The 144,179-nt window shown below is 39.5% G+C and overlaps 4 protein-coding genes and 1 long non-coding RNA gene across 9 annotated transcripts; 2 read left to right on the forward strand and 3 right to left on the reverse strand.

The window, feature by feature from the left end:
• MAT2B (methionine adenosyltransferase 2B) lies at positions 35,570-47,089 on the reverse strand. 2 transcript variants are annotated; one of them, XM_021410253.1, is made up of 7 exons: positions 46,562-47,089; positions 42,847-43,041; positions 41,863-41,977; positions 41,600-41,752; positions 39,200-39,393; positions 38,118-38,231; positions 35,570-37,157 (listed from the first exon to the last, which is right to left on the reverse strand). In XM_021410253.1, exons 1-7 carry the CDS (start codon positions 46,589-46,591, stop codon positions 36,987-36,989), a joined length of 972 nt encoding a protein of 323 aa, XP_021265928.1. In that variant the 5' UTR covers positions 46,592-47,089; the 3' UTR covers positions 35,570-36,986. The 2 variants fall into 2 exon arrangements, with proteins under 2 accessions (XP_021265928.1, XP_021265926.1); XM_021410251.1 differs by lacking the exon at positions 46,562-47,089 and adding an exon at positions 45,708-45,867.
• Positions 44,669-46,605, forward strand: LOC110405184. Of its 2 annotated transcripts, none has more exons than XR_002442714.1 (3): positions 44,669-45,436; positions 46,062-46,196; positions 46,516-46,605. It is a non-coding gene; the product is annotated as an uncharacterized LOC110405184 (long non-coding RNA). The 2 variants fall into 2 exon arrangements; XR_002442713.1 differs by lacking the exon at positions 44,669-45,436 and adding an exon at positions 45,896-45,976.
• On the reverse strand, positions 47,899-61,280 carry HMMR (hyaluronan mediated motility receptor). Its single transcript, XM_021410250.1, has 18 exons — positions 61,134-61,280; positions 60,594-60,692; positions 59,901-59,977; positions 58,985-59,065; positions 58,430-58,618; positions 58,049-58,135; positions 57,564-57,664; positions 56,884-56,958; positions 55,766-55,944; positions 54,931-55,079; positions 54,424-54,638; positions 53,705-53,821; positions 52,925-53,083; positions 51,130-51,282; positions 50,936-51,035; positions 50,491-50,667; positions 50,063-50,225; positions 47,899-49,323 (listed from the first exon to the last, which is right to left on the reverse strand). The coding sequence occupies exons 1-18, from the start codon at positions 61,177-61,179 to the stop codon at positions 49,304-49,306; spliced, it is 2,187 nt and encodes a 728-aa protein (XP_021265925.1). The 5' UTR covers positions 61,180-61,280; the 3' UTR covers positions 47,899-49,303.
• On the forward strand, positions 61,358-66,804 carry NUDCD2 (NudC domain containing 2). The gene is made up of 4 exons (XM_021410256.1): positions 61,358-61,615; positions 62,226-62,274; positions 63,349-63,500; positions 64,423-66,804. Exons 1-4 carry the CDS (start codon positions 61,427-61,429, stop codon positions 64,504-64,506), a joined length of 474 nt encoding a protein of 157 aa, XP_021265931.1. The 5' UTR covers positions 61,358-61,426; the 3' UTR covers positions 64,507-66,804.
• Positions 66,986-72,521, reverse strand: CCNG1 (cyclin G1). Of its 3 annotated transcripts, XR_002442712.1 has the most exons (8): positions 72,347-72,521; positions 71,718-71,981; positions 70,651-70,904; positions 69,718-69,796; positions 69,531-69,629; positions 69,102-69,296; positions 68,807-69,021; positions 66,986-68,446 (listed from the first exon to the last, which is right to left on the reverse strand). XR_002442712.1 is itself a non-coding variant. In XM_021410254.1 (7 exons), the coding sequence occupies exons 2-6, from the start codon at positions 71,979-71,981 to the stop codon at positions 69,105-69,107; spliced, it is 888 nt and encodes a 295-aa protein (XP_021265929.1). In that variant the 5' UTR covers positions 72,347-72,521; the 3' UTR covers positions 66,986-69,021; positions 69,102-69,104. The 3 variants fall into 3 exon arrangements, 2 of the variants coding, with proteins under 2 accessions (XP_021265929.1, XP_021265930.1); XM_021410254.1 differs by having other exon boundaries at positions 66,986-69,021; XM_021410255.1 differs by lacking the exon at positions 68,807-69,021 and having other exon boundaries at positions 72,347-72,520.

The following is a 144,179-nucleotide window of genomic DNA, read 5'->3' on the forward strand; positions in this document are numbered from 1 at the left end:
GACTCAACTCCATGTTCACTGCAGCCGCCTATAGTTCTGTTTGCAGTGGCTCCAAATTTAGCTCCCTTGAAGATTTCTGTCCATGTTGTATCACTATTTCTATAGTTACAATAGAAATCAAAGCTAATTGAAGTGGAAGCAATTCAGAAATATTTGTGCTGTATTTATTAGTTAAAACTTTCCTCAATGCCTTCTCAATTGTTTTTCACTGTTCCCTGCTATTCAGTTTACAGCACTAATTCAAGTGTTTGAAAATTCAAGGTATTTTCAAGCAGTCTTTGCTAAGCATTCTAATATTAACTAGGTTTACCAAGTTCTGCTGCACTGATCTTTTGTCAGCTCCACGACCAGTGCAGGAAACTTTCTCTTAAGCTGAGAAAAGGACAGCAAAGATTCAGCCAATGAAAAAGTAATGGGCAGAAGACAATCTCTCAGAGATTACTTTCCATAAAATTGAATTGGTAACATCTGCTCAATCTACTGTAGATAAACAGTGAACTATTTTCCATCTCATTAACTCAGAGGATGAGATATTAAATAAACCCCAAGGGCCTCATGCTTTGTTAAGGCTTGTCCTGAACTCACCAAATTACTTCTCTTATGTAAGAGAGAACCAAAGAGCAGAGTTGCAGCTACACAGCAAACACATACCATTTAAATCCCTGGATGACCTTAAAAAAGAGTCCCTACTTAATCTGACTGTGTTTCTAATTACTAGTCACTTAGCCTAAATTATTAACCGTGTCCTCGGCAGTGATGTATGGCACATGTAAATTTCCAAACTGGATTCTAATAGAATTATCTAATTCTATTAAACCACAAACAACTACCCATTAAATATTTATTAGAAAGCTTGCATTCACTTAAAATAGATTGGAATGTCAGCAAAACACTGTGCTAATCTCTTCTTCATTTCAGCCTTCTATGCCAAGAGATCAAAATGAGCTAATCAGCATCACACTTATTGATTATGTACAAATTAGTTGGCTAATCAAAATCGATAAAAATAAAATGATCTGAAAAGAATTTACAAAGTAGACTATGGATTTCTCTAAAAAATACACTGTTTAAATAAACAAGATCGTTAAATTCAGGATTGTTTGATTATGTAAAGCTTTTTTCCTTATTCTGCCATAGGGTGGGGGTGGTAAATGCCAACTAATTAAGTTTTCTCTGTAGCATCAATGAGTTGCACTTCGTAAAGAGAGAACTGTTTCAAACCACTTAAAAGATTCAGTATTACTTTAAGTTCTCTGTGTGGTTGTGCAGCTTGATTTTTGCTACAGATTTTAGTCTAGCCTGGAACCAAAGCAAAAAGCATTTCAAAAAAACAAAAGGGTAAGCATTCCAAGAAATTCAAAGTCACGGAGGGCACAAAAACAACCATTCACCTTCTGTAAAAGAAATGCCGAGGACAAAACAAGCATTCACCTTTCATTAAAAAAAGTGCTGTGGACAAGTAGAAAGCACACAGGAGACAAGTAACTGAGTGCCATGTGCTCACTATGGTGGTTGCAGAGGAGGTATGCAAAGCCAGTCTTTATTTTGTCACACTGTGTGGCAGATCCTGCTTTTGATTAGCATGGTCTTATGTGTGACATTTGAGTCATTCCAACAAAGCCTAGTCTGCTTGCTGTTGGTATAACCAGCTCCTTGGTGACATCTGCCCTATGAAGACATCCACTTGGGTAGATTCAAATCTACATTAGTTGAAAGAAGAATTAAAACGATTGCTCAAGCAAGTACCATAATGTTCCTAACTCAAAACTAGATGCATTTATGTGTTCGTGAGCCCAAGAGTCATATTAAAGACAGCCAGCCCCTTATCCTCTCTTACGTCCTCAAAGAGATGTAATTCTCATTCCTTCCCACATAATATCCAACTTTACCCATAAAAATCTCTTCCGTGACAAACTCTGTACCACATATGATGCAAATGTTCTAAGTACTGCTACTATCCTGCAAGAGATGATGAACACCTCAGAAGATCTGAGTGCTTTTAACATTAACTTGAAGGTTGATGTTTTGCAAAGCGATGAGTAGAAATTCTTTTCTATACTTAGGTGAACTGTAAACCAATGCTGAAAATTCCACAGAGACACAAAAGCAAATCAGATACATTGTGTGGAGTATTTCTCCTAACCTTATGAGGATTCCATACTCTCTCCTATTTTTCACAACAGTGGCTGTCTGCATGCAGTCAGAATAAAAAGTATTGCTTTTTAAATTATCTGTTTTATTTTAAATTCCCTGTAGTGATATTAAGAGTACAATAAAATCCTTTAGAAATGCTAACATATAGCAAGAGAGAATTTCTACTAGTAGAAAAAACTAACATCAATTAATTACAGTCATAAATAGAAGTAGACTGAAACTGAGATCTGAGTAGAGGTGAAGCATACAGAAAACTCAACGTGTAATTCTTGCAAGAAATCCAATGAGCGGCTGGTCAGAGAGTTGCAATTTTTTAAAAAAGTAAGCTTGCACTGGAAACAAAACAGAAGGTCAAAATTCTATTTCCAAGCCCCTTTGTTTAAACCAATCAATTCACGTTATGAAACTTAACAGCCATTTCACTAGCTTATCGCATTACATTCTGCTTTGTTTTATGGTGTTGAGGCCAACAAGTCAGCTTTCCCCATAGGATGCATATAGTTGACCAATGCATAAGTATTACAGATTTTTGAGTGTTTGTTGTTTTTGTTGTTGTTGTTTCCATCTCCCCAGACAACTACTCAGCACTGACCTACATACTTTACAGGGTCTGCAGCAAAAGAAACGTGAGACTGTCCCATCAAATCTGAAAAAAGATAAAAAAAAAAGAACCTGACTCTACACATTGCAGGAGAAATCCATTGCTAGCATTACTCCAGACCAATTAATAAGGCAGAGCAAAACCAAAACATCGGACACTTTGCGCTTCTTAGACTCATGTAAGGTTCCTAGTTATCAAGTCTTGTACAGGAAGGAGCTCTGCTTCCTGCAAAGCCCAACTCACTGGCAGGGACTGCATCTCTAAGTGCCCTGTGGAAGCAAAGCAGCTCCTGCTGTCTTTCTCTTCCCTGCTTTTCTGGGCTTTGAGTCTTTTAGACACTCATCCAGTACTATTGCTGTTTTCACATATATTTATTTCTAGGGGTCTTTGCTATTAAGTACAACTCCTCTGGTGCTAAGAAATGTGGGCCTGATTCTGCACCGCACAGTACCTTTTTGTAGACTAGCAAACATGTCACAAAGTGAGATAAAACTATCACCTCATAAACAGTAGCAATTTACAACCATTTTGTACAGCCCTAATTGACATCAGAGAGCACAAGACAGAGCTGATGAGGTTTTACAAGGGAGCAAGGCAAGCAGAAATTGGCCTCAAGTTTTGTTCAATAGCCAGCACTTTAGCTCTTCACGTGGAAACTTCACAGCTGTGAAACATTTACAAAAAGGGAAAGCAGTTACAGAACACTACCACTGGAGGAGCTTAAATAATTTAAGGTTCACTGTGTCTCTGATACATTCTATTCCATTTCTTCCTCAAGACCAGATGCTGCTCATTTTAGCACTCTGGATTTCCACACATGGAGTTGGGCTTCAATTTTCTTCTAAATGTATATAGACTACACAAGCCTCCAAGAAAGCAAAGAGTTACAGTTTCCAGAATGGGAGATTTCCTTCCATACTTGAATCCTAGAAGGAGTCCCTTTGGATCCCCAGGCAGGATTTTCAGAACCCATAAACCAGCTGTGCAAGTTCATATGGGGCTGTTGTACATCTACAGAGGCATGCAATGTCATTATAAAAATCAAACTAATGCACGTAGACAAACACATTGTCCATGTAGAGTGACTTGTACGCTTGTACATACGTATACATATGAACTCAGGTCAGCCAGAACATAAGTGTTCAGCTTTCTGTTACTCAAGGATCATGCACTTCATCGTCACATTTTATTAACAATCACAGTTTTAAGAGATAAACTTATAAGACACAATTAGCCTTCTCTGCCAGGCCCTAATCGTTCCTTTGAGTATATCCAATAGAATCTCATTCATGTGAGCACTTCATGAATTTATGTAACTGAAACACTAAGATTTTACTAAAAGAAAATGTCAGCATTAATAAAATACATTGGCTAATTTATATAGTATTCATATAAACAATAACTCTTTAAAATCCAGGGCGGCCAAGGCTGATATACAACTGGCCATGTTGTTTGTGTTTGTAAAAACTGGAGTTGCAGGGTTGTGGATTCTGTTCCTAACACCTTGCTCTCCTCAGCCATGCACCAAGGCTCTCTCTGATGATAAATTATGCTACTGAGCCTTCATTTCACATCAGAATGGAAAGTACACACAAGAACACATGAACCTGTCAGCTTTAACAAAGGTAACCTTGAAAATCTCAGCTAAAGTATTTATTTTAAAAAAAATGCTCTTATGCTCTTTGTTTCTATACTAGGTCCTTATTAGGGAAAGGTGGCTAGTTTGCTTGCTTCTTTTTTGTTTTGTGTTTGTTTGTGGTGTCTTTTATTTTTTCCTCTAAAGGCACAAACATTGTGCTGTTGCTGATTTCCATCAATGATGATGACAATCAAAGAGCAGGAGCTCCAACACTGGGCTCTCACGCAATCTATTAGTTGGCCAGAAAAGAGATAGGCAACGTGATATCAAGCAGAAGGTTTGCCTACTACTGACCTACTACTGACAATAGTACTGTCAAAGCAGTAATATTCATGATGAGAAAACATGGAGTAGTAATTCCAGTACGCAGCTGGCAAGATGGCTGAGCTCCCATATGCTCCCTGTTACTGTATTTCTGGTGCATTTCTCAGCATTGTTACCAATAGCAAAAATACTGCCTGTCTTCACCAGCACTTTTAGGCACCTTGTGCCTGAGCACAACAGCTAGTTTGTGTCTGTGTCGCATGGCGCAAATACAACTGCTTGGATATACTTAGACTCTTTGCTCCTTTCATAGTAGATACTTGGAGACTATCTTCCTGTTAAGAAAGATTGATTTATTTTAAAGTCTTCCATTTAAAATTTGTTGCAACAGTTTTGTTCTAGGACAAATAACATGACTTTCAAATGGCCAAGTAGTCTACTTTATTAATTTCCAGTCATGCAAGCCTTGAAGGAGAAAAAGATCTGATATGACTTCAATCAAGGAACACAGTATCAGCATTCAAAACAGAACTACAGCACCCTCTGCCACAGAGAGCACACACCCCCACCCCATCCCCAAGGAAAACCCACCCTGACTGATCTGTGGAAAACTGCGGTTGATCTCACCTGTGACTCTTACTGATTTGTACTTAATCATTACAAAAGGAAGAGATTCAAAGTCAACACCCACCTTCTACTCCACCAAATCTCTTCTGTGGGATTTTCATATTTGCAACAGAGACAGCAGTATAGGCAGAAGTTGATTTTCCATTCCTATTTTTAAAACAGGCAAATAAACAAGCTTACAACAGAAAAAAACCACTTCATATGTATGAAGAAAAACTCCTATCAACCAAATAATGCAATAAAAGCAGAAATACAGGCAGAAAATGAAACACTAAGAAAATTTCTTCAGTGGAAGCGCATCTTTCTATCCACAGCTTTTTCAGTTGGCTTTACTACTATCACCACTTCTCAAGTCCAACTTAAAAACAAAACCAAAAAAAATGCTCCTTGATTGGTTATGCATTCAGATTTTATGGCCTCGCAGACAAAAGAACCATGCTATAGAAATTTACCAAAACAGCTGCAATGGAATGGAATATGTAACGGAAAGGTCAAACCAATGGAACTGAAAGGAAAACTTCCTCATAAAGCGCCATTAACACCATGGTCTCAGAGTCTCAGTTAGGTCACAGAGACATATGTCTGGACAAAACTCAAAGCTTATGAACTTTAAACTGCTGCCATAGGTGATGCTAATGCAAGCAAATCTAGAAGATGGTTACACGTGAGCTGAGAGCAGGAGCCTTGCTCACTCAAGCAAAATACACAACCCCATTGCCCTTGGGGCTACAAATTAGCTAAGTACTACTGAGGCTAAGGTATTTAACTCACATGAATCATTTGGAAGGATCTGCATGATAAAATATGCAGTTCTCAGTGGTCAAATTCTGAGCTACTGCCTATTTTACTTACAGAAGAAAGGTTGAAAAGGTAATTATTTTTTTACTATTCTCTTTTTAAAATGAGCAAAAACTTCACATGTCCAAGGAAACAATAATAGGTAGAGCACTGCATAAAGCTCACCAACATGAGATCTCCTAATGACCCACAGCAGTTCTGGAATAGAATTCATACTTGTTTTGGAATAAATACTAGGTTATAACTACGTTCAGGTTATCAATGGTTAGTTTTGGTCAACTTCCACATCATTAGGTGTGAAATGGGCCTATTTCATTTTCTTAGGATCTAATCCAGACTCCACCATCACCACCCCCAAAAACAAAGTTTTTCTCAGCTCCTTGACAAACACTAAGTTATTTTCTAGCTTAAGATATTTAGTTACCAAGAGAATTTGTTAGTAAGCAAAATATTTCTATTGCTGTAAAAAACAAACAACAAAAAAATCCACATACCTCTAGTCAACAGTTTGCAAATAACTGATAAGGCAAGCATCGGTAGTTTCCAGCTCACTGATATTTAAAAGGCTTCATGAAGCCGTGGCATATTCTTTTATGCAGTGGTAAGGGAAAAGGAATAACAATAAGGTAAACATAAAGATATTAAGTTCATTTTATTAATGAGTTTCACATCACTAATTTCCAGCAGCCCAAAACCTAGCACAGTGCCACTGAATACCATTCTTCCCTCAAGCAGAACCTAGGAGAAAAGACTCATACATTGAACTCTATAAACTGAAATGTAATCAAACTAAAACCAGCAGTTGAACAGAGAAAGAATAGAGAAAGGGAAAATGTGCAATATCTTTAATATATGGATGGCTGGGTAGACTAAATGACTGTCACACAGAAAGCTTATCAGTAAACACTGCAGAAAGCCTTAAGATTTTACAATAAATGAGTGGTTTCAATCAAACACTGCTAAAGCAAAAGGCATGGCCCACAGGAGTAATTACAGTCTCTTTACTGAAACAAAGGGCAATTACAACAAGCTGAAGTATGCTCACAATAGTTGAGCACTTGATTATAGAGTGCTACAGCAATCAGCAAAAAAAAGGGATATACAGCATATCCCTGCACGGTCCCCATTTGATACTACTGCTCAGTGGAGGAGGCGCTCCCATACGGGCTAACTTAGTGCAGAGCTTAGGCTCTGACTTGTAAAATGTAACACAAATACTTTTGAGCAATTTTAAGTATAGAAAAGGAAAAAAAGCACAAGGCAAGAGACTAGTGGGCAAACTTGCTACAGTCTTGTCTACATCCAATTGTGACTTTGCATGACCGAGCTGCTGGATTCCTCCTGCAGAAACCACTGCAGTGCAGTGTGTCGTGTGAGCACCATGCTGCCTCACAGTTGCTCTGTGCACTGCCTTTGGCTGTCTTCACAGCATAGAATTTAAGCAAGACTAGCAGCACTGTGTAACTACACTGAACTACTCAGCTAAACTGCTGTATCACTGCAAGTATCTTCAAACAAAAGAGCTCAGGCTTTTAAGGCTAGTCAAGGTTTGGCATCGCTTCCTTCATATTTCCAATCAGGCTATCAAAAATTACTGCACCTCCCTCAAAATTCCACAGAGAAAAAGCTAGGAGAAAAGAATATAGCTAAGCTTACAGAAAAGAGCTCTTCTGTAGCTCGGCAGGGACTTTTGTCTCATACACAGGCTGACTGCAGCTAGTAGCTGATCCCAGAGTACCTGCACCCATCATGAGCCAAGTTTCCCTGGGATACCACAGAGTTGTTTGCTCCAATGTGTGACCACAATTTTCACTCTCGTAGAAGTTCACCAGAAGCCACAATACAAACTGAAAGTTTCTCCCATTCCCATCCTCAAATGTATTTTCTGGTGCCCCCAGAAGCCACTATGTACAAAATAAGTACATGTCCTGAGGGAGATCACGTGGCATTTGCAGGACAACCGGGGGATCAGCCAGCATGGGTTTGTGAAGGGCAGGTGCTGCTTGACCAGCCTGATCTCCTTCTATGATCAAGTGCCCCCCTTGGTGGATGAGGGAAAGGCTGCTGATGTGGTCTACCTAGACTTTGACACTTTGTCCCACAGTATTCTCCTGGAGAAGCTGGCAGCCCGTGACTTGGACAGGTGCACTCTTTGCTGGGTAAGGAGCTGGCTGGAGGGCTGGGCCCAGAGAGTGGTGGTGAATGGAGTTAAATCCATGGCGACCGGTCACAAGTGGTGTTCCTCAGGGGTCAGTGCTGGGGCCCATCTTCTTCAATATCTTTATTGATGACCTGGATGAGGGCATTGAGAGCACCCTCAGTAAGTTCGCAGATGACACCAAGTTGGCAGGAAGTGTTGATCTGCCTGGGGGTAGCAAGACCCTACAGAGAGATCTGGACAGGCTGGATCTCTGGGGTGAAGCCAATGGGATGAGGTTCAACAAGACCAAGTGCCGGGTCCTGCACTTTGGCCACAACAACCCTAGGCTATGCTACAGGCTTGGGACAGAGTGGCTGGAAGACTGTATAGAGGAAACAGACCTGAGGGTATTGGTCGATGCTCGGCTGAGCATGAGCCAGCAGTGTGCCCAGGTGGCCAAGAAGGCCAATGGCATCCTGGCTTGTATCAGAAATAGTGTTGCCAGTAGGAGCAGGGAAGTCATTGTCCCTCTGTACTCAGCCCTGGTGGGGCCGCACTTCGAGTACTGTGTCCAGTTTTGGGCCCCTCACTGCAAAAAAGACACTGAGGCCTTGGAGCGCGTTCAGAGGAGGGCGATGAAGCTGGTGAGGGGTCTGGAGCACAGGCCTTATGAGGAGCGGCTGAGGGAGCTGGGATTGTTCAGCCTGGAGAAGAGGAGGCTCAGGGAGGACCTTACTGCTCTCTATAACTACCTGAAGGGAGGTTGTAGTGAGCTGGGGGTCGGCCTCTTCTCTCTTGTAACTAGTGACAGGACGAGGGGGAATGGCTTCAAGTTGCGCCAGGGGAGATTTAGGCTGGACATTAGGAAATACTACTTTTCTGAAAGAGTGGTCAGGCGCTGGAATGGGCTGCCCAGGGAGGTGGTTGAGTCACCGTCCCTGGAGGTGTTCAAGAAATGTTTAGATGTTGTGTTGAGAGACATGGTTTAGTGGGGTTATTTGTGGTAGGTGGATGGTTGGACTGGATGATCTCGCAGGTCTTTTCCAACCTTGCTAATTCTATGATTCTATGATTCTATATTAACAAAAACAGAGAGCTAAAAACTTGTACTATCCCATGGCAACTGGGCCATGCACCTGAGAGAATCAGACTCAAGCGATTCAGAGCAAGAACCAGACAGAATTTAGAAGAGAGTAAAAGTGCTCTTGAGTTTGGTGCTTAACTTTCCTGAAGTTCAGTATGGTTCCCTCTCTCCTCACCCAAAGCCAAGTTCTACTTTCTGAAAGTTATCTGAATAATAATATTTTAGTGCTGTTATTCTGATATTCCCTTAGATTTTCGGTGAGATTCTTCTTCTATCAGCCTCTTAGTGCTAATTTCTTCAGTGTTAACTGTTTCTGTGCACTTCTTCCCTTCAATTTTAAAAATTAGCGTTTAACTAACCTTCCACTTTCATTCTGCATCATTCAGCTGGAATTAGCAAAAATAAAAATTCACAATTATAAAGATGTAGTAGATAGTTTAAACCAAAAATAGAAAAAAGTCATCTTTTGATGATAAATTCAGATTTGTGTATACTTAGATTAAAAGAATAAGAGCAAATAAGTAGCAAGCATGCAAAGCTTAAATCTAGCAGAATGCAAGTAGCATCCAAGTTTAAGATAAAAATAACATCCTTCATTGAACTATTTTATTCTCACTGCATGTGCTGCTCAACCTCTTTAGCTCATCATCTTAAAATCTACCCATGTAATCAATATATGCCAACACATCACAAAACAAAGCAAGCTATAAATAAAAGAGCAAGTTACACACAGGTGATTCTCAAGCTGTGGCCTATGGTTTTCTTTTTCTTACTGTAGACAGGCAATCAGTCCTCATCATTTCAAAAGGCACGCAAGATAAATTTACATTCAAAAAAAATACTGAAGCCTCAAGTTCAGATTTTAAAAAGCAAACTTAGGAAACAGGACACCTCTCCATCTTGCTACACAAGATACAGGTAAACTGAGCAAACTCCAAATTTGTTTTCAGACCAGTTGCTTTCCTGAGCTCAGTTTAAGCACTGGACCTTCCTTATCACCACCCTCCTTTATTTTATTTCTGCAACGATCTTCTGTATTAGTATAAAGACAGTGAAAATTGAAAAAATATACCATAAATTGCATGCAGCAGGAATAAAGTCCTTCCTGTAACAGGGGTAATGTCTGTGGCTTGGTCATTAGACTTGACTGACTCATCCTTTGCGTATAAATGCCCAGAACCAAGTTACCTGGTGATATCATATGTGTGGTCATCCTACATGAATGCAGAGGTTTCTGTGCCTGAATGAAGAGAACAGGGTAGTTATCCTACAGGCAGTCACAGCCTGTTTCAGAAGTCCAAGAATAGGAGAAACAACATTCTGCAGAAGGATACTGTGTTTATTTATTAACTGGGTATGGATGACGTATTCCAATGTCTAAAGAATCTGACAGACCAATTCACACAATGCAAATAAAAACGCTAATAGTAATGCAACATCTGCAGGTTCAATCAGTCCTGCTTATTTGGGCAAAACTTCCCATAAAAATGACAAAATATTAATCATCTTCCATACCAGTCTATCTGTTGAAATAAATACAGAATAACTTTCATTGATCCAGCTGTCAATTTATTCTCTTCTCTCGATTGCCTTGGAATATCGTACCCTTCTCTCATACCTCAATGTATGCCCTACCAATTCAGGTTTACTCTTAGCATCCCTCTCCCCTTCTGTGGGTACCATAATTCTGCAAGTGTCCCTCATGTTGACTGACAGGACCTCGTCTTTCTTTTGAAGAGAGTCCTAACACATCTCCAGATCTGCATTAAAAGTAGTTTACTACTACAATTTCATCACTCTGAGCTACATGATAAGTATTCTCATCAAGTTTTTTTGATTTTTTTTTTAAATCTGCTGTTAAGCATTGGAAAAAAAAGCAGCAAACAGCATAAGCAATTAAAACCTCTCTAGTAATAGAAAAGGTAGATGCAGCATAGGCAAGGAAGTTGCAAACCTTCAAATACTGCCCCATCAGCACACCTTGGTGCCGAGCTGGATGGACCACTTAGAGAGGAGCAGAGGCTGCTTCAGCACCTGAGCACACACAGTTTGGGGCTTCTCTGCTGACACTGCTGGCAGCAGGGTTGTTTAGAACAGATCCAGTGTTGGGTCTGCATTAAAAGTACTTTTCTTGTGCAGCTGAAGAACAGTGGGAGAGGCAATTTTCTTTGGTCTTGATAACACTGACATCTGCCCATGAAGAACTTGACTATACTTCCACTTGCTTCCCTCAAGGCTTTTGTGCACACGTGGCCTTCACACTTAGCCTTGGAGAGTCACCTAGCTTCACAAAGCACAAGAGAAAAAACAGTAACAATTGGTTCACAGAGGAGATGGATGCTCTCAAGCTGAGGGAAGGGATTAGTCGTTACCACGATTAAAAGAAAGGGAGATGGAGGAGGATGTGTCTGTGTTTGTTGTCAGACCATATGACATGCACAGCAGCCCAATATCACATACAATTAAGATTTTCACTAGAGCATTAATTAATCACTTTAGACATCTTATCTGTCTCCCACACATCCCTGCCTCAAGTGTGTCATCATTTACACTGCATAATGATGCTAACTAAAACAACCTAGAAGCTTAATGTCCATAGGATTGTTGTTTGCCTACTCTCTGCCTCTTTCACCTACCATAGAAATAAGCCTGTTAGAACACCAAACCCTTTCCATGGCTGTGGTAGAGGCTCATCATCTGAAGACACCCAGCTAACATGCTTATCGCCAGGTATAAAAAGTGGCTGGAAGCAGCACAGCTGGTGATACCTGCAGCTCCTCCACAGCAGAAAGACCTTCTCATAGCATCTGCACTATGGCAGACACTCCTGGGCTGGCTTTACAGCTGGGCTTCTGTCTGCAGCCCTTGAACAACACAAAGACTTCCCAGATCTGTAGTCCAATAGACAAGAAGCATGTCTTGAGTTCTGCTGATAGAAAGGGTGGAGAAACCTGTCAATGCTTCTCCTTGCCCCTCCCTGGCTTAGTATACCTGAAATAAATTGTAAAACAATTTTCCTTTGGAAAAATGTATTTGATTTTTTTTTTTCCTTTTCCAAATAGGGACAGTATTTTCAAGCAAAACAGAATGTTTAGTTGTGCCAATGTCAGGAATTAAAAAAAAAAAAGAGAGAGAAAAAAGTAAAAGGTAGAAACAGGAGTAGACAACTGAGGGCATTGCAAGCATGTAACACTTCCACCATACATAAAAAAGCCTAGAAACTGGACTTCCACTCTACTCACTAAAGTAGTCTTTTTAAGTATTTTGTTCATAATTTCAAACAGGAGATTTTTTTTAAAGAAGTATTCAGTATTTTTGATTGTCAGTTAAAGCTCCTAAGCACTCCTTTGCAAATGACCTAATAGCTTTGAAACTTTCATAAAACCCATTGTGAAGGTGATTGATAGGCAAGAACAGAGAAGATTCAGACAATCAACTTTTGTTATGGTCAGACCAGCAAGCTTTTACTTAACACCTGTAGTTGGACAAAAACTTTTTAAAACAACTTTTCAAAACAAAAGCAAAACCCAGAGATAGTTCTTCTTGAAAATTAAAGAACACGTACATGGGGTTTATAGTTTTATTTTTGTTTTATTTCTTTTCCCCTCCACTGTGATATCAGTACTCCACATACTGAAGTGTCTGTCTACATGAATAGATAAAATGAACTGGACATTTGAGACATGAGGTGCTCTTGAATGCCACCAGATGTTTTAGAAATCTAAACGGTCAATCTCATTTCTATTAATTACTACACAGAACAAACCAAAAAGTACATGTCATTTACTTAAGCAGCATGACTAGTAATATGTTGGTAGCATTTGCACTTTACCAAAAAAGTAATAAGGCCTGGAAAAAAAGAACAAAAAGATTCAGAGAAAAAAAAATCAGTGGGAATACGAGCTACTTCAACTAAAAGCAATTTTACTTTGAAGACAGAAGCAGACATTTTCTGGAACAACTGTCAATACTACAAAGAAGATTCCCCCCTCGCTAAAACAGTTTCTAGGACTCAGGAAAAAAAAAACTACTGTTCAGTTTTGATATTTAATAAGATTTCTCAGTAGACATTCCTCACTTAAAAAGAAAGAAGTTAAAGGAAAATGGAAGAGAGAGAACAAGCAAGTTCATTCACAACTTTGATCTTGAGTCATTTACATTTGTTGTTATCATAGAATCAGGGAGGCTGTTTTCACTGCAGGCTGTGCACTACAGTATCTCTTGCTTAGAGTTAAAGCTTCAGAAAGCCAAAGTAATTTCTTGAAACAACTCACCAAAAAGTTCTGGGGAAAAAAAAAAAAAGAAAAAAGGTCAATTCGTTTGTAACTGAAATTGACAGCAAAAGGTTTTCTGGGATACTGTTTGAATCACAACTCTTTCAAACTCTTGCAGAACAGCCGTGTTCTGCAAACAAACTGTTAGCGAGGCATAGAGCTTATTGCAGAGCGTTACATGTCAGGGCCTCAGCCAGTTCCTAATTGAGTGCAGGGAAATAACTCGAAAGAGATGAAAGAATTCTTGGAGAACTTTCATTCTCCTTGTTCAGACCTCCTAACTTTCACGCAAGCTCCTTATGAGTCTTTACAAACAGAAAACTGCCAGCTCATGGCTTACTCCGAAAACACTGTCTTGCTACAGCTGAGATGGCAGCAATTGTATTCCATTATATCCAAACTGTCAGTGAAAAATGCTGACTTGCAGAGTTATTCCTTTCATTTCAGTTTTGTCCTCTGATTAAGGTTCATACTGCTAGCACATAAAGCCACAACACCTGGAGATCTCAAAGAAATAGCTTATGGCTAAGTATGACACTATCTAATCAGTCACAAAATCACCCAACATAAAAAATATCATCATAAGAACCTTGGAAATTACATTTTCTTGCTAGTCTGAGTTAATGGCTACTTGATCTGCATTGGTCTGACCCTCCATTCAAATTCCATATGCTAACTTCTTATGGTTCTGAGCACCAAGAGAGGTGGTAATGTAACCTGTCCAAGGAGATTAAGCACAACAGTAAAGGCTGAGGTAATAAACGATCTGTGAGCTGAGAGCCTGAACCTTGAGAACTATGGATCAGTGAGTTTTAGTGGGGAAAAAAAAAAAAAGAAAGAAAGAAAGAAAAGAAAAAGAAACAAAAGGTGGAGGAAAAAAATAAGTGAACCAAGAGGCAAGTCTGCAACAATCAAGTTGACAGAGTGGAAATATCTTGGTAATTAACATCAGCAAAAGAAGAATGACAAAGGTTTAGAGAACAAGGAAAAGCAACATGTAAGCAAAGCATCTGGTACCCACAGACATAATTTCAGCTGTCCTTCTGAATGGGCTTTGGCTTCTCCCAACTCCAATCTGCTTCACAAAAACAACACAAACTGAAATATTGTGTATGCATGACACACAGTTGGTATTTTACAGGCTGATTTTCTTTTCCAAGAGCTGAAAGGGCTGAAACAGATAGCTAACTACAGCTCACACCACTTTGCCCAATTCAATTGGCCAACTGTATCTGAATATCTGTGTAGGCACCACACAGTTGAATGTCTAAACATGAATTAAAACTGTTTAATTTCTACTTAACACATTCTATCAGCTGTCTTCTTTATTCTCTGTATTCCAGTGCTGTCACTGAAATTCCTTTAAGTCACTTCTAAGTCTTTGCTGATAGCATGAGAAAAGAAAATCATATCTAGTAATAAAAAAGAACCTAAGTATGAGCTTCAATACAAATATAGAAATATGCCTGAACATAACTATGTACTTTAAGGAATTGAGGAATAAAAAAAAAAAAAAATCACTGGGTTGAATGTCAAATGTGCACCTTCCCTCTGCTTCCATAACAGTTATTTTGGACACATGCTCCTAACATTACAACTGGAGTAACACCTGATGGTAATCTATTTCAGAGAAGGGAAAAAAAGTCACATGAGCAGGGAAAAGCTGAACCAAGAAAGGAAAAACTAAAAAAGAAAATGAGAGACTAAAAAGAAAATCTTAGAAACTTATTGCAAGGGTAATTGGACTTTGGAACTCTGAAGAAAAATCTTAATAGCCACAGGCAAAAACTGCCAGAAGCGGCCAAACACTTGCGTGCCCTTTCCTGAAGCAGACAGCAACCAGCTGTCACCTCAACACACAGCCAGTCCCAAACAGTAGCCAGCCCAGATGGGTGACAATCTTTTTTCCCCACTGAGCTTCATGACCCATGCTAAGATCTGTTATTTAGCTAAATTATCATTCAGGTGTACTTTTCCATCTCCCTATTCTTCACAAGTGAATGTGGCATTCTGATAAATACCTTCAGTGCGTGTAAGGGAGAGCAGTGCTTCAGCTAACCCAGGACTCTATGCAAGTGGTGGGTTTTTGTGTGTGAGTAATATTTGTTCGTGGTTTTTGCCTTTTTTTTTTAGACACCCTGCAAAAGATGTTCCTGCTTGAAGCTAGATTCATCAATGAGACTTCATAGCATAAATTTCACTGCTTTTGCATTACAGTGTAGCATGAGGCTGTAGAATAATTCTGTGGTGGACCTCAAGAGTAAAGCAGTGGAATACATGCCCTTCTAGACAAGGGCAACAAAGCTGGTGAGGGGTGTGGAGCGCAGATCTTACAGGGAGCAGCTGAGGGAATCAGGTTCAGCCTGGAGAAGAAGAGGCTCAGGGGAGACCTTATCACCCTCTACAACTGCCTGAAGGGAGGTGGTGGTCTGCCTCTTCTCCTTCACAATTAGCAACAGGATGAGAGGGAATGGCCTCAAGTTGTGCTAGGGGAGGCTCAGGTTGGATATTACAAAAAATTTCTTCTCCAAAAGAATGGTCAGGCAGTGGAATGGGCTGCTCAGGGCGGTGGTGGAGTCACTGTCCCTGGAGGTGTTCAAGAACCATGTGGATGTGGCACTGAGGAATGTGGCTTAGTGGGGAAATATCAGTGGTAGGTGGACAGTAGGACTGGCTGATCTCAGGTCTTTTCCAACTTTGCTGATTCTACGTTTCTACACCCCAGAATGATCTAGTTATTGTCAAATATGTAATGTCTATAACCCATATAATTAGCACTAAATAATTTAAAAATTACATAATGCTTTGTCTCTAAACATCTTTAATAAATTACTACTTAGAAAGCTCTTTAACAAAACTCAAAATAGCTTTGTGGCTATAAAGAAGAGATCAGGAGGGAAGGTGCTTCTCCAAACGAAGTACATTTTTAAGCATGGTGGTAGAACGGTATTGTAAAAAGCAGCCTGGAACATCACCTCTTGTTCCATGGCTAATTAAATCATCCATTCATATTGCTGTCAATCTAGGAACTTCCCACTAGAATGAAAACAAAGAGAGCAAGAGACCCATGATTTAAATCCGTTTCATTAGTGCATATCTTCGGTCATAAATTACTGTTTACCTGTCGAGTGGGTTCAGAACACTCATGAGGTGTTCTTTGAAGTTAACCTCTTGAATTTAAAGATTTTTAAACAGCTGTTGAAGGACTGTTTGATCTGAAAATCTGAGTCTTTTGAAGTTGGGAGTTAATGGAATATTATTTTTTATTCACAGTGATCAAGCAGTTAATGAGATAAAGTGATGGGAAAACAGGCTTAATAGACTATGTGGATGCATCTCTTGCTACTTTTCCTGCTGTTTTTTGTAAGGATTAACAGGAAAGCCAGATGTAGTCAGGGCCACATGAGATTAAAACATAACGAAGAAGAAAATGTTCTTTAGTTAGGTACAGCACTGTACCAGAATCAAAGCCATTTGGGAAATGGATTCCAAATCCCTTCACCAATGCTTACCAAACAGGCAGTTAAGCTATTAGGGATGTGGGCTGGGCTCTATTTTCATGCTAAAAAGGCTGGTCTCTGACTCAGGGATGATGAAGGAAGGAAAGGGCATGACTTAACAAAATGATGATCCAGTACGCCTCAGCTACACATACACTCCCACCGTCTTTAATACCCCAAATCTATTTCATAATGCTCCAAACACTTCAAGGAGTGCCCTTTACACAGCAAAAATATTATTGAAATAAAGTGCTTCTGAACAGTAAAGCTAACATTAAGGATTGAGTGCTCTGAAATACAGAAACATCCTGCTCTTGTCCAAGAAGATCTTCCAGTGACATAGTCCCCTGTTACCATGAATCAGTAGCTGCTTTAATTCATATGGGATACACTGCTAGAAAAATCAAATACAGGAATACAAGTCATGCAATTCAAGGGTATATTTTAAGCTACAGACAATAAGTCTACAAGATTAAATTTAGGTAGTGAGTTACATTTAAATATAAATAGACTGAAATCATAAGCTTGATTTACTATGAAATCAAATAAACTCACTTGCCAGCTTTGTCCAGCCTGGCCTTCAGGAGCATTTGTCTATGTCATTTCTGCTAAGTCAGAAAAAATGGTCTAAAAATACAAAAAATGCCTTTAATTATCTATTTTAAAAGAGTAATGTATGACAAAGGATAGATAAAAGTAATATGCATTTATACTGTGAAATTCATATCCATTCTTGCTGCTTTTACAGAAGAATATTAATACTACTTTGAGCATAAAGAATCAGTCTATGGCTACAATCCATATTTATTTGCGTTCTTCTCTAGATCACAGAGTATTCCCCTTGAAGTCATCCCGTGAAGATTATGAATCCAGTCAATACAGTCGGTGAGAAAATAAAATGTTAAAATGTAAAGAAAACTGGCCCATAAAAGAACTTGCAATCTGGCTTGATAGCTTTGTGCTCTCTACTTTAGCCTCCATAAGTCACAGTAAAATGGCAGAGGATTTCAGTCCTGCATCCTGTAAAGCTGCCACAGAGCAGTGACAGAAATGACAAATAGAAGACAAACGGGAAAAAAAAGAAAAGAAAAAATAGAAAAAACTCAGCCACAAACAACATGCTTCCATTTATTTCCTTTAGTACATTCTGCTCTAGAGCAGAAGTGCCAAGGACACTTGTAGTTGAACTATTAGATGGCCTGAGAGAAAGTAGTGTTTGCACCGTTCTTTCATTACTGCTCACCAATATCTTACTAATTATATTTCTACTCTAGCAGATTTTCTAATGGCATAGTTACAAAACTTCAGCCCAAGACAAATTTCTACTCCTTAATATCCTTGTACAAAGTACAGAATATATTTGTTCCTAATTTTTCCAGGAGTGGAGGGGGAACACAGCTCTCCAATGCTCATCTGACAGAGCACCTCATCTCCAACAGCAGCCGATACCAGATGCAGGAAATACAAAGGGCAAAGATGCTCCCTCCTTTACTCAAGGTAAATACTAGTCTGAGCTCAGTTTTCTCCAATGACCATGATTAGCTGGAAGTGGAAAAGTGGGACTTATAACAGTAATTAGGCTATCAAATATTACCTTCACAATAAATTATTTCAAGGTTGCTGCCTCAAGGTCCTCGGCTAGAGCACAAAACAGTCCACAGCTCCTTTGCACTGAGAATGCTAAACTGTCTGCGATGTGGCAGAGAGGCAGGAATGGGAGATAGAAAACTTCAAGTCACCCAGCCAGCACTGAAAGTCAGCAGCATTGATGGTAGTGCAGGGAGTAAGAGCAAGGAAACAAACATTTTTGTTTGTTGCTTTTATTGTTGTTGTTTTAGCAGCAAAATTCACAGTGCTATTTAGAATTACTCCTCATTTTAAAAGGAGATGTTATCTATCAACTCAAGCTACTTGTAAGCAGAGCAGTCACATCAGAAAAGAGACCAAATTCTGTCAGTCTGATTAGAGACTCATTAAGCATTTTTTTGTCTTCTCTGATACTATTAACCTAAATCTTCAGATTTTAAAAGGGACTTTAGGTTATTCCTGCTTTGTGAGAACCTAAAACAAAAGAGTAAAAGGTTAAAAACCTGAGTTTTCCCAAAGAACAGCGGCTGTGGTGCTGTGGAGCTGGCAGCAGTGCCACCTGCCCAGCTTCTAAAGCACACTGTGACCTCCATGCTTGGTATCCAGAACCCCCAGCTTTAAGTTTCTTCTAGTCACCACAGACTGGGAACTTAAGGTAATGTTAATGTAAGTGGAGCAGAGGGTATGAAGACAAGCACAGTGATGTTTGTCTAATTTTGTTTTTAAAAGTTTTTAAAATTTGAGAAAAGAAAAAATACGTTATAAGTCAATTTACTGGACATGGAGTCAGTATCAGTGGAGAACATGTTAACGTGAATACTTCTATACCCACACCTCCCAAGATGAGGGTTTTGATGCCTGTGATTTTGAGGAGCTGGCAGGTTTCCATCCTAACCGGTTGGCTGCACTACCACGTATTGTGACCGAACGGGCAAATCATGGCTCCAATGAGCACCACCATCCATGCAAGGGAAGATTTTCTGATTGGAGAATTTGTAATGTTTAAACCTATATACTCACCTCTCTGTGTGTTCAGTACTAGGTTAGTTTAAATAAGAAACTAAATAAAAAATTTAAAAAGTCTCTTTCCACTAATGCAGAAGTCAAAACTGATTTTTCACAGCTGATGCTATTTGCATTTTGCATGCTGAAACCACAAACAATGCCCATTTTCAGGAGTAGGAAACCAACTGAATAAACAGTGTGTTGGTGTTATTTCTTCATTCGACAGTAACCCACATGCTCAATGCTTTTAACAAGTTTTCAATAGTTACTGAAAGCCAAGGTGGTCTTTTATGTGTAATCTCTTAATAACTTAAAGTCAAGTGTATCATGGATATCTGTTCCCAATGCCATAAAACAAAAGTATTGTACTTTTGATCTGGAACAAGAGAGAACTGGAACCTACATTTACAAGACTTTTAAACGGGATGACATAGAAGCCACATTAATAATCTGAATGAATTTTGTTTACACAAACAAGCTTAGTGACCTTTTTTCTTCAAAGTAAATCAGAGCATCCTAATTATTAAAGGCTTTATCACTGATAGCAAAATGAATAGTGGAGCCTTACTACCAAAGCAGCACCCTTATTTAAGTATTTCCTTGCTCATTTGTACAATGTATCTCACGTAAGACATTTTCCAAAGAACTGCGAAGCTTGGCAAATGACATACATTACACAACTCTGTGGATGTTAGCACAAGCCATGCTCACTCCATTGTTTGTGCATAGAAGGGATAACGGCTGGAAGGATCTGCTTACATCCATCCACCTTCCCCCAGGAACAAAGCCTACAGCTGGAATTACCACACGGAGTGCTAACCAGAGTGGCTTACACTATCAATGTCTTTACAGTCATCGAAGATTCTAAAATTTATAACTGCCACGTTTCAGATTGTTTTATCACTGTAGTTTGAATTAGAAAGTTCAGTTAATAAGATATTAAAAAAAAAAAAACAAATAGAGCTGTGTTCCATGTGAAAGTTGTTGACCATTTCACACAGTAAATCTTGTGCATGCAGGCAGAAGAGCAAGAAAGCATCCAAACCCTGGCTACAAGATGAAAATATGAATCAATTGCAGAATTCAGTGTCATCAACCTAAGATCAAAATAATTCAGCACTACATTATAACATCCACACTGCTAGAAAACACTTTGGGCACAGTTTTGTACAGTATATAAAATATAATTTTATACACTATACCCTTCAATTTAGGATAAAATATTCCATTGCACAGAAAACTAATTTGAGCCCTACATATCGCTGAAATCTCACCAAATGCTTTATTGTTTTCTGTGATACACAGACCTTGTGTGTAAAGCAACTTAACAGTTACTGAATCCCCATATAGTGTCAAAAATACTTTTTCATTCTATTACCTACCTTGGCTTCTTATTTCATCCTAATCAGATGACTTGGAAAATCCTTTTACATAGTCACCTGTATTCCCTCCTGGGAAGGAATATTTGCTTCTCTTGCAGAAGCTAATTTTCAGAAATTCAGCTGGAACTAAGCGCAGCGACAGAAGCTAGTTTTATAGAAAGAATTTCTCTCTCCTCATACAAACAAATCTCTCATTCTTTCGCATGCAAGAAGAACATACAGCTTTTTCAGAAACAAACAAACAAAAAGGAATCCATAATGATTCATGCCAATGTCAGAAGAGATAGCAGAATAACTAGCTTATATGAAGTAGCTACTCAAAAGAGAAGGATGCCTACCATAAGCCCAGAGGATGGTTAAATACAGCGTGATGCTTTCTCATGTCCCCCTAGCCAAGAATGGAACATAACCATTTGATTTGGCCCAAACTTCAAGTCAGTACATCTTGCACACACTAGCTGCAAAAGATGCTTTCAATGCTAAGTAGTAGATAAAAAAAAAACCAAACCTGAGTTATTTTAGGTCACTGTGGACGTCAGATCCAACATTACTTCCCACAGCAACTGTCCTTCCTGCAAATTCTTCCTAGATAAGTCACAAGATTCATTTTTAAGACTGCTATTTTAAAACAACTTATTTAGCTTTCTTTTAGCACGAGCATCACAGGACATCTTAGAGAACCTGAGCCTTAAAGATAAAAGAAACAGTCCGTAAAGTACAGAGAGGTTAGGTACTGTGATACTTAACTATTGATTACAACAAGGAGCTGGAAGCCAGCAAAGCTAGTTTGTTTCATTCCAAATGTATCACTAAAGCAATCCAATGATTTCACTTTCTTGTTCAGATTTTTAAGGCACATTTTCCTGTTCTTTCCAAATGACTTCATTAAGCTTCCACCTCTATCCTGAATTAAAACCAGCTTCCTTCAATCTGAAAGTAATAACCAGTACAAGCTGCCCAAGCTGCTTTAAGTGCCTGCAAGATCTGGTATCATACTGAACTTTGGCAACTGAGCTACACTCATGCAAGTTGTCAGTGAGAAAGGAAATGGTTGGAAGTAACACTCATGAATATGCATGCAACTAAAGCTGAATTTTGATTTGGCTGCATTCATAACCCATTTATGTTCATTTCTGTGGATGATCAGATGCTGGAGATTTATTCATGAAAACTAACTGAGCACTCAGTCACCAGAAGGGAATTCTGAGCAGCATTTTCAATGGCAAGGTCTGCCAGTGCTGGTGAGCTACACAAGTCATCTAATCAGACAAGGGAAATAAGCAAAAGAAATAGTAATATATGTAAATCTAGCACAAATTACAAATATTCACAGCGAGGTGTTCACAGATGAGCTGCTAATCAGTACCAATTCACTGAGGAGTGGAAGTTCAGTGGTCCAGGTTCTGCCCTGTATCTATCTGCAGGTACTGTAAAGCGCTAATAACCATTTCTGTAACAAAGCACTTGGAAAGCTGTAAGAGGCATGAGATAGAAGAGTTAGCTATCAGTATTACACCAAGGCGCTGCACAACTCTTCGCTGTCCTTTCACAAACAAAATAAAAAGAAGGAGCTAATGATTTGTTAGGACAAATTGCACAATCCCAGATGACAAGGATTCAAAATCGCCTCTGCTATGATTTCAGATTTACTGAAAATTTCCTGTGCATTGCTAAAGCACAGCCCAACTGCCCTGAAATAAAAGATTATCTCTTCTGTTCTCTCATTTGAAGACACTTTGCAAACTGGACAGTTCTCTAAAGCTATACAGTACATCGGATTCACGAGGGCAAGCAGCAGCTTGGCTTAATCGTAAGCTGTCAGAAGAGCTGCAGCAGACCACTTTCTTGAGATTACATGAAAATCCAAGAACTGCGTTACAGAAGATTTAAGTTAGAAAAGCACAGACCCTTAACAGTAAGGCACTCTCACATTTCGGACTTTCAAATTCTTAAATTTGCCCTTTGCTTAAAAAAGTCAATGATTTCACCAAGAAAGTTTGATTAGTTTCTTTTACTTTCTGTAATGAAGTGCCATCCTTTTTACACTTGAAAGGATCTTTGTAATAATGCAACATTGATCTTTTGAATACAGATGAGCTAACCTAGATAATAGGATTTGATGCCCGAAAGAGAGACCTTCTGAGCATGCATCTCTAAGGCTCCAGTGCCATCAAGAGGACTTCGAAGATACAACACCTATTCACAAGCAAACGTTTATATTTTGCGTTGCAACAATACAAATATAATGGAAATTAAAAAATGAAGGAGATCTTTCAAGCCCAAAAAAACCTTCATGATGCATTAGAGAATGTAAGCAAGCAGTAATGCAGAACCAGACACAAAGGGGAAATAGGAAGAAAGAAGTAGCCATCAACATGTTCCATTGATAAGAATTTAGAAGCTTTTCTTTTCGGTAATCCATACCACACTATGGTGCCTGATTTGTTATCTGTAATAACATCATTTGGAAAAGGATGTTAAAAAAATCCATTTCCTAGGCAGAGAGGGAAATAACCTGGAACAAAAAAAAATTGAGTTTTTTTTCCAACAGAAACTATACCAACAATAGCACCCAGTAAAAAATTGAAGAGTTACCTGCTTTCCTTAAAAAGAAACTACCACTAAGTGTTTCCTGAGAGTGCTTGAACTCAAATCCATCATGTCCAGCGAACAGACTAGATCACTGGGTATCAAAATACTTAGATTTTCTTCCTAACCTTGTTACAAGCTTTTTGTACTGACCTCCTAGCCAGGATAACAAATACACATCTCTACCCCTCCATTACCTTCTTCCCTCTATTTATTTATCTACTTACACAGCCACCACATGACAGCAGCAATTTCTTGTGATGTGCTTACAGCAGGCTAGTATTGCTAGGTACGTTTCATAATCCGTAATCATTTCATTTCACTCTGCCCTTTTCAAATACATGTTGGGCCTATTTTTGAGAAGGGAGCAAAGCTAAAAACAGTATTAAAAGTAATTCAAGATGGATTCCCTGTCATCCACAACCTGTAACACAGGAAAATGTTTAGCATGAAACCAGCCATAATAAGAAAAAAAATTCAAAGCACCTGTGCCAGCCAGAAGTGTTGCTGTGTGCATGGGTTTTTTTGTTTGTTTGTTTTTTATAAATGTTACAGAAGTAAATCTCTTCTGCTCCTCCACCAAGACAATAACATCTAACATCCTAGCCAAGCTCTTACCAGGCTGCCAAATCATTGTCAGAATGGAGCAGCAAGAGCTGAAGTCAAACTGTGCCTCAACACCGTTTTCAAACACAACTCTATTCCAAGTGTAGGCAGAGCCTTTGAGGACTGACCTTTTTTAAATCTTTCCATGATACAGGCCATTAATAGGCTTTTTGGGAAAGCATTTTCATTGTAAAGATTTGTATCAGTCTGGATAACTTTAGTTGGACTTCTCCTATGCACAACAATCGAATGTTGCTGGTGACAACACTCGTGCCATTATCTCAGCTTCAGCTCTCCAGATTTTCAGACTATTGAAAGGCAATCATTCTATATTCAGAACATCAAGCACTTCTGCTAGACCATGATAGCAGCAGGGTATCTTCCCATTTTTTTCCTCTGTATGTGCCTTCAGGCAGCACCTACAGATTGGGAGCTTAAAAAGAAAGTCAGACTGAGCCGTGGTTTTAACTTGTAAACAGGGTCTTTGAAAGAGCAAAGGTGTGAGTTTGTCTCCAGTAAAGCAAACTTACTTTGCTGTTTGCTTTAGGCATTTTTGTGATAAATCCACAGAGTAGGAATGGATTTCCTGTCTCTCTCTGCAAACTTGCCTTTTACCAAACCAAGCAGAACTGCCAGGATTTTATTTCCAGTGCAAGAATATGTGTCAGGGTCAAAGACGAGGGGTCAAAAGTGCATTTCAGGACTAGGTGCATTTTTCTCAATGCTTATGCAATCTTCTATAGTAAGAATGAAACACTTCTATTTCCAGGCTGTCAAGAGGCAGAATGAGCAGGTTCCTGTGTTTTGTTCCTCATTCCTCTGTTGATGTATTTGTGTCATTGTAATGAAGCAGATGAACATTTATCTTAAAACTCATTCGTTTTGTATTACTAAAATGGTACTAAGCATTTTTAAATATATTTGGAAAAAAAAACTCCATACAGTGTTCTTCCTTCACCCCAAGATCTCTTCTTGTTTTATAGTAAACAAAAAAAGCCTGAACCAACTGCTATCTCCATGTTCTTATTATCAGCTGAGAAAAATACAACACAACAACATGTTTGAAATCACCCAAATATTCAGATTTTGGGCCACTTCTCAGCTATTATGCACAAAAGGAACGGCAGGACACATTTCTACACATGCACATACCCCAAAATAATCATATTGCCTCCAGCTGTTCTAACGTCCCTGTAGAAAAATGCACCTGTAATCTTAAGTGACAGGCAGCATCAAGGAATTGATGTGTTCACATTACTTCAGTGACATTTCCAACTAAATATCATCTGTTCTTCCAGTGTTACATCAGAGACAAAATGAATGTCCTACTCACGATATTAGCATGTGTCCATCAAATGGATGAAGACAAATCAACTACTTTGCTGCTCCCATCAATATAAATGCACAAAGAAATAATAAACATTATAAATTTTTAACTACCTAGCTGCTTCTACCTGCAAACATCAAATTCCCTCACGCTTCAATAAAGGAAAAATACACTCAATGAAGACTAACAAATGTGCCATCTGTTCTGGTACAGCCGATAAAGCAGAGCAACAGTTAAACGGGACAATACAGACCTCTAGTGGCAGCACTGCAGAGAAACAGCTCCTCTTGCAAAAGGCTCCTTCCTGAAAACGCGGGACTAATCCTAGATATTTTCTTGATCGTTTTGCCGCTGGAACACGAGAAAGACTTCTGTGTAGAGTCCCTCAGTGTTAGAGTAAACTTATTCCAATACCATCACCTGTAGTCTATTTGTCCTGAAAAGTCTTGCCTCACACGAACCCCACCTACAGCTCACAGGCTGCCCCCATCATTCTCACCTGTTCAGCTGCATTACTTAGAGCGTCACTAGAAGCCATTAGCACCTATCCTGCACTATTTGTTCCTTTGGGCAGGAGAAAAGGCGTGTTTAAACAACTGTCATTGTTTTTGGAGGTTTTGAGATGGTTGCTGGTGGCACTTACCTCACAGAACAAGGCCAGTGAAGAGTGTTACTTCCCCCTCACCCTGCAACCTGAGATGGTAGGGTACCTGAGCATAATTTCACAACTCTCCAGCTGATAATCCTTTCCCAGCACAAAATAATGACCAAAAAAAAAAAAAAAAAAACAACAACAACTCTTAAACCGAGGATGTGCCCTTACGGAGTGTAACTATCACCTTGAAATTTCGGTTTTCTTGTAGCACTAAGCACCTTTGTACGCGTACTTCGTACACAGGGAGCTTTATGAACATACAGAGAAGGACCTCAAACTTAATTTAAATGTCTTGAGGAATCTTATTCTTTTTTATAAGACCAAAATAATTGGAACGACAGAGGGCAAGCAGAGCATGATGACGCTTTAGTGCAAAATGCCTGCGAGCAGGATTACAGTAACCCACCACCCACAGAAATAGATGGCCCATGTAAAAATCAGGAAGAGAACACATTTGCAGCCCTGAGCCACCAAGTTTCAGAAGAGCGTGTGCTTTTCCTAGAATGGCTGCACAAGCTATTCTTTGTGGAGCAGAAGTGCACTGAGCGCTTACAGCCGCAGCTCAATCCCCACAGAATGGCTGAGGGCCTCAGGAACCATGGAGGTTACCTCAGCGCAGTGCGCAGCAACAGCGCAAAGTTTCACATCTCAGTTCATCTTACCACGTAGAAGAGAAGTCAGAAGGAGCTGTTCGTGCAGAATCTATGTGATGTTCTGCAGTTATTTTGGTTGTAAGCTCCCGCTCTCTGGCCATAGGGCACTCTGTGAGGAGGCCTGCTGTGCCGCTGTAATGCCTCACACCGGGCATCACGCTGTGGCAGGACGCTGAATAGAACTGCAGTTGAAAATATAACAGTCCCACACAGATCCAGTGTGGGAAGAGTTTTCCCGCCCTGCCAAAGCACGGAAGGTTATGAAATGTCCCTGCTCAACTCTGAGCTACTGTCTGAATTTTTTCACATAGAACAAAAGCAAGATCGTAAATATGGCTGCCTGAGATGGTGATGAAGCTGAAAATGGAGACTCAGAGCAGTCCTAGTTCCAGTGGTTTCCATTCTTGAGTTAATGGAACACAATCTTACTGCTTGTTCCACCACATCCTGAAATGGTTGATGTAATCACCCACCTCTCAGGGCCTTGATGCCAGCTGAGAGCCCTTCCTCTATACCTTAATTCTGTGAAAGTAGATACCCTTGAAGAGAGCACAGGACCAAGCCTCTGCTATGGAAAATGCTGCAGTGACTCAGGTTATATTAGGACAGTACTGGAGTCAGTAGGGGTTACTTATAAGCAACTGAGAGGAATACAAAGCCTCAGGGGCCCATTAAGCAGTCTCTGAAAATCAGGTAGAGAATTTTTGTAATAAAAACATTACAAGATATTTATGCATGTTGTTTCTACCTGCCATAATCAAGTCCACTAGCTGTCTTTTCCCAAGCTATGTTTATAGACTTTGAAAAAAATGAGTCATCTTTTGGGCTGTGTAGGATTAAGAAATTTTCCCCTCCCTCCCCATAATCCAGATAAATGATACCACTCTCTCTGTCCTGCCTACTCAGAGCCACCAGGCACATTTATCTTCCCTAATCTTCTTTTCCAGGATCCATGCTGACTACGCCTTAAGCAATTACATATATCTAAATGTTCTGTTTGCATAATTGCTCTCCATGTATTTGCTGCCACTGAGATCAGATTTACAAGCCTGCAGTGTTCTCAATCTTCTTCCAGTCATCCTGCTCATATTAGATGCCTAATGCTCTGCTTTGTCCTTTAATAAATTCTCAGTGAAACACATACTTTTTAAAGAGTAAGTCAAAATGGCCACCACTCAGACTCAAGGAAGAAAACTTTCCAGGCTACATGTCTCTTCTCTCAGTCAGCCTAGAGATTTTTCTTCATACAGGCTTGACAATTTGGAAAAAACATGCTGAAGGTGCCTTCCCTAACAGCTCCCTTGTTGAGGAGGAGCAGCTGGTTGGGATAACCCATTAGCTGTCCAGTGAAGGTGAAAAGGGCTTGAGCTGTGAGCTGAGCCCTGGCCTGGGTCTAGGACTCAGAGGGATTTCAGCAGCTCTTCCACGCAGAACATTCCCAGCTGTCCTGTGAGTGAGTGTGTCAGTGCAAACCCTGCACCACAGCCAATCCCTGCCACAGCCAGGAGTGCCCTTAGGGCACTGACTTCTGTGTGCAGTGCTCAGTCTGAATTTTTGAGCCTACACCCCACTGTTAAATACAACCCCTTGCATTTTTCTTACTTCTGTTTTCTATATTATTCCTACTAGTTATTGCCCTAATCAGCCTTTTCCATTACATCTCTCCTTTCCCCACTCAAAGTCTTCTTCAAAAGTCAAACAACCATGAAAGCAATCGTAATCTGTGATCTGAAATGAAAATAGAATTAAAAGAAAGCCTGAATACAGACAGTAATATTTTGCTGCACTTTCACCCAGCTTCACATGCATTGCCCCAGAAAGAAGACGAAATAAGTCCTTCACTTTGTGCAGGCAGTGAAAGGCCCAGCACCAGTGTTGACAGGGATTTGGACGGAACTTTGTGTTTCAGATTTGTTCCCTTCCTCTGCCTTAGTTTATCACTGACCTTCAGAAGTGAGGCCTCCAGATTGGTGGGACGTGCAGATACTTAGCAAGAACGCCCGTGGTCTCAGTTCAATGAATAATGTTTCTAGAAGCTGAAGAAGCTGTACTTTTCTCCTGATAAAATAAACTAGAACAGTTCTCAGCAGGAGAGAGGAGGACATTGTGCAAAGCTCCCCACTTAATTGCAGTGAACAAACAAAGAAGAGAGGGGATATCAAAAGCACAAATAAAAGTTCACATAAGTATTATGCATCCGATTCACATTGACTGGATACATAATATTCCTTTTGCGCCTTTGAAAATCAAGTTGAAATTAACAGTACACCTAGGAAGTACCTCGGACTTGAGAAAATGAGACAAGCACTGCCTGTCGTAGGATGGTTAGAGACTCAGAGTGTATGGTAGGGATTTACCTGTCCTGTTCAGTACTTGGCTCCCAAATTGCCCAGAAAAGCCTTTGCAAAAGAGATTTGCATAACGTGTTGAACATTGCTTACACCTCAGTATGATGAAGTATCTCTTCAAGGCAGAGGTATTTTCTTGCAGTATGGTTAGTTACATCTTGTTTGCATGGAAATATTGGATGAAACATTCATATTTGGGATATAGAATTAAGCATACCTTCATCTATGCTAATGTTATTTAATTTGTTTTCAGATAGAGGACTTTGTTTATAGACACTGGTTATCTTGTACTTTCACTGTGTCTGCTGATGCTTTTTTTTCTCAGTATCTGTTGAGTTCATGTATTGCTGTTATCAGTGTACATACTTGCATCTAAATTGGAGCTAACTATCCAATAAAGACCTGAAACAGTCATGCACAGACTTAATTCTTGTTTATTTTTCTTTAGACAATCAATGAAAGTATAGTCCCTGTAGTCTGGAAAGTACAGTGCTCTGAGTCCTCAAGGAGAAAAAGTGAAGCTTCTGCTTCACCTGTGTGAATCAAGCAGCTCTTCATAAAGCCTCTTCAATGTTTAGGAAAGGATAAAAAATACCTGCTGCTTTCACCCGCTCGTCTATGTGTGCCTGTATTGTCTGTTGTTGCAAGGAATAGTAGAACTATATTGCAAGACCATTGATTTACAATCTAGAGTAGTTATTTTGAGGAAGCATGTAGAGTGTCACACAGAAAAACATTTTGTTGTTGTTGTTTTCATTTGGACTTTCCTTCTCCTTTTCTCAACCTCCTTCCCTGCTATCTTCCTGTGGAAATGGAATTTGGGCAAAATAAATCCCCCTTGTGTACAAGGGCATGTTTGTTCATCTTCAGTGCTTCAGACCTACACCTAGCTTTTGAAGTACCACTGTTCCAAGGGATGAGCTACTCAAAATATTCCTCTTCCCACTCCTACTAGAATACTGAAATGTATAATTCATCTTGACCTTGTGCCTTGTCAGCTTTTTAATACTTCTAATTGCCTGTCTGCTCCAGCATAATCATAAAACCTTTTAACATCTCACTTAGTCCGCTTTCCAGAATTTGACCTTCAGTCTGTTTCATGAATCATGGGCCAAAGAAATTCATTTAGACTACTTGCAGCATCAGCATCATACATCTTCATCCTTTCTTACCATGTTCCCGGCAGCTATTTGCTGCTTATAAATATGTTTCACTTCTTTCTGTATTTTCATGGTTCCTTTCACCCTCTTCTGTCATAGGATCACAGGGTAATTCAGGTCAGAAGGGACCACAGAGGCCTCTAACCTAATCTCCTGCTCAGAGCAGGGTCAGCCCTGAGGTAAGGCCGAGTGGCTTTATTCAATCTAGTCTTGAAAACCTCCAAGAACTGCACAGCCTCTCTGGGCAACCTCTTCAAGTGATTCACTGTCCTCATACTGTGAAAGGCTTTTGTTATGTCCAGCCCAAACTGCTCATATTTCAGTTTATGTCCATTGTCTCTTTCTTATTCAGCAGCTCTTAAATGGATTGCTGGAACCCAGGGTCCTTCCTGCAGAGCTGCTACTCATCCTGGATCAGCTGAAAAGGGCTTTTCCTTCCCAAATGCAGTACTTGTCATTTGTTCATGTTGAATTTCGTATAGTCACAGCTGCCAATTCCTCCAGCTTGTTTAGGCCTGTCTGAACATCCCAATTTGGTGCCATCTGCAGACGTGTTGAGCATGCCCTCCATCACCTCCCCCAGGTCTAGATTTATCCGTTCGTTACTTCCATCTGTTACAAACCACTTTCTTCAGAGTAGAAATGGTGCAGTTGGCATGGTCCTTCAAGAATTTGTGTTGGGTCCGGAGTTTACATCAGAGATGAATTATTCAGGGTTATTGTTAAATGAATTGAAGGAAAACAAGATATTTGTGCTTGCTTTTTATCTCTTGACTCAACAAAACTAACTGACTAGGACTGCTATATCTAAATCCAAGCTGCTTCTTATTGATTCTTCCCCTTGATTTTAAGGGTTTTTTTTTTCATACTTTATTTTCCCATCAATTATTCAGGACTTTTAAAAACTACCGTCCTGATTTTTCTATATTCTGATAACTCAGAATCACCAAGTCACTCACTGTTAGAAGATGATCAGTTACTCTGAAAATTAGACTATTCATTTGTTGAGGTAGACTAAAAATACACTGCTTGAATCAACAGGCAAGAGCAGAATTTGATATTTGAAACTGTAATGTACAGGGCCACCTTGGAAACTTCCCACAGAGGCAGTGGCAACAGGCACAACAAGCTGTGCATCAAATGCAGCAGGCAAATTAAATTTACAAAATAAGGATCGGAAACTAAAGAATTAAAATTCCTACTGCTGACAAAAAAAGCTGTGTGTGCTGAGGCACTAGTGGAGGGAGGACAGCAGTAGGTCTGAAAAGAAATTTATACACAAAAGTTTTGCATGCACTGGCCCTGGATGCTCAAAAGAAGCTTCCTCCGAGCACACGGGCCAATTGTGTCTTTTCTGTTCTCTGCCAATGGGCAATGGGAAGGGCTAAGTGCCTGCTGTCACAGCAGCTAACCATGTAACCAGCTCCCTTAGCTCAAATGGTAGAAGCATATGCTTTGATACAAGAGGTCCAGATACAGATATTTTCCTATAAAATGTTTTTTTCCATTTTCTCTGCCCTACTGCTAAAAACAAAGTGAGAAATTATCTTTCCCAATTTTCTTTAAAGTAAAATCTAGTTAACAGTTCAGCCTCTGCTTTGCCCTTTACCAACGTACAGAATTATCCCTGAGGTTGGGGTACCCGCAGTGACTTTTGGGGTCTGATCAGGTCCATCCTGTGATTATGTTCACTGCCATCACTATCACTTCCTAGACAGCAATGAAAAGATTTGGAACTTAACTGCTCCATTCTGGTACTGATATGCATTACAGTAACCCCAACAGAATACTGTCAAACTACACTTATGATGCATGTAAGGAGACAATCTGTATCTTTATTCTCTCTTCAAGATATTCTGAAGCATTGAAGCCTCAAAGTTTTATGCCTGTGCTTAAATGTAAGCACGGTAAGGAACCCTACTGAAATCAATGGAACAGTAAGCAGAGGCAGAAATCTTTTCTGTGATAGTTTTCTTAATGTAATTCCTATTCCCTGCTGTTTACACACTTCTTTTTACATAACTACTAAAGACAATTTTTCACGCTCGCAAATGCCCTATAACATTACACAACAGTCATTATTTTGGAAGCTAGTGTCACAAAACAGCCAATCCTCCTCGAGTGCCCTTTCTCAGGTTATAAAGAAGCCAGCTCATACAGAAGTACCATTTCTCTAAGGTTTTAATTAAATACAAATTCAGGCAAATACAAGTTATAAAGTAAACAAACAGCACTGCAAAGCCGCAAGTTCTCCAAGCCCAAGGCTGCAACTCAAGGTCCCTCGAGACAGTGCTAAGCTTACAATTTAATTTATCTCTAAACTCCAAAATCTCATCAAAAACAGGGTATATAGTAGGAGGTGATACATTTCTGTCTTATTACACAGTTTATCTAAGCTCCCGTTACACTGTAATCCCTAAGATGCTCAAGCATTTTTATATGTTAGAGTGATGGATTGCGAAATTAAAACACTAAACCCAAGCACAGCTTAAATAAAGCTGCACTGCTTCTTAAAAAAAAAATAAATAGGAAAACTAGACTTAATTATAGAGCATCTGGGAAAAGGGTCGTTAAAAACTCACCTAATTTAAGTCACTAGTGAGTTAGTGTAAATCAGCCTCAAGTAAATGTAGGTCAGAACTGACTGGCATCATTGGAAATTAAGTGTGTCTGACAGGTGTACACTGGCTGTTACAGTTCTCTCTACTAGCCTGTTTTCTCTGTTCATTTAGGAAGTAAACAGGACATAAATTTGGCTTACCCATTTTGGCATGTTATTGCAGCCGGTAATCAAAGAGAAACAAATTCCAACACAAAATGAAACACTGTTTTGAAGTTTTGGTTCCTGCCATCAGCACCCACCCTCAGCATACCCACAGAACACCTCACAGTCCTGCAGCTGCTACTTCTCTCTGCCGCCAGTCCTCCCGGCCCCTGGGTTCAGATGCACAGATGGGAGCATCCACTCCTGCCCTCACACCCCACCAGCTGCGTGTCCTGCTCTTCCCCTGCCCTTCCCCTGCTCCGGCAGGTACCATGCAGAAACAGGTTGCCACGGAGCTCCTGCAAGGAGGTAGAACCTGAAGGTACATTCGAGTGGGCTGGAGCAAGAGTTGGCAGGCTGCAGCCGTGCTCTCTACACAGAGCATGCTTTCTGAGCCCCATAAAGGGGCGTGCACTCCCTCTGAAGCACACACTGGGCTGGGAAATCTGCCTTAACAAATTCAGTTTTTGTTCACGAGGGTGGATAGTGATAGGACAAGGGGAATGGTTTTAAACTGAGACAGGGGAGATTTAGGTTAGATATTAGGAGGAAGTTTTTCACTCAGAGGGTGGTGACGCACTGGAACAGGTTGCCCAGGGAGGTTGTGGATGCCCCGTCCCTGGAGGCATTCAAGGCCAGACTGGACGTGGCTCTGGGCAGCCTGGTCTAGTGATTGGCGACCCTGCACGCAGCAGGGGGGGTTGAAACTCGATGATCTTCGAGGTCCTTTTCAACCCAGGCCATTCTATGATTCTATGATTACCCCCTGAAAAATGGGTTTCAGCCCACTCTCCGTATTCAGATACCCATATTCTGTAGCAGAAGACTCAAATGCAATAAATTCAGATAAAAACTTACGTGGGTGTGGTGTGAGCATGGGTGGGTTATGTCAGGCAGGGCTGAGTGAATATTTTCAGCCCTTTCTTAAGAGCTTGAACCCACAGAACAACTTCATTCATAGGAGTTATTTTTCATGATGTTTTTCTGTGAATCTTTATTAAGAACTGAACAAATTACAGAAATGCTACAGCAAAGAAAGCCTGGACAGCAAGACAACAAGGGATTTTATGTAGTATGTTCACTGCATTCCACAGAATTCGAGATGTTCTCTGAGTGGTATTCTTCTCACCGTAAAATACACATACTACAATTCCCAACCCTTCTGCTTCAGTTGCAGTCCCTGTGTTTCATAGCAGCCTTTTAAATGCATCTGCTGTAAGGCAGGTGACGGGTATGGACGGAGTAAGGTACTGACATGGTTCCGTGCTAAGCCAATTGTAGCCTAACAGATGTGTTTTAGTTTAGAGGGGAGTGCAGAACAACTGTAGCCTAGTGGGGAGATTTGATATCTCCTCAGCACAGGGATGCAGTACTTCGAGAACACTGCTCCTGCCTTCCTGCAGCTACGGTAATTTCATATGGAGCTGACAGCTGCATCGATCACTTGGCCAGATCCTCTTCCAGGCAGCAGAGAGAGGATCACAAAAATGCCAGTGTGACATTTTGTATCTTACCTTTCTTTTTCTTTGATGAGAAATATCACCAGCTTCCAACAATCTAGCTTCGTTTGATATCTATATACAGAAAAAAATGAGAAGAGCTAAAAGATTGTTTTGAGCTGAAATTGTGTTTAGAGATTTTCATGTACGACCTCACGAACTTGACTCTTAATAATCAAAAGGATTCCATACATCATCTGATTTTCCTGTTTCACTTACACCTTGTCAACAGTGGGTCCCAAAGTAACACAGCAGAGTGCCTATGTGGAGCTATAACATCAATTTTATTTTTCTTTCAGCATTTACCAGAAGATGTATCATATTTGGAATATAATAGAAGCTAGAACTCCAAAATCCAGTAAGTTTGGTTCATATACTTATTTTTGTTGCTTTTGTAATTTGTTTGCAAAATCCTTGGCCTATCAGTGAATTGGGAAATTCGGATCCAAGGAAGTTGTTTAAACCTTCTTGAAAAAAAAAAAAAAAAAAACCACCCCAAACCCTGCAACAATCTGTTCTATAAACCTGCTGGGCAGGAAAACCCAGCTGTGTACAAAAGCCACTGGAGATTTCATCGCTGAGACTTCTGCTACAGAGCTTCTACTGGAAAGCAAACCCTTTTATGCCTCAGTGCTTCCCAGAACAGCCAAGAAATTTCTACAGATGACTCACTCCTGAATAATGTCAGGTTTTTCTTGAACTCAGAGGAGGCTTTGGAAACAATGACTTCTTTATTCCCTTAGCTGATAGAGAGCAATGAATATAAATATCAAAATAAGCCTACAGTGAGGATTCAAGCAAGGCTGACCTTCTAATGCCATACTTTCAACCATCACTTCAAGTTGGCAGGAATTAGAAGTACTTATGACTCGGAACAAACAAATCTCAAGAGAAAATAAAGAATCAACAAATGTTTCTCATGCTGCAATATATATTTATTGTCACTTTGGAAACAGGTTACCATGTGTATATCAGGACTTCGATCTAAAAACAAACCAGGATAGTGAACTCTTAGCATACATATGCCAGTTGAAAGTTAAAGAACCGAACGTAAAGCTGACCTTCGTAAGATCTGAGGTTGGTCTGTTTTTGTCCCACCCTTTACCCCCCAACATATATATATTTTTTAAGTTGAACATCTTCTCCCCTCACCCGCTCTTCATTCCAATCTCAGAAAAATAAATTATCATAAAAATGCAGCTTTTCCTAATTTTACTAATGGTCTGCTGGCAATCTCAGAGCATTTACGCCGTTTAACAACTTCAGAAGGAAGCTAACTTGCACAAACCATGTTCTTCCTCTACTTTAAGTAGCTATTGAGCTCAATTTCAAGGACTAAATATAAGCAGATTGAAGGTTTGGTTACATTAGACTACTGTGGTTACATTGTTACAGTGCAAACATTTAACATATGCACTTCGCTGCTCCAGAACAAGCTGCATCAGTGCAAGATCTGAGAGTCTGTGCAAAAGAAGCTGGAGTGCTATAAACTCTTGGAATACCTTCCCCTCTTCTCTCACACGCGTTTACTAGCAACATCGTCCTAGAAATAATTCCACTAATCCCAAATACTACGCAGAAAAAAGAGAAAGATGAAGATACCAAAACAAAAAAGGATCCTCCAATACCCGCCCCAAAACAGAAGTCAAACTATTTTTTCCCCACCCTCATCTAGCTTTAAGTGATCAGTAAAACAAGTGCATACAATATGCCATACAAATATGAAGCTGCAGGCATTCAAATTACAGAACACTCTGAAAATATTTCAAGCATAAAAAGTACACTTGATAATTGCAAAAATAAAGTTTCACTTTTTTTAAAAAACATTTTGATTCAAGCTCAAGCAAAACCAACATTTTACAATTCCTGTTTCAGTTTAACTTCATAGTAACACCTTCAGAAATTAAAAACAAGTAACTCAGACTTTTGGTGATAAAGTAACTGACCATGTCTTTTAATGAAGTGAAATGGTATATACAACGATGGCACAGACCTTAAGCATCAACAGCATGTTTCAGCCAAAAAGAAGTCTACAAGTCATCTGAGTCATTCTTAGCATCAAATGGTGCTGATTACTAAGAACCACAACCTGCTACAAACAGACAGTAGGTTGGACTGGTACGAATGGAAAGGAGGATCTCTGATGTCATATAGGCTCAGTGTTTGTCACTGAACTTTTTTAGGCTAACAATTTCACTAGTGCAAGACCACATGTTTACCTGATTAAATGAAAACTTTTAAGTGTCACGATTTAAGAACACTCATACAAAACTATTTTTTTTCTTTTAAAAAAGTGCCACATACCATACTCTTACTAAAAAAGTTACAAACTAATGGAAGACAGTCTGCCTCCATCTCTTGTCAACAAGGAAAGGCCAAAGTGATTCTTTGATTCCAACTCGAAATGGTGTTCTCTGACCTATCCCCAGCATCTCCAACTTGGAGCAGTCAAGCTGAGCATTCCTTGGACGAAGAGCGCCCACAACTGGACAATCAGTAATCTAAAAGAAGAATTAAAACAGAAAAGAACACACCATCACACAATCAGAAATGGCAAAAAAACTGAATTTTTATTCTCATATCTATGTTCATTTAGAAGCTTTTTATTCAGGCAAGTTCCCCTCCTTTCTCCAACTGTATTGTGTTATTGTTTTTTTATAGTTAACTCCATTTCAGCATAGGAGACATCAGGCCGAGCAATGTCAAGTGTCTTGAGTTGTGACCTTTCTCAAATACCTATTACCACCTCTATTCTTCCATGTTTTATTCCTGTTTTTGTCCTATGACTGTAGTTACAGGGTAAAAAAGGTACTCCAAAATGTTGACAGAACTATATCTTGATTAGTATACTTGAAGAGAAATAGATTTAGCAAGAAAAAAATCAGACTAACTTTCCCTCTGCCTTCTAAGTCACATTTCAGTTCCAGCTGCTATTAATTCACAACCCTTGGAATTCATTTTTTATCCTTAGTTGCATGCTAAATCCTAACATTATCAGTACTTCTTTTAGAGTAGTCTTATTTTTGAGTTTCAACACAACTGAAATTATTTTTTAAGCAAAGCAAAAATGTGTAAGTTTTTAAGTGCCTGGATTCAGAAATAAAACTGAAAAGTTCTTTCAGATTCCTACTTCCATAATAATGTTCTGTCAATATTTCTTTTTCTTTTTTTTTTTTTAAGAAGAAACAGAACATAAAACATGGATTTGCTTATTACTAAGGGGAACTGTTCTGCAGAAATAATATTGCACTACAGATGGAGAAACTGGTTACTGACTGGGTATTTTGATAATCCATCAGTCCAAGCAGCATCTTCAGCAATACAACTGCTGTGTTAGACATACCCACATGGATTGTCCTGAAGAGGAAATTTACTTGTAGAGCCAATGTGAGACCCGGACCTACTATGTGAAAATATAAAGCGCCTCCATCTTTCTCCAGGTTCAACAGTGCATCACTTACTGGTCTCAAGTGGCTGCTGGGAAGGTTGAAAGCGTCTGCAATGGCACATGCCATTTCATACTTAGTCATCTGCTCGTTGCCAGACCAGTGAAACGTCCCTTTTATGGAGGGGTCCTAGGAGAAAACAGGAAGCACAAGTGAAAAAAAAGCAGCTAGCCTTCAGACTAATTCCTGTGTCAGAACTGTGCAGAATAAGCTCGCAGTGCGATCCCATCCCGACAGGCACGTTACAGCACCTCAGTGATGTTCTGGGGATGGTTTGCCTTCAGAGAAACACCTGGCTAGGGACTGAGACCAAAAAATCAGTGTTACATTTATTAGATCAAACTTTACAAAAACAGCCTGTATTCTGCAGCATTAACACGAAGGAGCCAAATCAACCAATCAAGGTTAAGTAACAACTGGGGAGAAAGAACTCAAGAAAGAACTCAGCTGTTCTATACTACTCACTTAAAAAAAAAATGCAGAAAACACTACACATGCTCTGAATGTTGAACTAAAAGCCACAGGCAAGTCCTAACAAAGAGATGAATAGCATCATGCCCGCAATATGCTTGACCTATTCTTTTTAAAAGCTTTACCTATGAAAAAATCAAGTGTTTTTTCTTATTATTATTATTTTTTTTTGCAAAGACAGTAATCTCAAGGTGCTGTGCTAAATAAATGCAATAACGTACTTAAATCCAGCAGTTTATCTTTTGTCACCTCAGTGTTCTTAAATACAATGACTAATGGCAACTTTGAAATTACTTTCAGCTGCTATGACTTTTTCAGTCTAAAATGGCAATCTCTAGAAGGCACATTACAAAAGGTGAAGTATTCGTAGTTCTCATCTTTGTACTAGAAGAAACATGACAATGTTCGGAAGGATCTTCCTGTCACTTCGCCCACTTTTGTTTCAAATATCAGAATACTTGCACGCTGTCATGTACAGCAGATACTGTAGTCTTACAGATAGCTCTTTCCTCCCTCCCACTGTTCCAGAAATACAAAGAATAATGCAGGTTAGAAGTCGTTCTCGGTTGTTCAGTAAGAGTTTGAACTGATTTTACCCAAAGAGGCTGGTTTCTTGAAATTCTTACCAGCATTCTTTTTTCTGCTAGTTGTCTGCAAACAACTGCTACATCCTTCACATTCGTAGGAAATCTTTGTTGCCAGTGGTCCATGTTGGCAGATTTGTTACTGAACTGCACTTTATCAAACATAACAGTCACAGCACTTTCCTCCAGTCTTTCCACCTCTCCATACAACACAGGAATCCTAAGTACTGCAGCACCTAAAAGACACGGTATTTTGAAGAGTATTAATGGGGTTACAAATAGGTACTGATAACCTGAAAGATGTTTTGGAAGTGTTAAGAAATCTGTTGGTGATTTAAGCACGTACAAATAAGAAACAAAAAGCAAGGAATATGTTTGTACTCAGAATACAATTTTGAATGTTGCTTCCTCAAAGTACTGTTTATGAACACCAAGTTTGTACAGACCTATTTGCATTTATGCCACTGACTTTTTCTTCAGTGTTAACATGCTTACATTAACACTGCAAGAAAAAATAGAAAGTCTGTTTGGGTTAGGAAGAAAACTTGTTGTTTTTTTAAAAGAAGTAACTGTAGTTACTCCAACACTCCACATCATCTCTGGGTAAGAACAGGAACACAGACTCCCACCAAACACTGTATTTCAAGCATCCATCACAGACAGATACATTTCACCCAGCAGACAGAAATCCCCTGCATAAAAGGAGGATAATTGGGATATTACACACCACAAAAAGACAGGAACATCGGAATCAATTGGAAATGTCACATGTAAGGAACAGAGAACAAAATATCTTAGTAAATAGTATTAGATGTCAAATAGTGAACTGATAAATGAAATTAACAGTAAACAAGTACAAAGACAAGGACATTTAATGATGGAATAATGGAATACATCTTATGAGTATCTCAGAAAGACTAAAGATCTTTAGAGGAAGCACCCAAGAAGACTAACACAAACTGATAAGAAGTAATGTAGACATTATTGCTATAGGTAGACATAAAAACAAAAACCAACCAACTTAAAAAATAAATATAATAAATCAGCCATGACACTGATTTGCTGCTGCTCTAGAAACCATCATTTGTTCACTCAATAAATATGTAAATACATATGAACATATACATAAGTTCTCTTTTTCAGTATCTTCAGAAGTGCTCACCTTACTCGGCACCATCTCAACATTTTTTCTGCTAATATAACTGCTGCAACCAACTACAGCCTGATCATATTCAAAAGCATTATAAAACAAAACTGAAATGCTGAATTGTGGAAGGAGCTAACAAGATACACACATGTACTGGAATTTGGTGCAGTTTTATCTTAGTGACCAAGCTAGAAGCAGGAGCAGACAGCATCACAGTCCAGTTCAGAGATTACATCTGAGTAGGAGATAAAGAATAACCTTTTAATGGATTTTTACTACAAGTGGACTTGTCCTAGCAGTTTTTTTTTTTTAAGACAATGTATTTCTTACTTCTAATGGCAAGCCTATAATTACGGCCTACTACTTTCAAATATGGTGTTCATTTACTTGTTGAAAGATCATCACACTAATGCACTAATTTATCAGTTGGTCCATTTTGTGGCTAAGCAGAGCAGAATCAGACTGAGTGTATCATATTCACTTATCAGAAGCCTCTTTTGTAGGAGCACCAAGAGATTATTTTCTTCAAATTTCTTGGGAAAAAAAAATATTTATTTTATTTTAATCTGCGAGTAAAAACTGACAACATGTTATCTGGAAACAGTCAAACCTCTCTTAAATGTTAAAAGTAAAGGGAACATGTTCAAGTCCTATTTTTTTCCTTTACTAAGTAAAGTTTTTAAAATTTCATATATGTATTTTATGTGCCAATTTTCACTAAGAAAAGACTTAAATAGTGAAATGAGCTGCTTAAAATCAGAAATATGTTATTAACCCTTCATAAAGTTATAACACTGGAACTCTAATATGTGTGGTACATGGAAAGCCTAGTGGCTTATGCAATGAGAGCAAAACAGGAGATCAGTTTAGAAAACCAAAACCAAAACCTTGAATCAGAAGTCTGGTTTTCCCCTGAAAGTAAATATCCATTCAGAACAAGTGCAATGCATCCCTCTAAGTATCAGCAGCTACACATCGTGTTGTAAAGGTTGCAACATTACAACATATTAGTGATACGTTTTATTTTTCTCTAGAAAAGTCAGGTGATTTTTAATAGACAAACTCTTGCAAATGTCCATCAGCAGAGAGCTAGGAAGACGCATGAAGACCAGTACAATTAAGAAATAAAGCCTTAGTCAACTTATGAGTAAGGAGACTGATTCCTCATCACATTATTTTCTAAATCAGTTTTCCCTGGTTTTGCAACTCAATCTCCGATGCAGGAGTTTATTAAGCTAACACACAACTAAGCAAAATAGGAAATTTCTATTAAAAATGTGCAAGCGTATTCTTACCTTCATTATTTTCCAGGACTGCCTTTTCACCCTCCAGTTTGGTTTTACCATATAAGTTCAGGGGATTTGGTACATCGGTCTCTTTATAAGGAGGGCTTGTTCCATCAAAAACATAGTCTGTACTGATGTAGATCAGAAACGCTCCAATTCCAGCTAGAAGTAAAATGTTTGTAAGTAATACATTTTAATTCATGTCTTGTTTGAAATCTCAGCAAACCCTTAAACAAATCTAAGAAACCAAATCCATGAGACAGCCTCCTTACCTGCCTCTTTTGCTAAGTTCCCTGAAGCAGCCACGTTGAGCTGGGAAGCAGCATCTGGTTGGCTTTCCACAATATCTGGCCGTCTCTCAGCAGCACAATGCACTATAACATGAGGCTGGAAATTAAACAATAATTTAGAACAAACACCGTGAAGAAATTGCAGTTTGATCCTAGCTCCCTCTGGCAAAAAGGCATTTCACCAAGTTGTGAGAAGCAGTAAAAGTAGCAGCATTATTTTCACTCAGCACACTCTGAGGAGCACGCTTTGCTTAGGAAGCAAAACAGAACGAAGCTGCCTCAAGGTTTTGTATTAGAACACCCACAGAACCTGATCATTAGTTTTGCAATCATGACCTCCAGTAACTTCAATCCTACAGAAAGACTGAGATCGTCTTTTTTATTCTTAAGCAGCAAAATAATGCAAAATACAGAAGAATGCAGTATCTCACACATAACGTTACTGAAAAAAAACTACCCTATTTTTGGATAAGCTATTTTCACGTGGCTTATTTCACATTTCACACTATTAACAGGATATTTAAAGCCATTTTCTAAAGTGGCACCCTGCATAATGTTTTTCAGGTTTTACATCCTCCCCTTGCAAGTTAGAACAGGAGAACAGCATGCTGCTTGTCCTGCACACTACACATGTGGTTACTGATGCATTCTATTCTTCTTCAGCTTAAAAATAATCAGTACTTACTATGTCAAAGCTCACGATTACCTTTTTCTTTAAACTACAAGACCCGGTGTACTGACATATACATTTATCACTGGCATTCTCTCTCTGGTGATGATAATAAAGTTCAGATTTATTTGTACCTACAGAGTAAAACTATACTCCAGATATGGCAAAGACAACGACATCATATTTCAGAGCTCTACCAAACCATTAATTTCACTAAAGCCACACGGCCAGCGTATCAGAACAGCACTGTCAACCAGCCATGTCAAGTACCTTATCTCTCTACTCCAGAAACTCACCTGAAAATCATGGATAATGTCATGAACAGCAATAGAGTTGAGAAGATTAACCTGCTCAAATTTAGGCTGAGCTCTTCTGTATCCACAGCCAACAGCATTCCAATTATTTTCATTGAATTCTTTAAACACGGCTCTACCAAGAAGTCCCGTAGCACCAGTGATCAGAACTCGTCTACTGGGAATATCAATATCTTCCTAGGAGAGGAGAACAGGAGAAGTTTGTGTTCTCTTGTTATTTATTAACTTCTCTTCTTGAAGCGTTAGCAAGGCTACAGGGAGTGCTACTGTATTAATGAGTTTTCATTGTGACACGTTTTGAATTGAGTTTCTCATGGAAAACAAACACCCGGAAGCACTGATATTAGAGACAAGTACTTAAACGTATTCTTGAAGATGCTGAATACAAAATTCAAATAGGAAACTCAGGTACTTTCACAAAAAAATAAAAAAAATAAAAAAAAAATCCACAAATGTCCAAAGAAGACAAACTCAAATGTCAGAATTATAAGTTTATTCATAATCCGCCAACTCACTGCGGGTGCACCAACACTGACCCACATGGCACTGGAAGACTTCTGTTTTACAAGGGAACCCGTGAAAGTAATGCCTCCTATTTTACTGAGTTGTCCCATGACATCAGAGGTGGATGCAGGTGGGATGGCCGCAGAGGTTGAACCTTCCCATCAATGTCCTGTTACATGTTGTTGCCGTGTGACAGGTGGCAGCAGAGGGACAGTACGACATAATGGCATCTGACATGGAAGGGAGTATGAAGCAAAGGTGTGTCGCTGAATTCCTCCATGCAGAGAAAATGGCACCCAGAGAATTCCTCAACACTTGCTGGACATTTATGGAGACCAGACCATGGATGTGAGCGCAGGGAGGCAGTGGGTGGCATGTTTCAGCAGTGGCAACAGTGGGCCACCTCTGCTGGTGCAGTTTTATGAGTGCAGGTGAAAATGCACAGCTAATGGTGGTGACTGTTCAAAAACAGTGTTTTGTAGCTGAGAATTTGTTCTATCAAACAGGAGGCATTACTTCTGGAGCAACCTACATATTACTAGATAAAACAGTAATTCATCATTTACGAACACACCGGCCTAATGACAAATAAAACAAAACTACCGCTCTCTTGTCTTAGTTTAATAAAAGGCAGGTGAAAATGGTTCAGTTACTAAACCTCTCAACCTGTACAACCAAGTACGGCTTTACTTCAGCTGCAGCACATTCAGTACTTGGGATGGCCGCACATGTCAGTCCACACCGAGCTCCTCTCTCCCCAGCACCACTCACCAGACTGTCAAGCCCTCAAGACAGCAAACACTGACTCACAGCTGCCTGTGCAACCTTTATTCCCTTTCATGCTTTCCTTCTGCACGTACTGTTGAGCAAAAGCCTGCTAAGAACAAAAATGAAAGCACATGCTGCTACGTCAATAAAGAAAGCTTCAGGTGTACAGGAACTATAAACCTTGGGTTTCCCAGCTATACCGTGCACAAGGACACCGTGCTAACTGACTACACTTTTAGAAATGCTGTCTGCTATGCAGTTCTGATAACCCATTCCCTTCCGAGCATCCTCACAGTTTCAGCACCACACACTCACTGCTGCTGACTGCAGCACTGATTTCTCTGCCCTTTGTCCTTCGAGTCTGAAGGTTCCTGTCCCGCCAGGTACGTGCAGAGGCGTGACGGGCACAGCCGAGCCCAAAGCAGCTGTGTCAGGCTCCCAGCACCACGCATCTACATTCCTCAGCGTTATGGGCAAAGGGTGATTTATTCTCATAAGTACTGGGTGAAAGTGGGTAACTCTTATCTGGAAAATGGCAAACTACAACGAATGATGTTAATAAAAAAAAAAGTACTTTCATCTTTACAGTGAATTTGATCAGAGAACAGAAACGTGTTGACTCTTCCCCAGGGCGGCCCATGGGCCTCTGAGAAGTGGGAACAAGGAAATGGTGATTGCTTTCTCTGTTACAGACTTTTCAGCCTCACAGGAGAGATTATCGCTGTTTCTGCATACAGAGGGTATCTGCTCATCAAGGACTTCTTGCAGAAACCAGAAGGAAACTGTTTTCTAAAAACGTGACAGAATGTCTTCAGTAAGCCTAAAGTGACCAACACAAACACGTAACTCCACACGAGCAGTAACATGGAAAGCAAATAACACTTATGAGATCTAACGTTACTTTGTGGACACTGCCAAAATACAAGATAAGAGTATGATTTACAGAAATAGCAGACGTGCTTCGAGTTGAGAACCAGGACCGGCCGACACGAAAGCCACACAAGGAACCAGAACCAGACAGCACAGAGCCACAACGAGCTCAACAGTTCCCACCTACAGACAGGCCCAACATAACGGCGAGCCGCGGGGACACCGCGGCCACATCGCGCCGCGGGGACAGAGACCCGGACAGCGGGCAGGGCAGGGCAGGGCAGGGCCGGGCCGCGCGGAACCGGCGGCCGCTCCGCCTCAGTCGCGCGTCAAACGCCGCCGGCTGCGCAGCTCCGGTGAGCGCTGCCCGTAGTAAAACGCCCGCGGGAGCAGCGATACGCAGAGCTACAGCCAAGCGCTTCCGCCGCGGGTAGGCGGGCCTGCCGAGCGCCGCGGACGTCGGGCGGCTGTAACGCTTCGGGGGCTCGCGGACATCGTTCGGTGCCGCCAAACGGCCGCTCGGGTGCGGGCACGGCGGTACGGAAGCACGCAACCGACCGACGCCGCTCGCGGCGCGTCCCGACCCCGCCGCACCCCCCAGCCCGGCCTCCGGCAGCCGACGCCGGCGGCCAGGGCGGCCCCTGGGCCCCCCGTCCCTCCGAGCCCCGCGGCCCTCCGGGGCGGCGCCCGGCCCCGCGCACCTCCACCAGCTCGCAGCGCCCGGGCACGAAGCGGATCTTGAGCTCCTTCTCCCGGCCCACCATGGCCGCCGCACGCAGCCCCGCGGGGCCTCGGCCTCCTCCGCTGCGCCGCGGCTGCCGGCGGACGTGCGTGCCGCGCAACGCGCCCTCCCAGGGCCGCGCCCGGCGCAGGGCAGCGCGGTGCCGCGCGCTGATTGGCCGAGGGGCCTTAAAGGGGCTGAGGGCAGCGGCGGGGGGACGCCGTTAACGGCAGCGGAGCCGGGGCGGAGGTCCTCTCTCCCCCTTGCAGGAAGGTTCGGATGGATAACATTTCCTCTTTCAGGCACTATAAAAATTTTATTACAACATCCATAGAGACGGCGAGCCCTCCAGCAGCACCGCGGGAACAGCGCTGCCCCTGCGCCCGCACTAACCCCAGCCCAGCGGCGTGTGGTGCTGCTTCCCCACACAGCGAGCGGCGTGCCCCACAACACGGGCAGCTCGAGGCAGGTAATAGAAGGGGGCTGCAAAATAGTTGAGCACCCGTTGCTTTTAACCCTATTAGAAATATACAACAGTTCTTAGATTAGCTTTGTTATGTACTTAAGTAATTGATACTGTGTATAGTAACTTTTATCTTTTTTTTTTTTAATAGTTTTTTTTAAGCTACTTGTAGCAGTGGAATCAATAAAACCTACTTGATTATAGCCCACGTCACAGTCATTTAAGCATAATGCATCAGTGGGTAACTATACCAGTCTATTTCATACTGTAATTACAGAAACGAATGCTAGTTCTCTTTCCCTCTCTCCTCCCTTGTGTTCTGCAGTTAAAGGCCAGCAGCAATCCCGTACTGCCACCACCCAGCACCTTACCTGCCCCGCTTCCGCCAGCACTTCAGGCATTACCCCGGGAGGAATGAGCAGACAGGGAAGTGATGGCACTGCGCCTTTGTCTGCTTCAGGCTGCAGGAGAGCACATAGAGTGAAAGGAGCAATAGCTCAGCTGACCTTTTAAACTGGGACACTAATCCAAACCCCATCACGTGTGGTTCTGAATCCTGTTGAGCTTTGTTTTATTCCCATTACCCCCCTTTAAGCTGCTCAGTGTGAACTTGGTAACAGCAGCGTGAGCAACTGCAACCGCTGCACAATGCCAAGCTCTCCCTGGCCCTTTCTATAGAACCAAGGTTGGAATAGAGCTCCAAGATCATCAGCTTTCTCCTTTACCACTCACCCCTTTGCTCTACCCTATTTACTCACACTTTCAAGTTAAAAAAAAACTGGCAATGCTCTAAAAGGATGGCCAAATCATTTCTGAGAGCTGCCCTCGTATTTTTGCCTGTGTAAAACATGCCCTCGGTAGTTTAAGAAGGATTGAAAACGGACTGAAGCAAAGCTGCCACTTAGGGTAGAAAGCTTTAACCACCGAGGCAGCGGTAAAGAAACACATAGCCAGGCAGAAAAGCACTTCTGCAGTACATGCAGTAATTCACTTCACTTGCTATGCTTTTGCCCTTTGACAAACTGTAACTAACTTGATGTAGAACATGTACATTTAAAAAGCTACATTAATTCAGTGCCATCTTTTCCATGCTTGAGCTTCGTAGAGCTCTTCGTTAACATTCACTTGCCTTAATCTCTTGAAATAAAAGGCTAGTTTACATTGTTGAAAACACTTGTTCTTGTCAATGTTCTTCTGTCAGCTTTTTGCATTCTGGTTTATCAACAATAACCTTGGAAATACCCTTAGGAGTAGTCTACCCGAGAAAGTCTATGCAAGCATCAGCAACCTTGCATGAAATAATGCCATTCCGAGACAAAGACGCTAGTGTAATGCATCACGTGTTACTTAAGGTCTTCCATTTTCAGTCTTGTTTTACATACAGATTTCTCCCCCTGCCCTGTTACTCTTCGCTCTGTTGCTCACAGTGTGGTCTAACCAACTACCATATCACATTGGCTGCTGCTAGGTGTACAAGACTACTTAACACTGGGATTTCTACAAAGACCATCAAGTGAATAAGACTAAGCTAGTTCTGCTATAGCTTTCTTTTACTCCATTCATATCCTTCAGAGAAAAAAAAGAAAGCTAGCTTTATATTCTTCTCCACACTGACCAGTAACTCCAGTATTCTGACATTCTTTCAAGAAGTTCCTCATTAAAGTAACTCTCTATACTTCAGAGAAAGTCCTACATTGGAAGTCAGTTATTTCTCAGTTGAAACATACACATTTAATCCTCCTCTTTACAAGTTCAAATAACCCAGCAAACACACAAAGATGGCATTAGTGTACAAGATCTATCAACTCACTTCCTTGGACTTAATTTGCATTTTTAGTTTCTTATTTCCTCAGTACCATCATACTCCATAATCTTGTGATGTCAGTATAGATAACATAAGTTTTGTGGACTCTTAGCTGCAGTCACATACAAGATGGTAATATACAGAATTAGCAAAAGCAGTTCCACGTTTCACTTGTTCCATTACTTCTGTATTAACAGAAATCCACAGGAAGTGAGAGAATAAGGGATTTGCAAGTCGTGTACATCGGGCAGCTCAGCTAAATAGTTTCTTCTGTAAGGATAGAGAATTGCATCGTCCTTCAGGCAAGACTGACAATGAGATCTGATAGGAAGATTTAAGTTTTGAACACTAGGTCACTTACAGTGTGATTTGATTTTATTTTTGATCCCTTCATAAAGGAGATGGACAAAACATCATTGAAAATATTTATTCTGCTAAAATATCCTTGATTTTTGATGCATTTCAGATTACTTCCACCTTGCCAAAATCCAGCTCTATACAATGAATGTGTAGTGGGCATCCTCTCACTCAATTAAACCAAGTTCTGTTGGTATTCTCCTTCACATAACATTGATAAGATAGACAACTAAAATGACCATGAGAATTCAAGAGTCTTGTAAAACAGACTTCGCTTAAGACAGATGTTATGCTCACACTTCTCTTAGCCACGATACAAACATTTAGGTGGACGAGGCAGTTGTTTGAAGTTTGACCTGGAAATCCTTTTCTGAAGAAGAAAGCTGCATTATCCAGCCCCAGGCTGGAAATTAACATGTCTTAAATATGGATCCCATTAAAAATACCCATGCCAACCCCACAATATGGTTTTTACATTTGATCTATATTACATAAGCCACAATACAAAGAGAGTCTTTAGAAAGCATTCCTGCCATTGGCATCAAAGCAACCATAGCCAGCAAAATTAATTTAACATAAATTGCAGAAACTAGATAGTTACAAAATAGCATATTCACAAAGGTATGTTTTGTTTGTCATCCTTTTTCCCCAGTCATTATTCACCTTTTCTGAACTCAAGCTGACCTACTAAAAACCAAAGTAGCTTCAGTAAACAAGTCAAACAATGGCAGTTACGGTGATACGACCAGGAGCGGGGAACATGCCAGTTACGTTGTCTTCAAGTAAGAGCGTGACCAGCTTTTCTGAAGACAGATTACTTTATCACTTCCCTAGTAGTCATACCAATGTCTATTACATACGGCCTCCAAGTCCATCTTGAACAAATAGCCTGCTGAAATCTTCTGTAGTACGTGAATTTATTGGTGATGTGTTTCTCAATAGCAGGAAGAGACTAAACTTTGTTTCTATTACCTGCAATGGAAAAAATGTCACTAAGTTTGTGTTTTGTGCTATTGCTCTGTACACACTGAGCAAGCATTTGTCTGGTGGGGGAGAGGGAGGCACTAGATTCCACCTAATAGGCAAGACCACAATTTCAGACACTGGAATAATATTCTGAAGTGAAGGTCTGGTTGAGATCTCTTTGCTTCCTCTCCCTCCTAGTCTGCTTCCCTTTCTGCACTCCTTTGCTCTTGCTATTTTTCACCACTTCATATTCATCTACAGGTCTTTTGTTTTTACCTGTACACCTACAGCAGTGTAAGGTCCTGCAAGGTAGCAGCTAAGGAACCAGGGCTCAAACCTCTGGTTGAGTCACTTTTACTCCTGCTGCTCTTGTAAGAGGTAGTGCTTGCTACAACAGGTAAGCTGTAAGAAGAATGTTAGTGGGTGATAATAGCATAATTATTTTCATATCTTGCAATATCACATCAACCACTTGACCCTCTGTAATCCACTTCTCCACGTCAAACAAGCTTTGTTGTCTGACTTGAAACATATCTCGGGTTAAAACAAACAAGGCTAGGAGGAGCAGTAGCAACAAGTCCACTAGGAACACCCCACACAACTGTACCCTCCAACATCTGCTGAGAAATATAAGAGGTGCTATCTCCTCCATGCCCCAGTGGGGTACACTATGCAAGACTGTCTTATCTTATTTGGATATGTTTAAGATACACAAAGACTGAGTTACATGAATATCCATGCTTACCTTCTTTAAAAGGAGTTTTTGGAGGAATATTTTCCTTGCTATCATGCTGGAAAGCTTTAGAAGGATCAAAACGCCTAATGCCCTGAATTGTATATAGCTGCTCCTGCAGATCTCTGTTTGCTTGTTTTTCTTTTGCAAGAAGCGCACGCAGTTTTGAGATATCCTGAAGAAAATAATACTCAGAAGTTACATTAAGAGTAGTAGGAAAGATATCCCTGTATATCATGTATCCAATCCAAATGCCAACAGATTCCCTGGCTGTTCTGGAGACTGATGGCTTATTCTAACCTGGAATAGGCAGGGAAATTAAGAACTACGGAACACAGGGAGTTTGAAGAATTAGACTGCAGGTATTTGGAGGATTTAGCAGAAGAGAGGAATCAAGCAAGCAATTAATTTCTCCCTTTTTAACTTCTTATTTGACAAACCTGCTGCAGGTGGGTATTATCTTCCTTCAACTTCATAACATGTTTGATTTTTTGTTTCTGGTTTTGATGGCCAAGTAGTTTAGCATATGCTTCGCTTAGTTTATTCAGTTCTTCTTGGGCTGCACCATGCTCATTTAAGAGAGCATTTTTCTCTGCTTCAAATGCATCTAGTTGTTGCTGAAATATATAGTACATTCAAAAGTCAATTTGAGGGTTTTTTTATTGTTTCCCCCACTGCACCCCTCCTCCCAAACTGAGATCTGCAAGTACAAAGACTGGTTTGGGAAGGGAAACAGCTGTCTCAAGGGATAGTAACTTAGGAAATCATTGCAGGATAAATACCTTTAGATGAAGAAATAGCGTATTTACTCCTCAAGAGCAGAACTTGACTCAACCGCACAAATGTTAACATAAGATATCAATGAAAATTTACTTCCTAACACACCTGAAAAGGCTTAGTTTTGTTATGCAATTCTTCATATAGATTACGCCAGGTCTTTATCTCTTCTTTTAAGCTAGAGGTCACATCTTCATGTATGGTTTTCCTAAGAAGCAAGAAGTAGAGTTTCGGCATTTTTACTATTAGCTCTCAGCACTTCTCTGAAGCAAAACTTGGGTAGTGCAGCACAAAGAAGTCACCTTGATTTTTCCACTTCAGATTTTTTTTTCAGATCTTCAGTTAGCTCTTCCAGTTTTTCCTGTAGTTTAGTCACTTGTATGAGGCAAGACTCTTTTGTTTTCTCTGCTTCTGCTTCTTTTAGTGCAAGCTTTGTCTGGGCTTCTAAAATCATCCTGAGGAAAACATAAGCCATCCTTAACAAACCCTAATTAAGCATCCTTAGCTTTATTTTATTTTTCAGTTAGAGTAACTGTGAAAACAAAATTAACCACATTTAGAAGCTGTTACTGGAACAACTGAAATTAAGATTTGCACTAACAGTACTGTAAGAGAGAAATATAGTACAGAAAACACTCAAGTTCAAGATGTACTGTGTAACTTCTACAAGGAAATTGTCTTTTGAAAGCAAGGAAACATCATGTTTCTTATTCATGACTGTTTAATACTAGCAACTCTTAATGAAAGATACCTGGCTAGTTAGATTTCTAATACACAGGTTTGTTCAAGTAGTGTGAATGACTCCAAGGATTTCAAAGTTCTATTATGCATTGCTTTCCTTCTCTTACCTCAGCTGTTTGTTGCATCATCTAGGTAGAGACTAAGAACCCTTTTCCTGTCAGTCTACCACGACCAAGTTAAATAGAAAAGAATTCTTCAGCTTAAATAACTGTTTTTTTTTTTTTCTTTAAAGAAAAAGACAACAAACCAAAAAACCACAACTGTAACAGAAACTGGAAGAATTATCAAACAGCTGGGGGAAAAAAGAAAGGACACTACCTCAAACAGCACAAGTGTTTTGAAATAAATTGGAGCAAGCTATGATTGTGTTCTGGATAACCTTACTATCCTGGCTATAGGTAAACAAGACAGCAGAAGCATTACAGAAATATTTTTATAAGTCAGTGAAGTGATACAGTTGTGGAGACCAGAAACAGCCCAATTCAGTTTGGCCAAAAAAGTACTTTTAATGCAGCTGACTCACTCAGTGGCTGAAAAAGACTAGAGCATAGTTGTTGACTTAAACCCAACCTCAGCTTTGGAAGCTAGCTAGGAACTGCATTAAGAGGGGAAGGAAGGCTAGCACACACACACACTGTATGTTCCCTAATGTACAGGCAGTTACTACAGTTGCCTAATACTGGTATTTGTATACTGGAACCTTTTGAGACCTGACTCCCTCATTTCCTCCAATGCTCAGTTACTTGCCCATAACAGGGGACTTAAACATGATCTGCCACAGTGAGCTCGAAGGACAATGAACCACTAAGCTGCTGTTAGCTGGTGAAAGAAAAGTGTCCACAATTACCGGCCTCAGACAACTGCTGGCTTTGCTACTTACAGCTGCACATTAGGCAGAGGAAGGGTTTTTGTTTGCTTCACTGCAGCGTGGTATTTTGTTAAGCTTGTGAGCAGAATTTGAGATGACAGCCATTATTCAGAAAGCAGAGGCAGTCAGTCACATCCAAACTCAATATTTGTCTGCCCCATGGAGCTTATTCATTTGGGAACAGTCACTGTAACTGATATTTCTGATAAGAGCAATATTCCAACAGAAACAGTTAAAGTTTATCCTTTACTTATGTTCCACATGAAGGAAAGCTACCTAGTAATTAATTGAATCAATTAGTTTTTTAATGAATACAATCTTAATTCACTTCGCCTACCAATATTTTCCAACTTCTGAATTAGGAAAAGGAAGTTTAAGGTTACACCAAATGCTCATTTCATTTGAAAGAACACCATGTTAATTTCTAGTGCAGGAGGCAAGCCTCAGCTAGTATTCTTTACTTAAGGGAAAACTTTGCAGCCCAATACCTTGCACATTCTTCTTTTGCCTTGTTTTTAGTGTATTCTGCTTCCTGAAGCAGCTGTAGATTATCTTCACATATTTTTTTTAGGTCAGTAACTTGTTCCTGATGAGAGGTGTTCTCCAGCTTAAGATTGTGTATTTCTTCAGCTGTTCTCTTCTTGTAGCTGGTATGACAGTGCAAGAGAAATCTTGTTACTTTATACCAAAATATGTATTAATAAGTTCAGAAAGCAATCTAAACTCGTGCTACTAAGTATAAATCCATAAAGCCTTAAGCAGCAACACTATGGCTCATTTATGTTTTGGTAGAAAATTTCAGCACTGAAAGACTGACTGCATCTGAAGGATTCACCACACTTCTGAGATGCCTTGCATTCTCATCAATATACTGCAACTTGAATATTTTGAGAAGAAACGCTTGCAAGAACTGCAGGAAAAAAAACGAATCTTTTTTAGACTCAAAACTTACACTGAATCAGGAAGGCTTTCTGCAAGCTACTTCAGAGCACAGAGATAGTCTTCACTAGTTACAACTTTCATTGAGAATGGAGAGCACCTGAGTACTTGATTACACTTTAGTAGAAACATCCACAGCTTCCTGATTACTGAGCATGTCATTACAATTGACTAATACTCAGATTTCTTAACTCCAAATACTCCACCATAAAAACCACTGCTCAAACACCAGCTCTCAGGTACAAGTACGAAGGCACATACATAAACAGCATATATCATTATAATCCTGGGGATAATCACTGCCCTAGATGTTAATGGAACTGAAATACCTTTCAAACTCTGCAACATTCTCTCCCAGTTGACGCAGTGTGTTGCTGAGCTCTTCTTGGATTTGCAGAACTGTATTGCTGTGCATTTCCTTGATTTGCTCCAACTCAGCATTCTTCCTGAAATAAGCATTCAACATTCCATGCTGAACATCAGCATGTTTGAACACATTACCAAATGCTGTTATCAGTTACAGAAGGCCTGTAGGAGCAGCAGTGTGTTAATTCTGACATACCAGTAACCTCTCTGTCACAACTTCTCACTAATTAAAGCCCAATCTTCAGATTTAGCAGCTTTAACTAAACATTCCCCTACTCCCTAACTTCCAAGATATCTGTGGAATAGATTTAACACCTGCTAGTAAGCTTTCAATACATCAACATTAATAACAACTTGCTTGAAAAATCTTTCCTAGAAATTGCCCTGTCTAGGGCATAAATATCCAGTACAACACGGATGTAGCTAACATTTAACAGCAGCTTCACATTACTACAGTAGTGGCACTTTAAGCATGTTAATTAAACAGTTTTAAATTAAGATAACTTAAAATTATTCAAATCACTCAGATTGAATCAATCTGCTGTAATTAATCAAAAACAGCAAGAAAAGTTTTCAGGTATTCAGGCTTTAAAGAGACCTGAATGAGGTTCAAAAGCTTTATATACACTGCTGATTCAACTTTTCTCTTTCTATAGCTTTAAATTCAGTTTGTTTCACAAACCCTTTCAACTTTACTTCCATCTGTGCAAGTTCAAGAGCTTTAGATTTGGTTTCTTTTTCCAGCAGCTTCACCAACTTCTCAGCTTTCTTCTCCTTAGCATGTAGTTTGTCCAGCTCATTCACTGCACTCTTTAGCTCCTCTTCCAAGAGACGTCTCTCACTTGTTACCTCATCTTGAAGATTTTGTAACTTCTGATGCACAGATGCAGACAACTCCTGCAGAGTAGCACAGTGTTTAAAACTACCAGTAGTTTCCTAGGTATTAAAGGCTACTTTGCAGTGTTGAAACTTTAAAGCACAGAAGTAAGGGCAAATGGGTGAACGAGAACAACTAGCTGTTATTCCTAGAAGATAAGAGCACACTGTTTCTACTAACCAGTACCCACTTCTACGTTCTGCAGATTAAACTGTTAGTAGTATAGTAACTTCATGTGTAACCAAAATCAGAACATTTAGTCTCGGTTATTTGGATTAGAGTACTTTAGATTAACTTAGAATCTATATTTACCCTCTCTTGCTGCAGCTGAGAGATGAACTCCTCTTGTTTCTGAAGCAGTTTTTGGTGTTCTTGCTCTTCTAAGAGAATTTTTTTTTTCAGGTCTTCTATTTCAGCATTCATACTCAGGACTTTTCCTCTGCTCTCAGAAGATTCTCTCTCTGCATAGAGTTAGTGTCAGTGCAACAGGTAATGCCTTCTCTGTCTTCAAAGAAGTACAACATCTTTTCTTCATAGTTCTGTCATTCTAGCTTTAAAATTAGTTAAGCATGGAAAAAACCCACCTCATATTTTACTCATCTGAGAATTCATCAAAACTGGCTGAAAGAATCCCACTTCTAATTACTTTTGAATGGTAGCAAGCTTCAGCTCAGTGAATTAGCTTTTATCAAATGAAGTGGTACAGCTGGGGAAAGCCTGCTAAATGGTTCCCTTAGTGTTGTCAGGAGGAGGGTGGAGTAGGGAGAGCAGAAGTGAATGCGAGTTTTAGAAGGGCTCCTGGACACACTCTATGAACTTGTGTATGAACTGCTAACAGTGAAATGAAGAGGTATAGTACTAATTATCAAAGTAACAAGAGGAACAAGCGTTCAGCTTTTTGATTAAAGACTAGCGTTGAAACAGTTTTCATTTTTATACTATTTACTCCAATATATCTCCATGGAAATAGAAATTTAGAGTCAGTTGTTTCCACATAGATAGAAACATGTGGATCTGTTTGCAGCTGAAGCTGAGAGACATGATTTCACTCAGAATCCACAGCAGCATTTTAGACAAATGTATTTGAGATGTTACGGGATGCATGTGATCCCAACTACGCAAACAGCATTCAAACACTAGCAATTACCTTTCTCTTGCTCAAGCAACTCACACCTTTCATTAAGTGCTCTGATCAGCATATTTGATTCTTCCTCTTTTGTTCTGAGTGTATCCCTCAGGATCTTGATGTCTTGGTCTTTCTTTATCAACATCTCCTCCATCTGAGCAACATCTAGTTTGTATTTCTCTACGCCTTCTGCAACACTACTGTAGAATAAAATTCATGTATTTGTCACCACAACTTTAAGATTACACTTAAGCACAAATGAGAAATGCTTGAAATGCTTAATACTATTGGTTTTCAGCAGGAAAGCTTCCTTTCCTTACTTTTTCAGACTTTTTTGGGACATTAAAACAGGTTACTTAAAATTAAATGTGATTGATATCAAAATTGGTGTTTTAAGAAAAGCTTACACAGTCACACAATTTAAAATATGTATTTCAGTTCAATCAAAAACATAATTAGTCACTATACTTCATTTACAGATGATTACTACATCCAGTTTTTTTTTTTTTTAAGACAGTGAGTTTCAACGGAAAAGCATGCACAAATAAAGCAGACTTCACAATAAGCAGAAACTTAAGACAAGTTAATGAGGAACCTCTTGCTGAGTAAACTGGCAGAAATAGGACAGTGAGGGAGAGGAGATGTTCAGATCCAAGTGAACTAACTAAATTCGAATGCTTTTGTGTTTTCACAGTGTTCTGAGCTAGGTACGCATTACTGAGAAGCTGGTTGGTGTTCCCACTTGCCATGTAGCACTAAACTGGTAATATTTACAATCAGACTGATATTCTTCTGAAGTGCCTGCAACATAGATAACTCATCACCACTATAAAGTAAAAATCAGAAAATTGCTAAGTTCACTTTTTTTTTTTGAAGTGATGTCCCCAAAACATAACTGCCAGTAACTCAGAGGAGGAAAAAATAAAAGCTAAGTTTGTATACAATTAAATCATGTACACACACTTAGAAAGATAAAAATATCTTATCTCCTTCCCATTTGTCTGGAAGGATAACCACTCTTTCCCATTCTATTTTATTGCTGTTAAGCAGAGTTGTTCTCAAACTTCTGCTTCACCAAGAAAGAACAAAGCTTTGCCTTTTAACGTAGCCAGTCCAATTCAAGAACAATATATCTTTACCTGAGCTCTGTGATATACTCCAGGAGCTTTTCAGTGTCAGATTTATCTTCCACTTTCTCTCTCTCCGTAGCAGATCTAGAACCAGGACATTTTCACAATCTGTTTAAGCACTTTAGAGCTGCTTGTAGGTTATTTGTTTACAGGTAAGCAAGTAGAAGTCAGTCACTGGATCACTACTTAATACTAACACATTCTTCCCATAATCAAGCGTGGCTGACAAACTGGTATTGACTGTAAGAGGCAATCCTATGCTCTTTTACTACTTATTCCATGTAGTCTTCCCATTTGCACTAAAGATATTGTACAACATTTTACCACAGCCGAGTATGCTGGACAGGCTGCACTAGCTAGACAAATTATCACTGTCTCCTTTTGTGAACTGCATTACCTGCATTATTAGATTACAGTTAAAATACACAAAGCTAAATATAAAATATCTGCTCACATTCAAGCACTTGGATATTAGATGAGAGCAAAAGGCCTTTTCGTATATGAAAATTTTCCTATGGCAATCATCCAGACTTCTTTCCATAAGGTTTATTTGAGGTCACAAGCTGTTAATTTCTGCTTCCTGTCAGTAGAATGGCCTTAATTTTTCTCCAAGCTACATGCTTAAGGACAAACAGCTAAGCACAGCTGATAGTTACGTTGCTACGTGCATTCCCTTCCTTACTACTTACAGTTTTTCTTGTAGCTGTGCTACTTTTCCTTTTGAATGCTCCAGATTCCTTTGTACTTCCTGCAGCTTCATTTCCATGTTCTCCTGCTTTGCAAGTGCAGTCTGGAAAAAGGCAGGTGTTACCACCAAAATTGGATTTAGTATGAAAAAAGTCCATTTTCTTAAAGCCATGAATAATTTTTAATTAATTCATAACCAGGATTTAATTACAGTACTTGCTGCTATGCTAAATGTGACTCCTATATTCAAATTATCCATCTGTAGATATATTAACTGTTTGTTACAGCTACAGGCATTCATCACCCAGAAAACCCACGCATGGCTAAGAGCCACGTTTAAGGCCACTGGTTTTCGGACACATCAGCTGTCTGACCAGACTGATATTGTCACAGAAGTACAGGGACAGAAAAAAAATGCTGAACTGTTGCAAGCTCTTTGTTGACAGTTCCTGAACAGATCAATCCTGCGCAGTACAAACCAGCTTACCTTTTCCTTAGCATCCCTCTTGTTTCTGAGCTTCATTAACTCCATGCATAGACTGCTCATTTTCTTCTGCACACTATCTTCAGATAGCTTATGAGAGATTAATAAAAAAACTGTAAGCGTAACACCATTATATGAAACACTCAGTCTTTTAAAACAGTGTTTCCCTCCCACCCACAACACTGATCTCTGCCTGTCCCAGTACATGTCGTTATCAAGTCCAGCTCTGTCTTTAGATCAGCACACAATGTCCCAAACAAGACACGCTCCGAACAAGAGGCAATGAAGGGGCATGGAAAACATGCCAATGGGGAAGTTTCCTCTTGACCAGGGAACTCAGTAACAGCCAAGCGAAAGCAAATAAGCAACTATTTGTCTGAATACCTTAGATTTCAGTAGTTCATTGGTTCTTGTTAATTCCAGAAGCTGTTTTTTCAGGCAAGCAACGTTTGCCAAAAGAGAGGTTTTCTCCTGAACTGCAGCACTCAGCTTAGCTTCCATCTTAACAAAATCTTCATCCAGGGCCTGAAGTTTTTTATCCTGCTCTCCACGCTCTCTCACTAATGCACGAATCTAAAACATAAGAAGTGATCTTTTCTATTTCGTGATATTATTATTCTTAAAAATCTTTAAGTTATGCCTGCTGTTTTCCTGAAAAGGCTGATTATCTGAACTGTACTGACTTTTATTCAGAACACACATCTTCAATTTTGTCATTCACAGACAGGACATTATACAGAACTGTGCTTTATTAATATAATTCCATTCCATTAACAAGCCCAGTTTTTCTACAAACCATAACATCTGATAATCACTGCTCTGTGCAGAGCACTTGTGCACTATGTTATGTAAAAGAAGCAAATTTTGCCAGCTTGTATTTCTAACTCTGGAAAGTGGCCAACATTAAGTGAATGCAATTCTATGATAATGTATTCATACCTCCTTCTCCAGTGTCTTCTGTTTCTTTTTCTCTCTCATAAGGATAAGATCTTTTCTAGGCTTCAGACTCCCACTAACCGGCTGTTGAAAACAAACTTATTAGAAATAGTTCAGGTGATCTCTAGCTGCATATTAGTTTAGCAACTGTTAAACATGAATATAGATAACAGTATTAAAGACATGCAATATCAAAAGGAAACATCTCTCCTACAGATAGGACAGATGAGGATCAGTTTTACTGTTGTGCTTTCTTGAATGGACAGCTCACAGCTACTGTGATGCGAAGGAGACTGAAAGTGTGAGACATACACATCTCTTTAGCTACATAACAGCATGTTAACCTCTTAAATGCAGCTGGGCTCAGGAGACTTCCTCCTATATCTTAAGTACTAATAAATTGAATGACTAAGTCTAAGTTATTATTCAACTCATTAATCTATCCATCTTCAAATCTACAGCCCTACAGATTGGAATGAGAACCCGTAAATACAGTATAATCCCCTCTTTGCTTCTTTCACCACTAGGTGCATGCTGTGGTCTATCCACTATATGAAAGGAGCAGAAACAAGATCTTAAGAGAAGCAGCTGTGCTATAGTTCTATGATGAGCAAGAATTAAAATAAAATAACTCCAGAACAAACAAAAAAAACCAATCCACATTAATAAAAATATTGTGTAGCCAATCTGCAAAGCCAACAAACCACTCTGTAGGCTCAAGTAATAATCACGCGTCCCCAAAAATCCAGTTATTTATTTTTCTCTCTTTTGTTGCTAAGAAATCCAGGCAAACTAATGTACTCCACATTTTACCTAGCTAAGTTCACAGTGACCGTATGAAAAACCCACGTGATTTAACTAAACACAGTGAGGTTTATCCAGAATTAACAGTGCTGCAGATACCACCGAAAGGTCTTACTAATGATCCAAGAGATGCAAGTCTCCTTCCAGTTGCAGAGGCAGTTGTATTCTTCTCATTGTTCAGACACGTCTCACCTGCAGAAGTATACAGAAAAGAATGGTGAAGGAAAAGGATGTGTATGCATATGGTTAGGAAAATTTCACCAAACCAGACAAAGATAGTTAATTTGCTATACAAAGAACAGAAAGCTATCTGATTCTTAGACTACCCACCTCACGACCTAAAGCTAGCTGCCTTCTTACTGCAACCAAGCAGTCAGTATTAGTGAGCTGGCCACATGACATAGTCCGGAGCCTGACTCCCAGATAACAGCCCATTTTGAGAAATTAGCTTCTGCCAAGCTTATACCCTCCATCCAGGTTCATGCTGCCAGTTTTCAACCAGAGGATGTCTTATATCTTAAAAAAAGCCATGAAAATCTCACCAGAAGCAAGGCTAGTGAAGTTCTTCAATCACGTATCTTAACTCAAAGCACAGACCCTACTGATCAGTAGAGATCACATCACATCTCTTGGAAAAGAGATTCAACCAGACATGTTTTTACAGCTGACCCCCATGTGAGCTGGAAGGGAGGCAGCGAGCTGCAGAAACAAACTATGGAAGCTTAAAAGAACGAAGCAGCAGCAGCACACAAGCATTAACAAGTGCAGTTTTCAAAGCTGTTGTAGCACAACTTCTAGGGCTACTTACTCTTCTGTTTCCTAACATGCTGATGTGGTTCAGAGGATGAAGGATTCCTCGGGGCAGCTGAAGACTTGATGTCACAGGAGCCTCGTGGCAAGTTAGACGCTATAAATGAGATACACAGAACAGGAGAGAAGCGGTAAGAATGACAGGGGTTTCAACTTGTATGAATTGAAGCTAGCAAGGCATAACAGCTACACCTGATCTAAAAAAAAAAAAAAAAAAGGAAGAGAAAGTGAGAAGAACCACTCCTTCCATTCTCATCACCCCCTCCATAAGCAGCGAAGCTGGAAACCAGCTTCCCTGGAGAAGCGTTACTTGCGGCGCGGCGCCAGCGGGGCCCGGCCCTGCTCGCTGCTAACGCGCGGCGGGCGCTCGCCTGCAGCCCCGACTCAGCGCAACGCGAAGGGGCTCCGGCACCTGCTCAGCCGCAAGGCTCCCCCACCGTCACCCCACAGCAGGAAGCCCTAGCATGCAGCAGCGTCACGGCGGTGACCGCAACTCGGCTCCGCCGGCCCCACAGCCGCACCCCGACCCTACGCGTACCCTGCTCCTCGCTGAAGCGCCGCAGCGGAGCCGCGCAGAACGCCATAGCTGCTACTGGGGCCGCGCGCCGCTCCCTGCATTCAAAGGCACCAACGTCCGCCGCCACGCGCTGCGAGCGGCCAATCGGCTCCTTCAGCTCCGGGCTGGCTCAGCCAATCAGCGCTCCTCTCCTGGAGCGTGCGCCTTGCCGAAAAAGGGGGCGGGAAGAGAGCGGTGGTGGGGGGGTTGTGCGCAGGCGCAATGTCTCACTTCCGGGTCGGGGCGAAGCGGGTGGTCCGCGTCCCCGGTGTCACATGTCGGCTCCGTTCGAGGAGCGGAGCGGGGTGGTGCCCTGCGGGACGCCCTGGGGCCGCTGGTACCAGACCCTGGAGGAGGTGTTCATCGAGGTGCAGGTGCCGCCGGGCACGCGGGCGAAGGATGTGTGCTGCAGCCTGCAGAGCCGGCGCGTGGCGCTGTCCGTGGGCGGCCGGGAGGTGCTGCAGGTAGCGGCGGGGGGCGGCGGGGCCGGGGGAGGCGGCGGGGCCGGCAGCTGCTGGGTGAGAAGTCCGAAGGGGAAGAGCCGCTTGGAGCCGTGCCGGCGGTGGGGAAAGTAAAGGCAGTAATGCGCTCGCGTAGGCCCGTGTTTGTATTCTGTAGTGCTTTGGGTGCTGCTGCGGTGCTTAACCTCACGCGCCCCTGAAAGCGAAATCTAAAGGAGGTCAGAACCGGCTCTGCTTTCTCACAGCCGTGCACCGATTCGTGTGGCAGTGGGCTTACGTTGCACCGTGGGCGTGCACTGCCCGCAGCGCTGCCCTGTAGCTGTGTCGGCAGACCTGCTGCGGATGGCACTGCCCCAAACTGTGCAGTGAGGCACCAGTGCGGCGATGGGTGGTTCTAATGCATCAAATGCTCCATTAATAAAAATAAAATTGTGTAATAAGAGAACTAGAACTCTGATCGTATGTGTTCAAGCCCATACGAGTAGGGCCTGACTGCCCTTTTCCTTTGCAGTGGAACAGAATAAGGTGAGTGTTGAGCAGGGCAGTACGATTATGTGTGAGCTTGTTGCTGAGCAGCTTTTCCTGTTCTGTAATGCTGTGATTGTCTTTGCAGGGTAAACTTTTTGACTCTACGATAGCTGATGAAGGAACGTGGACCCTAGGTAATAACCTTTATCTGAGATGACATCTGTGAGGGCAAAGGGACTCAAAATATGCTGCAGAAGAGTTTAGCAGCACCACCCTCTCCCCATTCTTTTTCTTCCTTGTAATGGGGAGGATTGCTTTCTTCTTGCTGTGTTTCAGTTCTGATGTTCAGTAGCTGTATAAAGGGACAATCCCATTGCCGTGCTAAGAAACTAAGGTAGAGCAGAAGTCTGAGGTTCATGGTAGTGCAAAAATGCCAGATCTAGGAAGGCAGTATCCCATGGATTAGGAACACTTCCTCAGAGTGAACATTCACTTCTGAGGAAATGGATTGCTAAAAGTTTTTTTGCAAATACACATCAAAGTTAGACCAGTACAGCTATGTGGCATGTGCCTCTGCAACTTTTATTTTTCTTATTTTTTCTCTTCTTATTTGTGCATTTCTGGGATAGGTGACAAAACCTAGTGTCCAAAAGCATTAAAAACCAATTGAAAAATCACTCTAACGTACTTAAAGAGCAAAAAGCTTCTCTGATTACATGATAAATATTGCAAAGTGTTCACAGTGCTTTGGTTTTTGGAAAACATATTTGTGGACTGTACCTATCCATGTTTTCCTGTGATGCATTTCCATGTTTATTCTAAGAGGAAAATGGTTGATAGTAACTCCACATCACTTAATGATAATGGTGGCTTTTACGGGTAATAACCTTCTGTACAGCCTGGCCTCAAACACTTGGTTATTACCCTAGCTGACCTATATATATTGGTACACTAAATCTTTTCTCCCTTGTGGACCTCTCCAAAAGGTTGTACTTGGAATAAAGGTGAACCATTCCAATCCCACGAAACGACTGTAACGTTTTACAGGTTAGAAAGTGAGGTGTGGCTATACAGGTTATCTTTGCTTCCTATCTATATTTTTGTTTATTAATAACCCCATTGACATTAAGAACTTAAATTACCTCTAAAAAATTCCTGTGCTTTGGCATGTTAATGGTGGATTCATCGCAACAACAAAAAGGCGTGTACATAGGGCACTGTTTAATGGTTGTTGTTTTTGTTTTTTTTTGTGTCTCTTCATTCAACAGAAGACAGAAAACTGATACGAATTGTTCTGATGAAGACTAATCGAGATGCTGGAAATTGTTGGACGTCTCTGTTAGAAAATGAATACGCTGCTGATCCTTGGGTACAAGACCAGATGCAAAGGAAACTCACGCTGGAGCGATTCCAAAGAGAGGCAAGTCAAAGGGCCCTGCTTACTGCTTGCGTTTTGTGTTTGCAGACATGGGTTACTGTCATGAAAGCTGAGTATAACTATTCTGCTGTGGAGTGCCATGGAAACAGACTGTAGTTCAAGACAGAGACCCGTGAACACGCTATATATGAGTGTACTTCCAGGAGGCTGTTCTGTCTGTAGCCTGTATGAAGAATTTCTGAAAAGTTAAGGCGAGTTTTGGGGTGGTATTGGTGTTTTAAGGTTTTGATCTCTAATTGTAACTTTTCAACAAAAGAACTCAAGTTAGGCTACGTGTATTTCTGTTATCATCTGGAAGTATCATGTAGCTCTATGTGCAATAAACTTCTAACATCTTACTCTGTTGAATATGTTTGTATATAACATCAGGTGATTGAGACTAGTTAACTCAAAAAATATTTGCTTTGCCCCTTATCTAAACTTGCTTAAATTATTCTGACACAGCTCTAGTACCCAGCTACTCTTGTTCAACTGTAGAGTTTTAGAATTACTGCTTAACAGATGAATCAGCACTACAACAAAGATGACAATTTATATCAAAGTTTAGCATGGCAGGTTCTTTTTTTTTTCATCTAAAATTATAATTTCAAGGCACATGAAAAGCCAGTGAATTTTCTTAAAGTTTTCTTAATATTTCTTCACTGGGAAATCTAACTGCTTGCCAAATGGAGAATGGCATTACAAAGGAATTTCAGCAATGAGCAACTCAACTGTGGCAATTAAATATTTGTTTGTTAATGCATTCTCCTGGCAAAAGAATTTCAGTGTTAATAATCCAGTTAACAAGTTGTATCTATATGTCCTTGTCAGAGTGGTAGAACATTAACAGAAACATTATTTTCTATTTTTCTTTAAATCACTTCTGTTAAGAATAATCTGTATACTAAACTTTTATCTCCATCAGAACCCCGGATTTGACTTCAGTGGGGCAGAAATTTCTGGAAATTACAGCAAAGGAGGACCAGACTTCTCTAGCCTTGAAAAATAAACTGTTTGCAACTGTGTTCCTTGGGAGCAGTCACACATTACACTGGAGGACTGGAATATGTAACTGGTGAAGACTTCAGTGATCTATCCAGCAGATTGTTGGCAAGTAATTACTTCAGTGAAGAGAAAGGAGGTCTCTTCTAGTAGAGTGAAGAGAAGTCTTAGCTACGAACTTGTAACATTAACTTTCTAGTAACTTCCTAATGTTAAAGGAATTAAATACACAGAAGGTGTACACAGAAAATAACAAATGGAAGCAGAACATATTTTTTTCTCAAACCACAGTGAGCTAGTGAGTTATAAATACGCCACTTGTCTATGCAAGACTACTTATTCACTGTTGAAAATGGATCCTATAAGCAAGATACTTAATGTTTTTATTTAACTTGCAACTGGAAGGATATCAGGAAGGCTAATTACACTTCTGCTGCATAGCAGCCCTGTAAGTGTTCGTAAATGTTATTTTAAAACAGTGGTTTAAATAAAGAAAACTGCTGGATTTTGCCTGAAATGAGGTTTTACAATCACCTGCACTGCCAAATATAATACTAGTGATAAATCCTTGCTACCAGTTAAGCGATATGAGAAAACTGAGAAGTCAGAAGTCTGGATATAAATGGTTTTCTGTTCATGTAATATAGTAGTATTTGAAATTTTGTAAGTAAGAGAATATGGCAACTTCTGAAAGGAGTATTAAGTCCCTAAGTAGAAAATTATATCTTTCATCTGTCCATTGATGACATACAGCATTACATGTGTAAGAACATGCAGGTGTAGATTTTGGTAGGTAGTTTAATAGTCACATCTTAAACTTGGCTGTTGAACAATATAATACTTTGCATGTGCCAGTTCATTATCTTCTACTTGTTCTTAGGGACACAGGTGAGAAGTCCTCCAGCTGCATTATTCAGGACAAATACCGCGTCAAATTGACTAGCAGGAAGAAAACGTGATTGCTGAATTCTATTGTATTCTGAACACTGAAAATACTGCCTACAGTTAGGTACTAAGCAGACAACTTAGAGATAAATTACCAGTAGCTGTCCATCATCTTGCTGATCCTTATTTTTAAAATTGCATCATTATTTCAGTTGGCATATTACAAAAATAAAATGCTAGCTGGAAGAGGGCTTTCTTTTACCAGCAAGCAAGCAATACGTACTCCTGAAATAACCAAGTACTCTTCTACCCATGTAATCCTTACAGAAATATATAGTAGGTCCAAACACCATGCTTGGGTTTTAGAAAATTTGCCTTACTGTGCAAACCAAAGTACAGTTTGTTATCAAATGTATCTTAACCACAGTCCTGGTTTAGAAGGTAGATAGAGTAGCTAAGGAATGAATGACACTGCTGCAAAAGTTAACTGAGGATAGAGATAATAAATAACTGTTAATGCTGCTTCAAAGTGCTGAAATACTATTCAGTGCAAGAGTATTTTACATTGCAGCAGTTAGATTCACTTACACAGGAATGTTTTTTTATATGTTATGCTTACAGAAATTCAGAGTAGCATCTGATGCTTCACTGCACGAACAGATAGTTTTACTGTATATTCTTTCAAAGCTAAACTTTCTTCTGTTTTCTTCATCAAGTAGCCTTTTGTGCTTTATGAAGTACACGTTCAGTCATTATAGCTTGCAATTGCTTTAGGAGGACAAGTTTAAACTATTTGGCTTGCTACTTCTGTAGCCCACTATAAGTGATTTATTTCCTGAATGGCAGTCTCCTCAAGTTGCAGTTAATACTTTACCAGATGGTGGTTTGTGTTCCACCTTGCTGGGATTCCATCCCTTATTTCTTAAATAAACCATGAAAGATGTGACAGATGCATGGAGTTGGATGTGTGATAGTTACAGAGCAACCTACTTTACTGGAAATAATACTGAGCAGGCATTCACATTGCTGTTTGATATATAAATGAGCAGAGGCCACCCTACAGGCATTTTCTCATAGCTCTGAGGCAAGATAAGGTCAGACAGTCAAAAGGACAAACTGCTTTTAATGGATGTGTTGGGCACAGTAGATGGCTAAACATTTATCTAGTCACACTGTAATGCTCAGCTCCATCCAAGAACTGAAAGCTTGGAATTAGAAATGTGGGTTCCTCATGATCTTAAAATACTATCTGTGTATTTACTGCAATGCATAGGAATAGATGATCTGTACCGTCACATAGGGAGTGGAAGGTAGTAGAAGTCAAATTTATAGTGTAGTCTTTTGGCAGTCTATGTGCACCAAATCATTTGAGACACACAAACAAATCGGGCTGCACTGAAATAAATAATTTGATCAAGCATTTTTTTTTCCTTTTTGCTTCTCTAGCCTTTCTCATTGCAGCTTCAACCTCTTAAAATACATCCTTCATCTCTTCTCTCTTGCACAGGAGCTGACCAGGTAGCATTCAGCTATAAGCAGCTTTAGGGGGTTCCTACTAAGATGTGTTCTAATACACTGGAAAAATAAGTTACTCAGTTATCTGCATTTCAGTGTTTAATTGAAAGGTACATAACTTGAGATACGACAATGCCAGCACAATTGCACGCTGCATCTTGATCTCTCCCAAGAAGCTGACCACCCATTTGTCTAAATCACTTGTATTCTTTTCAGAAGCCAGCACAACGCATATATAGCACTGGTGGATGGAAAACCCAATTCAATAATATGCAGCGCAGTCATTCCCATGAGTTCACAAGAAAGCTTGATTTGTCCAGTACAGAGCTTTGGTATGTAGTTTTCTGTGAGAAGTTTAACGAGAACAGCAAAGAATTATCTCCCCATCCGTTATTACCATAAAGGAGATGAATTTGGTAGGCTAGCCTGTTAAGTCCACAGAATATTCCAAACATGCAGATTCCTTCCTTCTCCACTGACTCCATTCACATGACAATCAGTTTGTAACAGAATTCAAGGGGTCATAAGCAATGTTCCCCAAATCCTCAACCACCTTACGTACATATTCTTCTTGTTCACTTTCACATTAGTACCAGCAGCACGATACACCTCAAGTACTGACAGAGCCTTCAGGGAAAAACAGAGCAGTTTTATGTAGAAAGCTTACTGTTAAACAGACTACAGTTGCAACAGTCTTCAGGTTTTCCTTATCTTGAGTGCTCCTACTTACAGGCTACTATGGAGCTTGAACCCTGTTCTGACTGTGCCTGTCCCTCCTTGTTCAGCATCAGTATTTACTCCTTGTACAGTGGAACCTTGGCAAACCAACATCCAATTTGGAGCAGGTGCTGTGGTGCTTTCTCCCCAGACATCACCAGGTATCATGAAGTTTCCACACACCCACCCTCACCCACAATCTCAGCAAACTACGCTTAGATAATCACAAAATTACTGATGCAGTGTTAAAGACTACACAAGAGGCATCACAAAGACTTATTTTCCATTCTTGTCTATGGTAAAAGGCCAGCACCCTACCCCCTAGGAACACAGATGCATGCTGCTGTCCAAACAGCACGTCAGGCGGACTGACATGCATTTGTTGTTCCTATCAGTATTGAGTAAGATGGTCTTTAGTTTGCCTGAGACACTGAAGCACTGTACTGCTGCCTACGATGTTTACCTAACATCCATGTAGTCTTTGGAAAGTGAACCCAGTTTTTTTCCATTTAATATATAATTCTGCACCTGCACTTGCAGTAAAACAAGGTTAGATTACACAAGCTGCTCTACAAACTATAAGGTATTAAATTCCTTGCATCAGTACTGCAGTATTTCACTGTTTAAATAGTGAATTGTCTAGCAAATAAGACCAAAAACTATCATTAGGTATTGTAATCATCATGGAAAAGAACATTTGCTGCAGGGATTTTAGTCTGAACTGCTATATATTGTTCCCACAAGTCAAGTTCTTCATTATTAAGGTGTTTCTCACATCTTCATCTGTCTGTGAACAGGTTTCAGGCTGGTTCTCTCTTTTTATTGTACTCCTGTAAAACAAACAGAAAACCCATAAAAGACAGTCAACTAACTAAAGGGATTTCTATAAGAATAAAATAAAGCCTAAAACAGACGTTAACACAGAAAGACAGCTGTTAAAGAAGATATGTAGCCTTTGGAATTAAAATCTAGATAAGGAAGTAGGTGTGATTCCACAGTTAATCAGCTGAAATATGCATAACCAAATGACAGTTTCAGGCTTTACCAAATGGACAGCTATCCAACTCAAAGTGTACAAAGCTGTCTTTAAGTGGCTTCAGTGAACTACTGCAAGAGAGAATCGAAAAGACAACTGTTTCCTCTTAGAATTTTTTGTGATAAGAGCAAGCTAAGTTTTTCCTCTGTTTTACCAGTTTTACTCCATATTTTAGTTTGAATGAGGTCCCAGTGTCTGCAGAACACATTTCTGCTCCCAGAGTACACCAAAGCATCAGTTCCTTCTCCAATGTTCATATATTAGGTAGCCACTTCTTTAGGCACACCACAGGCTCAAGCATGAACACGAGAACAGCCCAGCCTCTGTGACAGGCCTACTACATTTACGTTAACATCTCCAACAGGTTACCTATATGGAATAAGAAACTTTGAGATAGTTAACAGCTAATTAATGCTACATTGCAAGAAGCTGCTTTTACAGGTAGTTACCTATTACGAGCTGGTTTCTGGAATTGTAGGAAGGTGTGTTATTCTATAATAGCTGTGTTTAAGCTGCCGTGCTGTACGTCCAGACACGATCCATTTTAATTTCTGGACATTTGGTTTGGAACACTTGCTCGAGGAATATTCTGTAAGGCACTTTAACACCAATTCCTTCCAGAAGGTCAAATCTCTGTTGTTTATCTAAATAGTAAGACAGAATCCCATGTCACTAACTCATTACATCCTTAATTTACATGTCCATTTTTAGCTACTTTACATAAGATAGAAAACTAAAGATCCCAAGCCAGATGGAAGACTAAAAAAAAAAAAAAGAAAAAAATAGAAACCAGTTATGTCAAAAGAACTCTCCTTCCCCAAGTGAGAAAGCCCCCACATGCATTTTTATTCTTATGTGCTGGAAAGCTTTATCCATACCTTGGAATGCAACTGCAGAAATTCCAATGCCTCTGTCAACTCCAGTAATTTTTGTTCTTCTATCTCTAGTGCCATAATAGACAACGCTAAGACAGAAGGCTGGAGAGAGAAAGATAACATGGCATTTTTAAACTGCAACTTTAAAGTGTCTCTAGTCTCACTGACTATTAGCTTCCAAGAAGTTTACCTTAGCTTTAGAAAACATGATTCTGCAGTGACATGCCTTAAGCTGGGTCTCAAGTCTCTCAAAATTAAGGTATCTTTTCCTGTAATAAAAACAGATGAGTCACTGATGCACAAGAACACAACCTTTATCAAGACCACTCTTCTCTCTGGTGAGTGACAGGACTTGAGGGAACTGCATGGAGCTGTGTCAGGAAAGGGTCAGGTTGGTGTTAGGAAAAGGTTATGTCCCAGAGGGCTGTGGGCATGGAACGAGCTCCCCAAGCCAGTGGTCACTGCTCCAGGCTGCTGGAGCTCAAGGAGCATTTGGACAATGCTCTCAGAAATATGGTTTGAATTTTAGGTGGTCCTGTGCGGGCCGAGGAGCTGAACTTGATGGTTCTTGCAGGTCTCTTCTGACTTGGGATACTCTGTGATCCTATGGAAACAGAGGAGCTGTGAGAATGTTCTTTATCTGAACAAGGGCCTCATTTGTACCAGAAGATCAAGTGTTTCAGTCAAACAGGTGTTAAGTTTTGGCTGTCTCCATGCCTCAAATTCATCTTGCTTTACACTGGGGAGAACTGCATTGTCAAAACAGGCTTAGCAAAAGGGAGATTTAATGTTAACTATCAAAAGGAACTTTTTTCTGAAGCCAGATTTTGAAATGTTTGCAGTAAGGCTTTACTGAGCTCAACATAAACACAAACTTCTTATACTATTATTGTTGAGCAATTTGTTTTGGGACTTAGAAAGCAATACTCATTAAATTACACAAAAAGACATTTTAAGATAATATTACAACACGGAATTCCCATTTATTATTAAGGAGGAAAGTTTTACCCTGATTTTTTTGAATATCAAAAGGCCAATTACTTGACGAATACTCCCTGGTTGTTCTCCTGCATAGGCTTCCTGATCACCTGTAGCCATAAAAAATAAGCTTGAGATGTTTTACCTTTCACAGCTTAAATTCTCATGAATGAGTGAGTGATACAGCTGTAGAAACTGGAAGGCTGTTGTCGCTTTGACTTTCCAAGAAAGCTTCTCCAATACGATTTTCTCCATTCTCATCATGTCAGAAACAGTGAACCTATACTGGCTTATTCGAATTAAGTCGGTGGCTAAGGGAACATTTCTCTCTTCTTCTGTTGCCTTCACAGCCAGGTAGAAGCAGCTCAGTCCAACGCAGCCCAAGTGTTTAGGCTGTACCTAAAGAAAAGTCAATGTATTTTGTTACTTTCAAAGAGGGAAGCCTTTGATAAATCATTTCAATATGCAAGTATCAAATTACATATTATTTTAGGTAAAAAAAAATAGGTAGAACTAGTTTCTTAATAAGGTTGTATAGGACCGAGAGTGCTCTACATATTGGCTTATGCCAAAAATGTAGTATTTTTTATTTTTATATATATAAACTCGTGTTTTGTTTTTTTTTTAATTAAGGGCAGATTTTGGATTCAGAAGTCTTATATTCCTCTAGCTTCTCATTTTTTAGGGACATACAATGAAAGCTTCCATTTGTCTTTGACTAAGTGAAATAGCAGTAATCCTGTCTTGTTAGACAAACCCAGGTCAGCATGCCACATATACACAGAACGGAGCGCTAGCGAAACACTCATGTTACCTGATTAATAAATGCTGAACACTGTCCCAACTCTTGATATACCTAAGACGCATTAGTAAGTTTAAACAGCAGTAAACTGTGAAGTAATTCAACGCATTCTTGTGTATGTGCAGCAGGCCAGACAGTCTGTCTTATCTAAAGCAATAACACATCCTGCATTTCCAAGCCTACGGGCATCCTCAAGTTGGAACAGATTCCCTCTTCCTTCTCCGGAGGAAGCAGCTTTCTTAGCACTGCTGAAATCCAACCAGGGAAAGCCATTTTTTAAGCTCTTGTGCAGTCGGGATCTGGGGAAGGAGCTTAACCTTTAGCCATCTAAAAACAAAGCAAGACCTTCTGAATAACAGGAACAAGGTCGCAGCGAGAAGCTAACGAGCTTATACTTTAAACAGCCATACCTTCATTTTTGACAGGAACCTATCTAAGAAGTTGACAGCCAGAGAAAACGTCTCCGTGTGGAAGCCGAAGAACTGAGTTAAGCTGAGCAGATCCTTCACTTCGAAGTCTCGCAGCCTCGCGGTCATCCGGAGGCCGTTGTCATGGGCAGCCTCGATCAGCCTCAGGCCCGAGCCCTTGGGCTGACACCGCAGCTCCTGCTCCAGCAGAGCCGTCAGCTGGTACAGCAGCTCCCGGGCATCGGTGGTCACAAGCGTCTCAATCATCTGCAACGAGAAACGACGAGCTCCGGCGTACCCAACAGCACAAGGATACCCCCTGAAGTTATCAGTCGCCTCTTCAGCGACACCGCGGCTGAGCCGGCAGCGGGCCGGGGCTCACCACGCACGCACGCACACCCGCACCGCAGCGCTCCGAGCCGCCCCCGGGGCCAGTGGAACCGCGCACGCGCCGCCCGCACGGGACATGCCCGGGCCTGTCCCCGCGCGCCTCGGGGCTGCACCGGGCGGCAGCGTCGGGCAACAAGCCGCCACCGCCGCCGCCACCGCCCCGCTTCGCACCGCCGGTGATCCGGGCACGGCACGGGGAAGCGCGAGCCGCCGGCTGTAGGGGCCCTGCCCCGCACCCTTACCTTGTCGCTGCCTCACTGCTTCCTTCTGCCGGGGGAGGGTCCCGAGGCGCTGCGCGTGACGCCGCGGGATCACCTTACACAACTCTCGCCCAGCAGGGCGCCGGCCCCCGCCCGTAGCGTGCCATGCACCCGCTCACAGCACCGCTCAGCTACGCTGCCCCGAGCTCCGCTCCGCCCGGCCCGGCCCGGCCCGCCCCGCGTGGCTGCGGTTGATTGACGTGCAGCCGGGCCAATCGCAGCGCGGGGCGCCGTCTCCACGAGCAGCGCGGGGGCGGTGCTGCGGCTCCCCTTGCGCGGCGCTGCCACATGGTCGGTGTTGGGCGTGAGGTACTTGCGTTAAGTACTTCACCTCCTGAATCTTTTGGGGAACTTTTCGAATTCTGGCTAAAATTTTCAAGCCCTCTTGTGGGAATTATGGTGTGAGAGGCTAAAAATGCTTTTGAGGAGTGCATTGGCGTGCTCTAGAATGCAAGGAGCTGTTAGGAAGAGAAACTTTGTGCCTAGTCTTCTGACTCACAGCGAACACGTGGTGACAGGCGACCAGCGAGGTGATGGGCTGCCCGAAGCTCCTCTAGCACTGAACATGTAAAAACTAAAGATAGGTACGTTCAAGTGTGGGAGGAAGGTTTTGGATCTAAGCAGGTCTGGAGAACTCTGCTCCAGCTGGGCTTTGTGTTTGAGGGAAGTTCTCTCAAGAATTCCCAGCATTTCAGTACAGCCTGGGCTGTAACTATACATTTGTGCAGTGAAGTTCAGCTCCTCTGTTGTTCAGAAATGGTACATTTGCTCTTGGAGGTATGTCTTTAGAGCTGCAAGAAACTGCGGGTTTTGTCATTGTCTCTCTCTCTCTTGGATCCATGCTGTGGGATTGCTTTCCCTCTAAAGCAGACTTGAAAACAAAAGATTAACTGCAGGAGGGAGATTTTTGCTGAGTACTGAGAAGTATGTTTACATTTCACTATTTAGATTCATTGACTAAATATAAATGAGAGCGTTCGTGTGTGTTTGCAGAAATGTTTGGAAAAAGAGGTAAAGCAGTGTTTTTTTCTTTTTTTTCAGAAATGCAATGTAAATGTAGCCTTCCAAATGACTATTTTTATTAAGACTGGTTTGTTTATTTGTTTTGCTTCAAAAAGAATTGTACTACAGTCCATTTATCAGATGTGGATGCTTGAAAGTGGACTACAGTATAATTATGTTTATATAACTTCAGGATTCCATTTGTTAGAACATTGATCTAAGACTAAAGAAGTCTTTCTTTGCTGTAAACCTTGAAATGATACAGATTTCTGCTTTGTTTCTTGACATATCTGCCAGATAACCGAGGGTCCCAGGGCCTGCTGTTGCTGTTAGTCTCTTTCCTTGATTCAAATCACTAAGAAATGTTTTTCCTGTTTTCTCTGAGCCTTCTCATTCTCCTTCAGAGAATACAGGAAGGGAGGTGAGCATGTTGATTCTTGGTTCTGCCTTCTTGTTCAGGACATAAGAATGCCTGAGGCTTTTTGTGTGCTCTTCACGGTAAAAATATTTTCAAATGAGTGTTGAACTACACTTTTAACTTCAACCCCACGAGTCTATGTCTATGAGATAATCTGTAGCGCTTGTGTTAGTTGATACGTTACATCCTTGTTTTTCTACAATAGTCATTCATTCGTGTAAAGTAGAATAAGGAGCAAGTGCTGTAACTGCACTGCTTCTGCATGCTGAGATGAAAAATGCTCATGGCAGTCATGCCGTGCTGCGCGAGGCTGTATCTACAGGCCTCTGCAGTTAGCTGCAAAAACAACAGAGCTGCTTATCCACATACAAATAAAGCTGCTTATAAAACTGTTTCACACAGCCGAGTAACAACTGTATCAAAATCACTTTTCTTAATTAGCAAATACTTGCTTCATTCTACTTGTTGTACAGCTTGTACTTTAAAAGGTAACCTACTTCAAGAGGACGTTTCTCAAAATGTGTGCTGAACTCAGAATATTCTATTTTGTTCTTTGGGCAACTTTCATTCCTTTTTAGGTCGGAGATCTTATTTGTTTTAATTTAATGTTGCCTGTCGAAATCTAAGGAATGTAGATATTTATATTATTCTTTACTGATGTTTTTAATGCTTCAATACGTGTTCTTAAGTTAGCCCATGAAAAATTATAACTAAAATCTGGCATTGTTTCAAATGTATTTGAGAGAATAAAGTGGAATTAAACTTGTTACCGCGGAGCAAAACATCAGTCTGCCCGTATTCTTTATGGCAAGCTTGTTAAAATGACTTGCAGGTGCATTTAGAAGAGGAAGTTTAACAGATGTTGCATCAGAGCTTTCCTGTGCAAAGCTTCTGTGTCTGTCTCGAATGTCCTTTTTTTCTGTTTTCTTGTCAATGTAATTTAGCAATGGTCAGATAAAATCCACGTGCTGTCATACCTTTACTTTCCCTCCTCTGATGTCCTGTTGTCTGCTTGCACCTATGTGCGACAGGCCAGTGGTAACTGTATTGCTGAGTGATGAGAAAGAACGCAGAACGACTGTCAGGGTTAGCAGCAGTAGCAGTCATCCTTAGCAGATGTAGCATGGCATTGAGATCTTCAGCTACCACTATGTGTCCTTGCCAGTGTGGCAGGAGAGAATGATTCTTGTGTGTGATAAATAAACCAGTATTCAAAGTTGCTGTTTCATTAGCAAAGGAAACACTCCCTGATGTACCCTGGTTTGTAGCAGGGTCAGTGGCTTTTTAGGGCTGTCAGATGGCCAAGGGTGAGACCCACCAAGAAGCTGTTAGCATCAATTTTTCTAAATATGACGATTTAAAAAAAAAAAAAGTTTAAAACACCTTGCTTGCCCTCCTCTTTTCTGTGTTGGTGGCTGTCATCACCAGTATTCATTGCTCTGTTGTCACACACAGGGGCAGCTTTCCTGGGTAACTCGTGCAGCTGTGTTCCTTCTTCTGGAAGGAGTGTGCATCTAAAACTGAGAGGATCTGTTTTGTGCACCAGTGAGTTTTATTGTCTTGTTTACTCAATATATGTGTCAGAGGTTGTATTCGTCCTGTTTTTTCCCTTTGTACCTGTCACTGTTTTATTGGGAATTTCTTTGATTCTTCTGTGGCTTGCCTTTGGAAATTAATTGTGTTTTATTAGAAGAACCTTTACTGTACTTTACTGTACTGTAGAAAACTGCAATGAATGACGAAGGAGGTGAAATCAGAAGCTTGAGATGCAGAGATATTGGAAAAAAATATATTTTGCATAGTAAATGCTTGGATTTAGAGAAGGCTGAGTAGAAATCGGCACAAGGGATTGTTCGGGTGCAAAGGTGGGATGACCAAAACAGGATGTCTCTAGCATTCCTCCGAAGTATCGTTTGCTTGTATAGAGGCCAACACTTGTATTTGCTATATATTTAACTTCTTTCCTCAGACCTTTGCTGACTACTAGCAGGGTGAATGCATCTAAAAATCTTTGACACTCATTTATAATGACCTTCATTTGTATCTTGATTAGAAAAGAAAAAGTAATTCATTTAAAACTAAAGGTGGGAGCATGAATCCTAAATCTCAAGCCACAGCCCATCTGAAAGAAAATAGGTTGACTTTCTTAGCCATAAACTCTTACCTACAAGTCAATCTTTTGCCCTCTGTGATATTCCTACATAATTGCCCATGAATGCAAACTCAAGTACTTCAAGTATTCACAGATGCAGAACATTAGAAATAAAGATCATAGTAAATCAGACCTCATGAATATGCATTTTTGTTGCCAGTAAATCTGAGTTATCTAAATTAAAATTCAAAATTATATATTGTGGAGGAAGTGTTCCTTTTAAGAGTTGGAAAACATTTGCTGTAGTCTTCCTGCCATCATTATGCACATGATAATCATCTGAAGCAAATGATACTTCTTTTTATGGTACTTGTTTTAAATAGCTTTTATTTCTTATGTTGCTGTTAAAAATAGGGATATCTTAAAGAGCAGTGGGCTATGGAATGGATTACAAGCCACTGGCCACAGCTGAAAGCACTGGCCTGTTCTGTGCTCTCGTGGTAATGGTTCTGGACTGAAGCAGCACTGGGGGAAACAGGTTCCTTCCTGTCAGGGTGATGAGAGCACCAGGAGGTGTAGGTACCCAGGCAGCCCCAGCTGCAACTGCTGCCTCCAGCTCCAGGTGCCTCGCTTAAGCTCAGCGCTGCAGTGTAGGAGGGACTGTGACCAGCCTTCCTTTCTTTTTTTTTTTTTAGTGTTTTAAGGAAAATGTTAAAAAAAAAAAAATGTTACCTATCTGTTATCTGTTAATCATATTGTATATTTTGTGGGCTGCTCTGAAAGTCATGCCTCCTGTTTTACTGTGTTGGCCCCTGATGTCAGAGGAGGGTGCTGGTGGGTGGGCTGTAGAGATTGAAGCTTCCTTCCAGTATTCTGTTACATGCTGCTGCCGTAGGACAGATGGCAGCAGAGGAGCAGTCTCACACAATGGTGTGGAAGTGCGTGTGGAGCAAAGGTGTGCCATTGAATTCTGTTGTGTGGAAAAAATGGTGCCCGTTGACATTTGTGGATGCTTGCTGAATGTTTATGGAGATGAAGCAGTGGATATGAGCACAGTGAGGCTGTGGGTTTCTTCTGCTTGTGCAGATGTTTGAGTGCAGCGTGCAGGCTCCTGTTCATTGCTGGTCAAAATGCACAGCTAAAGGTGGTGACAGTATTGAAAAACAGACAAAATCAAGAGTTTACAATAAGCAGCCAGAGGACAGACCCTGGAGTTGAGTCCTTTGAAGTCTATAAACCTATTGCTATTGGCTGGAGATATTTCTGCTGTAGTAGAGATATGATTGTTTTGTGATGGATTGCAGATACTAGCTTGCCTGAGCAACATCAGGAAGCTCTCCAACATTGCTGTCTTAGAGGAATGTCTCTATGCAGAATCCAAGTCCTTGGGAGTAGGAAATAATGTTGTTTTCTTTTTTTCTTGGTGGAAATAGGCCTGTGTATATAGCATCAACCTCTTCCCAGGAAAATTACTGAAGTTAATGCTGGCTTTTCATGCTTTGCCATATGATGCTTTATAACTATGTAATCAGAATTAAGATAAAGCTTCTCGAACTATTTTTTTCTGAAATTCAAATAAACTAAACATTATTGTTGTCTTCTGCAATCTTCAAAAATATAAATCCTAGACATGTTCCTCCCCCACACCTCATTTTCTTTTTTCATGTGCAATTCACATTCCACACACAAGGAGAATTAGGGTTTTGATGACAGCTGTTTGTAGTTACATTGTGCTGTTCACTTAATACAGTAATTGTTGTTTTGAGTAAATCTATTAACATCATTGTAAACAAGCGTGCATGAGAAAGAACGGGGAAATAAAAGGAGAGGGGTGGAGATTCCTAAGGAAAGTAGAGGCCCTACAAGACTTGCTTTGCCTGGGTAACTCCTTTACTGAGGCTCCTTGTATCAAATATGTCAGAGGAGGAGTACAAATTTGAGTACAAGTGCTTGTGCATATGGCCTGAGAGGCCAAGGAGACATCTCCAAGCCATTGGATGTGCTTTGGGGAAGTCTGTACTTCAAGTATGGCACAGGAAAACTGTGTGATGTTTATTTCAAAGGCTTCATTTAAGCTTGGAGATCCAGGTTCTCATCATCTGACTCTTACTATCCTAAACGTGAAGGGTTTTGCTGTCTGAATTTCATTTGAGAGAGGAGGCCATGAGTTCAGAAGGGAGCATCTGTTAGTCCTGACATTAAGACATGATTTGACTGAAAACATAGCAGTAGATTAAATGACTTCAAACCTTTCCTGTGACTTTTGCTTTCCTTACATTCTTCAGCCTTCATACATTGTCTTTAAGATCTGTAGTCCAAAAAGAAAGGCTATGTGCTGTGCATTTCTTCATATAAATCAAATGGAGATCATCACTTTGCTAGACTGTATGGAGATTTTAACACTTCCCATAAACACTAAAACTTTATACCTATTACAGGCTTTAATTTTTGATGTTCTTATACTGATCTTAGTCAAACATCCATTCTGTGCTTCCTTCTCCTTTTATGTTAACAAAGAAAAGTTTACATTTAGTAACAGGGTATCTTTTTCAAACTAGTCATATCTTATCATTAGAATCATAGAATGGCCTGGGTTGAAAAGGACCTCAAAGATCATCGAGTCTCGACCCCCCTGCTAAGTGCAGGGTCACCAACCACTAGACCAGGCTGCCCAGAGCCACGTCCAGCCTGGCCTTGAATGCCTCCAGGGATGGGGCATCCACAACCTCCTTAGGCAACCTGTTCCAGTGCGTCACCACCCTCTGTGTGAAAAACTTCCTCCTAGTATCTAACCTAAACCTCCCCTGTCTCAGTTTAAAACCATTCCCCTTGTCCTATCGCTATCCACTCATGTAAATAGTTGTACCCCCTCCTGTTTATACGCTCCCTTCAAGGGGATGGTCTTCCTGTATGCTTACATGAAACGTCCAATCTAAGCAGACCACTATGTATTTTTCCACCTTGATTGCAATGATATTGCACAAAACATTGTTTTGGATGGGGTTAATAGCAATTCATTAGCTTTGTTAATTAGCTTTGTTAGCGTATTGGAATATCATGTAATCTGAATGCTCCAGTCTCTTTTATTTGTCTCCTGCCTGATTTGTATGCTTGCTGATGTTTATTGTGATCTGTGGAAGTTATTTTTAAATCAATACATCAAAAATCAATCTCCTTTTCCCCCAAAGGTATTTAAATTGAAATTTATTTAGAAAACTTCTTTTCTGTTTAATGCTCCTCTCCCCAGTCTTGAAGACACTCAACAAGCATCATGAAGGTGTAACGTGTAGTTAGCTGTCCTTGCAGAAAAGTGTGGGGTGTGAAATTTTAGATGCTGTGTGGATAACTTGAAAACTAGCAGCAATCCTGACCTCTTTATGATGGTATTTCTCCGCCCTTAATTTTCAGCTGTATTTTCTCTCCCAGTTTGAGAAGATTCAGGGCTGCCTACATGGAAAAGCATCATCAGCTGCATTCAGAATAGAGGGAACTCGTGAATAGATGGGCTGCAAAGGTTTGTTGTTTTTTTTGTTTTCAGGCTTAATGTTTGTGATGGTTGTGTGCGTGCAGCACAAAAATATTCGGCATGATAATAGGATGATTGTTTTGGACTAGCTAGAGTATCAGTTTGTGGATCCTATTGATTTTATCTTGACATAATGGAAATATGTGGCTTGTTGTCTTACACTGGCCAGCAGAGAGCAGAGGCTCTCTTATTTTCTGTCTGTATGGCTGTCCAGAGAGTTTTGTGATGTCAGCTGAGATCAGAGCATCTCCAATGGCTCTGGTTGCTTTAAATTGAATAAATTTGTACTAACAACGTTAAATAGTGTGCTGACTTACAGCATCTCTTGTAGCTTTGCGAGTCAAAGTTTCCAAAAATAACAGTTTTCACACATTCCTCTTTTAACCTGCCCATCATTTGCTGGTGTTTACATGTTTCAGGACCAAGTATTGTTTTTTCTTGTTTTCAGGAGAGATCAATCAAATTACTTGTCTCTTTATTAACCAAATTCGGTTAGAAAGCCAGACACAGTAATACTTAATGAGAGAACGATTTGTAAGTGGTGTAAGTAACTTCTAGTTATAACTGATACGCTGATAAGGTTGGAATCAGAAGTAGTGATTGTTACTGAAGATGCCAAGATGATATGTATGGTAAAAAGGTAATTAAGTAAATCTTATTTTTGTTTGGAAGTCTTAAGGAGTCATAAGCAATCTACTGCTCATACTCCTCAAAACAAACAAAACCTAACTGTAGGGGAACTGGTATGTCACTGCCTGATGATTGAGCACCTGGTGAAGGGAGTGGCTGGCCCAGGAGCAAACAATTTACCTGTGCTTCCCACATGATTGGAAGGGGTGGACCCAGGGTCCCTGGCCTCATTTAAAGGCTATAGCCTCTGAAGGGGTAGTATTTTGTGGATGAAGGCTGCTTCTTGTGAAGGAGCATTCTACTGTCAGAGACTCTCATCACCAGCTGGGTGAGTCAACTTTCTCTTGTTTATAATTATTGATATTCCTAATTATACTTCCCATGGTATCACAGAGAACTTGTCAGAAGCAGTTTCACTACTTCCTCTGACCAACACAAACCAAAAATGTAAAAACATCAAACAAAAAGACCCTTATAAGGCCCTTATTCTAAAGTAGCCCCTGAGGGTTATAAGTTTGAAGAAGCAAATGGTTTGGATGTGAATGCAACTGCCAGTATCTTATGAAAGCCTTCTGAAAATGGTGGTTGAGTATTGTTGTTGCTTCTTATATAATGCTTTCAGAACTAGCTTGTAATCGGTTGGTGTTAGGTTTTTTTGGGGGGGAGGGGTCTGAAAGCACTCATAATAAAATCTATTATAAGTTGAATGTAAGAAGCCTTAAGGACTCAATGATAGTTACTTGTGTCTTTGAATGCTTAAGTATTGTGTGTCTAAAAATGCAAAACAAATTTGTGTCAGTTATCAGAAAAAGCCAGCGTGGCTCTTTGTGTAAATGTTACAGATGTTTTTGGAAGCAGGAAATTTGTCAGTGTCTTCATGGTTTTTGAGCATAAAAGACTCAAGAAAAGATCATAGAAGAAATGTAAAAATAATTCATTGAATTGATACTTTAATTATTTTACAGAGTGCTTGTTTGTTCTTAAAATATTTTTCTCAAACTGAACTCCAAGTAGAAAAAAATGTTTGAACAATCAGTTGAAATTAATAATAACAAGTCACCATACTAGGTAGCATTCCCTTTTGGGTCTTGAGGAATGAAGGAAGCTGATAACTTGCTGTCTGTGTTGTATAGTCTGTTACCTAGATCAGCTTCAGGACCAAAGAAACCAAAAAAGACAAATCTACTTGGTTTATTTGTTTGAAGTTTCTGAGAAGGACAGAACCAGTCTGCACTGAAATGAAAGTGGAGGGGAGATTTGTGCTTCTTCCATGGCAGGTGAATCGCTGCTTTTCAAGCTTATTGGTGCTCTTTGTTTGTGGCCTTGTTCAAGTGTCTTGAATTCTTGAAAGGATTTGATGGCATTTTTTGCCAGAAGCTTTACATCTTCTGATGGGGGTATTTGTACTTTAATAACAGACTTCTTATGATTAATTACTAACCAAAAGAGGGGAAAATAATAATTTTGACTTCTCAGGAAGCTCACAAGCAGGGTCTAGCAGAGTAAGGTGCATGTGTATTTTGAGATCTCAAACCAGAAGCGAGTAATGGGCTGGTAGATTTGTAATCAATTCATAGTTACTCACTATGATGAAACAAATGTTGACTGCATACTATTGTTTTGACAAAGTAGCAGATGAATTTGTATTGATAAGTGAATAAAGAGCAGGAAGAATGAAGGCATGAATGATAATCCCAAATTTGTAAGTAGAGATTACTAAATTTGCTGGAAAGGGAAGACTTTTATGCTAATCTGCTTCAGAAAGATCAGTTCAAAACTGAGCTCTAGTCAAAGTGAACAGAGTATTGGAGATTATTTGAGAAGGAGTTGAGAATTAAGTTGGAAACATTACTATAAAATCGAATTATTTATTTACAAATAGGATAGAAGCTGTTTCCCAGGCTTTGTCTATTCTTAGTTTGTATGACATTTTCCTAGGAGAATGACTGTAGTGCTATTATGATGAGGAAATGTTCCTCTCTTTCCACAACTGGGCCTAAATTAAATTATGTGGTAGTGCAGTGGCACTAGCAATGTTGCTGAGGTTTGCTGTAAACTTGGCTTTTATCTGGATTGCAGCAGCAGTCCACTACTGTCATTGGCAGGTGAAAAGCAGGTGATTTAATTGGCCTATTGGATTTGCTAGTGCTGATGGGATAGATCAGCAATGCACGAGAAATGGGAGCAGAGCTTGGGGTTGTATGAATACTCATAGTGGATTGAAGGTGATTTTGCTCCCAGGGAAGTGACAGAGAACTGAGGTGGGGCTGAGGCAGGCAGCACATTGTTAGCTTGGCTAGGCACATAGCAGAGACCAATGGCATGTTTAGAGACTGAATAGCAATCACCTGTAGTGGTTTGCTTTTTTTGATGACAGCATTACTGAATAAGAATTCTAAGTTTCCTTGCCTCTCACTTGTGATTTGAGCCTGCAGATCCTCAGCAAGCTGCAAGAGAAAGCTTGTTTAGTCCTTCCTTCTTGGTGTGTCTTGATGAAAAGCCCATTTGTACCCAGTGTGATTCATAGAGATTTACTGTTTGTTTCCGTGAAGCGTTACAGACTTCTACTGCCTGTCCTGCTTTTTGACTTCCAGAACCGCAGATCTTGCTTCAAGATTATTTTACCATTCTTGTCACCTTGAAGCATTTGATTATGTATAAGACCAAAAGAAAAAACTGATTAGGAAGCAGAGTAATTGAATTCACAAGTGTCTTTACTAAAAGTCTACTTTTCAATAAATCCCACATAAATGCAACTTGAAAGACCACTTGACAGCTCAGAGGCTCAAAAATGCTTATCAGTAGTTCCCTAAAAGCAGTACCTGGGGATCTTCTGTTCCATGCTTGGTTGATGAACCCAAGGAGACAGTAGACAAATGCCCTTGGTTGGTGAGTAGCACCTGGAAATTAGCAAAAACAGAAAAAATTGCTGAAAAAACACCTAACCCAGTGCAGGCAGCACCATTCAGGGGAATTCATTTCTTGTTTTTAGTCACAAGAATGAGGTGTTCTTTGTGTTGGATAGCAAAAAAAATTTGAAATGTTGAGTTAGGTTTCCCCCATTTTGTTCATTTTAATTCTGAGCCAGTCCTCCTCTTCACCTGCAGGATCTGATCCTTAAGCTAGTATTTTTAAGCTAAATAATATCTTGATTTATCTACTGAGCAGTATTTACAATTTTTAAGTTTTTCTTTTCCCCCTTGCTGTTGTTCCATCTGACTTCAACAGCTGCTAACTCAGGTAGAGTAGTGAGCTGGGTGGTGAACTTATTTTAAGCTTAACTTATTTTAAGGTTGAAAAATACAACTGTTTCATTATTCTAATGTAAATTCCTTTACACTCCCTTTAAAATTGTGTATTTCCACACTTCTTTAATGTGATGTTTTCCTGATAGCATGCAAATGGTCTTTCCTGGCCTACTTCTAATGTTTGCAAGTTAGATTGGAAAGCAGGTGCAGCTCATCCCTTTTTCCTAAATCATTAGTCTAAAGTGACAGTGGAGCATAATCATTAAGGGTTAGATCCTGGCGATGTCTTAGCTTTGGGGAAAGTCTCAAGCCAGCGCCGTGCCTTGCAGAGCACTGTGCTCTGATAACTCTTACTTCCTTTTCTCTCAGAAGAGGAGCTTTGCCACGCTCTGCAAATTGTCCCCTAAGTAATCAGAGTGTACAGAGGATTGTTTCATGTCGGACTGCAATACCTCACTCTCTCAGTGATCCAGTAAGCAGTGATATATGGACTTTAAGAAGAAGCAGATTGATTCCTGTTTATCTGTATTGGATTTTCAAGATAAGAGGGTCTATTAGTTGATTGTGATTGCCTATGTGCTTTAGTAAATGAATATGTTAAGCAGTTCAGGTAGCAGTTCAAACAAGCAAGAGATAAATAATCTTTTACCATCCATAGATGCAATGCTGCAGCCTGCAAGTCAGTCAGTGTGTGTGGCATTGTGGGAGTGCAGAGGTTAGTCCACAGCTTGTAATAGCAAGCATTAGGACGCTGCACTTCATGTGCAGGGCTGCATCCTTTTCAAAAGCTGTTTTAGGAGAAAAATGGTCTGATATTTCACAAAACAAGGGCTATGATTAAAGGACAGTCTGCTTCCCTGATGGACAATTTTGGTTTAGTAGAGGAGATCTTTAGATAACCTAATGAGGAGAATTTTGTTTTTGCAGTGGGAAACCATAGCAACCTGCCACTTTAGAATGCATGATATATAATCTGTCTGTCCTTCAGACAGTATTTTGCAGTCCAGAAATAGTCATTTCCTCATGTGTGAATGCAAAATGTCAGACAAATGTAGCTGGAATGACAGTGTGGTCTCTGAGGTAAACATGAGCCTTGTTGTGCTGTCCATGTGGTGCTGCATGTTTGGAAAGCAGATCCCAGAGGAGCACAAAGGTGCTCTATTATTTTTTTTAGTGGCGTTCTTTTTTTTTTTTCTTTAATAAACAGGTTGTGGAGGCACTCTGAAAATTGGTTATGGAAAGAGCTGCAGTCATTTTTTTTTTTTTTTTGCACCAACCTTACCCTGTCTGGAAACCTCTATTTGTTCCTACTTACTGTTGGCACGCTTTGCTTAAATTAAAGTACTTGAAATTAAAAGCTTTCTGGTCACTGATCTCTTTTATTTTACTTGTTTCAGGCTCAAATAACCATAAAAGTACTCAGTAATTATATAGTGGGGGTAAGTGCCCTGCAACTTGCTCACAGCTGGCCAAAGCTGCAGGCTGTGTTGACTGCGCTTGATGAAAGTGAACAATTTAATTATTTATTTAAAATACTAATATTACTCCAGCTTGTTTAGGGGTGTTAAAAATCAACCTTAACGCACAGGATGTTAATATTAATGTATATCTTGTGGTACTGAGTGATTTCAAGTGATTTTCTGTAAATCTAACAGCCTATTTCTTGCAGTTTAAATGCAATATGATTTTGTTAGTACTGTGATCTAGTTCGTCTTACAAAAGAGCAAAGCAATACTGGATCAAAATACCAGAATGTTAGGGGTTGGAAGGACCTCTGCAGTTCATCTAGTCCAGCTCCTACTAAAGCAGATTTCCCTGCAGCAGGTTACACAGGAAAGCATCCAGGTGGGTCTTGAATATCTCCAGAGAAGGAAGCTCCATGTCTCTGGGCAGCCTGTTCCAGTGCTCTGGCAGCCTCACAGTGCAGCAGTTTTTCCTCGTGTTTGTATGGAACTTCCTGTGTTCCAGTTTGTGCCTGCTGCCTCTGGTCCTGTTGCTGCATACTGCTGACAAGAGCCCAGCCCCACGTTTGACTCCTGCACTTTACGTATTTGTAACCACTGATGAGATAGGGCTCTGCAGCCTGAAGAAGCCTGAGAGGCTAAGTCTCTCAGCCTTTCCTTCTATGGGAGATGCTTCGGGCCTTAATCATCTTCATGGCCAGCATTTCTTCTGTTGTTGATCATTCTACTGTCTCTGTGTCATAGTGGCCGAGAGTATTAGTTTCTTTTGCTGTGTTAAACTGAGTGTTCTCCGTACTGTTTGTGACATAACCAATTTCTTTAAAAGTAGACCAGTTTTTCTTGCCATTTTTCCCTCTACTTCTCTGCCATCTCTTTAAAATAAATAGATAAATAATATCAGTTCAGTAGCTGTTTTTTATCATCTTGCTCTGGGTAGGTTTATTTTTGCACCACCCTTTGAGTAATTACGCATTTACAGGTAACAGTGGAGCATATTGCCATTCATTTTTACCCCCCTTCCATGTGATCTGAATGCAAGCAGTTTTAGCTTTGTGAGTCGTCTTCACTGTGTATTTGGTACTTCCATTCATGTATAAACAGACTGAGCACTAGTCAGGTGCTTGTGATCACTTGTGTCTGACCAAACGCTGTGGGCTTCTTGTTTTGTTTCTGACACAATGAGTTGGCAGATGTTCAGGGATCTAGTAAATCTCTCGTTGCAAGAGGGTGCTTCAAGTTTAAATGAAGTGTAAATGACAGCATGTATGCTCAGATCTTTAAGATCAGAACCAATAATAAAAATAATTGTGTGGAAAGCCACGTTATTTCAAGAGAAGCATGTTATTCAGATTTCTCCCGAATGAGGGCAGTAGTGGCACACGATTCCTGTTCTCCACGTTCGATGTAACACTCATTAAAGACTGTGAGCTTTGGTATATTTATATTAGGTGTTTCAGTGAATGTGTTGTTGAATTACTTTTATAAATTCAGAGCTGAGAAATACCGGGAAAGACTGTGAAGGGAGATATTCTTATAAAAAGGACTTTGAACTTAACCTCCCACTGGAATGATTTTCAAGTTCCAAAAAGAAGCAAGACAGCTTGCTTAAGGGAAGAAAATGCTATCGCTTGACAAGTAGGGTTGGGAAATCTGCTTTCAGAGTTGTCTACGATTTCAGGAAATGGTCAGGTTTTATAGCAAGGAAACTTTTTACTTAAGGATTCTTTTCCATACAGAATATTGAACTGCTTAGTTCAATACCCACTGAGTCTATTTATATGTACTTGCGATATACTTGTAAATATCGCACCCTGGTGTGACTGCTTTGCAGAAGCAGCTATGGAAGTATTGAATGAATCATTATCCCTCCCTGGGCCTTAACATGTGACCTGTCATGTTTCCTTAATTGGCTTTTAGTATTGAGTAGGATTAGATTTGTGAGAGATCAATATATGTTGATGTGGGTGTATTAATGAGTGCCATTTTCTGAAGCCTAGTGTTGCTACCAAGTAAGGACCTCTTCATGTTGTATTCAGTGACTCAATTTTTGTGACTGTTACCACAGTGGTGGAGATCATGACTAGGCAGGTATCTTGTGCAGATGCTAGAAGGATTAGCTTAGTGGAATGAATAATGGAATTACAGAATTAAATATGTAATAGGATTTTGTGGTTTTACAAATCCTGATACCATGTGCAATCTGTTTTTGTTTGTTCTCTATGGATATATCTACCCAGTTTTAGTGGAACTTCTTGTGTTCATGTTTCACCAAGTCTGGAAACTCTGCGGTCGCTGTCATACAGGACAGTGAATTCTGGTCTTTCTACAAAAGACTTTGTCGATATGCTGAATGAAGGGGGAAGGGTAACTTGCAAGCAAGCACAACTCTTGCGGAATTGTCACTGGTGGGGTATTTGTTTCTGTGTGCCTGCAAGCCCTGTGAAAGTCACCTATCCTTGGATGACAAGAAGTGGTAACGACTTACTGGATTTGGTGTGCCAGAGTGCACAGTCTGCAGCTCTGTTCTGAGTATTAACTGTGAGGCAGTGCTTTTAGTCTATGTTAACGAAAAACAAGTGTATTATTTTGCTTGCAAATAAAGGAAAATTTAGCTAGAAAAAATCCATTGTTGGATTTATCTGCCAATGTGATAAAGAAGACTTAGCGTATGATGGAATAATACTTCCTACTTTCTACATGTCGTAGGCATTGGAATGGGAGAATCTTAGAGTTAGGAATCAAAATTAAATCCGCATAAAAACAGACTGACAATTGTAACAGCATGTTTTCCAGTGTCTGTAGGCAGCGAACATTTGATGGGATGAGGAAAATGGGAAGGTGTCTGTAAGCTGTGAGAGGGCTTTGTGCAGGCTACGTGTTGCACTGCAATGTGTTGCTACTGCCTTTACAATGAGTAACAGGAGAAAATAACTTCTTTTAATTGCACTTTGTGCTCCTGTGTGGGAATTTATTCTTAGTACAAATACACCGTATGTTCTGAAGCTACCATCCTGGCACCTGCATGTCTTCAGACACTGTATGGACCTTGTCTTTATAGGGAATGTGTGGGTTATAGCAGCCTTGCCACTCGTTTCTTCTAGTGCCTACAGCAGCGTGTGCAGCAGGCTGCCACGTGCGTGCTGGATCCTGGGGACTGACTTGGTCCTTTGTGGATGGCATGTACATATGTGGTTAGTACAAAGGAATAGGGACTGGGATATGGGAATCTCTTCTCAGAATGTAGCAGGGGAAAAGGCTGCCTTTTTCCTCTGCCTTGTTTTACTGAGCTTTCTGGCTTCCTCTGTGGGTTCATTTACTGTGCTAGCTGCGATTTGTCAAGGCAGCCGAAGCAGCAGACCAGTATTGATTATCTAAATATTTGCTTTTGCCTGACTGAAGGCTTGTTACATTTTAATGTATTGTGGTTTTAGCCTAACACTCTGAAATACATTTTATCCTTATCTTTGGGAAGCAGATCCCGGTAGGCATTTACAACCTACCAGCAACTGATAGGCATCTAGCATGAGTGCAGGTCAGGACTGCTGTAGTCCTCGTGCTTATTTGAGGGGTTTTTGTTTGTTTTTTCTTTTGATTTCTTGTAAGAAATGGTTGGTCACCATGCTGGAAGTCCGTCTAGACCTTGCTTGTGTATTATAAGGATAAGGGTAGTGCTTTGCTTGCGGGCCTTCTATTGAACATTTAGCATGAGGTTTGTGAATGCCTTGTGGTCTGGAAGCCCTGTACCACTTTCCATGTACTGCTGAGGTCTGTGGGAGAAGAGTCTGCACTTGAGAGGTGTGATAGGTTGTCTGTATGCTGTGGGTTCAGAAATAGGGAGCAATACTGTTTTTGTCATTTTGATCACTCTTGATCTCTGGGAAGCACAACATACGAACTGTAAGGTGTTCATTAAATTCTTGCTCTAAAAATTTTCCCAGAAAATTAAACTGGAAGACTGTCATGTTTGTGCTTTCAGATAACATGGAAGGTTGGCTCAAAGGTGATAGCATTCATGGTAATGGATTGCACAGAAAATTAATAGGAAAGAACTACTGTTTGAAAAAGTTATTTCAAGCTAATGTGAGATTACAGTATATATATGAATTATGCTTTTTGTATTGTCTGGTGACAGTAGAATGTATGATTTTTTTTCAGACAATCTGTGTGCTTTCTTTCAGAGTAGTGGGCACCTTTGGGCATCTGTGTTCCTAGCCTTGGTATTCTTGCATCTGATTTCATTTAATTGAAGCATAGAGCATCTTTCAGCTTGTAGGAGGGTAGTTTATAGAATCTGATTTCACAACCATTGTCTTAATAAAAGGCTTAAGCTTGCAGCAGGTTGGAAGGGATTTGTGCTTTTTTTTTTCCACTTCTGTGCTCCCCCACTGACTATCTAAGCTTCTACAGGGGAAAAATAATGTAAGGAAAAGATGAATAAGAAGAATTACAAATAACTGATTTATTTATACTAGTAGATAAGCAGATTCAGATGTTACCAACGTGTTTTGCAGAAGAGAGAATTAATTTTCTTAGGAAATATTTTGAAACTCTTAGAGAGAAAGGAGAGATTAACATCTACCATACATTTGCTAGCAGACTAATTTATGTAAAGGAATGCCTTCCCCATGTCATAGGAATTTCATGTTCTAGATGGTTCCCCACATAATTTTATGTAAATAGTCATCTAATAAAAACAATACAGAGACAAATTGACATAGTTAAAACTGATATTGTTGTCACTCTGCTGTGGATACATGCAAAGCAAATACTGTATAAGTACTTTTTAAAAAAGTAAAAGCCTTTTTTTTTTTTTTCTGTGTGGATCTTAATGGCAATATGAATAGCAACAAAAGGCAGCCATCTTTGAAAGCAGAATAAGATGTAACCCATGAGTTACTTTCCATATAAGTCAGGAAAAGAAGAACAGCTTTTGCAGCAGGCCATCCAGAGCTACTTTGGCTTTTAAGGTTGATGTAGTGAAAATACCTGCCTTCCCATTAATAGTGTGTATAATTATTTTCAGAAAACAGTCAATGTGAGCTGTCATCTTGCATTCCAGGTTGCATTTTTTGTTTGTTTTCTGAGTGTTTTGTTAAAGTTCTCACCTACAGACCGTGTGTCTTGGGGCTCTCTTCCTTATTGAAGTAGTTGGATGTTCCTGTGAATTCTTTGAGGCCATTATGTGACCAGTACAGGATTGCTTGGCATGCTAAGACTTTCTCTTCAAACTGTGTTCTTCTGAGCACGGACAACTGCAGCTTAAGTCAATGCATATCCAGTATGTCTGAAACTGAAGCTGTGAGGTCCAATCCATCTTTTACTGAAATCAGTGGTGGGAGGGTGATGGTGGGAGTTGGACTAAGGACTAAAAGCCTTTTGAGGCAAAAGTCAAATAGTAGGAATGTCATGAAATGCTGGGTTCCTGCCCAGCTCTGCTCAGAGTTGGACTGTGCCTGCCAGCCCTCTGTGCCTCTGCTTTGTTGCTTTGTTTCCATGAACAGTCATTTTAGTACTTTCAAACATAGCTTCTGAGAGCTCCCTCTGGCTCGAGCTCTGTGAAGTGTGTGAGCAGCAATGTTCTGTTTGCGCATTTTGTAGTTCTGTAAAAAATGATAGAACTTGTGTGCTGTTCGTTCGTTTAAAAACAGTTTGTAGACTTGATAGGATTTTTACTGAAAGACAGAAGCAGACCAACACTTGCTATCAAGTGGGTTGATATGTAAGAACATGGGAACAAGTACAAACAACTCCCTCTGCAGTTATTCCAGGTGTCTTTTCAGTGTCCTGTTCAGCATTTGAGGGAGGTTTTTTGTTAGTATTCAAAATAATTACTGAAGATGATCCTTAAAGACCTTTCCTCAGTACTCTTGGACAGAGCACTGAGTAGATGAATCGTCCTAGGCCTCTTTGGAATACAGAGCAGTAGAGCAAGGATTTTCAGTGCAGTCAGTAGATGTTCAGGTGTAACTTAATGGAAAATATATCCTTGTTTGATACTCATGGAGCTGAGATGCAGTGGGACCCCAGTTACTTGTAGTTGCTAACCCCTTAGGGTTCTATTGAGTTGATTTAGTTGTTTTGAGTCAGTGCAGTACCTGATCTGGATACTTCCTTAGATACAAACCATAACAGCTGTATAAATGAACCACAAGTGAGGGGATATTTGGCCTGACTGATTGTCAGTTTCAGTTTCTTCTGCTTATTCTGTGATGTTTAAATTTTTAAATCTATGCTTCTTCATATCTTGTGAGCTATCAGAAATAAATCTTCTCTCCTGTGTATTCAAACAGTAACTGCCTGGCTCTCGTTTTTCATCCTTCAAAGTGAAAATACATCATGCTCAAGTGTGTGGGCTGAATTACTAGGCAGTTGTGCAAAGCCATGCTAATATGCGTGTCTGCAGCTACTTGAATGAAATAGAGGCATTCTTATTGAAGTTTTATGGAGTAGCAACTTAAAAAATCTACCTTTATGACACAGTGTGTATAAGCTATGAGTAAGAGACAATGAAGAAACATGACAAAGTAACTCTTGTTACTACAATATGCTGGTCTAAATGGAAGCTTGATTTGAAAAACTTGAGACCCTTGTGATCAGAACCTCATGTGCTCCGCTTCTGTACTTCTGTGGGGAACTTAGGTTGGAGAACCTGGGCTTCTTGGGTGTTCTCTGTGGTAGAAAGGCCAAAGTATGTTTGCTGTTCTGGTCCAGAAAATGTTTTATACTGAATAAAGACTGAAAGAGATGTTCTATTAGCCATGATAATTCTGTATTGCTATAAGCCTAAAAGCCTGATCTGATGTTTGAGTTCCTTCTGATGAAGGGGGGACTCTTAGGAAAGAATGCCAGCTACTCAAGGGGCAGAAGAAAATACTTTTCTGTCTGACTTCAATTTAGATGAGTAATTTCTACTTACCTGCTTCCAGGCTGGAATTATTTTATGCCTATTAACAGACTTCTAGGTTCAGTAATGATGTTCTTAACCCAGATGTCTTTCTTTCTCTGCTCTGCTGATCTGACAGACTAATCAGGTCCAACCTGGTTCTGTGACAGAAGTGTCTTGTGTAATACTTCCTAGTTGAAAGAATACAGAAAAGCTTTTGAAATAGATACAAGCATTTACATTTAGACTATTTAGTCCATAGAAGGCCTGTAGCTGGTGCTGAACAGCAGAAGCTTCAGGCAGTCAGGTCAGCTGGTTTTGCACCCCTTAGTTCAAGTCTGAGATTTGGAGTGGTGCAATTATCTTCTTTTACAAAAATGAAAATACTCCTTGCTTCTAGACAGCTGTTACAGTCCATCTGGTATTACTTGGATGCAACTTCAGATGAAGCTCAGAATGTTATGAACAGACATTTGACTCATTTTTAACCGAAGTGTGTGTGGTGGAATACATTCACTTAAATTCTGATTTAGGATTGGTTTCTGGTTGAAGTGAAAGTTCAGGTATTTTTGAGTTCCGACCTTGTCATCTCTGTTTCATTTTACCTGCCTATGTATGTTTAATATAATCAAAGCTCTTGGAGCCTTTTTGACAGCTTTAAAGCTCTTTGATGCATTCTAATGTGTGCTTTCCTTAAGTAGTTGATCATTCTGCTTAGCCTGTGGAAGTTTTCATGATTCTTCCAATAGCATGAATTATGACCTACTGTTACTTAAGTTGTATTGTGTTCTGCGTTAACAGACTTGTCCTGAGTCCTCTTGAGTTATGGGCAGAATAACACTGATAACCACTCTGGTTCATGGTTTTGGATTTCAGTTTTTTTTTCTTTATAATGAAATCATCTGTTCTTGTGAAAAGCTTTCTGTGGAAGTGAGTGCATATACTTATCAATGTAACAACAAATATTTAAGTTAGCAGGGGCTGCATTAGTATAGGTGATACCTTCTCTAGTATATTTTGTCAGCTATCCAAGTGTGTGGAGAACTGATAATTTAGTTGGGTGCTATATGGAAGCAGTGATATTGGTGAGGAAATGCTAAGCTTTGTATGTCTGTCTTTCTCAATCCAAGTGAAAGGCATTGGATGCTTTGGAACGAGACAAGAAATTGATGGCTCGCAGCATCTTGGCTTTAGCAACCGCCAGTTTCATAACTGCAGCAAATAAGGCTTAGCCTATACCAAGAAAACACCCAAATAAAGGAGATCATGGAGGAGAATTTATAAAAGCGTGGAAGCATTCATGGTTTGTAGACTCCCCCTTCAGCAACTGCAACTTTGTGCCGACCTCTGCTTCTTGAGAGAGAGAGAGAGATAATATAAAAAATGTATATAATATAAAAAATATTTTAACTATGCTTTTACTCTTTAATCTGCAACTCTGTCTTGAGAGTAAAGTAAGCAAAATCATCACCAAAATTAACACCGATAAGTCTTCTGAAAAGAGCAGTCTAAAATTTTATATAGTGACTTGCTTGATTCCTGCCCAAGATTATGTACTTCAGATTTTGTCTACAAGTTGACCCACTGATTTCAGTAATTCCTTAAGAGTCCAGAATTCTGGGATGTGCGTGTGTTTTCTGCAGGAATTCTACATGTTGGCAAGCTTTACTCTGTAATACTTAGGGGAGATTATTATTTTGAAAACAGTTTTCCTTGAGTTTTACGTATATGCCTATATATGAATTAGTCCTATCTTGCGGGATGGTAATTTGGTGGGACCACTATCTCTAGGCGTGTAACTGTAGCTTTTCTGAATTAGGCATTAATACCGAGCAACACACTTGTACACTGACTTGAGCAATGTATAGATAAATAGTGCTAATGATAAATCCATAAAGAAGCATTTCTGAGTACTGTCCTCTGTCTTCTGCTACTCACTTCAGTGGCAGTTCTGAATAATTTCCAAGTATAATTGCTATAAGCTTGAGGGGGAAGAAAAATGGGGCACTGTAAAGGATGCAATGCCCATCTTTTATCTAGATGTTAGCTTTTGTGAAGTCTCAGAAGGGGTACTATAGAAATCAATCATTTGAAGAGAGGGAATTAATGAAAGAACTTTGATTAAATTTGAATCTTGCCATAATTAGCCAGAAGAATATACTAATGCTATTTCCTTCTGGATTTTCAGAGCCAGATTCCAGGACTGGATTTTAAATGACTTTAACCTTCACGATGTGAAGTCTATTTGGACAAATATAAGTGAAAATTATCCTGTAACTGCTATGCGTGGATCTGAGAGGTGTTAGTAGTGCCTGCTGGCTCTTCAGCACATGGTATTGGATCGTCCTCTCGGCTCCCAGAGGAAGTTTGGGAGCCATGTTATCATTGCTTTATTCTTTTCTTATTTCTTTTTGATAAGCTTCTGATTACCAGAAGCAGATGAAAATAAGTACTAGTGATGCTGTAAAGCATTAAATGCCACTTGGCTCTCTCCTAGTTCAAGTTCTGTACTCTCAAATAAACAAGGGATCTCCCAGGAGAAACTTTTCCTGGACACTTCAATTATGGATTTTACTTCTGGATCTTCTGAAATTCAGTGACCTTGGGTATAACATATCTGCAAAATAATCGCTGTTTGTTCAGAAGCTTAGATAATGCTTGCTAAGTCATTGTGTAGTTCTTCAAATATTATTCCAAGTGCCTGAATTTCTTGTTCTGCTTTGCTTAGCCTTTTGCAGTCTAGAAGCATGATTATAGCTATTAGAAGAAATTGCAATACAAATGACAAACACTGAGGTGAGAGCGGAACTGATGAAGCAGTGGGAGGCTGGGGGAAGCATGAAAATAGCACTCATAGTACTTGGTGGTACTGCAGGTCAGCTCAGACAGGGTTACTGTTTATGTGGCCTAGACAAAATGAAGTAAAATGCACTGATCTAAACAGTGTTCATGGTATAACCATAGGTTAATCAAATAGTGCTTTGAGATTGGACTGGTTTATAAGTATGTTTGAAGTTACTAAACTCACCATCAACAGTTAATGAACTGCATCAACTCTACTTCCCTACACCTTTTCTTGACCATAGAAGAGATCTTAAAACTCAGATGTGTTACTCTACAGTATTTTGATCTGTTCCCAAATTCACATAATCAGTATTCTAATTTACAGAGAATGACGCTTTAATATGCTGGCTTCCTCTCTCCAATACTGGAGTAGTTAACAAATTTGAGCTGTATTTCAGAAACCATAGGGTAAGACAAAGAGTTACTTCAGCACTTCCAATAGCTTCTACTTAAAATTGTGATACGATGCCAAGGGTTTCTTTTGCCATTTGCAGCTGAGTAACATTTTGCTTCATAGAACTTGAATCTACTCAAGTGGTGTGAAATCAAAATAGAAGATCAGTCTACCACTGTTTCTTAGAAGCTTTCAAACATACTTGGAAGTCTGAGATCAGTGGAAACCATTACCAAAAGATGAAATGAAAAATGGGCGTTATTTTGCTTACTTAAAAGAATCCATCTGCAGTAGGGATTCATGTTCTACAGTGGAATTGAGAAGCTGAGTTTCTGCAGTTTCTGGTGAAATTCCTGTGTTTTTGTTTTTGAAACATGAGTATGATCATGGAATAGACTTCTGTTTTTATAAATACAAGAACAGAGATTGGAGAGCTAGGTACAGCTGCAACTTGTTTTATTTCATTACAGCTAAATCCAGGTAAGGATATTAAAACCCATGAACCAGTCATCCTAGTCGCAGGGAAGGGATCGGTGTTCCCAGAGAGTTGGCCATTACAAGTAGAGTGCTCATGGTGTGTGAAAACTTACATCCAGGGAGATTCTGAATGCTCCCATGTCTGTGTCAGAGCAGCTTCTGTTTGATGCAGCTGTGCTCAGGTGGGACTTGGGGTTCCCATTACCAACATGCATTGCCTGGTGAGTTCTCCTGGCTCCATCTACAGAAAGGAGCTGTAGCCTTCGGGGCCAAGTGAGGTCACTCTGGCATCTCTTCAACTGAAAACTCAAATGAGAAGTGGGCATTGTGTAACACTGCCTTTGGCAACCGCTGCTGGCTAGCACTGTGTAAAAGACTGATGTCTCACTTTGGGGTAGAGTCAGTGTAGCAGCAGGTGTGCTCCTAAGGAATTTTTAAGTTTACCCCTCTTGGAAGACGGGGCAGAATGCCACAGTAACTTCACGTTCAGTTGAAAGTTGTCTTCTCCTGTGTGGGACGTACAGCACTTGGCACTCGTGCTCTTTGATCAGTGAAGTGTCTCTTGTACTGGCATATGGAGTTATCAGACTTCAGTGCTGAGAACAGAGGAGCTCATACAGAAGCCAAAACTGGTGGTGCGTTAAGTTTGTGTTAAAAAACGTGTTAGTTTCCAAAAAGACAATTCCTTGTGGAAGATGACTATCTCTTTAAGAACTATAAAAATTATATGATGTACTGAGTTCTTAAAAAGCATGACAATTTAAAATGTAATTTATTTCACCAACTCTGCTCACTAGAAAATAAAAATATCTTACGACTTGTTCCCAGAAAATTACGTGAACTTAATGGTTGTAGTTGTGTTGAGTGGAGAAAGAACACTAGCATCTCTGTTTCGTATATTGTGAAAGACTGTGGATGGGAAATGTCTTCAGGAGAACATGGACGGAGAGCTGACTATCTGTGAGGTAAAATATCTTTTGGGTCCTTCACATTCCCATGCAGCTTTCTATTTTGGTCAAACTCATTATTTCCATAAAGGTTTTTACAGTCCTCGAAATAAAAAATCGCTCCGTTCTTAATGTTATTGACAATCAAGAGCAAAACAATCCCAAACAGGATCTTGCAACTCATCTCAAATATGAGATTCTTACACTGAGTATGTTTGGATTTAATTTGCCTTCTCCTTTTTTCCCCAAACTTCATCTAGTCTGAATAGCCTACAGATACCTTAAAGTGTGGCTAAAGCTCAGATCAAACAGGATTAACTGTTTAACAACTAAGTGGTGTTGAAATCAGGTATTTGTTTTTTCTATGTACTTCTAAACAGTACACAGTTCAAAAGCCTCTCTTAGCTTTTCTTAAGACTGAAGCCTTAAATGCTTCTTCTGTTTATACCCTTCATTTATTTCAGTATTTCTACTTTTGTCCTTGTTTCTCTTGTGCAGATCTTTATAGTTTTCCACATGACTTTCCCTTTATCCATTTGTAAATCAGTTTTAGAAATAATATTTGAAAAAAAAAATTGTAGGCCTTATGTGCAAGCAACTTAGAAAACAACTTCCAGTAGTGAGTCAAAGCAGAATTATGTTATTCAAGAATGGTCTATTTGCCTGTTAATACATAATTTTGGTCAAGCTGAAAGGATTTCTCTAACATTTTGGTTACTTATCGCAGTCTTATCGCCCAAAAGCCCAGGACACTTGGGATTTCTTTGGCTTTCCTGTATAAGCAGATATGAAGTGAAAATGTAAGATATTCAAATGTATTTGCAGTGGAATGGATTGCTAGGTTCTGATCTGTTTTCAAATTGATATATCAGTTAGTTCCCTAATGCTGCATTTTTCTTTGTATTTGTGTATGCCTACTTCATTTAAATGGCATCTATTCCCCTCCAGGAAAAAAAAAAAAACTCTATGACATGAGTGGAGCATCAGGAGCGCGTTGATTAAATGCCACTGAAAAATGAGCATGTGGGATTTTTTTTTTTGGAAGAGTACTGATAATTAAATTTCAGGCAAAGTTTCATTTCCTAATCAAACTGCATATACCAGTGGTATGTGGTTTCATTCTCCATCACTCCATCTTCCTTAACTTTCTGTTTTTGGAAAACACTTTACCTTCTAACAAGTAACGTATCAAGCAAGAAAATCAGCAAATTGCACGTGATCACACTCCCTATACAGGAATATATCATTTTGCTGCTTCTACTGCATTCCACGCTGTCCTAGTGTTGGAAAATGGATTCTTTTTAATGATTCATTTTGACTGACAAAGGCAGAGAGGGACCAGGCCTGTCACAAAAATGGCAGTATTAGGACTGACTGAACAGACAACTAACAGGTTAAAGAGCTTTTGGGAGAAATGTGCTGCACAGTGGCACCTCTGATAGCATTAGCAGTCTCTGACTGTTGCAGAGACTCTTTAAAATCTCATTTCCATTGATAATGGTATAATTGACATGGCTCCCCAGGGAGCTTTAGGGATTGTAGGAAGCTCAAATCTGAAGAAAATTCATTCGTTCTTGGGGTTTTTGCAGTCTGAGATGGTGTTGGAAATAGGAATTGCATTGTTATACGATATCATTCTATTAATAAAGGACCATCAGTATTATGACTCTTTCCAAGTTCCCAGCGGTGTTTTCATGAAATCTCATTGAACGTTAACTTGCTAATTAGTGTGAATGCTTCATTCTATTGGGTAATTGTAGTTTTGTTTTGAATGGCTTTTCTGGAAGAGGTAGCATACGTCTTATATACCAAGTTTTACAATGAAATTACTAACTTAAAGGTTTCATTATTTCAGTAGTTAAAGTATTAAGATGTGTGATAGAAATTCTGTGTTTGCTTTCTAGAGCTCTGAAGAATAGGTAGTAAGGCAAGTATCCAAACCTATGCCTAGTACCTACAGAAATAAGTAATTTATAATATTACAGGAGATTTGAGAAGGAATTAGAAGTAAGAAGGCTCTTGGGACCAGCATGTTCTCACAGGAGTCTGCACATTAGCATGTGGTTAGGAGGTAAATTACGGCAAGTACGGTAGGAGATAGGCAAAGCAGTTTTCTATAGAACTTACTACCTGACGCTGTATCAGTAAGCACTTCTTTTTCAGGTTTCTGTGTCTGTTATGCAGAAGACAGCTGAGGGAGCAAAAATTGATTGCTTAAGCAAGGTTAAAAGTACATTTGTGTACATATGTGTTTGTGACTACGTGCATTTTTTTTCAAGATCATCATAATGAAAGCAGCACTAGCAATAATGGGGGGGGGGAAATATATTATGAATTTGTAGAATATAAGTGTGGTTGTCTTTTGGAAACCTGAGCTTTCATTTGAATTCAGTAGAAGATACTGAATAAAATTTTGCTTTTATGCCTAAATGTAAGTTTGCAGTAATTTGGTTGAAGGCTTAGCTTCATCAGCACCAAAAGTTAACACTAGGCATTGTCAGTTCAGGTTTATTATTTTTAAGGTATTTAGGTGAGTGCCTTTGCTCTAAAAGGAGGCTCTGTATGTTAAATGAAGCCCTCTGAGAGGAGTATTGAGGCTACAGGTAATCTTAGGGACTCAAAAGTGAAAATGTGACAATAAAAGATATGCAAGTTGTGTTATTACAAAGGCTGAAATTCAGTTCCTGAGCAGAGAAGTATTACTGTGTAATTTTTCAGCTTTAAGACTCTTACAGGTGAAAGAGGTTTAAAAGTCAGCTACTAATTATGTTTAGAAAGCATTTATCTTAAGTGTGCTTACAGACACAAACCAATCCCATTACAGATTGAATTGTGAAAAAGGGGATAAAGAGTTCTTGAAGTGACTTCTCTACTGCAAGTTTTCTTGTTCTTAATGTATTGAATTCTAGGCATTTTATGCTACTACGGTCAGGTAGTAAAGGCTTGGAAGTGGTTGTGGAGGGCAGACAGCAGCATCTGATTTTTTTTTTTTTTGAAAGAGTAAATGTATGGGTAAGTAGGAGGACAACATTAGAGGAAGATGGGAAGAAAAGCAGTAAAATTTGGACTAATTTGTGCTAAAGTGGATGTAGTTTAAGATACCAAGGACGTGATGAATTCACTCTTGTAGGACTTTTTAAATGAACAAAAAAACACTAGTGCCTTTTCAGTTTTAATAGTGATTGATGCACTGTTAGAAAACAAAATTAAGCAGCATAGATGCATGACATAAACTGTCTAAGCATTACACGAAGACTGTATCATCACATAGACCTGACACAAAGCTAAGTGGGCTACAAAGGTAAGCCACCTCACCATCAATTTCCCTTTTTCTTTCATACATGTTTGTGTTGTACCACTATCTATCTTTAGGTTTAATTAATTTTGTGTCCATTCCCATCAGATGAAAGACATCTACACCAGGGTGGTGTACCAAATGATTTAATGTTGGTGCCTCCCATTTAAATAGGTTTTGCCATTTAAATAGTTTGGAAAGACGTAATCTGACAGTGTAGGTGAGATGCTTGAGATTGGAAAATTTCATTCTGCTTGGTTGTACTTAAAAATATGCAGATGCCAAAAAGGATGTCTGCTTGTAATCTTTCATCTTTTAACTTCTGAATTACATACTAAATATAAACAGTCACAATATCCCAATACAAAATGTTTTTTTCCCATTTAACTGCCAGCATTTGCAATGGCAATTCTATTCTTTCATCTTGCACTGCGTTTTTAAGCTGCTGTTGCTGAAAAGAATGACCCTCAGACAACTGTTAATCGTGTGACATTTACCAATAGTAGCATCTTCGTACCTTGATCAAATCCAAGCTCTGGTAATTTCATTCTCCTTGCCTCAGGTATCCATATAATTTCCAGAGTTGTTATTTTTCATGTCTCTTCTTGTTGCCTGTTGAGCAGTTGCTATGTTCCACCCTAGCTGTAAAAGTGTTTCTAACATTTTTCACAGTAGTATGAATAGTTATAAGAACCTTTAGGAATGTTTAGAATTTATGTTCTGTAAGTGCAAAGGAAATTATTATTCAAAGCTCGCCTTCTTCCAAAGGGTGGAAAAAAATAAGAGGAAAAACCTGATGCATCTTAAGTGAACAAACAGCTTACCTATTTGCATTGTACAGAACAGCCCCCTGGTATTGAAGTTGTGTTTAGTATTCCTGCATGGTAGCGTGAAAGAACAAATAAAAACCTTTTGCCTATGCAACACTGAAAAGAAGTTTTCTGCTCTTTTTTCTTTTGTGTGCTTTGTATGGATGGCTATTTAAAATTAGCCTTGATCTTCAGGGCCTTGTTATAGCAACTTCCCTATGGCAGGGAGACGGGAGGTGGACATGACAGCAAAACCCTCACCCAAACTAGCCAACCCACTGCTTTCCTTGGCTGTGTGAACAGATCCTGCATGCTACTGATACCGGGGGGTAACTTTCTCTGACTATGCGATGCTAGTTCTGTATTTCTTTCATCTAAGAGGAAGTTCTGAAAGCACTGAAGGGAATGTTTTCAGGCTTTTATAATAGCCTGATAATAAAACTGACTTGTTTCCAGGCCAAAAATATTTTCTTCAGAATGCTGTTTACCTGTAAAGTGGAATTTTTGGATTTCTTCAAGGAATACTATGTTAAAATGTAGTTAAAAATGTGGGAATGTCTCCCACTGTGGAACTTGAGAGAAGCTTGGGTGAATTTTGCCCCTGCCATGAAAGTTTTTGTACATTTAATAAAGCGTTTGTCTAGGAGCTATGGTTCAGGCAATTTTCTCAGGCAGTACTAGACAGAGCACACAAATTATTCCTGTTGCAATAGTGGAAAAGATGAAGTCCAGTTACATACAATTAAGAAAATGGTGCAGAGCATCCACAGTTGTATTGGTTGTGTTGTTTTTTTTTTAATCCAAACTTTCTTCTATGTAAGGCTCAGGGAATGTGAACTCTCAAATCGCGGCTTCTTTATTATTGATCATGGCAGGATGTTGTCATGCACTTGAAAGAGCAAGTCGATCTCATCTCAGTAAATGAGGATCAGAGCTCCTAGCTGAAAGGCTTACAGATTGACTTTAGCTGAAGTAACTTACTGTTACAGACAAATGTGAGAAAATGTTTGTTGTTTCTTCACTGCGGTTACTGTTGCACGTCTTAATAGAAATGAGTTCTTCATGCTTTCCTTCTAGGGTCCCATTTCTTTTCTGCTCTTCCCCCTGTCAAATGCAAGCCTATGCAAGTCACTTAAAAATTGGTTTGCAAGAACCTACAGATGAAAAATCTAATCGCTTGTTTTTTTTTTTGTTGTTGTTTCTTAGACTGCTGCAGTAAAAACGCTGGCTTAGGTCCAGAAATGACAAGTTAGCTTGCCTCTATCCATTGTACAATATTGAGTGTGAAGTTCCTTTGACCTCAGTAGTCACCATTTTGACGATTCAGGGCCAGTTTCTGTTTTCTCTGGCTTCACACTAGGTGCCCTGGGCTGTGGCAGTCTGAGGTGTGGAAAAGCTTGATATTGCTTCATGACTGAGCTAAAACAAAGTTTAATTTTTTTTTTAGTACTCTTTCTCCTTGAGTTTTCCCCTTCAGCTTATTTGTTTGTTCAAGGTGGCAGTTAATTCAGAGAATATCTTTTCTGTCACATTGTGCATGTACATTTTATGTAAAGGGGAGGGACCTAGGGGATTAAGCTTTACCAAGCTGTAATTTTTAAATCAAAGAATTTTGCTCAATTGAAACAGAAATAAGCATGAAAGAACTGTTCCTGTGGTGAAGACAACCACTGTAACTCCAGCACCTCAGTTGTTTTCAGCTCCAGCTCTGCAGATGCTCACGTACCAGTGAGCTGAGTGCAGAACCAGGAACCTGTGTATTTTCAGCTTGAACACTGACTCAGTGCAGCACATGGCTTTGCTGAGCTTTGGTTTCTTACTTGTACTAAGTCCTCTGCTCCATCTCGCCTCTGTTGTCATCAGTGACAACGCTGAGCTTTTCAAAACCTCAAATTGACAGTATAATAGTGAAAGCAGCACAACTGAAGCATGATCAACTGAAGGTCACTTGTGGAGAGCTTCCTCAGTTAGGACATGAATAACACCTCTGCTCCTGCATAATGCAAGCGGATTATTTACTGCTGCATCCCCTACAAGACTGTTGATTTTTTTGTGCACCAGCAATAAATTGCAGCTTCTTCTGGCAACGCAGGCTGTCAAATGCTGTGCTGCTGAGTGGCAATGGAGACAGTGTAGGTGCCATTTGAACATGCCAAGAGCATACAGCATGCTTTGAAAGCTGTGCTGCGGCTCCGTGATGGAGTAGGTGCTTCTCCTGGAACAGAAGGTGCTGCAGGCTGACCTGAAATCAGCAGAACGACTTCTGGGTTTTCTAAATGCTTTCTATAAACTTAGGTTTGACACCTGGTAGCTACTTCTGGCTCTGTGACAGTAATGTCACTCCTCAGGAAGACAAACATGTCTGCTGTACTACACTGGTAAGTAGGCATCGTTAAAGAAAAGTGGGCCTGGCTTTTTTCTTGAAACTAAGCTTTCTGTTTTAGCTTCGAAAAACAGAAAAGCGAAGAACAGAGTACTGCTAAGCCCCTTGGCAAAAATGCAGATGTTTTGACACTGGAGTGCATGTCAATCCAGAGAGAGAGAGAGAGTGTCCTTTGTTGCCAAGTTGCTAATTATTCACGGAAAAGATTAAAGCTGAGCATGGCTTTCCCAAATGATTTCATATTATACTCTGAATTAAAAATACATTAAATAGAAATGCTGATGTGGTAGAAAGGATATATCAGTGCAAGGCTGTAAGATTGTCACGGTGTTCAGATGAACAGAATCTGGGAAATAGTGGAATAGTTTTAAAAAATATACTGCAATAAAGCAAGTCATATGGTCATGTCCATCACCTGTGCTGTGTCACAGAATGAGCAATATCTTGCTGCTAACCACCTCCCCTTCGTTAGAGGGTGAAGCCAAGTTTGTTCTCTGATCCTTTGGAATAATTTGTATGTGCAGCCGGGGTTACTCTGCAGTTCCAGCCTTGTAGCTGAGGTCAGTTTGACCTGGAGCTAGTTAATATAATTTGGGTTTCTTACACTGCAGTGCCAGAAAGCATTCATTATGAGCAAAAGTTTTGATTGAATATAATTTTAGAAAGACAGTGGCACCTTTTGGGCCTTGTTACAAATTATGCAGGTTGTTCAGAAGATGTCACTGTAGAAATGTCTGAAATAGTACGACTTCTCTGCTGAATATGACACATAAAATGTCTTTAATATAGCAGAAATTGATATATCTTATTCCTGCCTAAACAGTCTTTTCTGTCATTTTATTTACCTCTGCTTGTTATTTCCAGCTGTAGCTCTTGATATTCTAAAATAAATCTAGAGTTAGAACTGTGCCGTGCATTGTGTATTTTAGGAAGACTTTTCCTTCCATCCTAACTAAAGGAGACAAGTAGAAGAGATGAACTTTAATATTATTTCTTAAAATAGATTTACAGAATATCTTTGGTCATTACCTTGTATGATATGAGTACTGAGTGAATGAAGGTGGTACTTTCGTTAAGGTATTAATTGTTATGTAGTCTGTGTCTCACCCTGTGCTGATGACATTCCCAAATGTTTCCAAGTAACTTTCTGATTAACATCAGGAAACTCAAAAAGTTTGTTCCTGTAGTGGTTTCCATTAACCAGAAGCTTTAATGGTTAGCTAGAGCTTGTTAACTCTCATTTGTTGGGTGGGACGTGAGTGCATGATTGCTGCTAACTAGAGGCTGTGCTGGAAGGCTACAGATGGTGTATACAAAATCCTCGGCTTTTTCTGCTACATATTCACAAACAATCTGGTGAATTAATTCCCCTTGAACTTAGAGTCTTCTGTTCAATCTAAGATTAAGGTTAGCCTAGTCGCAGGAAATATTTAAGCGTAAGTAGAGTTAATTCACTGCAACCTACTTGTGATATCACTCCATTGTTTTTAATGCTCTTGCATACTTTGTCCTCTTTACTACTGAAGATACAGCTAATGTTTGCTTCCCCTCTCCTCCTAAGATATCTTGCTATTGAAAACTCCCACCATCTAGAAGAAGGATGGATTTGTTATAGGCACAGGGACTGTTGATCAGGGAATTGTGGTACAAGGATCTTTCATTCTTTTTACTGTTTGGTCAATAAAAAACAAGTGATGTTTCTTGCCTCTTATTATTATGCCTCTTACTCATTCCCTCTGAACGTCATGTTACTTCTCAAAAGCAAAAATAATATCTCCTTAATTTGAGAGATCAAGCAGTCTCATGACTTCTTCCTTTTCCTAGTTTATCAGGGCTTTGTGCTGTCACTAGTTTGGTCCATCTGCTTTAACATCAATAGGATGGATTTTCTGCCTACCGCTATTTCATTCCATTTGTTGTGCATCTCTGAGTTTGATCTGGTTTGTCTTATAATCATTTGTTCCGTGATCTCTGTTTGCTATTGCTAGCAGCAGTCACTCAATACTCTTTCACCTTATTTCTGCTTAGTCCATTTGTTTAGTGTCAATGTTTGCTGCTTCATACTGTAGATGACGGCTAGAGAATGAAGATAATTACATTTTTTCTTCAGCAGGAAATATAGAAGAAGAATGGCAGATCATAATACGTAGTTCACTAATGGAAACTTCTTGCAACCTGCTTTGGCTTCAGAGATTTCTCTTGATACTGCCACTGTTCTGTTTGTGATTATCTGTCTTTAAGAAAGGCTACAGTTCAGCTGATGAGACTATTCTTTTTCCATTGCTTTTCAAGATGAATCTTCCAAAATGCACGTTTTAAGAAGTGATCTTGCAGAAGGCTCAGCATCCCCTTTTATTTCAACTGAAGATTCACATGTGTTCAGCAACTCCTGTCTCTTTCAAGTTGTCGATAGTCCTTCTCCAATTGGAAACGAGCAAGTTATCAGAGTAAGTGTGGTGTAGGATGAGATTCACTCAGGCTCACTGAGCTTTTCGCCACTTTCTGACTAGCCATGAGTAGGCAGTCAGTCTGTCTACCAGGGTATCCAGAAAAAAATGGTTTAAATTCACCAAATTAAAACAGTCTCAACTTATCCCAAAAAACTACATTTTATGTCATTATCCCTTCTTAAGATAGCTTTATCTAAACTGGTTAAAACATTTTGCGGGAATCCATTTGAATTAGCGCTGTTTCTGGATTTTTAATGAGGTAGCTGGATTTATTTATTATTATTGTTTTACTGACCTTTGTCTATAATGGTGAGAAACGTGGAAAATACAGTTTTCCAGAAAATCGCTCTACCATTGTAATCCAGAAGTACTAGCTATTGGTTTGGGTTTGCTTCAGGCTGAGTCTGAAGTTCCTTGATGCTTTTCATTGGAGTATTTGTTATCTTCATATGGTCGGATCCTCTTTAAACATCATTTGCTGAGTTTAAAAATCTGATATTTGTAGTGCTTGGTTTGAAGATGACACTGGTGTACCTCTAACGATTGTCTTCCGTAAGCCCCAACATATGCTTAGAGCCCTGACTTAATGTAGTAACTCTTTGTCTTAATGGTTAGAACTAAGCTGTTTCTGTCAAGGGCTTTTCCTCCAGCTTGCTTGGTCCACAAAGCAGAAAAGTGCTCAACGTGTCCCTCATCCTTATGTAGGAGTGAATAGTCATTTGTACCCACAACATACATATCTCCTACAACATTGCATGCTAGTAATCTGCCAACTCATTCTGCAGCATTTTACTGAGAAGTGTAGTGGTAAAAAGATTTTCTAAGTGTATGTCTACTTAGGGTAAATAAAGCATATAGGATGAAAATCTCTGGTGCATTGATCCCTTTTGGTCAATAGTATCATATGGGTTCACTGCAGGAGCACTGGGATAGGCACGCTTGATGAGTTTTGTAAAACTTACTAAACAGGACTGACACTGCAGTAGTAATAGTAATGAAACCTTGAAACTGCCTGAAAACCATTGTGGATGCAGCCAATTTTATGGTCATTTTGTCTGCTGCAAATCAGAATCTTGGTGGATAAGTTCTTAACCTTTGCTTTATTACAAAAATATGAACAGGAAATGCAAAACTGAGGAAAAATGAAAGGCAGGTGTCTATCACAATCTCCTAGAGCGATAAGAAAATGATAAGAGATAAGGCATGAATATGTAGAAGAATTTACTGAAAAAGAAATATCATGTCATTTCAATTTTTGTGCTGTAGCACATAACCATTAACTGTTATTCTACCTGTGGACCATAGATTAATGTTCTGAGTGGAAGTATTATAAGAAGAAAAAACAAGTCCATGGCCTGAATTTATATGGCGAATACAGCCTATTTCATACTTGGTTTTCTTCAGTCTTTGGCTGTTGTCTGAATGGTGCTGTCCTGTTTTCCAAGGCCTGTAGATGGCAATCCTGTGCTGTGCTGCTGGAGAAGCAGTTCCTAGCATCTTGCAAAACTCGGGGTACGAATGTGTGGGCTGGGGAAAGGACGAGGGATGGCAGCAGAGGAAAAGAGATTTCTATCCTCTGTTCCCTCCCCCTCCACTTCTGTTCTTCAGCCGCAGACTTACTTCCCTCAGAATATTTCCTCACAATTTCTTAATCCCCAGGACTAAGTGCAACGATTACCTTGTAAGGATGCAAGGCAGTGGCTGTGCAGCAGTTGGAGCACTGTGTCCTTAGCGAGCTCAGGAAAGCAGAGCTGCAGAATTGATGCCCTGTCCCTCCAACAGCTTCTCAGGACTGAGTGGAGTTTTAAACTTCATTGTGAAGTTCAGTGGCCCTGAAGATCAAGAAGTTTGGAAACCAGTTTGGCACCATACAAGCAACTTTTTCAAACAGCTCTGCCAAGTACATAAATGCATGCAGAGGAGGAGGGTTGGGGATGAAGTGGGCCATCTCAGTTCTTGGCTTCTATGATAATTCATCTTGCAATCTTTATCAGCAGGATTTAAACACTAGTCCTATAGTATTTTTGAAGTGCATTTTGGCAAATGTAATATAATTTCTTAGGAAGATGGGAAAAGGACAAGTTCTGGTGACAGATTTTTAAGGGCAGCTGCCAAAGGAGAAGGAAGTCTGAACTGGTCTATCATTGCATGCGCAAGTTACTTCCTGCTTATATCATCTCAGAATAAAATAGATTTTGCTGCCTTTTCTGAACCACTGAAGTTATTTAAGGAATTTTCCTTTTTTGATGTTAAAATGTTATAATTGCATTAAAATCCTAGCGAGTGACTGCTGAAGTCTAAAGGTATTACTGAATCTCAGACCTTGTTATTTCAGGATAATTTTTACCTTCCAGTCATTCAAGGAGGTGGAAGGGAACCCCTCAGGACCACCCAGCATCTGTCTTTAAAATTAGTGCTCAAGAAGATGTGTGTTTGCTTCATGCTGCATGTTTCAGCAGAAGACTCAGAAATACACCAGGGCAAATAGGGAGAGAAAATCCATGTCTGGAAACTGTGGAAGAGTAACTCTGTTCAGTTCAGTACACAGAATGCAATTTATGTGGCTCCAGGGAAATGGATGGGTTCAAAGCTCAGGTTAAGAAAAGTTTTGTCCTGATGTAAATCATACAGTAAATTAACATCAGCTGTGCTCTTCACAGTATTTCTCTTAAAGAATTTTAAACTGGAATGGAATAAGTAGGAGTCTGACTTTGTTTTGAGATAAAATAGAGGTGTAATTCTGGGGTGAAATAGGTATCTAATCATCCAGTCATTCACACCATTATCTGTAGTTGAACGGTATAGGTAAAGTAAAGGGAGTCTGATAGTGTGGACCTGCAGTGGTTTAATACAGTTTTAATTGCATTGTGTGTAGCTGCAGGTCCACTCTTGCTGGCAAATGTTCTTTTTGGCTTTGATGTGTGTATGACCCTAGGGTGAGCTGGCTTCGCAGATGTATATCAAGACCTGCAGTTTTTTCATTAGTGGCTAGTTTTTAGCCGATAGGCTCCGAGCTGCTTATTGCTCAGTCACACAGATGTCACTTCCAGTGAAAATTTCTTTGGCTTGACTGTTACGGAAATGCACCCTACTGTTTCCTCTCATGTATTAGAGCACCAGAAATGATAACCTGCAGTCACTTTGTTTTCAAGTTGCAGATAATTTCCTTGAATGTGAGTATGAAAGGAACTGATGTAATAGCAAAGATCAGCAGTGTACTGAATTCTGAGTCAGGCCACTTCTCTAGAAAGGAGGGAGAAAAGAAGTTGCACAATGCAGTATTATTTAGGATATGTTCCTTATGCTGACGTTATTCTTGCTTGTTTTTTTTTTCCTTTGCTAGCTATAGATTTGGGATTCAGATCTAACCCTCATCTAGCTTTTAGACAAAGTTAAAGAGAACATCTCCATGTGAGAAGAAATCCAACCCAGTTGTAAAGCTCTATGGGAGATGAAAGCAGGAGGCTTTTCTTACCCTAAGGCAGTCAGAAGTGCTGCTGACTGAGAGATTTTCTGGAAGCCATGCAATGAATTATCCCAATGCACAGCTCACTTGAAGGGAAAAAGATCTAACAAGTCCAACCAGGTAATTTTTCATTAAAGTGTTAGTGAAGCTTGACATTCTTAATCTTGTTGTTATTTCCGCAACAGAACTTCTACATCTGGCATAAAATACCTTTTAGAGGGGGGCTCAACAGCCAAGTCCAAATAAACCCACTAGGAAAATTGCTTTTCTCTAAGCTCAAATCTGCAATCATACTGGCTTGTATCAGAAATAGTGTTGCTAGCAGGAGCAGGGAAGTAATTGTCCCTCTGTACTCAGCACTGGTGAGGCCCCACCTTGAGTGCTGTGTCCAGTTTTGGGCCCCTCACTGCCCAAAAGAAAGACATTAAGACCCTGGAGTGTGTTCAGAGGAGGGCAATGAAGCTGGTGAGGGGTCTGGAGCACAGGGCTTATGAGGAGCGGCTGAGGGAGCTGGGATTGTTCACCCTGGAGAAGAGGAGGCTCAGGCGAGACCTTATCGCTCTCTATAACTACCTGAAGGGAGGTTGTAGTGAGCTGGGGGACGGCTTCTTCTCTCTTGTGACTAGTGACAGGACGAGGGGGAATGGCCTCAAGTTGCGCCAGGGGAGATTTAGGCTGGACATTAGGAAATACTGCTTTTCTGAAAGAGTGGTCAGGTACTGGCATGGGCTGCCCGGGAGATGGTGGAGTCACTGACCCTGGAGGTGTTCAAGGAACGTGTAGATGTTGTGTTGAGAGACATGGTTTAGTGGGGTTATTGGTGGTAGGTGGATGGTTGGACTGGATGATCTTGTAGGTCTTTTCCAACCTCAGTGATTCTATGATTCTGTTATCTTTTGTATAAGTTTGGTTTTCCCTTCGTAAGAGCTGAGGAAAAGAAAGTATTGAATTGGGAAATCAGGCTCTACTTGTCTGCTACAGTGCTCAATTTGTGTTATACAACTCAAAGCTAAAGCAACTAGTAATTGAATTTTTCTTACCAGTTGCATTTAAGAGAAAAAAGTAATTATTCAATAATGTACTACCTTCGAGCTTTAAAAACATTCTGTGTAAGAATGTTTTCACTAGAAACTTAGTTCTAAGTAGTGGTGTTTCATTTCTAAGTACTAGTTAACTATGATGGTGTCTGCCCAGAAATTAAGAGGGGGTAGAGCTGAAACTTCTTAGAATAAGAAGAGCAGATTTGAGTTCTGCTTATTGAGTTGATGCCTTAGACCATGATGTTGTCTAGGAAGGTCTGGATTTCGCTGCCAATTGTAGTCACTGTATTTTAATGACAGTTAATGCTGTAGTGCCTTAGTGGGTCCTTCAAGTGTTTTAATGTGGCTGAGCTCCTCAGGAGGACATGACAGGGCTTCTTTCACCCAAATCCTACCTACAGATCAGTAATAACTTGACCCCAGGACAGTCTTAAGCATCTGAGAGTGAGAAAAAAGCACTAATGATTTCACTTTCCACTGAATGGGAGAAATGGGAGAAGTTAGTTCTTAGTTGGATCTGGTCTTAGGAAAGGGCATATGCGAAATAAAGCAAGATAATTTTTTTTTTTAAATAAAGACATTAATGGAAATGTGGATTATTAGCTTAAAATATGTTGAATAACTTTTACACTGCAAATCAAAGGCTATAATTTCGTTGCTGTAATTGCACTAGGCCTTGTTGGAGAGATGCTACATTATTTTCATCTCTTAAGAAAAAAAGTTTTCTGTATTTGTGGACTGCAGGGTGGTTTTCTGTGCCTGAATGATACTTTATGTTGTTATTCTCTCTCACATATGGTAGGCTAGAAGTCAGCTTTTCTGTGATGCAGATTGCCACTTAGGGAATGCAAGCATTCATTTTTGCTCAGTGCTACTACTTGTAGTTGAAACTACCAACACTAAAGAAAAGACAGTACTTATGGTCTGAGCTGAGGAAACAATGAACCTGCAAACCCTACTGGACTGGCAGAGAAGGATAGAGGTCTGCTCTCAGCCTTTATTCTCTTTAATAAATCCCAACTTGTGGATGAAAGAAGTGAGGAGGTTATTTCCTCTGCTCATCCTCCCATAGAGAAGAAGTGGAAGAACGTATTTGTCTTCCCTCATCCTTGAAACATGAGCCTTCCTGAACCCACCTCAAGTGGCTCCGGATTAAAGATCAGATCAGGTTCAGGCTGTTGTTTTTTTTTTGTTTTTGATATCAGAAAGCCTGGCTGACAGCTGCTGGGGTAGTCATTGTCACTGCCAAGGAAGGAAAGTGTGTGCACAAGGAAGTCTTCTCTTTGAAGCAGTTTGAAAATGTGGGCAGCTGTGAAAAAAAACATTTGGAACAGTATTGTATTTCTGGTTAATGTGACTCAGTATATTTGTGCTTAATGCAGGATTTCCTTTAATTGGATATCAGACTTTTATAATATAAATATAGTGTAGATTCTTCAAAATACTTTGTTTCTTAGTGATCATGCATGAGCATGGCAGCTCTCAGGAAGGTATGAAGTGTCTGGCATAGTTTCAGGTGGCTTTTTAAAAATTATTCTTATTGGAGAAACAGTAGTTTTTACTAGAAGTTGCTATTGGATTTTTTTTCAAAGATGTTTCCTTATATGTAGAAGCTTGTTTCTGTAGAGCTGGTCAAGCAACTAGTGATTCATTCAGCTAATTTACTTCAAGGATGCAGAAAACTACTCCTGCAGCTGAGCTTCTGGCATAACTTGCCTTTGCTTTGTTGGAATTTCTAAATGCTTAATCTATTTCTTTTTAAGAACTATTTGATTGTATCTTCTGGTTAGCCTGAATTTAGGATGCACTGTACCACACACCTGAACTTTGACCAAACAGAAGTGTGATTCTTGGACTGATCACTTCTGAGGGGAAGGGATCAACTCCTGCTGGCGTAGAAGTTTAGTAAGACTTGGATTTTGGATTATGGTCCTGTTAGACATGTCCCCATGGTCCTATCACTTCTGTCTTGTGAAGATGTTGGTAGTTGGCTGGGAATTAATACCCATTTATCAGCTTTTCCATCTCCTGTGTAGTGCTACTGCTTGAATATGCTTCTTTACAAACAGGAGAAACTCCTGCAAAATTCTCTAAATCATGTTACCCTGTTTCAGTTTTTCTGTATGGGTGTTCTCAGGCAGCATCAATTGAAATGGGTTGAAGTTACTGTTGTGCCTGTTTGACAACAGTGTGAATGTTAGAAACAACTAAAACTTTGTGGGAGGCTTTTCTGCATGAATTTGTTGCAATATTTGTGGAAAATAAAACATCAGTTGCCATATTCCTTTTGTTTTGTTGTCTTTTTTTTTTTTCTTCTTTAACTTCACTCCTTTTAGATGTTTCGATCAAATTGCTTACAATGTCTTTTCCATTTTATTCTTGTTCATTTGTGTTCCCTACCTGGATTTTGGCTAGGTCAACAAGTCATGTTTTAAGTGAAGTATAATCACGTGAATACAGACTTTAACTTTTAAAAACCTTAAGGAAAGAACCTGATAAAGTGTGAGTTGAAGTTTGGAAGTAATCATGTCTCAGTGAGTAAAAGAAGGAAAAAAATAGGAGACCGAAAGAGGAAACATTAGGCTTCCAGAAATGCTATTTATAGGACTAAAGAACTTGTGCCTCTTGAGTTCTATGTGACCGTGGGCAAAGTTCTGGGCTGAAGCATTAATTTGCTCCAAACTGTATGCTGAGGTTAGCAAACTGAAGTTGTTTTGCATTTTTGCATCATTGTAAATGCCTTTTATCTTTGTGGCATGAAGGAGTGCTGTCTTTAAGCTCCCTTAGAGTTTTTCAAACTCAAGGTGCTTGACCCTGGTGGTGCCCTTCCTTGAGCACTCTGCTCAGGGTCTTGTAGTGGTACCTTTTGCCAGGTAGCTGATATTTATTGTAAGGTACTGGAAGGCATGCTCAGACCTTCTGTAAATAGAAGTGTGTGTGGGATGAAAGATCTGGGCATTTATTGTAGGTAAATCTTACTGCTTATTTTGTTATCGTTGAGTTAGCCAAATATAGTGTCTTTAACAGCAGATCATTAGAGGGTTTGAATTGTTGCTATTAGGCAGTTAAGGGAAAGAAAGCATTATATTCTAGTTCCTTGGAAACAGAGTACTATCTCCCATCCGCAGTCTCTCATTATTTCTTATTGTTGACTGTATACTATAGGTAGCACAATAAATTTAGGGGATACTTTTGGGGAAAGTAAAATGGGACATATTATCTTTAGAGAAGCATGAGCCAAAGAGAGGGCAAGCGAAAAGTGTTTTAATTGCTGAAAATTATAAATGTTTTTCTTGTCTAAAACAATGTACGTGAACTTGCCTAGAGTTTTTAATTAACTTTAGGTCTACTAACTTTGTAATCTGCTGTGTAATCTGGAAGCTGAAGATCTTTTTTTCCCTTCTAATTAGACTATTCTCTCTCCTGATAACATAAAGAAAATACTGTTTGCGATTTCCTTAATATTTTTCTTTCTAAGTTGTCAAAATGATTTGATGCTGGGTTGCAATTAGATGCCCAGCAGTCTTCTGACCGAGTCACGAACGCAACATGGTTTGATGTGATTGAGCAAATTGTTGGGCTCTTCCCTGGAGGCGCCTGGGAACAGAAAGCAGAGATAGCCGAGCGCGCGCTGCAAGTGTTTTGGCGCAGCTGTGCAGGTGGAACAAGTCCAACCCGAGGAGCTTTTTTTTTTTCTTCTTTTTATCTTAGAAAAGTTGTTGTTATAATAACAAAGCCTAGTGTAAGGCTGAGAAGCAAAACATGGTTCTGAGTGGTTCTGTGTGTTTCAGTAGGGAACCATTATTTAAAATGAATAAGGCTGCACTGGGTTTTGTCCTGAGAGAGAGAAGACAGAATCTGGGCAGTTCTTGAGTTGTCTAAAAGCATGCATCCAAAAATTCCCTGCTTCCTACTGGCTCAAGGAGTTTGTGTGGCTTCTAGACTTATTTCTGTGGCAGCTAAGAAGACAGCTGGAAGGATCTGCTGCGACTTTTCTTGTGTCTGGCTACTTTAACAACACCCAACACTCCTCTCTCCTCTTTTTTTCTTCTTTTATTTTGATTGACTTATAATGAAGTGTTCTCAAGAGTCTGTTGATGGTGGAAAGATTACTGATGACGAACAAATGATTGTTGAAATTTCTATCTGCGTATTTGTAGATGGTAGAGAAATGCTAACTGAGTTTATAAATGACTTCATCCTTTAAGCCCACTGCTTTTGGGTAATTTCAAATTAGCACAACTGCAAGCTTAAAATGGGATTTCCTGTAGTCTGACTCATTTTAACCGTGGTCTTGAAAATCGCAGTGTTTGTTCCTGGAAAAGACTGAGGAGAAGGCGTAACACAGTGATCTGCCCTGCATTACCACTTTTTGGGGAGTAAATGGTGGGGGTGCAGTGAGAGAGGTTAAAAAAAAATAAATCCTGTAGCACTTAAAAGGTAAGTCTGTATTTGTACTACTGCTGCAGTAATATCACATGGCACAGCAGTGCTCATTCAGTGGAATTGTTGTATTAGGGTATTTCCATTTCTAGCACCAATATGCGGAAGACCTAGTAGATGGGATTTATGCATGTAAATCCAAGAGATTAGCTAATCTAATGAGGAATCAAATATGACCAGTCAAAATGTAATTTCTAAGGTATTCATTAGATTTTTCAGTTAGTTTTCTGTTGGGGGCTACTGTCCAGGTGGACCTAGGGTTAGGAAAGATGACTTATGCTTAGCCTTAAGCATGTTCTCTGTTATGGTTTAATGATTTTTGGTTATTGGTGTTCCACGTCATAACGTCATGTGGTGCGCTGGGAGTTAGAATTAATGCTCCAGTTCCATGGATCATTGATAGAAGAACTACATACCCCAGAGGACTTTGCATTGTTCTGTTTCCGTTTTCTGTTCAGCGGGAAAGGTAAAAACTGTTTGCAGATCACAAGGCAGCTCTCTCTTTCCCTTCTGCTCATCTCAGCAGCGTCTTGCTTTCAGCATTAGAGTGAGGTCTTGGATTTTTGGACGCTTTCTCTCATTTTAGCGTCAATTCCAATTATATTGCATTATATTGTGTTATCTTGCATTGCAATATCTTTTTTTTTTAGTGAATTAGCTTTCCTCCTCAGATTGTTGCTGCTGTTTTGTTTTTAGGCCCATCTCCTACCCTTCTCCTTTTTCCCCTTTCCCTGGGGTCCCCCAGCCCCATTAGTCATGGAACTGGGCCAAACCAGCCTGTAAAATGCTGACATTCTCTTAAAGCTGTGTGTTCTTGGTAATGATGATCGCTCACCTCAGGCATTTGGGCATGTAGATGTTGATCAGGTCCAAGTCTCTTGTGCCTTGTAGCACATCAGTTTTCCCATTCCTTATCTTATACCCTGTTGGCATCACCAAGGGCTGTTTGTGTGGACCAGGTAGAGATTAGACGTTTATTTCCAAGAAATAGCTATGTGATGCAGAATAGATGGTATTTAAAGCAAGGCACTGTATAAGCACGGGAATTGTTTCAGTATGTATGTAGATGCTGGCATATGAAAAAGAATAAATGTAATCAAAAACATTCAGGTTATACCAATTTTGTTGTATTTAAAAAAAAAAAAGCATGGGCAGCACAGCTGTGATAGTACAGTGCAATGCTTTTGTTGTGTTTCCATGTTTTCAATTATACAGCTATCACAGCAAAGTTTTCCTAATTTCATTAGTGATGATACTTCATCCTGTTGTAATGTAGCTATAATGAGGTTAGACAGACATAAAACCGTTGATTTATTAAACGGGCAAAATGTGTAAATCATTTCAATTTGCTAAGTGGGGAATGTTCTTTGGTGTTCAAATTCTTGTCATAACCTCTTAGAGCTCCAAGAATTTCCATTAATATGCTGCTTATATTTGAGTTCCTACCAATTAATGTATTTTTTTCATGTAGGAGAAATATTTCTGATATGTGAGTGTATAGTCAGTCATGTGTGCTCATGTGAGTCAGCCCCTAATAGTCCGCCTAAGGAAGCTTCAGGACACGCTGCAGAATATTCCCCCACAAATACCTTGCAAAAAGTGGGGCAAAGAAAACTTCTTGCATTTTCCCTTTTTTTTGTTTTGTTTTTATGAGCCTGTTGATCATTGAGGGACAGAAGGTGGTTTTGTAATGATCTTTCTTATAATGAACTGGCAGAGTTATCTTCATCTTGAACTGATTCACATCAAGGTATGTGAGAATCATTTCTGCAGGTATGTTGCATATATTATTTGCATGAAGCCACTACATCAAGGAGAACATTGCAAGTCCAAAAGAATCCAGATTGTTGATCCAATTGTGAATTAATACTGGAAGTTGAATCAAATATAAGAATTAACTCAAAGTTGATGGTCAAACTTCATAGGTGTTACTGCTTTCTTTCTGCTGGTATACCTGATTATACTTGGAAATTTCTCCATTTGGAGGAGGTGCTGCTAGAAGTTAAAAGAATCATCAAAGACTGATTCTCCAATTCCAGGAGAATTTTTGAAGAAAGACACTAGTACAAGCCCATCTCTCTTAACTTTTGTATTAAACTGGGAAAGCAAGCCTTTGCGCTGAAATGCAGTTTGACCACTTCATGCCCTTTCTTGGGATTTTTCAAGTAGATAAAATGCTAAATATATATGCTTTTGCCAGTGGGAGCAAGTTATTTCTTAATTCAGCTGATTGTCTCATGTTATTTTTGTGTGGTTTTGGTGTCTCTTTTTAAAAATGAAGACAGGGCTTTCTTCAAAGACCAAGCATCCTGCCTTCCTTTTAGCTGATGAATGAGTTGGCAAATTAAATTATGTAATAAAGCTAAATAGAAGTGGGATGGAACAGCTAATTTTTGATGCAGTGTTGTTTTATCCTCTAAAATGAGTTGCAGTAAATTGGAGTGATGGAGATGAAGATTAGTTTGTAGCCATCTGAAATATGTTTTTCCTTTAAAATTTAGGGAATGAGAATAACCCTTTATTTTTCCCTTATGGGAGATTAAAGGCCTTTCTAAAGGCTGTAGCTTTGTTTTTCAAATATGACTTCTCTCATTTTGCTGAAAAAAAAAAAAATCCAGTCAGTCTGAAAAAATTTGCTTTCTACTCTTATGCTGAATTATTTCTTATCTGATGCTTTGCCTACCATCTTGAAAAATGTTAATTTTCACAACGTGGAAATGACATTGGTAATTTAGCTGCTCACTGACTTGCTGAAACATCCTTTCTTTTTCTCCTCAGAAGAGGATCTAGTTAAAGATAAAACTAATTATGAAGAAAATAGTTTTCAGATATGACTGGCTGGAGGTAAATGTTGCTTCTGGGTGGCAAGGAGGGTAATTGTCAAGGGCACGGCTTGCCTTCTGGCTGTAAATTGCTTCAACTTTGCATATATCTTAGTGGAACACTATGAATCTTCCTTAGCAGCTTTGGCTTGCTTCCTTCTGTGTTTTTTTTTCTGGTGGTGGAGGTTTATTTGTTTCTTTTCAGAAAAGAGAGTTCACTCTGCTTGGTTCAGGTCTCACTTCTCTTACTCAGCATCGCAGTGTTTGGGATGACTAAAAGTTTTTGGGGATCTGTTGGCTTGTATATGGGAGTTGTGTGGTCCCTCCACCTCTGCCAATATGAAAGATCAATCCATTGTCAGGCCTGCGTCTCAGGAATGAACCACAATACAAGATGTTGCTATAAACTTTAAGAGTTTATACCCCATGGTAGTCTAAGAAAATGAACTCAGATAAACCTCTGGAAAATGAGCATGAACTCTTTACGACATACCACACTTCAACATAGTATTCTGGATATGTTTTCATTATTTCCCAGGCAGTACACTGTGGGACCTATTCTCTAGTAGCTCTCCCAGTCAGGTGTCACACCTGAACGTGTTTGACTCCAGCTTTCGGCTAGGCTTTTTCCTGTGAGTAATGTTGGCTGATGTTTCATTCTGGGATTTGAGATAATAATCTGATGACCCGATTTCATGACTTTGGGTGACATATAGTGCTGGGTTTGCAGCAAGTACCTGAAATGTTTTTTGCTCTAATTTCATAAAACTTTATAGACTTGTGAGCTGGCTGTGAAAATACCTTCATGGCGAGGAGAGGGCGATCAGTTGACCTAGAGGTTGCCTTTTGCACATCAAGAGAGGCTATCCTTGACCACAGAAATCAAACTGAGAGATTGTCAGACAATAAATGGCTGTTGTAATTATATGTTTGTCTTCTCTGTGGGTACAGCTCCAGGAACAGGATTCAGGTCTTGATTCAGCAGTAGTTTAATTTTATATAAGTGTTCAGTGTTAGAATAAGTGCTGTACCCAAATAAGTTGTTGATGTGGACGTGGGATTTATTGAGGGTCTTCATTTTGAAGTTCTTCAGACATAAATCTTACTAAGATGTTGATGGGCTGCCCTGCTCTGTGGTATTGTGTAGGCAGTGATACTATGGATGCTACACAGGACTGGAGTCAGAGCAGAGAATTGTGGCTGATTACAGAGGGCTGGCCATAGCCAGGAATCGTTTGAGGATGTTGAAGAGAACAGAGGAACGAAAGTGCTAATTTTCTCCTGCAGATTTATCCGTGTTAGAGGGGAACTTAATCAAAGTGTCATTACTTTAATGAAATTCTCATACAAAATGCAGGACACTTGATATAATTTATCTGTATTAATTACTGTGCTGCTAAAAGGAAGTTGTGTGACAAATTATTTGTTCTGCCTATTCATCCATTCTTTATCAGACCTTTTCCTACGATGATGCAACATAATGAGCAGAAGCAGCCTTGTCATGGTGCTGAGGGGATAATTTGCATTGATCCCAAGCTAATAAATGAGTTATTCACCCAAGACAGCACTCAATATTTTTAATAACAATATTTTCTGTTCTGAAATTAATGATCATTTTACAAGTAAGCAAAACAAAGTGAATTGGTTTTGTGGATTGTAGAATCTAGAGCTAATTTCAATTAATAAGAATAGATTTTTGTGTGCATAACAAATTACATAAATCTGAAGCGGCATTCTACTCTTATAATTTATGAACGAGTAAACTTCTAATGTTTCAGATTATTAATTGTTTAATTGTGCTGCAAATTTATAAGAATAAGCAGCATCAGATGAGCTGCTTCTGCATCCAGTTGGAGTAAACGAAAACAAATGCCACAGAGACAAGATGAATCAGCTTTAAATACATTAAGTTACTGCCATATTGGACCAGGTGTCTAAACTAAAAACGGCTGACTAAAAACCGTATCTTAAACTTTCTTACATATAAACCAGCTTTAAAGAGCTCTGAGTCATCAACAGAAATAAGGATAAGCTGCATAGTTCATATCTGAGCTAACTTGAACATTTTTAACATGGGGCTTCAGTCATGGCAGCAGTGGAGGACTGAAGCCTGCTGCTGCTCTGGATGAGAGTAGAAACATATCTAAATTAGTTACGTTTTGCCTTTTAGTTCAGACTGGTACCTAATTTGGTGATTCTTTACTCTGTGTTTCTGTTCTGTTCCTGTTGAAAGTTGATGTAAATGCAGGAAATACTTGTGATTTGAAACTGTGAGGTACCAAAATCCACAATTGTTGGGATATGGTAGGACAGCTGCTAGGCCGTAGGGTGCTCACAAGGGCTGTGTGCTGAGATGCAGAGCCTCGATGCAGTGCTTGTGTGCCAGGCTGCTTCTGGGTGTGAGACTGCCCTGGGCCTGTGTGGCTGCTTCTGAGTGCAAAAAGGTTGTTTCTTTAGTGGGAAGTGCTTAAAACATGAAAAAAAAATTCACTTTGAGGCATACTGAGGAGCAAGCATTCATGCAATCTGCTCTGCTGGTTCTTCTGGAGTTGTAGTGGAGGCACGATAGATATTACAGTTCTCCTACAGCTGTTACCTAAAGCTGGCACAGCTGTCTGGCACTGAAAGCCCAGTCATTGCATTAAAATATATGTATCCCACGGATCACTGCAGGACAGAGAGAACTTGTTGGCAGAGCTTATCTAATCCAGATGTTATGCTGCCTAGTACTATGAGCATATTACATAAGGAAAATTGTTTAGACATAGTTCAAGTGTCTTGAGCTGTGTCCTGATGCACGTACACCTCCACAATGCAAGAAACAGGAGGAGGGTTTGGCATGACTTATATATAGGCCAGGTGTATCTGTCAGAACAGTCTTCATTTCTTCCATAATGTGGATTTTTTTAATTAATTAGTGGAAGTATTTTCAGTGTTATCTCCTGAGCTGCTTTGATACTTACATAGGAATTAATTGTTTTGCAGGTTATTTTTTCCAGCATGTGCACTTTATCTGAAAAGCTTGAAGCAGACTAGAAGATAGCTTTACAAATTTGAACTGGTGGGATGAGCACATAAGCTCGTCAGAATGTTCTGTTCTTGTTCATCCTGTGTTTGTGAACCTGCCAGACTTTGCCTTCTTTAGGTTTCCTGAGCTTTTGTGTGTGTCTGGAATACCTTGGAGCGTGCTCCCAGGAAGCTGGGGCAGCTCTTCTGGGACAGGGCAGCCTGGTGGCTAATTTATAGGCATGCAGTTGGCAAGTCTGTAAAAGCAGGATCGTTTTTGCGTTGAGTGAATGTATCTTTGGATGTGAATAAGAGCTATAAAGGAAACAAGTCTTTAACAATAATTTCTGTTCTTCATGTTGTGTGATTACTGTCTGTCTAATTGAGAGCTAAATCCAGTGGGTTTCCCCTCTGGTTTGGTGAACAAGGAAGAAGTGAGCAGTGAGCTAGAACAGATAAACTTCACAAAGTCAGCCCAATTTCTGCTCCAGATTTACATTTGAGGATATCTGAAAGAGTCTAGATAAGCATCAGAACTCTCTAGTGCTGTTTTGAACTGTCTGGACTTAACTTGCTGGTAGCTGGAAATTGCTATCTTACTTTCTCGTTTATCTGTGTGAGACTTGAATTTTTTTTCCATGCAATTGCCTTTGCTTACTATTTAATCTTGGCAGTAGCAACTTGCTGACTGATTGCTCCAAACATGCTCTAAATAAGGCAGAGAAGGCCATCTTAAGTATACAAGTGAAAACAAAGGTCAGACTGACATGATTGTACATGCTGGAGGACTACAACAAGCACAAATTACTTCACCTTTGCATAACCAGCCTTCCAGGCAGGCATTGTTAGCAGCTGTCAATCTCCCTAGTTATTACTGGTCATTCTTTTATTTATTTATTTTAACAAACATGAATTAAAATGGGCACTGCAGCATCCTGAAATCACCCTTTGGCTTACTTCTGAGACTTGAATGGAGCCAAAGATATGCAGGTGGCTCTGACAGCTGCACTCAGCAATAGTTTCTAGTTTTGTGCCCGCAGTAACTAGGTTAATCCACTGCTTCTGGCATGATGGGCTGCAAGAAGCTCTATGAATATACAATTGTGCGCTGAAATGCTGTTTCATTTCTCACTGTTAAAATGTATTTTGTAGAATTTTCTTCTTTCTTAGCAATTATTAATGCTAATACTTTATTTTTGCACTGCTCTTCACTTCAAAGCCTGAGTTTGCTGAAATAAATCTTTGAGTGTTTTTGTTTGTTTTGGCAAATTGAATCAATGTACATTTGTAAAAATCTGTTACGTAGGAACTTCCATAATTTAGCTCTATTAAGAAAAATATAATCAATAAAATCAATTTTTTAATTGTTTCATTTTCTTAACATTTAAAAATGTCTAGCACAGTTACTTATTGTGCAGTGTAGTCCTCTAGGCCTAGATGTCTTTGGTATTTTGCTCGTGTAGGTTACAAAAAACAAAATAACAAAAAAACCGCCTTGTGGAAATGGAAAAATCTTCTAATCCATCCTTTGTCATATACTTGAGAGAATGATTTTGGCCTGTTCCTGTGAAGATGGAGACATTTGCAGTGTGTACCGCAGACTGTGAACCGCTCACGTAATGGCTGGGCTTTTAGTACCTGTTGTTTGTCCATCAGTGAGAGATGGCTATGACTTCAGCTGAGATGTGCTCAATGTATATGCTAGTGACTTGGAAATTGAAAGTGATGAAAATGTGCATATAATGCACTGAACAAAAGATTGGTCGTCTTCATACTGAAGTGTCAAAGCTGTTAAGCTTACAACCTGAAAACATCAGAGAGGTCAACAGCCTCAAAACTAGAAGGTTGTCCCATTCTGTGGGGCTTTTTAAAATAAAGTGGAACACCATCATTACTACTTATGGCTTCAACACACTGCCTGGTTGCTTGTGGGTTTTTTTTGAGATTTTTTTGCTAGCTTATAGTTTTCTGGAAGATAGACATTTCCTCTTACTTAACTGTACATTATAAATGAGCATCTCATGTTGTACTAAAGCTTGCATTTATAAACGCGTTTATATGACTTAATTCTAAGTAGTCAAAACACTTATATGAATGCAATTCTTGTTCAAACAAAATAAATTGTAGCTATGTATAGTTTATGGCTCAACCCTTTTTTTTTCCTGTTGCACCAGCATCAGGCCATGGTAATGGCACTTTTAAATCAAGGTAAAAGTCATCCAGTGAGTGTTATATTGATTTACAGTGGTAGGTAAGGACAGCAACACTCATAGACAGTATCAGTATATGTGCAAGAGCCTAGATATCCTTTCACTCCAACTTTTTATCGAAGTATTATTAACTTTCTGACATAGATTTAACTTATGACAATTTAAACTATGTGAATGGTTGACCCTCGATAGAACAAAATATTTGGTAATGATGACACAGTAGAAGGGAATTTAAGTCGAAGATGAAGTCTTAAATGGAGACAAGTTGATGAAATTCCTTATCTGTGTTAATGGTGCAAATTCCCTGTGTACTTGGGTCACTCTTGTGGGGCCAAGCATCACTGAAGTAATTAAACCACTCTCCAGCACCTCTCATTACTAAATTGAGGCCATGGTCTGTTTGGGTTTATCCTTTTCTTTCTGCATGTATGGGCCCCTCGGAAAGAAGAAACCACTGAAAGGTGAGAAGGTGGATGGAAACTTGGTGAGGTAGAAAGAATGCTACGTTTATATTTGTTTATATATATATATATGCATGTATTGCTGGTTTATCCACAAACATGATCTGAATGCTTTAATTACGCTTCATCTAACAAGATGTTTTCATGCTTTGTGTAAGTGGAGGAAAAAAATAATACTTATATGTGACCTTGAGATGCAAAACTTGAGCAATTCTTTAACCTGAAGCCATGCTGGATATTTGTGGGATTTTGGGGATTATATCATTTCATAGGAGTTTACGTAAATGGTTTATTTCAGTTTTTGAGCTCAAATAGCTATATTATTTCTTAACACAAAAATGCCTCTTTAATTTGTTGTATGTGTAGAAGGCATATGGGCTGATCCAACACAAGCAAAACAAAGCTAGATGGGAAAGGACAAGTTTTTCCATTTATGTTCACAGTTCAGAACTTATTTATCAGGTGTTGAGACTCAATGTAGGTCCTCTTACCCTTTTTAGTCTTTCATTCTGTTTAAGGTGTTTACTTCGCTTTTTGGCCAACCCAAACCAACTTGTGGTGATAGTGTATTCCTGTATAGTTAAAATGTAGAACTGTTCTTTCACTTCATAAGATGATTTTGCTTGTAACTTGCCTGTAACTTTCCTTTGTAACTGCAAAGGAGTCTTGACACTTACGTTTTCTGTAGTTGTGTAAATTTAATGAAAGAATTGAAGTTTGGAGTTGGATCATCAAAAGCTGTTACCCATTTTTCCCACGTGGAAGGAGAAACAATGAGTATTAACTTGTGCCATAAGGACAAATGAAAGCAGAGACCAAATAATCTATGTGGTTTATTTCTCTGTGCGCTTGTTCTTTTCTTTTTGTGCACATTGAGCTTTAATTCACAGTTCATGTGTTTGGAGAAGAAAATGTGTAAAAAGAACCTTTGTTTAAAAAAAAAAAAAAAAAAACTTCTAAAAGAGAACATGTTTGCTCATCTGCAGTTGAGCAAAAAATATGCATGGAACTCCAATAGATACAAGCTTATATTGTAACATCATGATGAGTTGGACCTGTTCATAAACGTATTTCATGTTCCAGTAGATACTTTTACTGACAACACATCAGAAAATAATGGCCAAGATTTTGAAAACTTAGTAGTAGATCTGGGATACCTAGACTTGATATTTCCAGCCCAAATCACATAAAAGAGAGAAGATGCAAAGCCCTGGAGAGTCAAGCTGTAGTAAGTGTGTCACTTCCCACCCCTTTGTTGTTTCTGCTGTTGGAACTGTGATGGATTTGTTTAAAAGCTCTTAGCAGTCTGGAGAAGCACCAGATATTCTTAGCTGGTAATAGTCAGTTAATTGTTTTTGGTCTGTCTGGCTTTGGAGATTGAATAAAAATGATCAGAATAGCCTACTTGGTTTATAATACGTAGGGTGCTCTGAAAGTAATGCCTCCTATCTATTCTATTTATATCCATGGAAACTAAAATGGATACAAAGAGTACAGTAAACATTATTTGATAGAGCAAATTCTCAGGTACAAAACACTATTTTTCAACATAGTCGCTACCATTAGCTATGCATTATTGCCAGTGATGAACAAGAACCTGCATGTGGTGCTTGTAAAAATCTGCAACAGTGAAGATGACAACCTGTCACTGAGTTAAATAGTAAGGAAAGTAAGTATGTGGAGTGTTTAAAGAATCTCTGTAGTAACTCAAAATACTTAAAATATATATAGTGAAACAAATGATGTGTCTTTGGTGACATAGATGTTGTTATAATCAATGTAAACCCTTATTACACATCTAGTGCTGTTTTCTAATGTGTGTACCGAGTATTCTAAATAACATAAGGAAATAAGAATGCATGAAAATCTGTCATTGAGTTTCAAACAAGTCCTTAAACAATCTTTCAGATTTTTTGACTTTGTGAAGTTTCAGTATTCAAATCAAGTAGCTTAAAATGTATGTATTAACAGTCTTGTAGTACTGCTTTTTGCCATTCAGTCAATATGTGGAACAGTTCATTTTTTCTACTTAGAAAAAGAACAGTGCACTTGCATATTTTCTTCAGATCAGTCTCCTGAACAGTTCACCTGAGTACTTCTTGCATATTATTTGTTAAAAGGACATACTTACTGGAACTATAGTAGGTTTGATTTGTTTTTTGTGTTCCAACTATCTTCAGCTTTTTTATATCTTAAATATAGTGTATATATTTTTCAAGGAATTATATGCAATTTGTGTTCTACGGGCTGTTTTTTAGATTAATTGGAAGTACATCAGATGTATTTGGCAGAAGTTACTGTTCTTTATTTGTTGTTTTGGAAGTATTTCCTCTCAATAATTAGTGTTGGGGTAAGTGTTTTCACGTTTCCGGTTGTTGCCTCCATGTGTTCTTGCATAACCAATCCCAGTTGTTGAAAGTGTATAAAACTCTGATGTTGCATCCTTATAGACTGCCAACCCTGAGAATTCAACAGAATGTTCTTTTTCATATCCTCCAGAATGCTTCTTTTGTAGTAAGAGCTGTCTTGTTGCCTTATGTATGAATGTAAATATGGTGTCTAGCAGTCTAAGAGTTCTGGGTGTTACTGCACGTGTTTTCATAGAATCATAGAATGGTTCGGGTTGGAAGGGACCTTTAAGATCATCTAGTTCCAACCCCCCTGTTATAGGCAGGGACACTTCCCTCTAGACCAGGATGCTCACAGCTCCATCCAGCCTACTCTTGAATGTCTCCAGGGAGGGGCATCCACAACCTCTCTAGGCAACCTGTTCCAGTGTCTCAGCACCATTATATACTGCACATAACAAATACGGTACAGAGCAGAGATTTCTGTAAAGTAGCAGAGATATGAGAGTACTGTTCCAAAGATCTTGAGAGTTCCATACTACATTACAGGGTCACCTTTACTGACTTCGTAGAGATTGTGCTTTCATACCTTCTCTTAATGGAGTTCTCACTTTAACCACTTCACTGTCAAAAATCCTCCCCAGTACTTGATCTAATTGCTAGCTTTTATCCTCAGACTTTTTGCTGCTAGAATAGGAGTGTACTTATCTGCTTGCAACACTTGTCACTCAGTATTGGAAGTTGCATGATACATTAGGGGTCTTTGACGGTATAAAACAGCTCTTTTCCTATGAAGTGCAATGCTAATTATGTTTGTATATGTTCATTGTTATAACAGGTATAAAGCATGTATATGAACAACAATTAGCTGATAGGAAGCCCTTCTGGTAGACTCTCTAGGAAAACATTTTTTCTTTACTGATTGTTCCTTTCAGAATTTTGTAATGTGAGCTAGTCTGTGTATCCCATATGTGAGAGTAATACAGAAAATGAGATGTAGGAGTACAACTGTGTAACAGCTCTGCTGAAACTCTTGTTCTGAGAGGGAGGAAATTATGCCTCCTTCTAGTTTGTCTTGTCCCATTTCCATTTATGCTGTCATGGTAATAAAGGACTGTTGAAGATCTATATGGAAAACCCAGATGCTTCTGTTGCTTTCAACACTTAATAAATAAAACAAGCAAACAGATTTTGTAACTCACTCAGGCTGACCTTCATTTGAGTATTTTCTTTTTCAGTGTTGTTCTGCTAGAATGTATTCATTGGAAGAGAATACTTATTGAAGAACAAGTGGAGAAATTTTCACTAATTCTGCTTTGGTCTAGATCCATGTTCCACTGGGAAGAGCAGGTGAGTGATGCAGGTTCTTTACACACGAAATCTATACTTATATACTTGAAATAGTAATTTTTAAAAAAGAAAAAAAAAGCTTTAATTGCCTTTTTCATTGCTTAGACCTCACAATGTAAATCATTGTTCTATATTAGTGTTCAGACTGACTCAGTGGGTTGTAGCTGACTGCACATAAACTATATTTCTCTTAAAGAACATAGAAACGCTTGAATATAATTACTGCACATATTTAAATGGGGTTCTTGGGTTTATACCAGCTGTTGCTTTTTTAACTCTGTTTTGCTTCCCCCTCCTCCTGATACTTCTGACAATTTGTCAAATGAGTGAAAGCGCTGAAGTAAATTTGATATGTTCTTTGATAAACCATACAGACCAAAAGCTTTTCAAGATCTGCTTTTGTAGCAGAGTGATAGAAAGAGTGGATGTAAGGGATTAGTCTGAGAAAAGAGCATGAGAAAGAATGCAAAATAATGGATTTTTTTTGAAGGTGATTTTTGATACAATCTTATGAACAAGTGTATAGTTGCCCAGTATTTATCTAGTTAAAAGACTGCTTCTTTCTTTGCATCTAGAATGTTAGTTGGTGTACATTTGGAAATATTCTCACTTCTAGCTTGCAGAAAGTCAGGTTCTTAAGGACCTTAATTCCTGTAAGATATGTTCTAGGTTATTAGTAATAGGTATATTGTACAGCACTCTTCTCATACTAAACTGTTGCAGAATGAGTATTTTTGTTACAGTTTCTCTTGTTTCATTCTTGTAGGTGTTGGTAACTACATATGTTTTCAAGAAATATATGCAAGAGCCAAGGAACAGCAAAGCAGAACTGTGGTGTTAAAGGTAGGGTTTAGTGAAATCGAAGTGGCTTTTATACTTCTGAGTGCAACATGTAGTCTACTGCTTTTTAAATGGAATTTTCACTTTTGATCATTGCACACACAATCTGTGTGAGGCCACTATTCAGAGAAAGGGAATCTAGAATGAAACTGCCTGATTAAAAATACAATTATTAAATAACTAAATTGAATGTTAGTTTCCCCCAAAGAATGAACTAAATAATGTCATGATACTGTGACTCATCTTCCTGCTACACCGTAGTGTAAAGAAATAGGAAAATTTTGCCAAATATTTTGATATAGTGTGAAAATGTTAATGTAAAACTGAATAGTGAGAGTGTTGTTGTGCTATGGTTCTATTGGTTGATTTGCAATTGAGAGAAGGTAATGCTACTTTTTTAATTTTTTGAGATGTACTAGATAAAAAGTGTAACGTTAGTGGGTTTTATTTCATAGATAAATGAAAAGTGTTGTATAAATTAAAAAAAAAAAGAAAAATAATAGAAAAGATGTGATAGGATCACAGCTTCTGTCCCTCAAGGCTGATAACCTTTTGCCCTTCACTATTGAACATTCATTTAATATTTAAAGACAGTAGAAGAAATTGTTTCTGTTGCTTAAGCTACACATCAGCTTCTTTTCACTTTGCTGTATAGTTGTGTTCCTTGAAGTATTAACGCCACAAATTGATTTATTTGTGTCTTTTGTAAATCTGGTAAACTTGAAGAGACCTGCAGGATTTTTACAGTTCAGTTTTTCTCATAATTGTCTGTGCAACTTTAAATATTCCAGTTGATTTTGTGAATTTGTTTGGGAAGTTTCTATTTCGTGAATGTATCAACCAATTCCACCAAATATACTTGAAGGTGAAGATGTCCATTTTTAAATCTTCTTGTAGGAGGGCTTCAACTGAACAGTAGCATTTTGCTCGCATTTGTGAGCTGAAAGAAAGAGTTGGAGGTAGTGGCATGTCTTCAAGGCAAAGAAACAATTTAACCTTTCCCTGTAGCGCCTAAGTCTTCCTTTGAAAAGAATACTAATATGCATGGAGTTCTGTGGGCAAGAGAGAAATATTTGAGTGGTGTTTGTTTTGTTGTTGTTGTTTTCCCTGATAATATCTGTTTTGGGTGCATGGCTAGCTAGGAAAGGCAAAACACAACCTCTTTGTTTTATCACAGATGGAGGCTGAAGAATTTCCAAGAAAATAAAAGATTTATTGAGAAGCTGTTCTCAAATTCTCTTTTAGCATCTTTTGTTATTGTTGTCATATTTTGTGAACTGCTGTGCTTTACCTGATTTAAAGCATGCTTCTTAAATGTTTGAGCTAAAGTACCTGGGGTGACAGTACGGGGAAAAAATGGGGAGGAAGTGAACCAAAACCAGACATATTTTTGGAGACAGTCTGACAACGTTCCTTGCATACTATATGCTACGGGTAACAATATGCTGAGCACAAGATAACGGGACATTTGAGCAGAAGCGCATTGTCTTGTTACTGTCAAGGACAGCTATTCCTCTGAACACTTTTTCACTTCCTGAATACCTAGTTAGCTAGGTTTTATGAATTTTCAAGTCATTTTTGTTGCGGGTTATGAAAAGCTTGTGTAAGCTTATCGCAGTTTCTGAAAGGCTAGGAGCCCACTCTGAGAACTCTTCCTTCTCTAGAGGACTTATGTAAGTGATTACAGAACCAATTTCTCATTGTGTCAGATTATTTGGACAGAAAATCTCTAAGTATGTTCATTTATTAAAATTATTTTCCATTTCAGAAATGGAAAATACTTTTTTTTTTTACGTTGTGTGACACTGATCCATATGCAAATGGCTTCTAGTTTTCAAATTGAAGTATTTTGTTAAGGGCTTGCACGTGTCTGAGGTGCTGTATCTCACAGAAGATGAAGTGGCAGTATGCTGTGCAGGGGTCTTGTGTGAGGTAGGCTTGCTGCATGCACTGCATCCTCCAGATGAACTTGAGGTAGCAAATAATTATGAATTGTTGGGAATGAGAACATTCTGTGTAAGCTACTGCGGAATCAGTCCTTCAGTTGAAGGATGACCCTCTTGGAGACCTGCATAAGTAATTCAGGTGAGCAACTCAAGTTCATATTGATACCTGAAATCCGTTCAGTTTTCAATTTCGTGTTCTCATTTCTTTTGAAGTATTCCAGGGAAGTTCACTGTATTTTTGTTGGTTATGTGGATGATTCAAAATGTTAATGAGAATGCTGTTACTCATTACAACAATGCTGAAGCACTAGATAGTATTAAGTATGTTCAAGAAAAGATTAAGTTCAGTTTTTGTATTGTAATGCAACTTTAACTTGAAGGTTCTTTAAGGAGAAAAACGTCCTCTCAGTCTTTCTGATAATGCACCGAGGAAAAGAAAAGTCAGTATGTTGAATAAAAAAATAAAAGGGAACTGGGGAAGATGATGATACCATCTCAGCCTTGATCTTGCAATGAAATGGAGAAAGACAGTCTTGTTCTCTACAAGCTTTTGTAGGAATACATGGAAATGCAGTCATTTCCATTAATATGTATGTACTGAAGTTATGCTGGGTGCAAGAATGTGCCTGAAGGCTTGCATAAAGGGTTTAGAACCTTGGCACAAAATCATAATGCTCAAGTTTGAGAGAAGTGGCAAAGATAACAGGAAGTGGGAATTACTTTTCCCCTGTTGAGATATTTAAGATCAATTATTAAATAACTCAATAAAAATTTCACAGTTGCTTTAAGGTATTTTAATTAGATTTGTTTCAGTGTACTGTCCTGTTGTGCTGGGAGGAAAAAAATTCTTTGACAGCATGTGATTGACCATAATAATAACACAAACATCAAAATGATATACTGCCTCTGATGTGCAGACAAAATGAACAACCAACTATTTCAATGTTGTAAGAAATACGGCATCAGAATGTGAGTTCACAGCTTACTTATTTCAGATTTTTTTTCTGCTGATTTTGATGAGAAGCTTGGACTTAATTTCTAGACTGAATTATATGACAGCCAGTTATTGCATTAATCTTGCCATGTTTTATATGCCCACATGGTCTCACATAAGTTTTGTTCCTGTTTTGTTTTTATCCGTTATTAAGAATTGTTGTTAGTACTGCTTTTTAGAGCTTGTAAGGCTGTAATAATAACAAGTCCATAAGAGAGTCTGGATATTGTTTGACGAAGATGCAGCTAGTGATATTGTAGGCATTAGCTGGTAACTAGCAGATATAGAAGATACCTTTAAGAATCTACTGTGAGATAAGCTACTTAGTAAATACTTGATCACAGCTTAGTAGTCGTTTGATGCATTGAGACGCTTCATTTAAAAAAAAAAAATTGTTGCGATATACAAAGATGAGTAAACCATTTGTAAGTTCTTAATGTTGAGAATGGGCGACATAGTATGTACAGGTGTTATAGGTTAAACCCTCAGTAGGCAACTGAGCCCTACGAAGTCACTTGCTCACTTCCTTCTTAGTGAGTTGTGGAGGAGGATCAGAAAGGTAAGAGTGAAAGCTTGTGACCTGAGATCAAGATAGTTTAGGCAAAGCAGATTCTGTGTGCACAAGCAATGCCAACTAAAGTATTCATTGAGTACTTCTCATTAGCAGGCCAGGTGTTCAGCCATTTCCAGGAAATTGGGGTTTTATCTTGTGGAATGTTTACTTGGGAAGACAAATACCACAGTTATTTCCTTCTCCCAGCTTTTTAGCTCAGCATGCTGTCTCATGATATGAGGGTATGAGACATCCTTTTGATCAGTCTGGGACAGGTGTCCTGACTGTTCCATCCCTTCCAGCTGCTCGTTTACCTCAGCCTAACCTGGAGGCAGCTTGAGAAAGACAGGCCTTGACATTCTGCAGCCAGTGGTCAGCAATATCTAAGACATGGCTATGTTCTCAGTGCTGTTTGCACCACGGATCCAAAACAGCACTCTATGAGCTACTGTGAAGAAAATAAACTCTATTCCTGGGAAAAAATAAGTCCAACCTTCTGCTGTCCTGTTGTTTAGAAAGTAAATTTAGTTGGAGATTTGAAAGATTTGTTTTTTCCATACTGTCTTCTGTTTACATAATTTCATTCTTTTCTATAGAAGTTGCAAAATTTCAGCACTCTGCAAGTTTCTTCTAAGAGCTATGATCCCATTCAATGTACATTTTTCACTGGCTTTAAAGCTTTATAAGTAACGATAGGCTGTTCTTTGCCAGTTGTTGGATGTGTGCCATCAGCAACATTTCTTGAGGATTCAGTGAAAAGGCAATGAAAACCTTGTAGTGCTGTTGCCTGTCCTATATAAAGTACAGAGTGATGGAGATCATTCATAGAACTTGTGACTTTAGTGCTGATCACAGAGAAAAAAGCTTGATTTGTTTTTGCTGTATTTTTTTCAAATCACTGATTTTTAATAACAGTCTCACCTTAAAGGATTTTCACCTTTTAAAACTCACTGGTTTTAGTGTTCCTCTTATTGTCCTTAATTACTTTTTAGACTGAAAAACAGTCTTGTTCTTCTTATTTTGCAAGTCAGCCCTTTTATTAGTACTTCTGATGAGTTGGTATTGTACCAAGATATCTTTCCTCAAGCAATCTTTACTGCGTGTCTATCTGTAAGAAAACATTGTTGCTTTGAAGTCTTGAAAAATGTGTATCCAGCTTTTTTCTTGTAATCCCTCTTTTAAAGTATTTTGAGTTTTTTCTTAGTTGAAGCTGATTACCTATGCAAGTTAAACACTAAAAAGTGAAGAGGTGAATACATTGGAAACAAAGAGCTGAAGTGTGTATTCTGTGATTCAAATAGAAATAAATTTGTATAAGGGATTGTTTTAATTTTGACTGCCACTTGGTAGTGGTCTGGTGGAGTCTTTGGTGATATTCTCTGGGTGGATGTTACCAGTTCCAAGACTTCAGTAGAACAATGCATTCTTGGCAGTACTTTCAGACCAGTAATCAATGATAAATATCTTGCAATTAAGGGAAAAAAAAGCATTTCTTTTTTTTTTTTTGCCTCCTCTCCAGAAGTGGTTGATGATCAGCGGTAACTGTGGGGAGTTCATGGCATATGGGAGAAACATGCTCAGTTTTGGAAACTCCTTTCTATGACTAAAATTATTATTCGAAATCATTATTCTATTCTAAGTTTTCCTAACAGTAAAATGTTAAGAATCTGGAGTAGGGTTTTGCTCATGGAGTCTTAAAAGTTAAAGGAGGAATATGGCATTCGATTTTTCAGAAGCCAGAGGCTTTATATTTACTGCTTGCTTTCTCTTTTTTAGGGTGCAGATTTTCACTTGGTTTGCTTGTGCTCTTATCTGACTGAATGCATTTTCCTGTTATTTGTTGTCCAGCTGAATGGAGGCATACATATTAACTGATCTTAGAAAGGCTGCAACGTACTTAAAAGTTCAAAAAACTTGCAAAGTCTTGAGGGAGATGGGGGTATGCGACTCTTTGACTACCTTGATAGACAACTTGCATAAACTTGGGATCCCTGCTGTGCTTTTTTGCCTAGAAAATGATTCTCATTAGGTCTGAGCTTCCATGGCTATGCTGTTTTCTATATTTGTAGTCTATTATATTGGGAAAAGAAAGCCTCCCATCTTTCTACAGAAGACCTTACATATTTTTACTCCAGTTTGCTGGGATGACAAAGATGCCTTACGATATTGGTGTTGGTATGTATGCACACACACACGTGCATATATATCTGTGAAGTGGGAAGGAGAAAGTATTCACGAGCTTGAGCAAAAGAGGTGAATCCAAAGAGTGGTGGTCAGTGGCTCCGTGTCTAGATGGAGATCAGTGATGAGTGGTGTCCTCCAGTGGTTAGTTTTGGGACCAGTACTCCCTAGTATCTTCATCAGTGATATCTGTGGTGAGGTCGAGTGCACCCTCAGCAAATTTGCAGATGACACTAAAGCTGTGAGGCGTGCTCAATGCTCTTGAGGGATGGAATGCCATCCAGAGGGAGCTAGACAGCCTTGAGCAGTGTGCTCAGTAGAATCTCATGAGGTTCAGCAAATCCAAGTGCATGGTCTTGCACCTGGATTGAAGCAACACCCACTACTGATACAAACTGAGGTATGAAAGGATTGAGTGCAGCCATGCCAAAAAAGACCTGGAGTACAGGTGGATGGGAAGCTGGACATGAGCCAGCAGTGTGCCTCACAGCCCAGAAACCAACTGTATTGTGGGCTGCAGGAAAAGAAGTATGGCCAGCAGGTCATGGGAGGTGATCCTGCCCTTATGCTCTGTGCTGGGGAGGCCTCACCTGGAGTACTGCGTCTAGCTGTGGAGTCCTCAGTACGGGAGAGACATGAACCTGTTGGAGTGTGTCCAGAGAAGGGCCATCAAAAAAATCATAGAATCATAGAATTAGCTAGGTTGGAAAAGACCTACAAGATCACCTAGTCCAACCATCCACCTACCACCAATAACCCCACTAAACCATGTCTCTCAACACAACATCTAAACATTTCTTGAACACCTCCAGGGACGGTGACTCCACCACCTCCCTGGGCAGCCCATTCCAGCGCCTGACCACTCTTTCAGAAAAGTAGTGTTTCCTAATGTCCAGCCGAAATCTCCCCTGGCGCAACTTGAAGCCATTCCCCCTCGTCCTGTCACTAGTTACAAGAGAGAAGAGGCCGACCCCCAGCTCACTACAACCTCCCTTCAGGTAGTTATAGAGAGCGATAAGGTCTCCCCTGAGCCTCCTCTTCTCCAGGCTGAAATGATCCAAGGGATGGAACACATCTCATATGAGGCTATGCTGAGAGAGCTGGGGCTGTGCAGTCTGGAGAAGAGAAGACTCCAAGGTGACCTGAGGGCAGCATTTCAGTATCTAAGGGGGAGCCACAGGAAAGAAGGGGACGGACTCTTTAGCTGGATCTGTGGTGATAGGATAAGGGGAAATGGTTTCAAGTTCAAAGAGGGTAGATTTAAGTTGGATGTAAGGAAAAAGTCTTTTGCGGTGAGGCACTGGAACAGTTTGCCTGGAGATGTGGTTGTTGCCCTATCCCTGGAGACTTTCAAGGTGAGGCTGGACTAGACTTTGAACAACCCGGCTGAGCTGTGGATGTCCCTGTTCATTGCAGGGGAGTTGGACTAGATGATCTTTAAGGGTCCCTTCTAAGGATTCTTTGATTAAAAATAAAATACCCAAGTTGTTGAGAGAGTGGGTGGACTATACCTATACAAACCACTTTCATGTGGAAGAATGCTAACTGTAATTGAATTGGAATTTATTATTTACATTAAGTCTCAGTGGTACTTCAAACTGTCGGCTGAAAAACATTTTCATTCTTTCTCTTAAATTTTAAAGACAGCTTGTTCTTCCATGACTCTATAATCGTCCTTTGTTGTTGTTGTTTGTTTTCTTTTTCCCTTCTCTCTCTCTTTCCTGGTACTTTTATTTTGTAAGAGAAAAATCTGGTAATACCAGAGCTCTTTTGTTAGGGAGGCTTGGTTTCTCCTTCACTCTCCTTCTCTGCTTTTGGAAATGTCGATGCAGATTTTAATGCAAATGAACCCTTCAGTGGCTCTAGGGCCAGTTCAATGCAAATGAAGCACTTGGATTATCGGATGTGGAGAATTCAACAGTGTTTTTGATGCTTCATGAATTAATGCTTTATAAATTATACATCAAAGAAAATACATGAACCCAATTTATCAAACATTGTCTGGAGTTCACTTAAGCTCTTCATAAGCTGAGTTTACATTGCAGGACAGATGTGTTTGCCTGACCACCTTACTTCCCAGACAATCCAGAGCTTACTGAAGTATTACATAGCTTCTTCCCTGCCTGTGTACCAGACTTCCTCTTGTTTAAAGGAAACCCAAATACATGGCACTGATGGCGCATATCTGATCCTGTTTGAACTGTTAGCTGGGACTCAGTCAAGATACACACTTGGACTGATGTTTGTACCATGGTGTGTATAAATGGATGTAGAGGAAGTCAGGTTGGCTATACCTGATATAGTAGTATGGATGACAAACTAGTCATTAATGGTGCTTTTTCTATGGTGCTCCTTCTTCTATTTTCCATTCCTTTTTCTGAGGCTTAGGGGGAAAAAGTAGAATACTTCACTTCATGATACAAGATAGGTTCAACTGAATTGTTACTTATTCATGGGAATCTTTTGTTTTTCTTAAAATACCTTTGAAACTATTCAGGATCGCCAAGGGATATTATGGCTCTGAAACACCTTCTTTCTATGCTTTAGATGAAAAAAAGATTGAATTTTGCCTTCAACCTTCCACTTTTGCCTACCCAATCAATCTTTTCTTTCATCTAGTTGAATATCAACAGCACCTGGAAAGTGTAGCATTATTGAAAGTTTTTACCTAAAGGAGGTAAAAGATGATTTTTCCCTTAGATTCAGATAAGTAGCTGAAGGACTTAAAACTATTATACACCAAGTAAAAGCAGCCACATTTGATTTCCACTGTTCTTAGACTAATGTTAACTCATCAAAGGAGAAAGCTATATTAGTTAATTTTGCTATGCTAGATGGTCCTTTGGTTCTTGATTATGTGACCTCATTATCACACCTCATTATGTGAACTTAGATATGATAATTTGCATTTTTGTCGAAGGGAATGATATAAAGCTGGACAAGAGAAGTTCAGGTTGGGTATTACGAGGAAGTTCTTCACCAAAGGCTGATTTGGCCCTGGAATGGACTCCGTAGGGCCGTGGTCGCAGCACCCAGCTGATGGAGTTCAAGAGGCGTTTGGATGCTCTCAGACATGGGTTTAAACTTTGGGTGGTTCTGTGTGGAGTCAGGAGTTGGACTCAGTGATTCTTGTGAGTTCTTTCCAACTCTTGGTGTTCTATGCTTTTCTTCTGTTTTTTTTTTCTGTGCTGCTGTTTTAGTTGCAAAAGGAAAACTAAAGAGTTACTTGTTTAACTTGTATCAAAATATGAGTTCATGTCATCAGTACAACTACAGTAGAGGAGATAAAGACATCTGAAAGTTTTAACTGCTTTGAAATAATTGCTGTTTTTAAAATGGAAAAGTAGTTTGAAAACACAAAAAGAATAGCAAAAAACCAGTATTGCAATTGGTAATTTTCATATCAGCCTGTCCTCTGAAGAAAATTAATGATGCTTCTTGGCTCATCATGCAAAGTATGTGGTATAGCAGGGAGAATTGGGAAAGTGACAAGAAGCTTGACTTGATTTGTAAACTTGTTGACAGCCTTGGTTTTCTTATCCACAGGGAATGTAGAATCATACTGATGCGTCTTTTGTCACAATAATTATTCTTCTAATGAGGAAAATTAACATTTACATCCCATAATTAGCTTTCCTAGTACTCAGTATAGTTCTTGTATTGGGGAATGTGTTGAGGTCCCAGCCAAGATGTACGTATGTGCAGCAGTCTTTTCCAGTGTGAATGATTCTGTGATTCTATGGATCAAGACTTGAACTTGTTACTGATTTGTCAAGTAAAAAATCTTACTGTAAATTATCTTCCAGAAAGGAGAACAAAAACACGTATCAGAATCATGTAAATGTCTTAATTTTGACTTATTTGAAATTTTGAGCAGCTGGTTGCTGCTCTGCATGCTGAATTGCTTCTGGAAGATCTTGTACCTCATTCTGTTAGTAGACTCAAACTCGTAGCATGTTTCAGTACACAAGATCATGTTGTTTTCCTTAAAAATAGTCTTAATCCAATTGCATTGATGTGCCATTAGTACCTGCTCTTTAGACTGCTTCTTAAAGCGGTACACATCCTGAGCTGAGAGTAATTGAACCAAGATCCTATACAGAAAAATATGCACTTGAGAGAGTTCAGCTTGAGCTAATACTTCAAAGGATAAGAATCTAATACTAAAGCCAATGTCTTCACTCAGTAAAACATAACATGGGCATACAAGTGCACTGACTGCATTTTTCAGGCTTTTCTCCTAGAAGGTACTCTATTCAGAAACACAGGTTTTCTCTTTGTAATATTCTATTCCAGGACTTTGGGAAACTACTGGAAAGCTTACCAGTGATTTCAATTACTTAAAAAATAATAATAAGAAAAAAGTAGTAGTAATTTCTCTCCCATTAATTAAATGTGAATGGAAGTTCCAACAATGTTAATTCAGTAATCTTCAGTATATGAAAGTGTCTTTTCTAGAAACTGTGCGCTATTGTCAATAATTTTGTCATTTTAATTTTTTTGTGTAGACTTGTTATACAAGTTGTAAAATTTATGCTGGTGAAAAAGTTTTTGTTAGGCTGAAATACTTTTTTTTTTTTACTAAAAGCAGAAGAGGAGAAATAAGGAGCAAGGGATTAGCCTCCATACAGAAATTGAAATTAGAGAAGGAAGCTTTTACAATTCACTCTGAGATGGCTGCACTTCAGTCATTTCAGATTTGTAGTAATGTGTTTTAGCATGAGGGTGGAACTGAGTGACTGTGCTAAGTCTCTTCGGCAGGCACACAGCATCCTCAGATCTCTTGGTAGGATTTGAAGAGATGAGTCGTTGCATTTTTATTTTTAACTTACTTCTTCCTTTCATATAGAGAAATGAAAAATAGTTTAGCTTTGAAGTATTTTCCTTATTTTAACAGTGAATGTAAAATTTAAAACTTATGAACTTCTGATCTGAAACTTTCTAATGAAAATAATTTTACCTTCAGGTTTTTTTTTTAAGCTTTCTTGGCTTTTTTTTTCTGTTCTCCCCCACCCCCCTCCCTTTTTTTTTCTCTTCAGACCAAATTGTATAAGGGTTTAACTGAAAGGGGGGAAAAAGTCTTGCTTTCATTTTATACCTTTCTTAACTCTTGTAATTAAAAGATGAGAAGTTCTTTTATTCTCTTATCTGTCCTGGTATTTGTCCTAGTACAAGAGAGCAAGATTTAGATGAGTTTGGTCTGGTTTCTGTGGATGTCTGAATAAAGTCTGTGCATCTTAGAAGAATGCCCATAGATGAAGGATGCTCTTAAGCGGTGCATTTTCTCTATCCTGGTCAAGATTTTTCTAAGTCAAAAATTGAATGTTTATTAAGTTAGAGAAAACCATGAAAACAACTGTAGTTTCATTTTCAGGAAAAGTAATTTGCCAATCTTGCTGCAAAAAATATAACAGTATGATGAGAAGAAATGACACACTTCTCTTTGTAACAGTAGATGAGCAACTGCTTACATTTGTTTCCAGTTCGTAAACGAGATCAGTCAGTTATCAGTGGCAGTTGAAAAGACTCTAAATTCTGGCTTGCCCCTGAACTTGATAATTGAAATAAAGGAGTACAGATGCAGAATTGAAAGTAGGTTAATGTGGAAATAACTGAAAACCCATACTGCTGTTTCATGCAGCAATATCTATACCCACAACATATGTTATTCAGTTTAGAAGTGTGTCTATATGGGTATAGTAGCAAACAAGTCAATGTGAAGTCATGATGAACAGTGGTTGCCATTGCTGATATCTAACATATCTTACACTTCGAGAAGTCTACCTGGATGTCAGCAGTCATTTAGTGGGGGAGTGAAAATACTGGTGCAGAGTAAAGCAGAGAAGCTCTTTTTGTGGTAGTAAAATAAAGATGAACCACGTCACTTGTTGAAAGTTTGCAGTGCATCTTCAATGTATCAGCTGAGTTGATAGAAGAACTTTAAATATCAAAATAGTGTACTGATACATCCAGTGCACTAATTTAAATACGGAAGAAGACACAAAAAATTCCAACTTCATCCTGTCTTTATAGTCTTCATTTATGCTAAAGCAGAGCTGGCGAGAAGGATAGTCTGTTTCTTAACCGCTCCAAAAGCATGGATCAGAAACTTAAGCGGAATTGCCTAGTGGTTTGTTAGTGTGTTCTTTCCTGGCTGCATCACTGGCCAGGATTCCAGAAACTGGTACTAGCAGTTCTGCTGCAGACATGCTCTGTATCCTTTGGCAAACTGCCACATCTTTCTGAGCTTATGATCTGTTGTTCATTTCAACTAAATTCTGAGGACAGAGGCTGGCGATTGCTTTATCAGTAAAATCGGTGTTACCATGACATTGTAGGGCCTCCTAATTCCACTTGAGGCCTACAATGATTTGGATAAGTACTGGTCAAACTGCAGGAGAAGGTAAACTGTATCATGGCAAGACTTCTAGCTAGGAAGGCAATGGTTTATGTTGATAATCATGAGATACTTGTCTGGGTTTAGGAATCAAGAGAATTCATCTAATCTAGATGTACACGGTTTTGTATTTGCAGCACATTTGAACCTGGTTTGGCTGCTCCTCCATCTGTCCAGGCGCAGCACACATGTTTCAGGAAAAGGAGCTGCAAACAAAAATGTGAGAACTGTTGGCACCTTGTGCCAGAGTATTTACAGAGGAAAATGTGGTTAATGGCATGCAACAGGAGAATATGCGATAATTAATTTCACACTATTGGATATAAAGATAACTTGTGTAATGAATGCAGGTCAAGACTGTCAAAAATCAGTGTCAGCCTTCACTACTGCTATGGTTTTGAAAACCATAATGCAATCTGAGATAAATATAAACATTTTCAAGCTCAAAATTTAGGAACTCTAATTCAACTTTTTTGCATTTTCCATTCACCAAGATACACCATGGATAGCTTTGTACAGTCCAGATTTTGTCTGGTAAAATTCTGATTGCTCTGTGACGCTATTATTTTAGACAGTGTGTTGTGCTTATGTAGGGACGTTGTGGACCATGACCCAGAAGTGTTTTTCCTTACCTATAAAGTTGTTCTTCTCTTAGCTCATTATGTATATCCAGAGGGGGGAAAAAATGCATCCAGTATTTTATGTGCTGCTTTCACTAGCTTTTTTTTCCCAGTCTTAAATACATTTTAAGTCCCAGTAGGGTCTTTTTTAATATTCTTTTTGAAGCTTGAATATATTTTCTCCTCTTCTAGTTTTTTTTTTTTTTTTTCCCTCATCCATCTGATAGTTCTGGCTTTTGTGCTTTCTGCTTTTTTTGGAGCTGAAATGATTTTCAAACATTTCCTTTACAATTTTTGGTGATACTTTGTGTTTTCATTTTATAGACAAAATTAATACTGTTAGATGAGCTTTGAATGCAGGACCTGTTATCTAACTGCTTCAGGAGCAGCAGTCTCCACTGGGCCCTAGATTACAAAAATGAGAACTGTTAAATTAAGGTCTAGAGTTTTTTTCTTTTACTCTCATCAAACTTTGGTTGATTCTGAAGAGTGTGTCAGTGAGGATGTGGTTTTTCTTTCAGTAGCAGGAAAATTCTCAATATCTTTCTTCTTCTTCCCCCAGTGTATGTGAGCTCCATGTAGTTTTAAACCATGGAAATACTGGCAGTGAGAAACCAGTGCTGTCTGTGAGCAGTAGAAGACTTCATTCTTGTATCTGGTCTCTGAAAGATACAGGCTGGATCATGCAGTGACCTAGAGTGTGAGACTTGTGTAATCTGTAGTGCTTCCTTGGCTTTACCGTGAATGAGGCTGTAGAATCAGACTCATTGTAGCTGAAGTAAGCACAAGCTATTACAGCTTTATACACATGCGTGTGCACTTAAACATACACATATGATGTATATTTAGCATTCCTTAATAAAACGTTGAATGCAACAAACAGTTGCAATGAAAATTACATGCTCTTATTTTTGTTTCAAACGAGGTTTTGTGCTGTGATGCTGCAGAGACAGCTACAACGTAATCAGTTTGGTAATAGAAGAAAGTCATTTCTTACAATGATCCTAGAACCCTTTGTTAATGTCAAGGATAATTTGGGCTGACTGATTTGATTGCTGCTCTTTTCCGGCAAGAGGTCTCAATAAATGAAACTGCTTGCCTGGATAATTTAGGCTTATGTGATTGCCAGCAAGATAGCGATGCAAACACAGCTGAAATAAAATTTCCACTTTATACTAGAGGTTGGAAAAAAAAAAGGGGGGGGGAGGGGGAGGAACCACTTAAACACCTGCTGTATAAGCTCTGTCAGAACAGGGGAAGAGCTATTTTGCTAGTCTCAGGATAGAAAGTGGCTTGTGCATATTATGAGAACTATTTCAGCCAGTTGGCCTTTATGGATCACTAGAACAGACTTTTATGTGGTTGCAGACAGATTATCGACAGATTATCTATTTAGTACCATCATAGAACCCTTAGAGTTAGTAGGGACCTTTAAAGGTCATCTGGTCTATGTCCCCTACAAGGCACAGGGACATGCACAGCTCCATCAGGTTCCCAGGGCCTGATCCAGCCTCGTCTGGAAGGTCTCCAGGGATGGGGCATCAACCACATCTCTGGGCAATGCACTTCTGTTCCCTTCCTGCTTTGGCCAAAATGGACCATTAAAATGTACAGGTTTTTAGTTAAGGATTTCTGTTTAAAAAGATGGTGGGAAGTTCCACAGATATTTACGTAGGATTTAGAATTGTACAGTGTTTTATTGTGGATTAAAGCCCCAACTTCTCCGTTAACAAGATTTAAGTATGAAGTGTAGTGCGTTTGCTCAAATCAGTTTTCTTTTTCTGGCATGACTGGTTTATAAAAAGTGGTTATGATGCATGTATTGATTCTGTGTGTTATATGCAGTTCTGACCAGGGAAAAAAGCGTATCAAGAAACAGAGCTAAGTCTGTTCCTCAGCTACATTACTTACTCAAGAAGCATTACAGGCTTTGAGAGGTGAGGGGAAAAAAAAACCCTAATGGTGTTATTATACTTGCAACTTAGAATACTTTAGAGACTAATTCATCACTGAATTCTAGGCCAGCCTGTTCTTTACTACTTGCCTTTTCTTTTTTGTCCTGTTTTTACATTCTTGCAAGAGTCCATCAGAACCTGCCAACCATAAGAAAGCTTTCCAATTACTAGGATTCAAAGCAGAATCATTTATAGCAAATTCTATGCACAAATTATTTCAAAGCTGTCTTTGAGTCTTCTTTACTTCTTCAGGAGCTTTTAATTGAAGACTTGCAATTTTGGGGAAGATGGTACATCTCATTATGAACAAAAATCTTTATATAATTAGGAGCCTGGCCAGTGAGAGGTGTATCATCTAGTGACTATGTTATTAAATAATGTAGTTCTGTCTTTACCTAATTAAGTGGATATAGAATGATAACCTTCTGAGCTGTTTAGTCCATGTCATTTGTTCTCTTCACTGTCATTCATTTTTATCTTATAGAGCTTCCAGTTATGTTCGAAGTCTACCATCTTGCTTTCTTTTTGTTGTAATGTTGTGAAGTGAGTTTATATAAAGGCTTAATTTAGTCCTTCATGGAATTTAAGGGACTGGCTTTAGAATAAAATAAGAATAGTATGTATGTGAGTGATATATGCATGTGCATAGGCTAGACACTGTTTAGGTTAATATAAGGTATTTCTTTTTATGTATGTAATGAGTACCATATTGTTTATGCTTAACTTTCTACCGGGTAGAACGTGTCTGTTTTATTGCTTACTTTTTGTAATGGCGTGTGACGGATGTAGGACTGAGGATTTTCTTGCAGAAAAGGAAAATTATTACTACGTTCTTATAAGTTCACAGTATTCTTAGTTCTCTTTATCTTTGACACTTAAATTAAAATGTTTAAAAGAACCACTATACACATAGAGCTGAAAGCCCGATTTCACAGATAACGATCTCAAGGAGAAGAGCTACAGTAAATAATGCTTTCAGTAGATACACGGGTAAAAATGTTACCACGAGTAAGTCAACATTAATCATTTGTGGGATTTCATAAGTAAATGGGTCAAGGTGATCTGGTTGACATGGATAACAGCTTTACTACTGAATAAAATAGGCCTGTCCAAGAGACAGTTCAGTTTATTTCCTTGGAAGTAAATCATCTTAGTCCCCAGAAAAGGCTTTCTGCCTATAAGTGTGCCACTAAAAATGTAAAGAATGATGAGTTGAAATGCCAGGTATATGACTAGAGAAGGCATTGCTATTGTATGTGGATGCGTGTCTGGAAAATGAACAGAGAACTGACAAAGCTGCATGCAGTACTGAAGCAGTCAAAATAAAAACCGAAGAACAGATATAGAAGGAGCTATAGGAAGATTAGGCAATAAATTAGCAGATAATGCTCAGTATTAGAAAGTACTAAATGACCTATACTGTCCTATAGGAGGACATATTACTCATTTGAACTACAGGTAAGTTTTCAGCTACAAGCATATATTTAGGCCTAAACTTAAGACAAATCTTGACGTTTAGATTTACACTCTGATTGTGGAGGATAAAGTTTAGTCTGCTTTTTTCATCACAAATTTAATAGCTACCTTGCAACCAAATCATAGCCATATAGAGTTTACCTTTAAGGTGCAGACTATAGTATAGAGCTGTTTTTTTCAGGAACACACTACCTTTTTTCAGGAGAGCTAATACCATCTGAAAAAATGTAGATTATCAGATGGCAACAAGGATACCCTTGAAGGAAATAATTTCTTTGAATGAACAATTTGGATGAGGCAGCCTCGATGCAACAACAAAATTGGCCCAGCTCCTACACCATTTGCTTTTCCATAGAGATTGCATGTTTAGATAGATGTGAAAACATTGTAATCTGTACTGAAGAATGAATGAACGTAAGGTAGGCCTGTGTTCTCAGAAGCATGAGTATTTTTTATTTGGATCAACTGATTTAATAGGAATTACATTTCCTTAGAAACCTCACCTTGTTTGACACATGCAATTAATCTGCAGACAGCTCTGACACAGAATGCAACAGCTTAAAGAGGCCGTATCCTGACTGTGCTGATTAGTGACAAGAACTAGTCAAAAACTAGGATACCTGACCAGCAGGATCGAATCAGATCGTGTGTAAGCAAAACTGCATGGATGAGGATGGAGTAAGACCCTCGTGTTTTTCCAAATGCCTGGTTGCCTCAGAAGTAGGAAAGATTACTACTGCAAGCTCCAAGCAGACTCTGGAAGCACTAAGCCATTTTGAATGGACAGTGTGCTTCCTGAGTTTTTGTGCTGGTTAAGTGGAGACACTCTTATGTGTATAATGATGT

This window comes from Numida meleagris, chromosome 12, assembly GCF_002078875.1.
Source record: "Numida meleagris isolate 19003 breed g44 Domestic line chromosome 12, NumMel1.0, whole genome shotgun sequence".
NCBI classification, from domain to species: Eukaryota; Metazoa; Chordata; class Aves; order Galliformes; family Numididae; genus Numida; species Numida meleagris.

Excerpts from the sequence above, each read along its gene's own strand:
- MAT2B (XM_021410251.1), bottom strand. The coding sequence starts at position 45,770 with ATGGTGGGCCGGGAGAAGGAGCTCAAGATCCGCTTCGTGCCCGGGCGC. Across the intron at positions 41,978-42,846 it reads ACATTATCCATGATTTTCAG|CCTCATGTTATAGTGCATTG; the intron begins GTGAGTTTCTGG and ends TTTAATTTCCAG. Across the intron at positions 41,753-41,862 it reads GAACTTAGCAAAAGAGGCAG|CTGGAATTGGAGCGTTTCTG; the intron begins GTAAGGAGGCTG and ends TTTTACTTCTAG.
- HMMR (XM_021410250.1), bottom strand. The coding sequence starts at position 61,179 with ATGGCGTTCTGCGCGGCTCCGCTGCGGCGCTTCAGCGAGGAGCAGG. Across the intron at positions 53,822-54,423 it reads ATGGAAGTAAAGTTGAAAGG|GAAGAATGCTGAGTTGGAGC; the intron begins GTTTGTGAAACA and ends TGCTTATTTCAG. Across the intron at positions 50,668-50,935 it reads ACAAAACTAAGCCTTTTCAG|CAACAACTAGATGCATTTGA; the intron begins GTGTGTTAGGAA and ends TATATATTTCAG.
- NUDCD2 (XM_021410256.1), top strand. The coding sequence starts at position 61,427 with ATGTCGGCTCCGTTCGAGGAGCGGAGCGGGGTGGTGCCCTGCGGGACG. Across the intron at positions 62,275-63,348 it reads TGAAGGAACGTGGACCCTAG|AAGACAGAAAACTGATACGA; the intron begins GTAATAACCTTT and ends TTCATTCAACAG. Across the intron at positions 63,501-64,422 it reads TGGAGCGATTCCAAAGAGAG|AACCCCGGATTTGACTTCAG; the intron begins GCAAGTCAAAGG and ends TATCTCCATCAG.
- CCNG1 (XM_021410254.1), bottom strand. The coding sequence starts at position 71,981 with ATGATTGAGACGCTTGTGACCACCGATGCCCGGGAGCTGCTGTACCAG. Across the intron at positions 70,905-71,717 it reads GGTTCCTGTCAAAAATGAAG|GTACAGCCTAAACACTTGGG; the intron begins GTATGGCTGTTT and ends ACTTTTCTTTAG. Across the intron at positions 69,630-69,717 it reads TCATGTTTTCTAAAGCTAAG|CCTTCTGTCTTAGCGTTGTC; the intron begins GTAAACTTCTTG and ends TTCTCTCTCCAG.